At 48.5% G+C, this 139,950-nt stretch overlaps 10 protein-coding genes and 1 long non-coding RNA gene across 19 annotated transcripts in view; 4 read left to right on the forward strand and 7 right to left on the reverse strand.

Annotated features, from left to right (window-relative positions):
* LOC120690336 (uncharacterized protein YpgQ-like) overlaps positions 1-2,658 on the reverse strand; it is a 3,388-nt gene extending 730 nt beyond the window's left edge. Inside the window, exons 1-6 of the mRNA XM_039972960.1 lie at positions 2,449-2,658; positions 2,295-2,325; positions 2,163-2,181; positions 1,853-1,953; positions 1,470-1,568; positions 12-187 (exon numbers count right to left, since the gene is read on the reverse strand). Coding sequence (XP_039828894.1) covers positions 12-187; positions 1,470-1,568; positions 1,853-1,953; positions 2,163-2,181; positions 2,295-2,325; positions 2,449-2,616 — 594 coding nt within the window. The 5' untranslated portion in view covers positions 2,617-2,658. The remainder of the gene's footprint in view (positions 1-11; positions 188-1,469; positions 1,569-1,852; positions 1,954-2,162; positions 2,182-2,294; positions 2,326-2,448) is intronic.
* Positions 2,659-24,208: 21,550 nt separating this feature from the next.
* On the reverse strand, positions 24,209-25,767 carry LOC120687561. The gene is made up of 2 exons (XM_039969574.1): positions 25,304-25,767; positions 24,209-25,082 (listed from the first exon to the last, which is right to left on the reverse strand). Exons 1-2 carry the CDS (start codon positions 25,587-25,589, stop codon positions 24,565-24,567), a joined length of 804 nt encoding a protein of 267 aa, XP_039825508.1. The 5' UTR covers positions 25,590-25,767; the 3' UTR covers positions 24,209-24,564.
* Positions 25,768-43,875: 18,108 nt separating this feature from the next.
* LOC120691539 (metal transporter NRAT1-like) lies at positions 43,876-46,249 on the forward strand. Of its 3 annotated transcripts, XM_039974623.1 has the most exons (7): positions 43,885-43,999; positions 44,801-44,910; positions 45,023-45,199; positions 45,303-45,449; positions 45,583-45,714; positions 45,816-45,911; positions 46,006-46,249. In XM_039974623.1, exons 4-7 carry the CDS (start codon positions 45,444-45,446, stop codon positions 46,084-46,086), a joined length of 315 nt encoding a protein of 104 aa, XP_039830557.1. In that variant the 5' UTR covers positions 43,885-43,999; positions 44,801-44,910; positions 45,023-45,199; positions 45,303-45,443; the 3' UTR covers positions 46,087-46,249. The 3 variants fall into 3 exon arrangements, with proteins under 3 accessions (XP_039830559.1, XP_039830557.1, XP_039830558.1); XM_039974625.1 differs by lacking the exon at positions 44,801-44,910 and having other exon boundaries at positions 43,876-43,999; XM_039974624.1 differs by lacking the exon at positions 43,885-43,999 and having other exon boundaries at positions 44,294-44,910.
* A 330-nt stretch (positions 46,250-46,579) lies between these two features.
* On the reverse strand, positions 46,580-48,278 carry LOC120691538 (50S ribosomal protein L18-like). Of its 2 annotated transcripts, none has more exons than XM_039974622.1 (2): positions 48,125-48,278; positions 46,580-47,072 (listed from the first exon to the last, which is right to left on the reverse strand). In XM_039974622.1, exon 2 carries the CDS (start codon positions 47,056-47,058, stop codon positions 46,714-46,716), a length of 345 nt encoding a protein of 114 aa, XP_039830556.1. In that variant the 5' UTR covers positions 47,059-47,072; positions 48,125-48,278; the 3' UTR covers positions 46,580-46,713. The 2 variants fall into 2 exon arrangements, with proteins under 2 accessions (XP_039830556.1, XP_039830555.1); XM_039974621.1 differs by having other exon boundaries at positions 46,580-47,075; positions 48,125-48,271.
* Positions 48,279-49,638: 1,360 nt separating this feature from the next.
* Positions 49,639-59,171, forward strand: LOC120690378 (protein pleiotropic regulatory locus 1-like). 2 transcript variants are annotated; one of them, XM_039973014.1, is made up of 17 exons: positions 49,732-49,865; positions 49,981-50,105; positions 51,637-51,718; positions 51,813-51,869; positions 52,242-52,323; positions 52,601-52,693; positions 53,288-53,351; positions 53,466-53,551; positions 53,633-53,734; positions 53,830-53,913; positions 54,434-54,494; positions 54,580-54,646; positions 54,722-54,799; positions 56,214-56,278; positions 58,336-58,413; positions 58,692-58,886; positions 58,920-59,171. In XM_039973014.1, the coding sequence occupies exons 1-16, from the start codon at positions 49,732-49,734 to the stop codon at positions 58,862-58,864; spliced, it is 1,431 nt and encodes a 476-aa protein (XP_039828948.1). In that variant the 3' UTR covers positions 58,865-58,886; positions 58,920-59,171. The 2 variants fall into 2 exon arrangements, with proteins under 2 accessions (XP_039828947.1, XP_039828948.1); XM_039973013.1 differs by having other exon boundaries at positions 49,639-49,865; positions 58,692-59,167.
* A 3,165-nt stretch (positions 59,172-62,336) lies between these two features.
* LOC120687344 lies at positions 62,337-68,600 on the forward strand. The gene is made up of 2 exons (XM_039969312.1): positions 62,337-63,091; positions 67,763-68,600. The coding sequence occupies exons 1-2, from the start codon at positions 62,720-62,722 to the stop codon at positions 68,357-68,359; spliced, it is 969 nt and encodes a 322-aa protein (XP_039825246.1). The 5' UTR covers positions 62,337-62,719; the 3' UTR covers positions 68,360-68,600.
* Positions 68,601-68,906: 306 nt separating this feature from the next.
* On the reverse strand, positions 68,907-92,380 carry LOC120690620 (endoribonuclease Dicer homolog 3b-like). Its single transcript, XM_039973338.1, has 26 exons — positions 92,094-92,380; positions 91,813-91,996; positions 91,593-91,706; positions 90,995-91,129; positions 90,775-90,844; positions 90,029-90,093; positions 89,786-89,917; positions 89,492-89,644; positions 88,538-88,673; positions 82,338-82,443; positions 82,059-82,251; positions 81,822-81,982; positions 81,439-81,654; positions 79,837-80,102; positions 79,040-79,314; positions 78,456-78,961; positions 78,270-78,367; positions 77,938-78,146; positions 77,641-77,850; positions 76,697-77,173; positions 76,267-76,548; positions 75,752-76,078; positions 75,399-75,485; positions 75,229-75,304; positions 69,785-69,896; positions 68,907-69,392 (listed from the first exon to the last, which is right to left on the reverse strand). The coding sequence occupies exons 1-26, from the start codon at positions 92,345-92,347 to the stop codon at positions 69,164-69,166; spliced, it is 5,073 nt and encodes a 1,690-aa protein (XP_039829272.1). The 5' UTR covers positions 92,348-92,380; the 3' UTR covers positions 68,907-69,163.
* A 1,890-nt stretch (positions 92,381-94,270) lies between these two features.
* LOC120690622 lies at positions 94,271-95,530 on the forward strand. Its single transcript, XR_005681845.1, has 3 exons — positions 94,271-94,609; positions 94,722-94,799; positions 95,210-95,530. It is a non-coding gene; the product is annotated as an uncharacterized LOC120690622 (long non-coding RNA).
* Positions 95,531-97,046: 1,516 nt separating this feature from the next.
* On the reverse strand, positions 97,047-99,783 carry LOC120690621 (guanine nucleotide-binding protein G(s) subunit alpha isoforms XLas-like). Its single transcript, XM_039973339.1, has 2 exons — positions 99,442-99,783; positions 97,047-97,446 (listed from the first exon to the last, which is right to left on the reverse strand). The coding sequence occupies exons 1-2, from the start codon at positions 99,674-99,676 to the stop codon at positions 97,292-97,294; spliced, it is 390 nt and encodes a 129-aa protein (XP_039829273.1). The 5' UTR covers positions 99,677-99,783; the 3' UTR covers positions 97,047-97,291.
* A 2,347-nt stretch (positions 99,784-102,130) lies between these two features.
* LOC120690624 lies at positions 102,131-105,339 on the reverse strand. Its single transcript, XM_039973345.1, has 3 exons — positions 104,799-105,339; positions 104,465-104,601; positions 102,131-103,265 (listed from the first exon to the last, which is right to left on the reverse strand). Exons 1-3 carry the CDS (start codon positions 105,054-105,056, stop codon positions 102,578-102,580), a joined length of 1,083 nt encoding a protein of 360 aa, XP_039829279.1. The 5' UTR covers positions 105,057-105,339; the 3' UTR covers positions 102,131-102,577.
* A 1,011-nt stretch (positions 105,340-106,350) lies between these two features.
* LOC120690623 (protein EXECUTER 1, chloroplastic-like) lies at positions 106,351-118,068 on the reverse strand. 5 transcript variants are annotated; one of them, XM_039973341.1, is made up of 12 exons: positions 117,464-118,068; positions 116,186-116,302; positions 115,390-115,455; positions 115,068-115,174; positions 110,939-111,017; positions 109,499-110,218; positions 108,818-108,926; positions 108,474-108,640; positions 108,066-108,140; positions 107,898-107,990; positions 107,706-107,824; positions 106,351-106,857 (listed from the first exon to the last, which is right to left on the reverse strand). In XM_039973341.1, exons 1-11 carry the CDS (start codon positions 117,953-117,955, stop codon positions 107,732-107,734), a joined length of 2,118 nt encoding a protein of 705 aa, XP_039829275.1. In that variant the 5' UTR covers positions 117,956-118,068; the 3' UTR covers positions 106,351-106,857; positions 107,706-107,731. The 5 variants fall into 5 exon arrangements, with proteins under 5 accessions (XP_039829275.1, XP_039829276.1, XP_039829277.1 ...); XM_039973342.1 differs by having other exon boundaries at positions 106,351-106,860; XM_039973343.1 differs by lacking the exon at positions 106,351-106,857 and adding an exon at positions 106,869-107,313.
* Between the last annotated feature and the right edge of the window lie 21,882 nt (positions 118,069-139,950).

Raw genomic sequence — 139,950 nt, forward strand, 5'->3', positions numbered from 1 at the left:
TCAACCATTACCTCTGTCTTCATCATGTCCTTCAATTTAAAAAGCTTCTCATGAAAATGATTAATTGATGTCTGTTTCTCCTCCTTGGACATGTACTTTTCCTTTGACAAGTTATCACGTGGCAGTATTCTAGGATCATACAATGCGCTGTTCTTGCTCCCACCATACGTAAAGCATCTTGCAATACCTGCAGGTATCACTTAAGAAGATCAAAACATGGAATTCTTATATGAAACTAGAAAGGTAGACAAACATATGAGCGTCTTTAGTCTTGTTTGTCCAGACGTGTAAGCATTTCTGGTAAAACTGTAAAAAAGCCACGTAACGGGATCCACATTCCAAAATGAAAATGTACAACTACAACCATGAAAACTAGTATAATATCATATGTTCTATCTTTGTTCTCTTTTTTTTCAGTTTTAATTAGCTCATCAAAGGGTAACATGTACCTCGCACCTGTATGCCACTGTTCGCGTACATGGGCGTTTAGCCCGCGTACACGCTACACGGTGGCTTACCATGTCTGTTTAATCAGCCGTTTATTCTGTTCAATCACCATCTAGTCTGTTTAAATCGCCGTTTAGCCCGAATAAATAGCTAAACGGTAGGTTTTAGTCCGTTTAAACATTTAGGCTAACATGCTAACAGTAATCTGATATGCAATGGTATGCTAATATTGCAATTATAGCATACCATTGCATATCAGATAGGCGAATAGCTCCAGTAAGTTGTAAGCAAATACTATTTGAACAACTGTTCAAGTGAATTTCAGAATGAAAACAGTTTGTATGGCAGATCTTAAGAGAGGTTAGAGTGCCTCTGCAACTGCAAGTAGGTGTCAGAAAGCTATACTACTGGTTTGCAATGCCTTTAGATGTACAAGTAATGGTATTCTGGTGCGGAGCCAGGAATGGTTTGGACCCTGGGCTAAACCAGTTCAAAGCTTCAAATGTACCGCATCATACCTTACTGAGTCAAGATGTTTCTAGCTCTTGGTCTAAAAAAAAAAGATGTTTCTACACAAAACCAAGTAAGCTTCCACGTAGTTTTAGGCCAATAACCAGGGCTGCGACACGGGCAGCCAGGACCCTGGTGGCCCGGCTCTGCCACAACTTATGGTGTTCTCCCACAATAGTCGATTTGGTAAATTAATGGTGAGGGAAACGTTTGATGCATCTATTCTAGCAGAACTCAAATGAATAGAAAAATGCCACCGTTTGGGGAAAAATTATGTATATCTACTTATCTAGATTCTAGTGTTTGCTAACACTTGAGTTTCCTCTCCATATCCTCATTATACATGCAGCCTTTTTCTCTTTCGTTTCCTTTTATGCTGGTGGCTTGTGTTGGATTACGGCTCTAGCCTACCCCAACTAGCTTGGGACTAAAAGGCTTTGTTGTTTTTGCTGTGGAGTTTGCTAATCTGTATTGCATTATAGAGTTTAAAACTCCACTTAAGCAGTACTTACCAATTGCACCAATTGCATCCAGGCGATCTGCATCTTGTACAATTGCAAACTCAAGAGTGGGATCAACAATAGACTTCTTTGAAACTTCATTTTTGAATCCTGCAATTTTATGAAAGGGTTAACAGAAATTTTGGCAACAGTAATTTCAAGAATGTCTCACTAAGAATGAGTTAAATGCTCTGCTGCAGACTGCCATAGAGGAGAACAAACAAGTGCATGAAGAGAAATAAGCTGAGATGTGAGATCATAATAAAATGCGCACATGCATAATGAAAGACGAATAAGCCTTTCGAACTAGATTGCGTCCCATATGAGTTGTACCGCTGAAGAAATATGAAGTACAGATGCATAAATGCAAACAAGTCAGTAGGACAATAACTCACCCATCCCCTTAATAATTGACACTATTTCATCCTTCTGCCCTTCCTCCAATCCTACCTCTTCAAGAAACATCTCGACAACACTCATATCCTCCACATTGTTCCTATCCAATATCCATTTATGCAATCAAATTCACATACTGGAATTAAACTCCCTCTTTAACAACAGTCAAAATTCTATCACTAATGCATAATCACCACAGCACAAGGGGTTTCAGGCTTTCAGCTATCTCTAACTCAACTTCCTTTCACTTTCTTAAAATCTAAGGAGCGAAATCAGCAAGATAGTAGAACCCCCCCCCCCCCGCCTTACTTGGTGTACTTGTAATCTCCTGCATAAGAAAAGAGAGGGGAAAAAATAATCACATTCAAATGGAGAGCTAAAGCAAATGAAATCGAGAGAGGATATTTGCGGGTGGGGTGGGGGTGCGGACTGAGGAGTTACCAACGTCGTGCAGGAGAGCGGCCAGTTCCACCTGCGGCAATCAAACGGGCACGCGCGTCAGCCAATCGAATAGAAATCGCGGGGAAGATAGTCGCAGATGGGGCCGGGGAACGAAGAAGAGGCGAGGCGATGGAGAGGCCAAGCGGTTGGTTACAGTGAGGAGGCGGGCGGGGGCGGAGAGGCCCTCCTCGGCGGCGAGCGAGAGCGCGAGGTCGCGGACGCGGAGCGCGTGCGCGGCGTCGTGGGACGCGTCGCGCCCGGCCATCTCCCTCTCCACCAGCTCCTCCGCGCGCCGCACCGCCACGGGCTTCTCCGCCGCCATTTCGACCTCCGGAGTTTGGGTTCGGAGTTCGGGCTAGAGCGGAACAAGCGGGGGCGTCAGGTAATTCGGCCGTGCGAGTCAACGTACCCGGCGTGTCAGTCAACGTGCACCGCGTCGGCCGTCCGATCACAAATCAAAGGCTCTCGCGTTGCACGGAGAATGGTCATCCAAGGGTGTGGACGTGTCCTCTGTCCTGAATCTGATGAGAAGAAGAAATTCTGGATGAGAGTGTCGCCGTTTTCTGATGGCTGCTTAGACCAAGCACAGCTGCAGCCTGCAAATACGAAGATGTCATGCAAGTAAAGGTGAACAATGTCAAGTGGCTACAATTCGCAAATATGAAGATGTCATCCAACCGATCCTTAGAACACGTGAAATAACAATGTCAAGTGGCTAAGGGCAACTCCAACCGAACGCTCAAATTTGAGCCCCTATTCTTCTATACGAGGATCTCTCATCCAGATTCCAGCCCCTACTTTGCTTTGTTCTCCAACCGAACTCTCATGTCTTTATATACCTCTTTCTTTATTGATATCATGTAACTAACAATCTAAGCATTATTTATACAAAAATTTTGTCGGTACCCAGGACTGGGGTACCCCTTCTTGCTGTGCCTAGGCAAGAATCTCGTAGTTATCCTTAACTACGCCTTGGCAGCTGAGCGGCCGGACCCCTGTAGTCCGGAGCCTACTCTCCCGGAGAACGGCCCTGGACTCCCTCCCCGCTTGGGGAGGGTCCGGAGATGCCACGTGTCCCGGAGAAGGGAGCGCTCAGCTAGGGGGGCCGGACCTCCCACCAGGTCCCGGACCCCCCAAATACTATCCGGACCCCTAGCGGGAGAGAACAGACACCCTGCCTGACGGGGTCCAGAGCCGCCACGTGTCCGCAGGTGCGGACACACGCGGGAACGCGGCGCTTCCCCGGGAAGACACGCCCACCTACCGCATTCATTACAGTAGACGTAATGCGCTCTGCCGCAGCAGAGCCCGAGGCGACTTTTGCCAGGCTGTATACCATTGACCGCACGTTGCCAAGGCACGCGATGCAGCCTCTGGCACAACCCACGCCATGCATCAGTTAGACACGACAACTCGGCGACAGAGAATCATAACACCTGCGCGGTAGACCCAGCAGTCTACGCCGCAACCTACACCACCTCAACGGCTCAACGGGTGCCTCACCGATGGGACAGGAAAAGACCCCCCCTCGGTCAGAGAGTCTACGGGACGTTGAAGTGTATCCGGCAAGAGATTCTCCGTCACTATAGCATCATTAGTGTCTATTTAGTATAATATACACCCTTGTTGGGCCCACCTGTCGGGGTCCAACGCCTATGTACGCGTCCTCCTTGCGCTATAAAAGGGGGACGCCCGCTAGAGAAATGGGGCGAAGAGCGGACTGGGAAGCAGAGGATAGACTCATTCACAGATCCAGGGACAATACAACTCTCAGTGGACGTAGGGTATTACGCTCCGGCGGCCCGAGCCACTCTAAATCCCCGTGTGTTCTTGTGTTCTGGCCCTTGGAGTAGATCTGAAGAATTCCTTGCTCCTCCCTGGGTATCCACCCTCTGGGGTTAGGCGGGTGCACTACGCCACCCGGCTGTGGCCCTCCCTTCTAGAGCCACGACAATTTTGTTACTACTGATAATGATTTTCTTAATAACTATATTTCGTACTAACAATTATTGAGCGGACTTATTTGTAACCATTAAATATTTATAATCATTAATTTTCGATCGATTTGACAGACTAAATCGTTGACGGACCAAATCGGTAAATGGTGAAAATTTCGATCGATTGACCGACTAAATTGGTCGATGCACCTGAGTTCACTCCGCCGTCAAATTCACCAATCGTCGAGCCAAACCAATCCAATTCCTCGCACCACCGGCATCGCAGCAACCTCAACGATACATTTCAGCCCACCGTCCCCCCCCCCCTTGGCGCGGATATGCGCCCCCTGGCTCCATAGCCATCGGATCTACAGGTACCTCCGTCTCCTAGACTCCATAACCACCAGTGATGAGAAATCAACCTACCTAGCGCGAGAAAAGCTCCATGGAAGGCGCGGGGGAAAGCTCCGTAGAGGCGCGGGAGGGCCGGTAGTTGCGGCTGTCGCCGGATGAGAGCTCGGAAGTGGAGCTCCTACAAGTGAGAGTCGGAGGGGGGAAATGAGGTCGCCTCATCCGTCGGGGTCAGGATGAGAGACCGGTTGGAGACCGTTTTTTGTGTTTCAACTCTTAAAGATGAGGTAGGGGTTCAGAAAAAAGGCTCGGTTGGAGTTGCCCTAAGGTCCCGTTTAGATTGGCTAAAAAAGTCACTAGCTTTGCTGGATTCTCACATTCATCAATTGAGTCTGCAAGTCTTCAAGTATATTAGCTGAAACTAAGAGCATCTCCAAGAGCTCTTGTATACTTGATGAGTTAGCTAAAGAAAGAAAAAATTTATCAAAACTCAGATCCAACAGACTTTGTATTTTGCTCGATTAGTTATCATGTTTTCTATTTTCTCCCCTTGGCTGGGCAAAAAAAAAAAAAGACCTATCCCACCAGCCATCTTTCCTTGCCACCCCGCGCACTCCGCGGTGCGCGCCGCCCCTGCCGTCGACGCCCCCGCCGTCCCGGGCCGCTGGTGAGCGCCGCCCTCGCCCCCGCCGCCGAGCGCCGCCCCCGCTTCCGTTGTCCCGTCGAGCATCACCCCCGCCGTCGGCATGGGCACGGAGCGGCCCTCCCTTTCCGGCGCTCGCTCTCGCACGCGTGCTCCCCGCGGCCATGTCGTGTGCGGCGGCAGCCGGCGGCCGGCTGGCCGTGCCTCCATGGCACGTTCTGAATTGAGGCATGCATGGGGTCGATTGAGGCATGCGCGGCCGTGCCTCCTTGGCACATTCTGGATTGAGGCATGCGCAGGGTGGCACTCGTTCTCGTCAAGGCGTGTCATGTGCGGCGGTGGCTGGCGCCGGCCTTCTGATTGAGGCATGCGCAGGGTGGATCAAGAAGAGAAAAGAAAGAGATGACATGTGAGACCCACGCGTCAGTGTGTGTGGAGGTAAAATGAGAAGGAGGTATTAGGATTTGGAGAGTGAGAAATGAAGAGTCTGTTGGATTTCATCACGCTGTTGCTAGCTATTTTGTTTTACATAATAGCTAAATCAGAATTTTATCTAGACACAGATACAAGAGTTCTTGAAGATGCTCTAACTAGAGTCATGTTTGGGATCCTCCCCCCAACTAATAATTATAGCTAGCTAATTGATAATAGTCTCTTTTAGCTAGCTAAAGATTAGCTCGGTGTGTTTAAAATTGTTAATTGTTGGCAGGAATAGACCATGCTATCCTGCGTTTTTTTTTTTTTGCACCAGGACTTGTGCAGCTGTTTGTTTGGCGCCAGTTTTTTCGGAGGATATAAGAAGGCCTCTGATTGGCACAAACATTAGCTAGTCCAAGGGATGTGATACGGTGGGAAAATAAACAAAAACGGTGGGGGTAACATTGCCTTTTAACATTTTTAGCTGGCGGGCAGCTATAATGAGATTCAATTCTACTGTTCAAATTAGCTGGAGCCAAAATTTAACTAGCGAACCATTAGTTGGAAAACAGGATCTAGATCGATGGGGCTGCTTGAGAGTCTATTAGGTTGTTTTGATAAGCTAGAAGTATTTTTAATGATCTGTAGCTGATCCAAATAAACACGACGTAATTTACGCTATCGAATTGCAATGCCAAACAGTACATTACAAAACTTATTAGGCAGAACAAATTTTTACAGTATGTATTGGTAAATCATCACCCTGCATAGTACCGCGCATCAACAAGAACCTTAAATTGGTGCAAGGAAGTCAGTGCATTTATATAATAACCCCTAGGATACATCATAGATGCACTACTGTCAACGAAATACCATTGGATATGTTTGCTACCATCCAACGTCAAATCCATTCTTATTATTCACGGATTGGATATGTTCCAGACTTGGTATTTGCTTCTAGAACCGTTACTACCAGTTTTCGCACGCCGGCGCGCGCGTCCATCGGCGCATATGCGCATGGCCCCGGCGGCGGCGGCGGAGGACGTCGCTCTGGCAGCCACCTCGGCCAGCGGGCGGCGGCGGCGCGGACGACGGCGGAACCTCACCGGCTGGGGCACTGTGTTCTGCTTCGGGTTCGGGAGCCGTCGCGAGCGCGGCGAGGAGGCGCTGGCGGAGGGGACGACGACGTGGGAGACGTGGGCGCGGCGGAGGAAGCGCACTGTCCCCGTGGACGGGGACCTGGTGCGGGGAGCGGCTGATCGGGACGCGACGAGGCGCGGCGCCGGTGACAGGGAGTCCCGGTGCTGCTTCTTGCCAGGACGCAAGGTGAGTCGCACAGCTCGGCAGACGGCAGTAGCTAAACACTGGAACACGTGTGCGATACGTGACATGGCCCTCGTGTTTTGTACAAATTCGTGTTGCAAACTTGCTATATATATAAGCTATTTTATTACTTTTCGAATTCCATTGGGAGAGTTATTAGCATGTTTTTCGATTTCACGATTTTTTTTTTGGTTGTCGTCCAGTCTGCTTCCTGATCGAATCCCTATCACAGCATAACGCCTTGGACAGCGGCAGCAGCAGCATCCACGACAAGCAGCGGCAGCTAGAGCACACAGAACAGCGGCCGCCGCCGCGGCCACCGTCCGAAGCGCCTGCCCCGTCGTCGCAGACCCAAGCCACCGTCGGCAGCCGCTCGCGCCGTGCGGAGCGACCCCGCGGCGCCCCCGCCGAGCCGCGAGCGCGAGCGCGAACGCGCACCGGTCCGGGCGACAATGAAGGACCAGGCAAAGGCGAGGCGTCCGCGCGCGGGCCCTGCCCGAAGGCGGCAGCCGGCGTGGGCGCGTTCGGTCCCGTGGTAGGGCTGTCCGTGGTGGCCGCGGTGTCCATGGCGGGGCTGCTCGGCGGGCGCGTCTGGGCCGTGGCCTGCGCGTGCGCGTGGCTCGCCGCGCTGTCCAGGCTCCTCCAGCGCCGGGCTGCTCGGCGGGCGCGTCTGGGCCGTGGCCTGCGCGTGCGCGTGGCTCGCCGCGCTGTCCAGGCTCCTCCAGCGCCGGGAGGCGCAAGCGGCCGGCTCCGGCACGGCCGGGAGCGGCGGCGGTGAGGAGGAGGCGGTGGGTAATGTGGTGTCGAGTACCACGATTAGGGACACCCTAATCGGGGAACTAAGATCGCTTTAAAACGCAAACACCTGTTAAAACAACTGTGCCCACAAAGACCCACGGCCTGCTTCCCATCCGGAAGAAAGAAAAGGACTCAAAGAAGTCCAGCGTGCGGCCCATTCGCATCCCCCTCGAACCCGCGGAACGATCTCCGCCTCGCTCGAGGGTCCCTCTCGGGCCCGCTGGACAATCTCCGCCTCGCTCGAGGGTAGCGGATCTACCCTCGAGCGGGTGACTCATCTCCGCCTTGCTCGAGGGTAGCGAACCTACCCTCGGGGGAGTAACTCATCTCCGCTTCGCTCGAGGCCACCCCTCGGCACAAAGGACGAACGGCCCCGCCGCCCAACCGCTCGTCGTTCGAAGGCATTAAAGGCCAGCCACTCCGCCACGGCACCCGGGACAGGCGGCGTCAGGCCGCCATTCCCACAGTGGATGTGACCAGGGTCCCATCCGCTGACTCCGGTCACCGCTCCGCCATCCCGGATGCTGTAGCAGCACTGTGGGACTTGCGACGCAGGACAAGACAGGCTCGGCACTGCTCCCGTTACTATTCTGCCTACACCGACCGTCCGGACCCGCCGCCCGCTGGGGAAGGGGTCCGGCGACGTCACGTGTCCTTCAGAGAGGGGCGCTCAGCATGCACGGACGGAGTGCCCCGGACATCCCCCTTCAAGGAGTCCGGGACCTCCGCGTGTCCCCCGGACCTCCTAGTGTGCACGCCCGCACTCCGACCAGGGGGTCCGGGGCCGCCGCGCGTCCCGCTACCGCTACCGCTACTACTGGTGCATGCAGGACCCTAGTCCGCAGGGCCCACCTAACGCCACCGTGCCGTATATAGAAGACCATACATCAGCGACGGCCACGCTGCCTGCAGGGGCTGGCAGGACGACCGGCGCGATCTTCGCAGGACCAAGGACGATACCCAGGACGACTGCGACGCACGCCGCCTTCCCACAGTGTACTCCCTACAATGTCCGACCACTGTACCCCGCGATTCGGGGGAAAACGACGACTTCCACGCCCCACTCATGTGCGCCGCCCCTCCTTGTGACTATAAAAGGAGGAGGCGGGCTTCCTTTAGACGGGCGGGCTCTCTCGCTTCTCTCTCTCTGAGGACACTCAGACGCTTCCGGACGTGATCCATCATCGCTTACGCTCCGGCATCCCTATTCGCCACATTCAACCCCTCTTCTAGCAGAGACTTGGGAGCTTCCATCCCTCTCTCGCCTTGCTTGTATCCCCTACTACAAGCACATCAGATGCGAGATAATACAGTGCCCTCGCACACCCCCTTTGCTGGACGTACGGCCCCGCGGCCGGAACCAGGATAAACCGTGCGTTACTGTGTTGCCTCTTGCATCATCATCTGGGACGAGGAAACACGCAGCATTTACTAGTTGGGATCCGGGCCCCCAGGTCGGGACACCGACAGTTGGCGCGCCAGGTAGAGGCCTCGCTGCGTGACATTTTTTCTCTCTTGTTCCCATTTGAGTTCCAGGGATGGCGGGCAGATCCAACCCACACCCTATGGGTGTTTCGGATCCGCTTCCAGCGGGACACATGATCCGGTTCGGGAGTCTCGAGTTCAGAGCAACCGGAGGCTTGAGACGTGGCGCTCCTCCACTCTGCGCGCTACCAGCAGTCCTTACGAAGGTATCAAGCGCAGAGGGTCCGGCGCCGAGACCTCAACGAAGGGGACTTGGTGCTGAGGCTTCGACAGGACAACAGGGGCCGCCACAAGCTCTCACCACCATGGGAAGGACCGTACATAATCGCCAAGGTGCTCAAACCCGGCACGTACAAGCTGGCGAACGACAAAGGCGAAGTCCTCACCAACGCCCGGAACATACAACAGCTACGTCGCTTCTATCCTTAGAATTTCGAGCTTTTTGTACATTGTTTGTGTCCGCATTTTCAATTTCCCGAAATAATAAAGAAGTACGCTTTGCTTGTTTATTTTTGGGAACCTTCCGGACCCTCGAGGGCTCGGATGCGCACGAACACTGAGGTACGCTTGGCTTTACCCTCGGCAAAGCCAAGCCTCCCTCGGGGGCTACTATGGGGGAACCCCCGAACGTCCCCAAAAATCGCCAATGTTTTTTCGAAATATTTCCGTCTCGACCCTAAGCTTCTCGTATCCTTGGAAAAAACGGACGCGAGGCGTAAGTAACTACGGTACGGGGCCGGCCAAGTCGCGGGGCCGCCTACGCCTCCGGGATACGGCACCCCCTCACCACCCCACGCCTACATTGCTTATGAACGCGAAATTCCTCGCAGATGTTCGTCTAAGTCGCATACAAGAATACGGAAATAAAGTAAAGAAATATAGGCTCGAACGCACAAAGGCCTCGATGGGCCACACAGTCGATTCAACAAAAATCTCTTATATTCATAAGGTGCGATTACAAAGCGTGACTACAATAATCACTAATCTATTTACATGGGCTTCGAGGCCCAGATTTCCTATAGACTACCATCCCCCCTTGCGGGTCTTCAGGGGCGTCGAATTCAGCAATGGGAGGGATGTCGGTTTCGAGCTTCTCAGCAAGGACGGTGGCGAACTCCTCTGCGGCTGCGTCCGCTTCGTCCATAATGGCCGACGCAGCGTCCACATCAGCATCATCGGGAATGACGTACCCCGACGACACCCTCTGGAGATCCATGTGGTAATGCATCGAGGCCACGGCGAGAGCCCGCAGGACACCGAGACGGAAGGTGCTCTTGGCGTGTTCGGCAATCCGGCCGCCTAGCGCGCACAGGCGGCTGATCACCGAACTGCCTGAGACGACACCCTCCCCCTCGAGCTCTTGACACACGCTCACGGCGGTTTGCTCCAGCTCAGCAAATTCCGCCTGTGCCGCCGTGAGCGTGGTGTGGACCGCTTCCTTCGCCGCGGTCTCGTCCGCCACCTTCTGCCTCAGCTCTGAGCAAAGGAAATCAACGTCAGCTACGAAAAGAAACAAATCGACGAAAAACTCGAAGGTACTCACCCGTGATGTTCCTTTGCACCTCCTCCCTCTGGGCTCGAGCGGCCTCTTCAAGTGAGGAAATGGAGGCTTCCTTCTCCCTAAGGGCAGCCCCACGTTCTGGAGGGCCACCTCCTTCTCCTCGAGGGCCTCGCCCTTTTCCCGGTGGGTCCCGGTGAGCGCAACCACGGCCACCTCCTTGTGGAGGAGCTCGGCCTTCTGCTGCTTCGAGCGCTATGCTGAGGCGCTGCAGCTCGGCGCTCTACGCCTTAGCCTCCCGAGCCCTCTCCTCGAGCGCCGTTCGGAGGCGTTGCAGCTCGGCAGCTTGCGCCTCGGCCTCCCGGGCCTTCTGCTCCGCCGCCGCCTTCTGGACGTCCCGCTCATCGGTAACCCGCGCCAGCTCTTCCTCCAGCGCCTGCTGACGCGCTCCCAGATCCGCCATTTTCGTGTTGGCGTCGATGTTCTTGAGCACCAGCTCGGCGTTGTGCTGCCCGAGCTGGCTCATCTGGGAATACATCCGGGTCATCTCGGCGCTCTTTTCGCGCGAGATGTCCCTCAGCCGCTGCAAGAGGAAAGACGTGGGTAAAGACACGTTAAAGTTAAACCGAATCCGAGCAATTTTCGGGGGGAAATATTTACCTGGCTGACCTAGTAATCTGCATTCTGATGGAGCTGGAAGGCGCGGTCGAGGGCTTGCAAGATCTCACGACCGACGCGCATCTGCGCGTTCCAGGCCTCCTCCTCCTCTTGCTCCTTGCGGAGAAACTCCGAGGGGGGCCCAGACGGGACGATCGCCCCGTGATGGGGCTCCTCGGACGTCCCCGCCTCGAGCACGCCCGCGCTGGCCGATGCGAACTCGGCGATGTGCGCGGCGGCGCTTGCCGCAGCAGCGGGGTCGATGTCCATCGAGTCCCCGTATTCTTCGCTGCTGTCCGGCAGCTCCACCACCGCCACCGCGCTCTCTTGCGCCGCTAGCGCGGGCACCACCGCGACAATATCCTCGTCCTGGGCCACGGAGGGCTCCGAGAAGGGGGCTCCTTCCACCCCCTGGCGCCCCTTGCGCCGTCTCCGCCTCTGCGACGCCCTCGCCCTCAGCCCTCAGGGGCTCGAGGACGAGGGTCTCCTCCTCGGCTTGGTCGGCGGGGCGCTCCTGCGCGCCCCCACCTGTTTCTCCTCCTGTATCCGGCCGGGCGGCGCTAGCCGTGTTGCCCTGACCAGCCTCGACTTCAGTGACTGCCAGGGCGGCGCCGTCCACGCCACCCCGGCCGGTCTCCTCGGCGTCGGCAGCTTGAGCGGCTGCTTCGGCACCGCTCTGGCCGGCGTCGCCCTCCTCCTCCTGTGCTCGAGCTTGTTGCGCTGCCTGTGCAGGGGCTGCGGCGCCGTGTGCGGCGTGATGCGTGCCCCGGTCTTGAGAGCCTTAGCCGGGGCAAGCTGCACCGCATCCTTGGGGACGACCCCGGGGCTGGAAATCAAGGAACACGAGTTGAGGACGACAGGATCGAGAAATCGACCAAACACGCAACAAGGCCAAATTACTTACCCAGATCGAGCACTCATGCTCCGCTTCCTCATGGCGCTTCTTCGAGCCCGAGGCACCGTGCCGCCCCTCGAAGACTGCCCCAAGGGTGCCCCCTCGTGTCGGCCTGGTGACTCGAGGCTGGCATCGCGGACGACTCCGTGCCCGCCGCAGCCTCGTCACCACGGATCAGCACCTGGGGCGCGGGCGTCTCCTCACCGGCTGCCGGTGGCGACGACTCCCGCTCAGCCCCCTCGAGGGAAGGGTGCGCCGAGGACTCTGCCACGCCCTTGTCTCCTTCGGCGCCGCCGGCTCCCCCTCGTCATCGTCCCACAGGTAGAACGGCGGGGGGCTCGCGCCCGCAGCTTCCCCGTCGTCCCTCAGAGCATGGTCCTCGGCGTCCGAGGCCACCTCCTCGTCCTCGTCCTCCTCCGAGGACTCGGGCGTGGCGGGCCGCGGTTTCCCCTCCGTGCGAGCGAGCTTGCACGCCTTGTCGTGCTTCGCCTTCCTCTTCCTCTTCCTCTCGACCTTTGCCTCCGCCGCGTCCTTCTGCCTTTTTATCTTCTCCGCGTGGAGGCTATTGATCAGGCGTTGTTCCGGGACCGGGGGCTTCGAGATGCCGCTCCTCAACCCCTGCAAAGCACGCCCGAGATGGAGTCAGGAAAAGGGGGCTACACAACGCACAGCGGATTCGAAGTCAAAACTTACCAGAGAAATGTACCCCGTCTCGGGGCGCATCTTGATCCTCCAAAGATCCTCGGGATTTTGGGGGAACTCCGCCACCGCATACTTTGCCCTCCGGGCGGCGGTGGTACGGGAGAGCAGCTTGAACAATGTCCTCGAGCCCTCCACCTGGCTCCCGGGGGTAAGCTGGAAAATCGGCAGGGCCCTTTCCACGAGAGGGATCACCCTCTGCCGGTGGAAGTTTGCGATGACGGCCGCTGCCGTCAGCCCCTTCCTCGCCAGGTGCGCCAGCACGTCGGTGAGGGCTTTGAGCTTGTCCTGTTGCGCTGGGGGCGACACCCCCCAATCCCACTTTGCTGGTCACTCCCGGAGCACCCTGTTGGTGAATGCCGGGAGCGCGCCACGGTAGTTCCGAAGGTAGAACCACCCTCGGCTCCACCCGGCGTTGTTTGTCGTCATCTTGCTGTGGATGTAGAGGTTCCTCCGAGAGTGACGCACGTGGAACGTCAGGCCGCCGGCGCGCGCGAACCGCCTCGGTTGGCTCCGCCCGCTCTCGACGAAGAGTTCGCCGTGGAACAGGTGGATCCAGAGATCCCAGTGCACCTCTATCCCAAGGTACCCCTCGCAGACGGCGACGAAGACCGCCGCCTACGAGATGGCGTTGGGGCTGAAGTTGTGCAGCTCCGCTCCGTAATAGTCACACAACGCCCGCATAAATCTGCTGACGGGGACGCCGAAGCCTCGCTCGTGAAGGCGCACGAAGCTCACGACGTAGCCTTGCGGGGGCTTCGGCTCGGTCTCGTCCGAATGCGGGGAAATCCACGCCGGCGCCCCCGAGTCGGTGTTCCGCGGCAGCAACCGGTCGGCGACCAGCTGCTCCAGAACCGCCACGGTGGCGGAGGACTTGCCCCACGGCAAAGGCTCCTGGATGTCCGACATCTCTGCGAGTCGAGGGGGGATGCGTGAGTGAAGGCTCCGAAACGGCTAAGGTTCTCTCTCTCTTTCTCCCTTTTTTTTCTCTCTCTCTCCTTCCTCTTCCTCCTTCCGCTCTTGGCTGCGGGCTCAGGATGCAAGGGAGGCGGAGAAGGCGAAGTAGGATGGAGGCAAATGGCCAGGTGAGCCCAAACACCCCCTTTCTTTTTGTTTTTATTCACCGTGACGGGCGCAGCCGCAGCCACGGCCCAAATCTACCGCATTGAATGCGGTAGATTTCGCTATTGCTGACGGTTGGGTCCCACGACCGCGGAGTCTCCCACGCGCGCACGCAGCAATAACTGTGGCACGGTAACCGGCGGGCGCGGCGCGACTGTTGCGCTATCCCATCCGTCAGCCGCCACCCACGCCGCTTCGTCTGCCCGAGGCTGCTGCGTGAAAAGGCGCGCCCGCACCGCACCGCACCGCACGAATCGGGCCACGTTGCCCACTACCAGCGGAAGACCCGCGCGCGTGACTCGTGACTCGCGACTCTGCGTCATTTTCGAATCAAGACGGAATATTCCTTCGGGAGTCCCTTCACCCCCGAAGGAATCGCATTCCGAGGCCTTACTGATCAGGGGTTCGAAGCCTGGCCATTCGGGGGGTTCGACAGGCGCCCCAGATCGCTAGAGTCAGGGACTGCTGGGATGTGCCGTACAAGCTACCCTCGAACGCGGAGTTCGAGACATCCTACGCAGTGTTCAAGGCCAGTCGAGGGTGCCTAGAAGGGGGATCCCATCGAGGGAGAGCATCGAGCCCTCGGACCCTATCGAATGGGTCCGAGCCCCGCCTAGCGAACCTTCGCAAGCGCTTTATGTGACGTGTCTATGGACCACGAGCCGACCCTTATCGAACGGGGCACGGACGTCCGCTTGAACAACCCGCTAATAGCTCACTGAAGCAGCCATAGCTCGCGGCCCGGGCATGGGTAGCATGACGCGCTTCACCCCTCCTCCCTGCGGAAGGGCGACGAGGGTCGTAATCGAAGTCGAGGGTTCCCCTGAACGCCTTCACACGGGCCTAGGCTCGGGGGCTCCTCGCACACCACGGTTCAAACCGCAACCTCGAATATGTCGACGACCGTCAATTGTGAAGCTCCACGTGTCTAACCAAACCCTCCGCTGTTGACGTGCGCTCTCCTGATGGTTAAGCTGAACGTCGGGCCGCTGTACCAGCACTGAGAACGCCGAGGCCGGCTGAAAGAGTGCCGATGCCGGCTGAAAAAGATGATGGGCAGCCGCCCCAATAAAGCTACCCAGTGGGACAACGTTTATAGCCCTTGGACGAGCACAAATTCTCCTCCAAGGCCTCGGGGGCTACACCCGCGGGTGCGCTGACGCGCCCCCGCGGAGGAGACTTCACGCATATTCGAGGGTCGTAACTCTTTGTACCCCCTATACCCTCGATCATCCTCCCCATAAAGGAGAAATGGGACTTTATTGCTCAATGCAAATAAAGATTACAAAGGGTTACCGGCGCGAAGCCATCGAAAGATACAAACACATTGCCACCTACGTGGCAATTTTCCCTGTCTTGGGGAGGAACGAGTGACGAAGAAAGGCACCGAGCCCCTGGCTGATGCAATGGCCAGGCTGCTAGGGATGCGAGGAGCAGCCCCCAGACCGCACGGGTCCAGTGGAATGCTCTCCTCGCAAGCCTTCTTCTAGTGTCTCCTCCACCGAAGACCACGCGGGGGGTCGAGCTGGCGGACAGCGCCCTCCGCACCGCCTCCCCGAGAGCAAACTTATTGCCGGGGGGGACGATGCGAAAAACAGCCACCAGACCTGGCGCTAGCGCTATGGTCAGGCGCCTCCATCACCCTTCAGGCTAGGGGACATCGCAGGAGCAGGACCCCACGGGCCCAATGCACTTCTGCTGATCCCACTTAAACTGAGGGATGGTGCGCACGCCCACTCCGGTCTTCCCCCACCGCTCGCAAGCATTCTTCCGGCGCCAAAGCCTAAAAAAGCCAGGCCGCCCCATCCGGGGGCCGATCACAAAAAGGCAAAGTAAACATTACAAGATTTAGGCGATGCTAGAAGAAAGAGCTAGGAGGTTGGAGAAGAAAGGGAACCCCACGACCCCTATTTATAGCTGCGCCGGGCACAAAGCTTCAAGCTTGTCGAAGAGCGGAGGCTTGTATCGCCCATGACGACACGGCGCTCCACGAGCAAAGGATGTCCTCGGTCACCGCGCCGAGACACGACCGAACGAAATAAAGCGGAGCTGAGCCTCTGGACGCTAAGTGGTGCAGCATCGGCTCTGGCCGGCTGCCCTCGAACGGCGCGCCGCAAAGCAACCAGGAACGCCGGGGCCAAGGCCCTACGTGCGGGACAGCACGATGAAAGCACCAGCTGCCAAGCAGCGGGCGCCACCGTCGCCCTGGCCCCCCCTCAGCGCGCGGACACGTCTTGTCCTTCAAACAAACAAACAAAGAGGCGCGCTCCTCAAAGTACTCCCCCCGCGGGCGTACTACCCCGACCGGCGTGTTGTCACATCCGCCGGGCTGGCGCTCAGGCGCGTCTGGCGGGTGTGCGGCATTGACTGATCACGTCAAAGGGGAAACCGCCGAATCACCCTTTGGCCGAATCCATTGACTCGACCAAAGCCTCGGGGGCTACTGTCGGGTACCACGATTAGGGACACCCTAATCGGGGTACTAAGATCGCTTTAAAACGCAAACACCTGTTAAAGCAACTGGGCCCACAAAGGCCCACGGCCTGCTTCCCATCCGGAAGAAAGGAAAGGACTCAATGAAGTCCAGCGTGCGGCCCATTCGCATCCCCCTCGAACCCGCGGAACGATCTCAGCCTCGCTCGAGGGTCCCTCTCGGGCCCGCCGGACAATCTCCGCCTCGCTCAAGGGTAGCGGATCTACCCTCGAGCGGGTGACTCATCTCCGCCTCGCTCGAGGGCTCCCCTCGGGACCCTCGACCGCGCAACACATCTCCATCTCGCTCGAGGGTAACGAACCTACCCTTGGGGGAGTAACTCATATCCGCTTCGCTCGAGGCCACCCCTCGGCACAAAGGACGAACGGCCCCGCTGCCCAACCGCTCGCCGTACGAAGGCATTAAAGGACAGCCACTCCGCCACGGCACCCGGGACAGGCGGCGTCAGGCCGCCATTCCCACAGTGGATGTGACCAGGGTCCCATCCGCTGACTCCGGTCACCGCTCTGCCATCCCGGATGCTGTAGCAGCACTGTGGGACTTGCGACGCGGGACAAGACGGGCTCGGCACTGCTCCCGTTACTATTCTGCCTACACCGACCGTCCGGACCCGCCGCCCGCTGGGGAAGGGGTCCGGCGACGTCACGTGTCCTTTAGAGAGGGGCGCTCAGCACGCACGGACGGAGTCCCCCAGACATCCCCCTTCAAGGAGTCCGGGACCTCCGCGTGTCCCCCGGACCTCCTAGTGTGCACGCCCGCACTCCGACCAGGGGGTCCGGGGCCGCCGCGCGTCCCGCTACCCCTACCGCTACTACTAGTGTATGCAGGACCCTAGTCCGCAGGGCCCACTGAACGCCACCGCGCCGTATATAGAAGACCATACATCAGCGACGACCATGCCGTCTGCAGGGGCTGGCAGGATGACCGGCGTGATCTTCGCAGGACCAAGGACGAAACCCAGGACGACTGCGACGCACGCCGCCTTCCCACAGTGTACTCCCTACAGTGTCCGACCACTGTACCCCACGATTCGGGGGAAAATGACGACTTCCACGCCACCACTCATGTGCGCCGGCCCTCCTTGTGACTATAAAAGGAGGAGGCGGGCTTCCTTTAGACGGGCGGGCTCTCTCGCTTCTCTCTCTCTCTGAGGACACTCAGACGCTTCCGGACGTGATCCATCATCGCTTACGCTCCGGCATCCCTATTCGCCACATTCAACCCCTCTTCTAGCAGAGACTTGGGAGCTTCCCTCCCTCTCTCGCCTTGCTTGTATCCCCTACTACAAGCACATCGGGTGCGAGATAATACAGTGCCCTCGCACACCCCCTTTGATGGACGTACGGCCCCGCGGCCGGAACTAGGATAAACCGTGCGTTACTGTGTTGCCTCTTGCATCATCATCTGGGACGAGGAAACACGCAGCATTTACTAGTTGGGATCCGGGCCCCCGGGTCGGGACACCGACACGTGGATTCCAAGGAATACAAGAAGCTCGTCGTGCTCCGGGGGCTGCTCGACCGGGATCGACCAAAGGCCGTGAAGGCAGCAGTCATGCAGTCACATAACTTGCCATTGTAGCGCTCTTCTGTATGTGTACAATAAGCTATTATAATGTCATCTTACTCTGCTGCACGCCTGCACTTCACTTAATCTCTGGTCATAAGTCTAGTAAAATGGTTGTTGAGGCTATGGATGAAGACCATGATATTTTGACAATAATATTGAAGTCAAAGACTTAGAATAAAATAGCAATGAATAGGTTAAAAATTGCAAGTTGGTAAAAGAAAGAAAGGGTAAAAGAGAGAGAACTTGTCTTTATCCATCCAGATTAACATTGTAGATTTTTTTACCAACATTTCATCCCCTTAATAATTGACACTATTTCATCCTTCTGCCCTTCCTCCAATCCTACCTCTTCAAGAAACATCTCGACAACACTCATATCCTCCACATTGTTCCTATCCAATATCCATTTATGCAATCAAATTCACATGGCGGAATTAAACTCCCTCATTAACAACAGTCAAAATTCCATCACTAATGCATAATCGACACAGCTGGGCCGGGCCGAGTCGCGTGACCTGGAAAACCAAGATCCTTTGTCTTCTATTTTGTTTGTTACAGAATGTAAGCGCTTCATGTTGAATGAATCAAAACAGGATGTTCATGTCGCTGGACAAATATGCTACATACATAGATAATGTGCTACAAGATATATGTGTTTAGGACATGTGTTAGTCATTGTCTGATAGATGTAACTAGTTCTTCTAGTCCAGCTCAGGTCAGCCCAAATCATGGGGAATCTCTAAGTAGTAGTACAGTACCAAATAAACTTGGCAGCATGATCGAAATGGCTCGTGCGCATAGGCATAGCTGCCACAGACCGGACTAATGACACCCGGCCTTTAATTCCATCCATAGACATGGTGGGGATAGATGAACCAATAACATTATCATCATCGGATTGACATTGGACAAACAAAGCACACGCATATATAGACAGATGATGTCCTAGTTGTTGGCGATCTCGACAGCCCAGATGCCGCCGGCGATCACCTGAACAACTTTGGCAACCCACCGAACAACTTTGGTGACCCACCGAACAACACACGCGAACTGGACTCACGCGAACTCTCTGGAACACAGCAAGAACACACGGAGTTGGTGCCGCTAATGCGCAGCGTTTTTGACTCTATTGATCACAATATATACAAGCACAAGTGGCTCTCGGCCACGACCACGACCAGCGTCATGCGCGCCACTCCTTCCTACTTGATCGCGCCATCCCACGACCGAACGAGTGGAGCGCTAAGCTTCAGCTATGACTCAACGAAAAAGACGATGCCACACCGCGAACAAAGCGCGATTCTGGCGTACACAACGCATCCAAAATGCATTCAGTTATTGGCCAAAAATATCAAATGCTAGCTAACCATGTCTCTGACGGAACAGGCTGAAACACAGTGAATTTCCAACATTCTCCCCCAAAGTCTGTTGTTTCAGCCCAGATTGATCACGCCAATCTTCTCCTGAAGCTCACAGAACTGTGAATGGCCAAGTGCTTTCGTCATCAGATCAGCGAGTTGCTCCTGTGAGCTCGCAAACTCCAGAAAAATGCTCCCCTTGTCCACACACTCACGAATAAAATGAAATTTAGTGTCGATATGCTTACTTCGATCATGCAGCACTGGGTTCTTGCTGAGAGCAATTGCAGACATGTTGTCCATCTTGAGTTGAGGCACTTGAGGATCATCTCCCATGACATCCTCAGCAGCCTCATGAGCCACACTGCCTGGCAGGCTGCAGCAGCGCCGGCAATGTACTTAGCTTCGCAGGACGAGAGCGCCACCACCCTTTGCTTCTGTGACTGCCAAGCCACTGCCTTGTGCCCAAGGAAGAAGATGATTCCTGTGGTGCTCTTCCTGTCATCAGTGTCTCCCCCCAAATCGCTATCACTGTAGCCGATCAGGTTGTTGTCGCCGCTTGACAGCTTGGGGTAGACAATGCCGAACTCGATTGTTCCGGCAATATACCGCAACAAGTGCTTCACTGCTGCCATGTGCCCCTGCCTGGGCTTCTCCATGAAACGACTCACAAATCCAACCGCGAACGAGATGTCCGGGCGAGTGTGAACCAGGTACCTGAGGCTGCCCACCAGACTGTGATACTCGGTGGCGTCTACCAACGCCGTCGTTCCATCCTTTGAGAGCTTTAGCCGTGCCTCCATCGAAGTATGGCAGGGATTGCACCCTCCCATGTTCGCCTTCTCCAGCAGCCTGCGAGCATACGCAGCCTGTCCGAGAGTGATGGCAGCCTCACCTTGATACCCAAGTAGTAGGACAACAACCCAAGGTCGCTCATCCTGAATAGGCGCTGCATCTCCCTCTTGAAGGCCTCGACACCGCCCTCCTTGGCTCCGGTGATGATCAGATCATCGACATAGACGCCGACAATCACCCGTGACGGCCCCTTCCCGCTGGTGTACATGTCGTGTTCACTCGTGCACCACACAAAACCAAGTTCGTGCAGGCTTGCATCTAGCTTCTGGTTCCACGCTCTGGGAGCCTGACGGAGTCCATAGAGCGCCTTCTTCAGACGCAGTACCTTCTGCTCGTGCCCAGCCGCTGTGAAGCCAGGCGGCTGTTGCACGTACACCTCCTCGGCGAGCTCCCCATTCAGGAATGCTGACTTGACATCCATGTGATGCACAAGCCAGCTCTCCTGAGCAACCACGGCAAGCAACATCCTCACCGACTCCATCCTTGCCACCGGTGCAAACACCTCGTCAAAGTCAATGCCGGACTTCTGGACGTACCCTTTTGCCACCAGGCACACTTTGTGCTTCACGATCACGGCCTGTTCGTCGCGTTTGAGCTTGAACACCCACTTGATCCCAATGCGCGCGGTGACCAGGAGGCAGGTCGACGAGGCTCCAAGTGTCGTTCTGCTCGATGGACGACAGCTCGTCGAGCATGGCCTTGCGCCACTCCTCCTCCCCCCGCGCCTCGTCGAATGAGGTGGGTTCACCATACACAGCAAGGAGTGGGCCCGCGTCGAGCTCCCTGCCTGCCTCACCAGGGACTGGGACGTCCCCAAGGACGTTGTCCAGCGCCCGAAATCACAGTGGCACGTCGTCCTCATGATCTGCATCCAGCTCCAGGTCACCCGACGGTGGAGATACGAACTCCACGTCCGTCGGTGGTCCCGGCACCGGGGTGAACGTGGTCAAATACTCGACGGTGAACGGCTCCCCCGAGTCGTTGTTCGCCATGGATGTCGCTGCATCATCCCAATTCGAAGCCCTTCCATCATCAAACACCGCGTCACGGGAGATCAAGACCCGTCCAGTGCTTTGAGCCAGATTCATAACTGATGAACACCATCGACTTACTGCGATCGTCCAGTTTCTTCTGATGTCCCCCGGCAACCTTCACATCGGCAGCACAACCGAAAGTGCGAAAGAAATGCGCAGCCGGTTTAGAACCATACCAGACCTCGTATGGGGTCTTTTCTTCCACGCTACGCGTCGGCGAGTGATTCAGCACAAATATGGTGGTGCTCACCGCCTCACCACAGAGCCATCCGGGCACCTTCATCCCCTTTATCATGCTGCGGGCCATCCCGAGCACAGTCTGGTTGCGCCTCTCCACCACGCCGTTTTGCTGAGGCGTGTACGGCGCGGTGAGATGATGCTGGATCCCTTGATTGGTGCAGGACTCCACAAACGCCCGCGCCGTGAACTCTCCCCCGTGATCGGTGCGCAGAGTGCCAAGCCTCTCGCCAGACTCGACCTCCAGGCACGTTTGGAGCTGCTTGATCGCAGCTGCGGCCTGATCCTTGGACGCCAACAGGATCAGCCACATGAAACGGCTCCTGTCGTCCACGACGAGCAAGAACAGTCGCTTCCCGTCGGGCGTCTCTGGCGTGATCGGACTGCACAGATCTGCGTGCACCAATTCCAGGGATCGCGACGCGCGGAACTTGCTCGCCGCCGGGAACGGTTGTCGACATTGCTTCCCAGCGAGGCAGCTCTCGCACACCTGCTCCACATGGTCGATGGCTGGCAGGCCACAGACCATGACCTTCTTCGACAGCAGCTGTAAGCCACGGAAACCAAGGTGCCCATACCTCGTGTGCCACTTCTAGGCGATGTCGTCCCTGAACGCCGTGTGACAAACCGATGTGCTGATGTTGAGGTCGAGAGTGTACAGCCTGTTGTCCGAACGCTGCACCTTTGCCAGGAGACGCCGGCGTTGATCCCAGACTCGCAGGACCCCTTCCTCGATCAGGATCTTGTAGTGGTCCTCATCCAGCTGGCCGAGGCTGATTATGTTGGTCGTCAGCTTGGGGATGAGGTACACTCCAGGCAACCTCTGATGTTCGCCGTCTTGCAGGTGAAGAGGATCGTGCCGCGCCCCTTGATGTCGACCACCGAGCCGTCGCCGAACCTGACGGTGCCGTGCACGCTAGTGTCGAGGTCGGAGAAGGATGACCGCTCCCCGGTCATATGGTTCGTGGCATCCGTGTCAAGGATCCACCGCGTGCACCCATCGCGGTTCTTCTCACCGAGCTATACAAAGAGCTTGTCCTCGCGGATGTGTACCTCCTTCGTTCCTGCAGCCGTTGCAGCAGGCGACGCCAACGCCACGTGCGCCACCGAGTAGGCGAACACCCAGCGTGCACGCACCCCTCCTTCACCAATCTGGGCGCGGACCTGTTCTTCCGGGTCGATGGTGATGGAGGTGATTTCCACCAGAAGTGCGCCCTCCTCTTCGACCTCGGCTGCATGGGCCTGCTCGTCACGTTTCTTCTTGCGGCACTCGCAGGCCCAGTGGCCCTTGTTGCTGCAGTAACGACATTCATCGCTCGCGATGTCGCCGTTGCGTTCGCGACCGGCGTCGCCACCAGGCTTCTTGGCGCCGCCACCGCGCCCACCGCCACGGCCTCCTCCGCGACCGTGCCCGCGGCTTCCACCGCCCCCCCCCCCGGACCCGCTCGATCCAGGGTTGCCAGAGCTCGACGAGCCGCCGGAGAGCTGCAGTTTCTTGGAGACACGCGCGACCAGCTCCTCCTCCGTGAGGTTGAGCCGCGTGATGTTGTTGCCGCCGCCGCTGAGGTCGTGCCGTTCCTCCGCCGCCTTCAAGCGCCCAACCAACTCCTCCACGACAGAGTCTCCAGATCGAGCAGTGTCTCGATCGACAAAGCGATCTGGTGGAAATGTGGGGGAAGGGCCTGCAGGAACTTACGCACAACCGTCGGTTCGGAGTTGTCGTCGCCGAGCGTCCTCAGCTGCTGGACGAGGGTGCTGATGCGCACAGCGAACTCGTCCATGCTCTCGCCGTCCTTGAAGATGAGGGCGTCGAACTTCCTCCTGAGAGTTTGCGCCTTGGCCCTGCGGACGCGCTCGATGCCGAGGTTCGCTGTCTTGATGTCTTGATGTCGTCCCAGGCTGCCTTGGCGCTCTCCTTGTTCGCCATCACTACCACCATGTCGGCCGGGACCGACTTGCAGATGGCCTCCAAGGCCATCATGTCTTCGTGGTCGGAAACGTCGTCGTAGTTCACGGCCTCCCACAGGCTGCGCGGGCGGAGCATCACCTTCATCATCACCGACCACTCGGCATAATTGGTCTTCGTGAGCATCAGCCACCCCGTGTTGCCGATCTCCTTGACGACCTGCCGTTCGACGACGACTCGCTCGCAACGCCTCGCCCGGAGCAGCGGCAGCGAGGGCGACACACGGCGCCTGCTTCCCGACGGCGTCCGTGACGCCATGGCCACTCCCAGAACGCGATAACCCCTCTGATGCCAATTGTTGGCGATCTCGACAGCCCAGATGCCGCCAGCGATCACCTGAACAACTTTGGCAAGCCACCGAACAACTTTGGTGACCCACCGAACAACACACGCGAACTGGACTCACGCGAACTCTCTGGAACACAGCAAGAACACACGGAGTTGGTGCCGCTAATGCGCAGTGTTTTTTACTCTATTGATCACACCACGAACAAAGCTCGATTCTGGCGTACACGACGCATCCAAAATGGATTCAGTTATTGGCCAAAAATATCAAACGCTAGCTAACCATGTCTCTGACGGAACGGGCTGAAACACACTGAATTTCCAACACTAGTGTCCTTGCAGAAGCTTTAACCAGTTAGAGCACCTGGAAGAATCTGGAACCATTATAGGCCCTTAGGTAAACTTAGAAATACCTTACAGAAGCATGGTTTACATATGCAATGACTTACATAGAAGTGCAATTTGTTGCACATATGCATGCCTTGAAAAAGCACCCCCACAACTACAACTTGAGCATTCTTCAGCAGAAGGAACTAACACAACTGCACAAGCGAAGGATACATAGGCATAGGCGAGTCCTTTTTATTTTAGCAGCAGGACAACTTTCCCTAAATAGGGTTGGTGGCGCTGCATGGAGGACACCAGATTCAGAGGAGGTCGGCACTTGGGATTACCAGCTCATGCCCCTCAGGTAGATCCACAAACAATCTGCCATCAAAAACTTCATACTCGACAGAGAGTTCCTCATAACATCCTCTTTTGCTGCCCTTAGGAGGATAGAACACAAACACTTTTCCATTGACCACTTTGTAATCTGCATAGACTTTTCTCAAAAATCTGTCTCCAGGTCTGAGAAGAACCGTTGTCGGTGACTCGCCAACCTTCTTCGCAATCATAACAACATGGCCATCAGGATTAGCACACTTCTCCCTGAGCTTTCCATCAGCAAATTTGTTTATTGCCAATTTGAAGCGCAGATTATCATTGTTGGTACGGTGGACAAGCCGCGCAGTGTCCTTGAATTTGTTGAACCGGCGAACCATCTCATCCCGGTCACGCTTCTGGTTAAAAAACTTGCACCAGCGCTCATACAGGGCCCACATGGCTTCATCCGATTCAAGGTCCTTCTCTTGTGCCACGAATTTTGCTTTGGGCATGAGTACCTCTATAAACAAACACAGGGCCGAATTTACCAGATGGGTTCAGAGGAGCAAAGGCGTCATGTTTAATTAAAAAGATAGCGGATTCTCGCGTGCTGCAAAATGTTAAATCTTGCGGAAGCAATTCTGTCCCCGTTCCCAGACTATGATGTGATGCACGAGGGTGCCAAATTTCCTGTTCTAACCTGCTAGCTAGCCGCTATGTTCAGGGAGCTATCGGATTTACCATTTAACCGGATTCCGGGGCCGATCCCGCCGTTGATGGCCCGGGGAACTGCAGACGCGGCGGGGGGAGTTGCAGCCGCGGCGGGGGGAGGTGAGCCGGCGGCTGAACGATGCAGGAGAAGATCTGCGGCGCCAACACGATCTGGAGCAGGAGATGCCGCCGCCGTCGCCCTCGCCTTGGGAGGCAGGGCGGCCTGCTCAGCCACACGGGCAAAGCGACCTGTGGCCGCCGCAACTGAGCGGGCGGCACGGGCGACCAGCAAGAGCATGGAAGCTTTCGATGGCATGGTGAAATGAAAGGATAGATCTGGATCCGGATGGGGGCGAGGTGCGTCGGCGTCCTCCTCCTTTCTGCGCGGCGGAGGAAGCGCACCGTCCCCGTGGACGGGGACCTGGTGCTGTTTCTCGGCCCCGGCGCGCGCGCATGGACGCAAGGTGGCTCGCACAGCTTGCGGCAGTAGCAGAACGCCGGAACACGTGTGCGATGCGTGACATGCCCTCGTGTTTTGTACAAATTCGTGTTGCTAACTTGCTAATTATATATGAAGGTATTTTATTACTTTTTTGAATTCCATTCAGAGAGTTAGCATATTTTTCGATTTCACGAACTTTTTGTTGTCGTTCAATGGTAAGTGAGTCTACTGCTTCCTGATCGAATCCCTATCACAGCATAACGCCTTGGACAGCGGCAGCGGCAGCAGCACCCACGACAAGCAGCGGCAGCTAGAGCACACAAAGCAGCGGCCGCCGCCGCGGCCACCGTCCGAAGCGCCTGTGGCCCCGTCGTCGCAGACCCAGGCCACCGTCGGCAGCCGCGAGCGCGGGCGCGCACCGGCCACCGGGCCGAGCGACAGCGAAGGATCAGGCAAAGGCGAGGAGGCGCCCGCGCGCGGGCCCTGCGCGAAGGCGGCGTCAGCCAGCGTGGGCGCGTTCGGTCCCGTGGTAGGGTTGTCCGTGGTGGCCGCGGTGTCCATGGCGAGGCTGCTCGGGGGCCGCGTCTGGGCCGTGGCCTGCGCGTGCGCGTGGCTCGCCACGCTGTCCAGGCTCCTCCGGCGCCGGGAGGCGCGGGCGGCCGGCTCCGCCATGGCCGGGAGCGGCGGCGGTGAGGAGGAGGCGGTGGGTAACGTGGATTCCAAGGAATACAAGAAGCTCGTCGTGCTCCGGGGTCGAGCTTAAAAATGGCTGCTCGACCGAGATCGACCAACGGTCGCGAAGGCAGGGGCGAAGCTAGAGCATAGTGGACCCGAGTGCACACCTCAGTATACACGTGTAAAAAAATCTCATTCCTTGAAAAATTTAGATGTTAACCATTGAATCTTTGTTTTTTTTTCCCTGATGCACGTGCACTCGGCAAGCCCAAGGTGGCTTCGCCCTTGCGCGAAGGCATAGATTGTACTAGGAGTAGGAGCTCATGCAGTCACGCAGGGTCGGTCCTGAGATTTTAGGAGCCAAGGCGAACCTAAACATCAGGGCCCTTTAAGAGTAATAATTATTAATATTTGATAATAAAATAATGATGTTGTGCATTGTGAAAATATTCATACTAGATAATAGACATTCACATGAAACCCAATTATTCTTTTTTTTAAGAAAGACATCAAAAAAGTGTCTCATATCTGATTTACATCAAGGGAAACAACTGATGGTATAAAAGAAAGATAACTTGACACAAGACGACAAAAAGAAAGTAAAATTACACTGAAGAGTTCTTTGGTTGTCTTCTTCATTCGATTGTTCGTCGTTCACTAGAACTTGAAAAATACACTAAAAAGCATCATGATTAGAATTGCACTTTCTATAGGAGATAAATCAAATATATATGTGCTAATTATTTCTCAAGTTGTTAAAAGGAACGCCAGCTAACCCATCCGGATTTCTTGAAGTGGTTTACTCTTTAAAAAAATGTCAATGGAGTATCTCCTTGATGTATTCTGCCGTGGTGAAATGTTTGTAGTATGATAAGATTGGAGAGTCAGATATACTAGAGATAACAGGTAAACACGAAATCATTGAGTCACGGACTGTCGCCTACACGGACTTGGTTGACGGACAGATAGGATCGCAGTTCACAGGGAATGAAGGAGACACACAGACTGCATCCTTGATGATTTGGTTAATCGATTTCCCGGCGTGTGAGGGCGTCAGACGTCCACGAGTCGCTAGCGTCGGACGGCCTGTCGCGAGGCTCAACGCGTATGCATGTCGGGGCCCCTTGGAATCGGGGGCCCGGGGCGGCCGCTCCTGCAGTCACGTAACTTGCCATTGTAGCGCTCTTCTATATGTGTACAATAAGCTCTTATAATGTCATCTTAATCTGCTTCACTTCACCAAATCTCTGGTTCATAAGTCTAGTAAAATGGTTGTTGAGGTTATGGATGAAGACCATGATAATTTGACGATGATATTGAAGTCAAAGACTAGAATAAAATAGCAATGAATAGGTTAAAAAAATAACAGTGTTGGTAAAAGAAAGAAAAGGTTAAAGAGAGAGCTTGTCTTTATCCATCCAGATTAACATTGTAGTTTTTTTTAATAAGTTTCAAGCGTCACCGCTTCTCCCACATTTTGTTCCAGACGTCCTCTCAACATACAAAAGGAAAATAACTATGGACATATAATAAGAAGAAGAATGAAAAATACAGCTGCTAGACATATACCCGACGATGGTTGCACTATGCAATTCATACGTCAGTCCTTTACCCTAAGCGGAGGCGTGAGCCACCGCTTGAGTCAGGCTTGCGGGAAACTAGTCGAGCATTTTTACTGGGCCAGGTCAACAAAATTGATGATGTGGCATAGAATTTAATATCATAAAAACTTCATCCTAAGACCGTACCGCTCGAACCGCTCGAGTCAGGTTCACGGGAAATTAGTCGAGCATTTTCACAAGGCCATGTTAGCAAAGTTAATGATGTGGTATAGAATTTAATATCATAAAAACTCCATTAAAACTGCTCTAACCAGAATCGAAGTAATAAGTCGATCCCTCTGCACAAGCCTGCTTGTACTCATCTTTAGGCCTCCTTTGGTTGCTGTATTTCTGTGGGGAGGGATGGAGTAGAAACATCATGCATGTTGCGTGTAGTGGGTGGCAGTCTGAATATAGTGCTGCATCAAATAGAATAATGTTTTAACTCTTGTATTTGTTTGTCTATAGCATTAACAGGTATGCAAACTATCTCGTCTACGTAGTTGTACATCCATTTTGAACCTTTGATCACCTAGAAATACCCGATTACGCCGTGATCCATTTCCACGCGACCACGCCACGAAAGACAAAGAGCTCAGTAAGTAACTAAGTATACGGCCTAATTTGGCCCAACCAAACAGCATCTAATATGCAAGTGGGAACTGGCCTTTTCTAATAAGACCAGATGAAAGGCAGCATGCTAAGGTCTCGTTTGGTTTTTAAGTAGCTATCACATCGAATGTTCGAATGTCAATTTGAATATTCAGATGTCAACTTAATATAAAAAATAATTATATAAGTTGCAATTAGAGCTCTAAACAAATCTATTAAGGTCTCGTTATTCGGCCTGGAACGGCCTGGAACAGGTGCCATTCCAGATGGCTCAAAACAGCCTAGTTCGGAATCGGGCCTAGTCTGGAATTGTTGTTCTGTTTGGCCCAATCTGGAAGCAAAACAGGTCTGAATCAGCTGCAGGGAATACGAAAAGTTTGGACGCAACTTATTGTGTTCCCTGTTGGCCCAAGAGGACCACATTGATTTGCTGGCCCAGAAATATTAGAAGAGGCCCAAACTGATACTTTCCTCTCTTTCAGTTTTAGAATAAATAAATATTTTAGAAAAAGAAATTATTTCAAAATAAATAAAAATATTTTATAGAAAAAGTTATCTAAATATAGTCAACTGTGGTCTAGTTTTGAAGATCTCAATATAAGAAACACAATGGTGCAATAAAAATTTATTTTGGATAATTACTTTATGAAATAGAGAAATGGATAGATAACCCACTAAAAAATTCATATGCCTAGAGTACATAACCCACTAAACAACATGTACAGCACACATCCCCAAAGGGGAATGGATGGTGTAGATAAGATACACCATGCTTTTATGGTGTATATAGTGTATATACTATACACCATGGAGATGGAGGCATGGGAGCACCCAGCTTCCCCTTACGCGACACGTGTCCCCGAAAAAAAGTAGCGCAACGCTGGCCGTCCGATCCGTCGCAGTAGATCGATCCACACCGTTTCTTAGTTTTTCGCAAATAGACCCTTCAAATTTTTTTATTCGAACCCGCCGTCCATATTTTTTGCAAATTACCCTCCTAACAACCCAATTCCCCGCCACGCACCCCCTCTCAACCTGCGTCGCACCCTCTCCGTCCTCCTCTATCCCCTTTGCTAACCCTAACCCTAGCATCCCTCGCCGGCGCCGCCGCCCTATGACCCTCGCCTTCCTCCCCCGTTGTCGGTCACCGTCCTTGGCCGCCGCCCCTTCCGGGCTGCCCACCTCTCGACCCTCCGGCGCCGTCGTCCACCGAGGTTCTCGCCCCCTTCCCCCTCCCGCTCCATCCCGGTCGCAGCCAACCTCCGCCCTGGCGGATCTCGGTGTACAGGCGCGAGATTCGACCGCTGGCGGATCTGGCCGGCGGTGAGGAGGATGAGGCGCGCGAGCAGCGGATCCGGCCGGTGGTGAGGAGGATGAGGCGCGCGAGCAGCGGATCTGGCCGTTGGCGGCGGCGTCCGGGGGACCCGTGCTGGATTTACATCCAGGCAGAGGCGCGGGCGGTAGGAACACCCGGTGGCGTCCACCGCCGTGCGGTGCCGTGTTTCCTTTTTTTTCTCTCTCTCTCAATTTTCCTTTTTTCCCTCAATTTTTTCCCTTTTCAGTTTTCTTCCTACGCGGCGGAGCACGTTCTTCACCTAGTTATCTTGATTCATCATTACAGTGGTGTTGCATAGCAAGTCAGCAAACAAAGACCCAGCCTGCGACCTGGTGCTCCGTGGCTCATCAGAATGACGTATCACATGTTTACATATCTCGGCCCTCATCCAATCTCAGAATTAGATAAAGATATTCCACTACAACCATCGGACCATTTTATTTGATAAATACATCATGTTTATTTTATTTAACTTTATTTTTAAAGATGATTTTTCCATACAATATGGACGCTCACATATTCCAACATACATACATACATACATACATACATACATACATACATACATACATACATACATACATACATACATACATACATACATACATACATACATACATACATACATACATACATACATACATACATACATACATACATACATACATACATACATACATACATACATACATACATACATACATACATACATACATACATACATACATACATACATACATACATACATACACTGAACCCCTTACTTCAATGATGCACAATTAACTTTTTTTTGGGCAAGGCCTTCAACCACTTACCATTTCTTTCTTAGGACTGCATCACCCATAGTAAGGGCAAGTACATTGGTGTCGTCTTAAAGACGGTCTCTTGTAGTGATACGTAATTTTGAGACGACTTACTAGACAACTTCCACAATGGCTTGTATTTTTAGTTGCCTCATAGTTATACCACGTTCCTTTATTTGTGGATGAAATAAAGAAATATTTTGAGTTGCATGACAACAACAACTCGTACAATGGTTGGAAGTAGTCTCATACTTCTAAATTTTAGCCTATGAAGTGGTTGGTTCGCGAAGCAACCACCTCTTTCTATCACCTCGTTCTCTCTCCACATCACCAAAAATCCTACGTGGCATTGCATGAGACGACCTATGAGACCGCTGATGTGTAGCAATGTACCTGCCCTAATTAGCCAATGTTTATATATAAAATATGCACCAGACGTCCAATGTTACATTAGATTGAGCGGAACACTCTCACCATACGTCCACTGTGTCGCCACCGAGGATGACGTGCCGCCGCCGCCACCGACGTTGACGCGCCGCCGCCGCCCGACTCCTATGCAAAGCTCCCATGCAAGGAGACCAACCTCCACTGGCTCACCACCAGCGCCAGAGTGGAGCACCAATGGGTCAAGGAAGAGTCCGAGAACTTACTTTGCCATGCCACCTCCGCAACCGCCTTGGCGACGCCATCGGAAACCGAAACCCTAGATACCATAGGACCTATCCTACACCGCCGAGCGAAGAGCCGCCATTTCCGCACACACCTGAGGGCCCAATGGCCGCCGGCGGGAACATGATTCATCTCTGTTAACTGTTAGGGAAGAAATGAGAAGAATCGAGTCTATAAAGCGGATAATGCACTGTTGGGCATAATCGACAACATGAATATCATTACCATCACTGTTGGGCGTAATCGACAACATGAATATCACTATCATCACTATGCCTCCAGAACCAAACCTGTATCTTAAGCTTACGCCAGCAATCCAGCACATGCCTTACCACTACACAATGTGTTGGATTGTGGTTGTGATTGGTAAAACTTCATAGTACAAGGGGATTGAACCCTGCACCTGTGGGTTAGAAGAGAGCGAAACTACGAGGCCACTTCCTCTTTTGCACCATTCTTTAATAATTAACCATACTTAAACACTTCAAATCAGTGAATGTCCACCTATTTCTTGGCACGCAGCAACAAAACTATTAGCTGAGCAGCGTTGCCACGGGCCATGGGCGATCCACGCGTGGCTTTTTAGGCCAATCTCGTTGTGCCATGTGGCTGCCGCCAAAAGGTCCATGAGCTTTGCCACGGATCGAAGGCAGGTGGTAAAATGGGCATAAATGATAAAAAAATAATAGAGAACTGAACCAGCATTCCAGCAAGCACGCTCTATAATAATTGTAATATAAAAGATAATTGAAGAGCTGCTATTCCCCCATCGACATCTACAATAATGATAGGAATCTCACAAGTCATGATAAACGATACATGGAGAATACATAACTACATCTCACAATAGTTCACCATAATAAAAAGATTTTCACTGCCATGAAATACAATATTCTATTGTACTTTTGAAGTTTTCTTAACTGCAATAGTAACATCTAACCAGGTAAGCTATGCATGATGAAAAAATGATATGCATCTCATGTCCCAAAGGCCAAGCCAAGTCATCTACATGACAATAGAAACCTTATAGCTAATAACAACATAAACAAATACATATCAGATGGATAGAGCAGGACATAGATAGTGGATACATAGGTAGCCGATTTTCATCCCATTCATCTAGGAATTCAACTCTACAATCCTATGCCTATGCCTATTCCCGTTGCCATTGCATACACACACAATTATAGAAAGTTCACATTTACGATTTGAAATAGCTAAGCTAATGCCAGTAAAATGAATCCCATAGGGTTATAGCTTCGGTGACCTGCAGTGCGATATCCAAAAAAAAACAGAAAGCTCTTCATCACATATCAAACAAAATCAGCGACGTGTAAGGAGCCTACCATTATGCTTGATCTGATGCTTCAATTGGTCTTTTCATAATATCTGGTGGGTGACGACAGGCTGGCACACTGCTAGTTCATGCTGTAATAATCTTCACCTCATGCGACGGGTGTTCACACACTCCGTGTCTCTACATATCTCGCGCCGGCCGGTGGATTACGAACACCAACAGAGTAGTCATTTTTTAAATTAGACTGTAGTCCAGCATGGGGAACGCCGCCGGCACACCGACAGTCACGGGTGGAGCCAGCGTGTGGGGGGGGCACAAGCCCCCCTACCCCAAAAACTCCATTAGAGGCAAAGAGGAAGGAGGAGGAGAGAGAGGGGAAAGGAGGAATAAGAAGAGTCAGGAAAAGGAAGGAGCCCCAAGGTGCCGGGGCTAGCTCCGCCATTATTGACAGTGGTAGGTTACTGCCTTGCTGGTGTTGGTGTTTTCTACTGCGTTGTTGCTGCGCCCATGTGCATCTGTCGTCGTCTTCGTCGTCACGATGGTGAGCCAGCCGCAACGTCCGCCGCGGCCGCGAAGCCTCACTGGAGCTAGGCGTACATGAAAATAGAAACCTTATAGCTAATAACAATTGAAATAAATACATATCAGATGGATAGAGCAGGACATAGATAGTGGATATATAGGTAGCTAATTTTCATCCCATTCATCTAGGAATTCAACTCTACAATCCTATGCCTATGTGTTGGCGGTCGATATCAATGATTTTCGCCGCCAACGCTCCGCCTGATTTCATGAAATATAGGTCATAACCATGCCATAACCATTATTACTAATGAGTTCCACAAGTTTTGGTGCATATTTGATCTCAGGAACAACATATCCAAAATTGACCCAAAACGGACACTGTTTGGACCGAGAGGCCCTGATCCGGCCGACCGGCATACTTTCTGTGGAATTTTGGCATGAGATTTTACCAGTATCATCCAGAGGGAGAAATCAAGCCATTCCAATGGGTAGTTTCCCAAAATGCACGAGTTGGAATTAGAAGGCTTGAACCCTTAGGCAAAACGGAGGAAATCTATGCCATGATCAGAGCACAAGATAACTACCCATCCAGGAGTGATCCCCAGCCGTTGAGGAGCGTGTTGGTGCAACGGAGGGCCGAAATCTCTCCAGAGCCAAGCCGCCCGGCCTAGTTTAGGCCGCTCGGCCCAAAAAATGTCGGTTTGACGAACGGCCTTTTGCACCGACCTCCAGGGAGCATCAGGAGCATTGAATCGAAGGTGGTGGACAGATGACGTGACTCCTAGGCCGGCCGGCCTAGGGGAGGCCAGCCGGCCTGACTTTGTCACGCCATGTGTCCAGCCTTCGAGTGGAAGTTACGACGCCGACCTCCTTGCGTGAAGTGTAGGCGACCTCGTGATAACCGCATTGGAAGCACTATAAAAGGGAGCCTCCACCCCTCATTCTACACGCACCATTTGGAGAAGAGAAGATCTCAAGCAAGATGTAGTCCATCTTAGTAGAATAGGGAGAGTGTGAGGTGAGAGTCTTGGCGAAAGCCAAAGTAAATGAGCGGTGCCGAGTTCTCTCGGCCGTACTCCACTTTGGTAAGCCACCTCAGAGGAATGAAGCATCTTCGGAGTGAAGTTCTCTCGCTAGTCTATCTCTTTACTTTAGTTACTTGTTTACTTTCTGTCTTTGATCTGCGGGATCCCTAGTCTGCGTAAGTAGCAAGTTCTACTTATTTGAGAGTGCTTTCTGTCTTGCCGGTAGGCAGGAGTACGTAACTCGATAGTGTTAGGCATGGTACCTAGACTTGGTTAGTTACATAGGGTTGTGTTCCACCCCACGGTACCGCAGTGGTAGGCGGCAGGTGGTGACAGCCCTATCCGTCCTTTGTAGTCTACCACGTTCGGGTGTTTTTATAGCAGTAGGATTGCCGAAAGTATGTTGGGCCCCTTCTCACCCCTGTCTGAGCCCTTCGCTTAGGCTGCCGAAGCATATCAAGATAGTTTAGTTGCAAGTCTTCTGGGTAATGAGTTGGCTAACCGACATTAGACCCTCTGCCCACTTACCTCTCTTCCCCTGGTGGGTCCGGTTGAACTAGTTCTAGGTCTGGTCGCGCTTTATCATTCCCCGTGGATTCGATACCCTGGAATACTCCAAGGTGAAAGCTACATCGGTCTTTGTGCGCTTGCGGAGTAATTCGTTTAGGCTAAGGAGTGCCAACAAGCTTTCTGACGCCGCTGCTGGGGAACGGTAGCAACACTAGTCTAGAATTCATTCAGTTGTACACCTTTCCGCCCATCCACATGGAGTTCTACACCTAGATATCCGGCAGTTCCATCCCGTGAGTTTTTGGAACGGCCACCACCCTACCACCCCACTTATCTGATGGTTACGGGACCAGGACCAGTCCCAGTCTCGCAGCCATGGTTCGCGCATAGTCCTTCTCTATGAGAAAGGACTAGTATCCCTATCCTCTCCTGCTAGAATTCAACCATACTCAGTTCGAACCAAAACACCTTACGGTGAAGCTCTCCCCGTTCTCTCTGACGGGCGAAGCAAAAGTTTGGTACGACCATACGACAGGGAGAGCCGAAGGAGATTGGATCAAGTTGATGGATGAATTTTTCTTCGCTGCTACCAAAGTGTTCGCACTTGGAACAACATGGGAAAGATCTTTGCTAATGGCAAAATCTGGGACACCTCATCATATTCTGGAAGATGCTGAAGCAACATTTCATTGGTTTTCCGAGCCCTTTTTCCACCCAAACCAACTGACTACTCTATCAGTTGCATCCTCTCACCTTCACCACACATAGTGGAAAATTACCGAACCAATCAAGTCCACAGATCATGAGCGACTCATTGATGATATGCCAATGCTCATCTTTACCTTGATCATGTTTCGAACATGCCGAAGGAGCATAAGTGCATTACCTCAAGATCTGAGGCATTCATTCCAGACGCTACATCAAGATCTGAGGCATTCATTCCAGACACTACATCACAGATTCAGGGTTTTACTATGATCACTAGCAAGGAATGGATAAAGGGAGCGGAATTCAATTACTGAAAACTTCTCTGCACTATTGGGGATGCTGCACCACAAGAGAACTTCTACAATCCGAAGGAACTCGTGTCCTTCTCCCGTAAGCACCCGAAGTGGATCGACGGCCAGATGATGGAGAGTAAGAAGATTTTCCCTGTTATGTCCCTGAAGATGGGGCATAACAAGATCTTTCTAGATTTCCACATCTTCGATATCCCTGAAGGTGATAAGTTCTCTTGATCGGTCAGCCAATAGGGCCACTTGTCAACTCCAATGGATTCCGAGCTACTCTTCATAGCTCGAGGTTGACAAAGAGAAGATCCCGATCAATCTAGTCCGTTCAGGCAATACAATTGCAAAAGGCTAGACCGGAGCAACACCCAGTGGAGAAGGCAGTCTATCTCTGAAGAAGATGCCATACACTTCACCTAGGAAACAGATCTGGGCGGCCACCTCAAGCTCAACGAAGAAGAAAAAAAAGCAACATCTTCTTCTTGAGCTGAAACCGCTACCTCCTAAGATGAAGAACGTCTTCCTCCAACAACAACAGTAGCATGCCAGTCTTTATCAGTGACAAGCTGACAGAGAGTGAGACTCGGCGGCTCATTGCAGTCCTAGAGAAAGTACTAGTCCGTCATCGGGTATTCTCTCTAGGACTAGAAAGGGGATCAGCCCCGACTTGTGCACCCATCGCATTTTTATGGAACCGGACCATAAGTCATCATGAGAGCACCAGTGATGGCTGAACAATGCGATGAGGAAGGTAGTGAACCAAGAGGTATTGAGACTACTGCACGCGGGCGTCATCAACCCGGTGTAAGATGGTGTTTTGGTCAGCCTAGTTCAAGTGGTCCCAAAGAAGAGAGCACTCATCTTTGAGAGTAGAGATATCACACCTTAGAGGGAAATCATCAAGGACGTGTATCGATAGTCAACAAGAGTATCCGAAATGACCACTATCCTCTCCCCTTCTTTGAAGAGGTGCTTGAACGGCTGGCCAAACACTCATTCTTCCAATACCTTGACGGATATTCTGGTCATCACCAAGTTTGTATGACCAAGTAAGACTACCTTCACCTATCCCTCGGCACATTCGCCTACTGGTGAATGTCGTTGGTCTTTGCAATGCACCAGCTTTACTTCAGCGGTGTAAGATGGCGACCTTCTCAGACCAAATTGAGAGCATTCATGGATGATTTCTTAGTCTCTGGCAATTGCCAAGAAACATACCTTGACCTTAATTAGGACAAGTGTTACTTCATGGTCAGAGAAAAGATTGTCCTCAGACATTGAGTGCCACGAGGCACTCGTTTATTTACCCATCATACATCCTCCCGATTGGAAATTTCCTTTCGAGGCCACGGGCGTTGCAAACGATTACGCCATCGGAGCAATGCCAGGTCAATGCAAAGACAAGCAGCATTAAGCCAAATCCTATGCAAGTAAGACATTGACCTGATCTCAGATATGCAACAACGGAGAAGGAACTTCTGGCATGGGTATTTGCCTTAGGTTCAGCTCCTTCTTGGAGGGTGCCAAGGTGATAGTATACACGGATCATGCTACACTAAAGCACCTATTGATCAAGGAGGAAGTTAGGCCACGACTCATCCGTTGGATTCTGCTCCTACAAGAATTCAAAATCAGAGATAAGGAAGGAGTAAAAAATTGTGTGGCTGCTCATCTATCAAGGATTCAAGTAACCAACTGACTTCTCAAGAGATGATACTCTTCTAGAGGTCACTGTATCCGGACCAAGGTATGAGGATTAAGTGAATTTTATAGAGACTGTATATATATATATATATATATCTAGATGAAGATAAGCAGAAGCTAAATTCGCCTCACCAAATACCACCCCTGGGAGAACTCCTATCCATTCAAAGTCGGTGCTATTGGTTTACTCCACCGCTGCATCCCGCTATGTGAGACCCGCAAGATTTTTGAGCATGCTACTCTTTACCATAAGGATGATACTACAAGTATTTCGTATCCATGCTTAGGTTTGGCAGAATGTACAATTCTAGCCAACCAAGTTATGAGACGCTAAAGAATCTGTGCAGTGCCCAAGATGTCAGAAACACGGGAATCTCAATTCCCTGTTGCTTAGCCACTGAAGAGCAACCTTTAGTTGAAAGTAATCGACATATGGGGAGTTTACTTCGTGAGTCTTTCCCTATGTCAGAGCAAGTACATCTTGGAGGCCATGGACTATTTGTCCAAATGGATGAAGCACTTCCTGTGTTTCGGCCGGCTCGAAGAATTCAAAGAAGATGATTCAGGAAATCACATTTCCTTGCTTTGAATTTCCAAGAGTCGTGTCTGGTAGTGAAGGCTCACACTTCACAAGACAATACCAACAGGAAGTGTCTCAGTGAGTTGAGAGTAAAACCACCGGGTTGCTACTCCATACCATCCCTAGAACAATGGCCAGGTAGAAACATCTAACAAGAAGATCAGAAACATTCTGTAGATGCCATGGGGAAAGGATGGAATAGCATGATACCCGAGGCACTCTGGGCATATCGAACTGCCTTCAAGACGCTGATAGGACAAACACCGCACCAGCTGATCTATGGCAAAACTTGTCGTATACCAGTTGATCTTGAGTTCAGATCCCATGGGGCAATTAAGAGGTGGAAAATGGATCTCCAATCAGCCAGAGTTAAAAGGAAAATCCAATGGGCTGAATTGGATGAATGGAGGAAGAAGGCCTACCACAGCTCCAAGCTCTACAAGGAGTGGATGAAAAGATGACAAGATAATCAGATCGAGATCAAGCATTTCAAAGTGGGAAATAAGGTATTCTTCTCTATTTCCCGCCTTCGTTTGTTCAGTCTGGTAAGCTTAGAAAGTAAGTGGGAAGGGCCTTGTCTAGTGAACCCTCCAGGACAATGACGGGAATATCTTCAATCATTGAAAATGTTCCTCGAGCCTGAACTACCAGAACTCAAAGAAATAGACGTTTGTGAGTTTTCCGAGCTAAAGCCACTATCTATGGTCATCGCCAGACCTTAAACGTGCCTTACCATAGTCTAGGATAATGGGTGCAAGTTTATTTCTCAAGTTTTGTTTCAGTAGCGCCTAGTTATGTTTGGAAAAAAACTAAATTAAAATAAACTAAAATAAAATGTTTCATGCTTGTGTTTTAGTTGGTTGGTACACACATGAACAACATTGAGACGAACTCCTTGGCGAAGTTGAGCAAAATCTGATGCAACTCAAGACAGGTAGCCAGACTACACCCGTGCCTAAACATCTACATGGACAACTCATCACGGAGGTTTGTGACCCCATCTTTCTTTTCCTTCCAGATTTTCATTCAAATTAATTTTGAACTAAATTAAATTAAAATTTGAATGAAACTTTTGGAAGAGATGAATTCACATATGACTTCCAAAGGTGCTTAAGTTCTATTTCTTTTGCAAGTACTTGTTACCTTTGGAACTTGCATGATAGGATCAATTGAACTTTTGTTTATTGACCCTCATGATATGACAAAATGAGAGACATGTTCTTTCTAATTCGAAGTCTTGGAGTTTTTCTTTAAAAGGCTAAAAAGAGGCAACTCTCATTTACTTTCAACCATACAAGTCCTATCCAGAGCCATACATGAATAGAGTTGAACCCAGATAGCTATCTTTTGACATTTTGAGCTTGATCAAACATCGTTGCCTTTCGAGAAATGTCATGATCATCTAGTACTTTGGTCATCCACTGTGCACGTTCTTCAATAAAATCCATCAAAAGTGGTTCTCCAAAAGCTCTCCATCCCCTCGAAAAAAGAGAAAAAGACAAAAGCGAGTGAGCCTACAATCTTACTCGAGCAAAAAAAAAATAACCAAGGGGAAGGATGGAGAAGCCAAAGTCAAACACCACTCAAAAGGACATTCATCCCTCACACACACATGCACATGACAAAGTTCTAAAGGTGACATGATCTCTCAAAGACAAGATCTTTGATCTAGCAAAATAAATGAGGAAGATATGCAATTTTATCCCTACCTTGAGCCACACAAAAGCCTTTCTAAATGTAGGAGTGGTTTTCTCTAAAGACCTTAGTGAGGTTCAGACACAAAATGAGAGACTAAGAGTGGGTTGAAAGAGATGAGAGCATGCCTCCTGTTTTTGAAAATCTTGCAAAACCTCCAAGTACAGAGAAAATGAAGTGAATCATGTTCTCCATCGAGTTGTTCTGAGGATCAATATTCAAAGGTGAAGGTGTTAGCCACCGGAATCCAAGGTATGAAGAAAGTTTAGAAATAAATCTTATGCATTTTTTGAGTTCATGAAACCAGGCTTCGCTCTTTTTCGACCTTATTGCTCGGGGCGAGCAAAGTCTGGCTGTGGGGGTGTATTGGCGGTCGATATCGATGATTTTCGCCGCCAACGCTTCACCTGATTTCATGAAATATAGGTCATAACCATGCCATAACCATTATTACTAATTAGTTCCACAAGTTTTGGTGCATATTTGATCTCAGGAACAACATATCCAAAATTGACCCAAAACGGACGCTGTTTGGACCGGGAGGCCCGGATCCAGCCGACCGGCATACTTTCTGTGGAATCTTGGCATGAGATTTTACCAGTATCATCTAGAGGGAGAAATCAAGCCATTCTAATGTGTAGTTTCCCAAAATGCACGAGTTGGAATCGGAAGGCTTGAACCCTTAGGCAAAACAGAGGAAATCTGTGCCATGATCAGAGCACAAGATAACTACCCATCCAGGAGTGATCTCCAGCCATTGAGGAGCGTGTCGGTGCAACGGAGGGCCGAAATCCCTCCAGAGCCAGGCCGCCCAGCCTAGTTTAGGCCGCCCGGCCCAAAGAACGTCGGTTTGACGAACGACCTTTTGCACCGACCTCCAGGGAGCATCAGGAGCGTTGAGTCGAAGGCGGTGGACAGATGGCGTGACTCCTAGGCCGGCCGGCCTAGGGGAGGCCGGCTAGCCTGACTTTGTCACGCCATGTGTCCAGCCTTCACGTGGAAGTTACGATGCCGACCTCCTTGCGTGAAGTGTAGGCGACCTCGTGATAACCGCCTTGGAAGCACTATAAAAGGGAGCATCCACCCCTCATTCTACACACACCTTTTGGAGAAGAGAAGATCTCAAGCAAGATGTAGTCCATCTTAGTAGAATAGGGAGAGTGTGAGGTGAGAGTCTTGGCGAAAGCCAAAGTAAAGGAGCGGTGCCGAGTTCTCTCGGCCGTACTCCACTTTTGTAAGCCACCTCAGAGGAATGAAGCATCTTCGGAGTGAAGTTCCTCGTCTCTCGTCGGTATCTCGCTAGTCTTTCTCTTTACTTCAGTTACTTGTTTACTTTCTGTCTTTGATCTGCGGGATATCTAGTCTGCGTAAGTAGCAAGTTCTACTTATTTGAGAGTGCTTTCTGTCTTGCTGGTAGGCAGGAGTACGTAACTCGATAGTGTTAGGCGTGGTGCCTAGACTTGGTTAGTTACATATGATTGTGTTCCACCCCACGGTACCGCAGTGGTAGGCAGCAGGTGGTGACAGTCCTATCCGTCTTTTGTAGTCCACCACGTTCGGGTGTTTTCATAGTAGTAGGATTGCCGAAAGTATGTTGGGCCCCTTCTCACACTTGTCTGAGCCCTTCGCTTAGGCCCGAAGCAGATCAAGATAGTTTAATTGCAAGTCTTCTGGGTAATGAGTTGGCTAACCGACGTTAGACCCTCTGCCCACTTATCTCTCTTCCCCTGGTGGGTCCAGTTGAACTAGTTCTAGGTCTGGTCGCGCTTTATCATTCCCCGTGGATTCAATACCTTGGAATACTCCAAAGTGAAAGCTACATCGGTCTCTGTGCGCTTGTGGAGTAATTCGTTTAGGCTAAGGAGTGCCAACACTATGCCTATTCCCGTTATCATTGCGTACACACACAATTATAGAAAGTTCACATTTAGGATTTGAAATAGCTAAGCTAATACCAGTAAGATGAATCCAATACGGTTATATCTTCGGTGACATGCGGTGTGATATCCAAAAAAAGAAAGTTCTTCATCACATATCAAATAAAATCAACGACATGTAAGGAGCCTAACATTATGCTTGATCTGATGCTTCAACTGGTCTTTTCATAATATCTGGTGGGTGATGACGGGCTGGCACGCCGCTAGTGCTTGCTGTAATAATCTTCACCTCGTGTGACGGGTGTTCACACTCTCCGTGTCTATATATATCTCGCACCGGCCGGTAGATTACGAACACCAACAGAGTAGTCATTTTTTTTAAATTAGATTGTAGTCCAGCATGGGGAACGCTGCCGGCACGCTGATAGTCAGGGGTGGAGCCATCATGGGGGGGGCTCAAGCCCCCCTACCCCCAAAAACTCCATTAGAGGCAAAGAGAAAGGAGGAGGAGGAGAGAGGGGAAAGGAGGAATAAGAAGAGGGAGGAAAAGGAAGGAGCCCCCCAAGGTGTCGGGGCTGGCTCCGCCATTACTGAAAGTGGTAGGTTACTGCCTCGCCGGCGCTGGTGTTTTCTGTTGCGTTGTTGCTGCATCCATGTGCATCTGTCTTCATCTTCGTTGTCGCGATGGTGAGCCAGCCGCAACATCTGCCGCCGCGAAGCCTCACTGGAGCTAGGCGTACATGAAAATAGAAACCTTATAGCTAATAACAATAGAAATAAATACATATCAGATGGATAGAGTAGGGCATAGATAGTGGATACATAGGTAGCTGATTTTCATCTCATTCATCTAGTCATTCAACTCTACAATCCTATGCCTATGCCTATTCTCGTTGTCATTACATACACACACAATTATAGAAAGTTCACATTTAGGATTTGAAATAACTAAGCTAATGCCAGTAAGATGAATCCCATAGGGTTATAGCTTCAGTGACCTGCGGTGCGATATCCAAAAAAAAAAGAAGAAAGCTCTTCATCACATATCAAACAAAATCAGCGATTTGTAAGGAACCTAACATTATGTTTGATCTGATGCTTCAACTAGTCTTTTCATAATATCTGGTAGGTGACAACGGGCTGGCATGCCGCTAGTGCATGCTGTAATAATCTTCACCTCGTGCGACGGGTGTTCACACTCTACGTGTCTATATATATCTCGGGCCGGCCGGTGGATTACGAACACCAACAGAGTAGTCATTTTTAAAATTAGATTGTAGTCCAACATGGGGAACGACGCCGGCACGCTGACAGTCAGGGGTGGAGCCAGGCAAAGAGGAAGGAGGAGGAGGAGAGAGAGAGAGGAGAAAGGAGGAATAAGAAGAGGAAGGAAAAGGAAGGAGCCCCCCCAAGGTGCCGGGCTGGCTCCGCCATTATTGACAGTGGTAGGTTACTACCTCACCGGCGCTGGTGTTTTCTGCTGCGTTGTTGCTGCGTCCATGTGCATCTGTCGTCGTCTTCGTCGTCGCGATGGTGAGCCAGCCACAACGTCTGCCGCGGCCGCGAAGCCTCACTGGAGCTAGGCGTTGCGTCCGGCTTGCAAATCCTGTCGAACCTGGTGGAGGATGCTGTCGGAATGAACTAGTGGTTCATGTTGTCACGACCATTATTGCAATATCTAGATATAGTAGGAAATGGTATGTATCTCTAGTCTCACATAATGTAATAGGGTATATATTGCTCATTTATGTCTCATACTATGTAACAAATAAGGCCTCGTTCGTTTCGGCCTATAATGGCCCGGAATGCAACTCGTTCCACCTGGAACAATATGGGCTGGTTCGAAGTCAAGTCGGGCCAGGCATAGGTGGTCGTTTAGATCGGGTCCGGAATGAAAATGGCCCATTCCAGCCGTTCCACGCCGTCTTGAAGATGGTTACTGTAGCATCACTGTAGCAATCATCGATTAATTACCGTCATTAGATTCGTCTCGAAAAGTTACACTCATCCCTAAAAAATTTTTGCAAATAGACTTCATTCAGTCCTTTATGCGGGAAAGATTCTCTTCTAGCGCTAGGATTCTAGCGCGCATCCAAACAAGGCCAGTGAGTGAGAGGAGCAGATCAGAGTAGAGAGGATATTTCACAAAACCGAGCTGACTAAGCGCCTACGTGTCATGATTGCGTAGCTTGCCACATAAAAAAATAGTAAAATGGAAAGTTAAACTTCTCTTCTGCTATATGGTATAGTTGTAGGTACGACAAAATGTAAAATCCCGTGGCGAGGAGGCATCCTGGTAGCGCATTAGGCGACGGCATCACGGCGCAGTACCACCACCTCTGCTACCTTCTCGCCCTTCTCGCCGGTAAGGCGCCACCCTCCTCATCCTTCCCCTATTCTCTCGATTTGCTATTGATTTGGATCCGGTCTTGCTTGTGTGGTGTTCTTGGATCCGCTAATTGCTAGCGGTGCCAGTCACGGAGGCCCTGGTGAGGAGCATCCGGATGGCGGGGAGCGCCAGCCATTGGTCTTCTTGTAGCGCGAGCAGCGGGGGGTTAGGGTTCTTGGAGGTTGGACCTCAATCTATTCAAGGAGAAATCGCTGCTACCAGATCTTGGGTTACATCTGGTAGCTTAGTTTGAGTTCTTGGTCTGATAGTGTTCTTGATATGGTAGCTTTGCATCAGTCATGTTTCATGAAACCCAAGATCGAAAGCAAAGGGGGCTCGACAGGTTTTGCTGGGTTAGATTTGGCTAATCAATCCAAGGAGCTGTGAGCAATCCCAAAGGGTACTGTTATTGGGTGCCCACGTTCTGACGGTGGGTGACGAAGAGTTCGAATTGCTCATCGAAACTTGACAAATATGTACACATGTAGACTTTCCGGGGTTCAAAATTGGAATAATTTGATGAAACTTGTATAGAAACATGTTGTAAAGATTCATCATTGAGATGGATGCAAGTACAGTAAATATGCTGTAAAGATTCATCGTAGGATTAGAGTACCCACGTTATGTCAACATATGCTTGTGGTTGTGGATCATCGCTGAGCTTGCAGTGATATCTGATGATATCCCTGAAGGTTGATCAATAGGCTGTTAGTTTTATTTGCTATCCCTGGATGTGCTCTGTTTGCATTTGAGTAACATATTGTTTCGCTAGTGCAGCGTTGGGCACAGCCTCTGCATTCAATATACTGCTCAAGATTCCAGTGTGGGCTGGAGTTATCCTCACAGTATTCAGCACCCTCTTGCCCCTTGGGGTGCAGAGATTCGGGGTACAGAGCACCCCACTGTTTACTAGACATCTGCATAGTTAACATAGCATTCATGCTAGTAATAACTTATTGATAGCTTAACCTAATTACCTAATATATGTGCTCCGCGCAGGCCCGCAAACTGGAATTCATTATAGCCGCTTTCATGTTTATCATGGCGGCCTGCTTCTTCAGAGAGTGGAGCTACCTGAGGTCATCTGCAAAAGTTGTCGGGCATGTTTGTTCCCTTGCTCCAGGGAAAGGATGCTGCTGCTAATGCAATAGCGCTCTTTGGCGCTATCATCACACCGTAAGCAATCTGCTAACCATTGAGCTGTGTAGTCACTAAGATTGTTTTGCATTCAATCCATGTTTAAAACCTCAAACATGACAACCTTGTAACAACCGTACAGGTACAACTTGTTCTTGCACTTTGCCTTGTCCTCTCAAGAAAGACCCCATGTTCGGTTAAAAGCATCAGGGTGTATGCTGTTGCACTGCTAGCTTCTGGGCAGAGCACAACGATTAGCTGCACATTCCCAGGGCAGGTTATCATGCAGGTAATCAATTTCTACTGATCCAGGTGTCCTCAAGTTCCTAAAAAATTTTCTAAGGCCCTGCCAATGATGTCTATTTTTTAGCTTATTCAGTGAAGTCTAACTGACCTCCTTAACAATTATGATGCATCTTCAGGGGTTTCTGGACATGGAGATGAAAAGCTGGGTACGGAACCTCATCACACGAGTCATCGCCATTGGTCCGAGCCTCATTGTCTCCATTGTCAGCGGTCCATCAGGTGCTGGAAAGCTGATCATCATCTCATTGGTAAGACGATCTCTTGACCGTCGAACAATTTCAACACTGCATCGCTATTGGAAATCAGAGCAATAATGCATCAAGCTAACTGGTACAAATTTTCTGTGCAGATGGTGCTGTCGTTTCAGATGCCGTTCGCGCTCATCCCTCACCTCAAGTTCTGCAACAGCAGCAAGAAAGTTGGACTCCTCAAGGAATTCATCTATGTAAGCTATTTGCCAATTCATTTCCCTGACTAGAAAAAAAAACGATGGACAATTAAGCCACGATCATGAACTGACAATCGATTTATGGATGCAGACGGTGGTGATTGCGTGGATCCTAAGCTTCGCGCTCATCGTGGACAACACCTACTTCCTGGTGCATGTAGTGATTGTCTGATTGATGATGACCAGCTCCATGTAGGGGCGGCTTCCATGCTGATGCCACGTACTCATTGTACTAGATGTTATGGCTGATATGCGATTTGTCGATTGCTGTCTAGATACAGAGCTGGTTGTCTAGCTTGTGTTCAAACCAGGCCCCGACAGGTGTTCGTACCAAACTGTCCTGGAACGGTTCAGGCCTGGAATGAGCGCACCACCTGGATTCACTGGATCCATGCCTGGAACGGTTCAGGCCCAGGAACCGTTCCTGAGCAAACGAACAAGGCCTAAGTAGACTTATGACTTAAACTTAAAAAATCAAACCTGGCCTAATATCTATGATGTACATCTAATGCACCATGCAATTTCTTCCCGCATGATGTCATGAAACTTTATATGCAACAAATTGTCCATGTCATATGATACGCGATTGCCTAAAAATAAGCGGCAACAAGAATCTATGGGCTAAGATGGACAACATTACCTGCCCATTCAGCACCAAAAAGGCATTCAGCAATACAAAGTCCTTTTATTAATGACTTAGAAATGTCCCACTTAGCACCATATTTCAAAATAGCAAACTTCAGAAACACAGCTCAGTGAACTTCAAATGCTAACTGAGATCAATAATTTCGACATACAATCACAACAATTTGACTCCAGCTTCTCTAACAGAATCTATTACAGCTTTGACTTTCCCATGGTACTTCTGTTCTCTCTTCATGTGGATGGACACTGCAGGTATTCCCTTGAGCAGAAGGCGCTCACCGAGCAACTTTCCAATCTTCGCCGCAGCTGAAACATCACGGGTCGATACCATGTTTGGTTTCAGGAGCTTCTCTTGCGAGCTTGCTGAACATGCAACAGTCGCTGTTGGGGTATGGATGACCTGAGCGGATACATACTTGTTTGAGAAATGCATCCTCAACAGGTAGGGCTTCAGAAAACGGGTGACTCTAGCCGCCCTTTCTGGTGGAGGGATCACCATGGTCACCGGTTCCACTGCTGTACATTAACAACAAGAAAAAACTATTATTTGTCATACATTTTATTTTTTCAACAATGAGGAACCGATAGTCAGACAAGGGGTGTGCAAAAGTGCAAACAAATTTTGAGGCAGTAGTGGAAGTTTCAGAAAAAAAGGTTCCAAACAGTATAGAACAAACAGGGTTGACAATGCTTGATGAACCTCTCAGTTGCCTGGGCAGCAGGCAGTAATCTGGTGCCATGCTAGGAAACTTTCTAGCAGTCTTGTTCATAAAGATATAGGTACACTAACCAGAGTGATCAGTATAAAAGCCATTCTGCTTTGAACAAATAAATCGACAATCTACCCTGATATTGCTACTCCATTACTCAACTGACACGGCATACTGCTGAGGTACTAAGTTAGCAATAATTTAGAACTTAGCACAATGAAGCTTAGTGCATCAGCCTAGGAGAGACCGAGATTTTCGCAAATTACAAGTTTAATCAACCTTTGGTGCGGAAGAATTCGAATGGACCATGCAGCCTGCAGAAGAACAGTTGCCAACTCTACATTGCTGCAGGGATATGCAGACTACAGGAACAAAGCAAACCAGGACCTGATTTTGGGGTATTGAACAAAAGGAGGGCGGCCTAACAGAGAACGTCTCCCAAATTTTCTATAGAAGCTGCACCAAACTACTAAGAGAAAGGGGGACAACAAGAAGAGTTGTACAAGCCTGACTGGCAATGGTAGCTACAGAGCAATTTGCGAGGATAAAATTCAGACCGAACTTTGCACAATCGAATCATAGGTACAAAGCCTCGGTTGACTTGAACCAGGAGGAGCCCTCAGAGCCAATCTAGTGAACCTCAGCACAAGATACCAACAGGATCCTTCCCCGGCTTCCGTGGCCTTCCCCGGCTTCCGTGGCCTCATCATCACTCCATCTCAACCCGCCACAGCACCTCACGATCCAACCACAACCGACCACTTCACCATGTCTTTTAGATCCAACCCATAAACTAGAGAGTCGGATCAAACGACAAGTACAGTAGGAAAAACGCACGGTAGAGAGCCGACCTACCTGTGGCGATGCACGAGCCGCTCTGCCGGAGGGCCGGGGACGGAGCAGGCGGCGGCGGCGGCGCGGCAAGGGAACGAGCGTGGACGGACTGGGGCTGGAGGAGGGTTACGACTGGAAGAGGAGACGCCCGATGGGCCAAGTCATGTAAATCATTCGCTGGGCTTGTAATCCATGGGCCGGAAAAAACTCGACCGGGCCCATACGCTCCTGATCCAATTCCGAGCCCGCCCTCGTCGACAACCGCCATCAGCGCTGTGAGGATAGCCTTTTTTTTCATTTTTATACTTTTTAAAAACATTTTTTACATAAATATATTTTCGGTTTCACATTTACAGTTTATAGGCCTATCGCCCGGCAGGGGGCGGCAGGGACCTACATATAAATAAATATATTTTTTTTTACGCGGAGGCCCCTGGCGGGAGCTTGCCGGGGGCGGCAGGCAGCCCGCCCGGCGGAGGGGCGGCAGGCTCCCCCAAATATAAAAACTGAGCCCCTTTCCTCTCACCTTTATTTCCTGCCCACGAGATCCAGAAAGTGGAGAGGGAGAGAGGAGGGCTGAGGGAGGTAATTCCACCGGCGAAGCCCTGCCGGATTTTGTATCCGAACCGTAGGTAACCAATATTTCTCAACTTTCTTATTGAAATTTTTTTGTATGTTTAATTCTATGATTAATATTTTTTATTATTGCAAGCACTCAGGGTTCGAATTAGTGGTTATAATTGAAGCCATACCATGTTTTTAGATATTGGATTAATTAAAATAAAATCTTTGGATGGCCAGATATGTCGAGCAAGGTGGCGTTTCAAGTTCATTACGGTGACTTCAATTAAATTAGCAGTGCGTATTTCTATAGATTTTTGTTGTAATGAATGAAACCTTCAATGTAATATTTTATGTGGTATCTTGTTTAACGTTCAATTTAAATTTCGTTCGTTGTATCAAATTGGTCAGCCCCAAATGCTTGGACACATGGTTTGTGGCCACCGTTAGCACAAGCACAAATTAAACAAATCAAACAATTTTGAACGCTAGCTCTACTTGACCGAGTCATGGAGCCACACGAGGTTCAAGGTTCACAAAAAATATAATCATTGCAATTAAACATAGCAACCATATATGTATTGCAATTAAAGGTAGAGGAGGCCTGCCGCCCCGTCACAATTTACTTCACAATCTAGACCGATCAACACCATAACACCATATGATACACATCATGTCATTTCTTAGAGGCCATAGTTCGAGGGGGCATGAAGTCATCTAGGTTGTCATCCCAGTTAACAGAATTTGGTATTGGAGATGGTGCAGTTTGACTTTTATATTTGGAGGGAGCCTGCCGCTCCCTTGCCGGGCGGGCGGGCTACCTGCCGCCCGCCTGGGGCCTCCGCATAAAAAATAATTATATTTATTTACATGTAGATCCCTGCCGTTCCCCTGCCCGGTGGTGGGGTGAAACCAAAAAAATATTTCTGTAAAAAATGTTTTTAAAAAATATAAAAATAAAAAAGCCGCTGTGAGGATACTGGCAGGTGGGACCGGAGGGGATAAGACGAGCCGCCGCCGCCCTCGAGGTGCTCAGGAGCGGAACGGACTGGAGCAAGCCGGCGGCGATGGCGACGATGGCAGCGGATGGATTGCCGGTCGAGCCGCAGTCATTGAAGAAGCTGAGCCTCAAGTCGCTGAAGCGCTCGCTGGACCTCTTCGCCCCCGCACAAACCCTCCTCTTCGCGCCCGACGCCGAGAGGTAAAAACCTAGCTCGCCCCATTCCCTTCTCTTCCTTGGCGGCCGCAGAACCCTAGCGCGGATGGAACCCTAACTCCTTGTTCTCTTGGTCTCGTTGCTGCTCGGGTGTGGGCAGCAAGAGGATCCGCACCGGGTGCAAGGTGAGGGCCGAGTACGGGGCGGTGAAGGATCTGTCTGCTGAGCAGGGGCGCGGGCAGGGCAAGGGGACTTCGGCGCCGTCTACAGCGTTGGCGTTGCCAGGTTAGCTTCGCTCTTTTCTTCTTTCATGGTATGACAAAACAAAAAAAAATTGACCTTTTGCTCCCCGAAGAACTATTTTTAGGTCTTTTGGAACCTTTATGGTTTCGTGATTTTCCGTAGTTTTCTAGAGCTAGCGCAACTGATTGACGGTAGGTTGTTTACACAGTACCACCTCTTCTCTATTTTGACCAAATTTATAGAAAATTATATGAACATCTACAATACCAAATAAATGCTCTATCATGACATATTCATGGTGGCTTTAATGAAACTAATTTGCTGTTGCTGATACTGGTGCGTTTTTCTATAAACTTGGTCAAAATTAGAGAAGTTTGACGTAGGACAATCGGACAAAACTAAAAACGCCTTACATTTTGGAAAAGAGGGAATACAGGAATCAGGGCATATCTTATGAAAAATGCAGTTTACAGGTATATGACTGCAATCTGCATAACTTATTAGTAGCAAAAGACAGGCTACACGCCCTGCTTAAATTACCCAAAACAAAGTGAGCAACCTTGGATGATACTGAACTACCACCAGAACAAGCCTACTAGTATTGAGTTAATTAGGCAATCATCTTCAGCAACTGATCCTGTGGTCTGATAGCACTGATGGTCTGATTCCTCATTCAGCAAACACAGTCACTGTGTCTTACACAGAACATTAATGGGGTTTAAAGCAGTACATCAATTATCATTCTATTGCAATGTTTCCTAAAGGGTTCCATTTACGTCAGCTAAACCCATCTGGTGTAAACTTTTTTTCCCCTGCTCCTTCTATGTATCGAACACGCAGGAGAGCTGAACTGGTACGGACAAGGGGAATCCGGCTGTTTAATTAAAACAAATCATTGCAATTGTCCCTGCTCCTTCTATGTACCACAAAGGAAATCATAAAAAACCTTTCGGGTTTCATTCTGAATAGCCTGCCACAAGTGATGTAGTTAGATTTGCTTTTCTCGTAGACGCGGGATATTATTTCATTTTCTAAAGAATGTTAGTTTTGCTTTTCATAAGATCTTAGTCCTGCTGGCAATATGTCTCCGGAGCACATCTGAATATATATTGATCAAGTACTACAAGAACCATATTTTTGGAAGCCACTTTCACCTCATATTTCCATTGGAGAAAGTGGATATTTTCTAGATTGTCTGTTCAAATAGATGATTCCTAGTCGTGCAGCTCATCTTCCCCAAACACCTTATGAACTAAAAGTTCCACTGTCCTTCTCTATAGCATTCATTTATACTTTATATCGGGACAGGAATAAACTGCAATAATATATTTGGGACAGGAGCAAACTGCTTTCTCGGTGCTGAAATTTCTAGCAAGTGTCTGCCTAAAATTCAGTATTTTTAACATTGTAAACGTGATGAATCGCTCCCTGGTGAAATCAATGTTTTAATATTTTTTGTAGCACCTTTGGAATTGTGACCCATTCTGATAACTGTAGCTGAAAAATCAAACCCTTAGGCAAATTGCAGTCTCCTGTTAGCAGCTTTTATCTGAGCTTGCAATTGTCTTTTCAGGCACACAAGATACAAAAGATGCTCACAGAGAAGGCACTAGTAATGCCATTGTCCCTGCACCTCTTATGCTACCAAAAGCACCGTAAGTGCATTCATGTTGCCTTGCTTGTTGTTAAACTAGTTTAACACCCTGATGTTTTCCCCTTAACTAACTTCTCTGTTTGAACTATCTTCAGTGAATCTACAATTCCTGGCAAAAATACAACTTTGTCAATTTCTGGATCATCTGACAGGTTTGTTCACCTGTCTCAATAGCTATTGGCTCTTGTACCATGTAGCATGACATGAGATTGTTTATGGTATTGCACTGGTTGCATTAACAGTGAATAATTGTTTTCTGTTTATTAGTTGATGCTAGGCAAACTTTGAAATCCGGTGTAACCATCTTACTGTTCTTCTAGTGTCCTTTTCTTTTGCCTGGATAAATGCCATCTTTTGTATTTTCGTAATACATGTGCAGCCATATTGCTCTATCCAAAAATGCTTTATATGCTCTCAAGAAACAAGCAAGTCCCCTAGATATCTGTTCACTTCTCAATCATTACTTATTGATGCATTTTAACTTAGCAGTCACTTGTGAATTGCTGATTTGATACATTCTACAGATTTTCTACATCGGCACTGATGGAAAGGATACCAAGTAGATGGCCACGGCCTGTGTGGCATGCTCCTTGGAAGAACTATCGGGTATATTAATCTTTCATTCAAGCGCAGCCTTCCATAGTTTATTACCTAATATAAGTTTGGCACATTTGTGAATGGTTTCTGGAAATTTGATTCCACCTTGTTAGTGACATAGGTAATAGGTTCCATCTTTGTGAATTCATGTTCTACTATTGACAGCGTAAACCACTAACAGGGCGACTGGCAAAAGCTTTCACTTTCCATGTTCTTTGCTTCCTAATAAATGGTTTTTATTGCTCATTCTCAAACTAATATCAATGGTTCTTGCAAATATATATAGGTCATCAGTGGCCACTTGGGTTGGGTGCGTTCTATAGCGTTTGATCCGGGCAATGAGTGGTTCTGTACAGGTTCAGCTGATAGGACAATAAAGGTGACGTCCACTATCATTGGCACATTTGGCTATTTGCATATCATGATTTCAATTCTATTATGGAAACTTGCTGCATCTAGTAGGATTCTAGTTGTGAGCACCATTCTGTGGATGCATTTGTTCGGTTTGATAATCTAGATCATACGGTAACCAGATCTTTGTGGAGATTGGAAGAAGTGGAAAACTGTCAATTTACAGATTTTCTAAAGTGTTTCAGAATCTTAGGATCATTTCGGATATTTTATAAATATTTCTAATGGCTATATGAATAGATGACAAGTTGGTGGGTGTTTAAAGGGTGAAACCCGATCCAAAAACTGTCTGCAACTAAAGCTGATTTGCAGTGCTTTTTGTACCTACTCCTGGGAAACTAGAAACTAGTGCGTATTTATAAACTACCACTTCATCTAGTCCAATATCATAGCTTGTTGTCAACACTATTAACTGTCCTATGAACGCCTTGGAATTCAAATGATATTTATGTTACATCTCAGCATTTTCTCCAGCTTCTTGCAAGACCTAATTCGCTCTTACATTAAACCATCAACCAACATGAGTTTGTTCTTTCATCCTCCAACTAATGTCATGCTGTAGATATGGGATCTTGCATCAGGAACACTGAAGCTTACTTTGACTGGTCATATTGAACAAGTTCGTGGTAAGTTTCTCTTGGTTTTGGTTAGCCAGGTCTTCTCAACATCCTTACAGTACCATTTCCTGTCCCAGTTTGAAATTTAGTGATTGATGGTGTATGTAATTCACGTTTATGTAGGACTTGCTGTCAGCCAACGGCATACTTATTTATTTTCTGCTGGTGATGACAAACAAGTAAAATGTTGGGACCTTGAACAGAACAAGGTTAGTTTTACCTCTTAATCCAGTGTAATTTATATTGCATATAAACATCTGTTGACATCTTGTCCATATTCTATGTTCAAGGTTATTAGGTCTTACCATGGGCATCTGAGCGGTGTTTACTGCCTTGCTCTCCATCCAACTATTGATATATTACTGACTGGCGGTCGAGATTCAGTTTGCAGGGTATGAAATAATCTCTAATGACTGCACGTTGTGAAAAAGGTCTAGCAGCATACAGGGCATTATGATTTATCTGATTTACTTACCTTCATATACAGGTGTGGGACATCCGGACAAAAGCGCATGTTTCTGCTTTGACAGGTCATGATAACACCGTTTGTTCAGTGTTTGCGCGGCCTACGGTAAGAAAACAATTTCAACATTTCACATTCTTGTAACTCATCTGAAATATTTTCTTCCGGTACACAGTATTCTCTTCATCTGATCATGTGTAAAACACTTGTGAAATTTCTCCTTTGCCGAATTATGGGTTTAGGGATCTGATATCTGTGTCACATTTTAGTTTTACGCGAGTCTGATTGGCAACAGTGAACAAATGATCTTGACATGTTATAGGTTCTGTATATTGTGCGTGTCATAAATTTTGGAGTACTTTTCACAAAATTACAACTATCAGTACTCATGTATAAATAAACTACAGAGGACCAGTTTCACAGAACTACAACTATTTGTGCCCCTAATACAAAACTACGACTTCTGCACAAAACTACAACTATTTGCTATGTTTTTTACCGCACAAAGTTGTAATTGTTTTTAAAGTGCAAGTTTTTATAGTTTTCTGTAATTTACTCTACTCCAAATTTTATTTCCCTATCATAATACCTACTCTCAGATACATTTATATTCCTGATTGTGTCTCAGGATCCTCAAGTTGTAACTGGCTCACATGATACAACTATCAAACTCTGGGATCTTGTTGCTGGTAAGTTACTTATTATCTATCAAATTTAAAAAAAAAGCGAATGTTTTCTTGTTTCCTTTTCCAATTCAGTTCGTTCTTTGTGCAGGGAGGACTATGTGCACTCTTACACACCATAAGAAGTCTGTTCGGGCTATGGCAATGCATCCAAAGGAGTTAGTTTTTTACCTGTGTTCAGTTCCATATCATCTATGATGTTTTAGACCTTTGCAATAACATCTCATTTACAGGAAATCATTTGCATCAGCATCAGCGGACAACATAAAGAAGTTTAGCCTGCCCAAAGGGGAATTCCTCCACAACATGCTGTGAGTCTCTTATATTTGTGTTTGTGTTATATGTTTTTTTTTATCACATCCTAACTTGGGACATCGCACTATATGCTAATTGCTACTCGATTGATATTCAAAGTTTAAAATGTGTATAGTATGATGTTAGGTGGAAATGTTTTTCTTTTAATATCAATAAACATAGGTTATGTAATGTGTACCACAAAGCCAAGAAACCTTGCCTTTTGTACAACATTACAAATAAATCATCTATATATGTGCTGATTGTGATTATTTCTTTATTACCTTTTTTGTAATTTTATATTATTTTTATCACCTATCTGATAAGTAATGAATTTGAATATCCATGTGTAATTTCTACTGCAATTTGGAGTCTAATGTGCCATGTATATTTGCAGTGTTCACTGGATTGTAAGATCTAGACTAATCATTATAGTTTCAGTTTACTAAAAATTTGCTTAGCAAAAATGTACAGAGGCATTTGTGTGGTTTTTTCAGATAGTATGATCCAGACTAACAATTCTTATCAATTACTCAAAACCCCATTGAACAAGTCTGTCATACTTACTTGAGTTTGGATAAAACCACGAAGCAGTATATGGTGCAGGATAAAAAACATTCAAAAAGGAAATCAATGTTTGCATATTGTTTTTTGTTGTTGCAGTGTAATGCTGATTTCCGCCTCCTTAGTACGTAACTAGGAACTAGGAAGTGGGGTTCAGGGGACATACATGATGTATGATCTCTAGATTGGACAACAGGACAGTATTTGTAATACCCAGATGATGGAAGAGCTTAAAAGTGTTACAAATGAGCAACTCAAAGTGTATTGCCATGCCCAATGGGCAGATAAGGTCATGTACAATGTGCAAAGAGCACCCTAGACTAGTGACTAAATACATGAGAGCATATACATCTAACAAGAAGAATCTCTTTGAAAGATACTTAGCCTGTTAAAAAGTTTGGTTTTAACCTCAATGCCTTTACGCTGTTTGGTCAAAAAGTGCAAGGTAGTGGGTTTTGTGTTTTGGAGGATAAAAAGCTATTTCTCCTTGTTATTTTCAATTAAAAATCAACAGAGGTGAAACAAATAATCTGTTAGTTTAGAAGGGAAACAAATTTGGCCTCTCAAGGAGCTAAACTCTTGTTATTATGCTGATTAGTGATGCTTTTAATTTTAGTCGTAGTGTCCCTGGACCTTCAGTCGTTCTGTGCAACGTGCAAAGGGAACTCATTGACTCCCTCCTTGACTTTTGAATTTAACCCAAGACAGATGCAAAAAGGCTTACCAACTAAAGAATACAATGGTGGTTCCTGAATGAGTAGAGCTTTAAATGCTGCCATGATACATATGTTCTTGTGTAGAATATCACTTCATTATTTGGCATTGTAGTTTCTCTGGACTGACACTTCTCATCTCTATTATTGTTAGGTCTCAGCAGAAAACTATCATAAATTCTATGGCTGTAAATGAGGATGGTGTCATGGCAACTGGAGGTATGCACTGTAAAGTTTGGTGTATTATATTAATTTGATTTTATCTCTGTGGACCTCCCTACAATGAAATTTCATGTCATACATGCAATCAAACTTGTGAAACCTGGCTATCACGTGATAAAAAAGAAAAACCTGACTATCACTGTCGTTAGATATTTATAATGGAAGCATGAAAGATCAAATTTGCATTGATAAAAATGTTTCATTAATATAATGATTTTATATGTTTTATAAATGTATAGAAAACAATTATTTCTCAAATTTATGATTTGGAGATCATACAGTTGTTCAGAACAGTGTATTTGAATTATTTAGTTCACCATTCTATACTTGCTAAAGGCATCATATTCTGTTTTATGTTTGTTTCTTTACCACTTGACACTTGTAGAAGAGCAGTATTTGAATAACTTTCAGCAAGTTTTGGTTTCTTCTGGTGAGACGATCATTGCCTTTGTCATCTCATTATTTGCCGTAGTTTCAAATCACTTTGGAGAGAGCATTCATATTATTTGTTATAGGTGGAAGGACCGGTAGCGCGCTCTAGCCTAAGAGGGGGAGGGGGTGAATTAGGCAAACTAAAAACTTAGACCTATGGCTGCAACTATTTGCACAATATTAAACTAAAACATGCTATCTAGATGTGCAACTATGGTTGTTCTAGCGTGAAACCCTATCCCAAAAGAGTTTAGCAACCTATAGCCTTTTCTATCAAGAAAAACTACTCTATGAAAAATTGAAAATAAAGACACAAATTGCTAGTATGAAATGCGGAAGCTTAAAGAGAGGGATAGGAGAAAGCAAACTCTTGACGCGGGTGTTTATCCCGTGGTTCGGTTAGCCACAAAGGCACACCTACATCCACGTTGTTGTAGCACTCACTAAGAGTATTGCTACTCGGCAATCAAGTCTATTCCGTGAACACAATCATGGTCACTTTGATCCCGGGTTCCACTAAGGAGTTTTTCCACTAAGGGGGTCTCCACGTCCCCCGCACAAAGATCGTCCACGCCGCTCCACATCAAGTCGGAGGGTCGTCGATGTTGCCGGCGAGCTTCAAAGCTCTAAGGGGCCGGCGCACCAAGCTCTTCTTGTAGGTTCGACAAAGAACCACAGCACAAAGGCACAAAGCCTTGCTCTCACTCACTCAAGAGCTAATCTAGCACTTTACACTCTTGAAGCTAGTGCTAAACCTAAGGATATGATCAATGAGCACTTGGGTAGGCTTAGAGAGTTTCCTGGGTGTGTATGAGGGTTGTAGTAACTCCAGCAAGCTTCAAATGGCCGGAGGATGGCATATATATAGGCCTCCAAGTCGAAGTAGCCGTTGCTAGCCGTTGGGGCTTTCCTGCGCAAAGCACCGGTTAGACCGGTGAGGTAGCACCGGTGCAACCGGTCACTCACGGCTCTGACATAGCCGTTGGGCCTCCTGACAGGCCACCGGTTAGACCGGTCCGTTGCACCGGTGGCTCACCGGTTCAACCGGTCCTGAAGAAATCGGCTTTAGCTGACTTGGAATTACACCGGTGCATTACTCCGGCAGGGCACCGGTGTATCCGGTCCGGAAGACCTGCTCCTCGCCGTCTTGACATCGTCTCTGAACAGTGCCACGGTGACTGCACCGACACCCAAATCTTAGTACCATCGGTGCATCCGGTGCTGCTTGCGCCTTCCCTCGTGGCCTGGGCACTGCACGGCCCAATGCACCGGTCATGGAGCACTGGTGCATCTGATGCCAACCGGTTAGACCGGTGTGGCATCACCGGTGTATCCGGTCACACTGATTCTTGTAGAACTCGTCCAATTCGACATTGCTTTGAGTTCTTTCTTCGTGTTTTGCTTTGCTTGGTCTTTTTGCTTCATTCCTGGGATCTATAATTGTTCACTTGACAAACTCATTAGTCTCATTGTTTGCGTTGTTACTCAATCACCAAAATCACAAAACAATGGCTTAATGAGGCCATTTTCCTTACAATAGGCAGTAAGACTTCATCAGCAAATCTGCTTGTATACTGTTAAATTCTTCCTAGTATTTGATTTTTATTTTTCGTTTTGAGCAGGGGACAATGGAAGCCTGTGGTTTTGGGACTGGAAGAGTGGCCATAACTTTCAACAAGAACAGACTATAGTCCAACCGGGTAAGTATTGCTTTTGACCATGCATTGATCGGTAATAGGATAAGCAACAGGTATAACTCATCTGTTTCCCCCCGCAATATTTCTTGTGACGAGTAGAGGTTGAGAACATCAGTTGTTTGTTTCATAAGTTCTGGTAGCAGTGGTTATACTTGCTTATATCAATCATTGCTGCAATTTTCACCATGAGTTCTAGCTAGAAATTTGCACGTAATGTATATGTTTGTTTAAACTTGAAAATCTCTATTAGTCATGCTTACAATTGATATCTCCAATTTCAGGATCATTGGAGAGTGAGGCATGCATATACGCCCTTTCTTACGATGTCAGTGGATCTAGGCTTGTGACTTGTGAGGCAGATAAAACTATAAAAATGTGGAAAGAGGATCTAACTGCAACACCAGAAACCCATCCCATCAACTTCAAACCACCAAAGGACATCCGGCGGTATTGATTTTCCAGGCTGCAAGTTACAGGATTGTTGTTTTTTTTGGAACAAAACGTTACAGGATTGTTGTAGATGCCCTGATTCTGCCCAACCGGTTAGTTTGTTGGACCCAGTTCAAATTTGGGTACACTTTCCCCTATGCACGTTGCTGGGGATGTATGGATAATGAACCAAACATCTCCGTAGCTGTACAAGTAGATATGCTGCTGCTGTAATTGTCATGCTGAATTTGTATCACTTGACATGGCTACTTCAATTCTGTGGATTAAACCTAATTTGCTTCGCGGAATTACATCTGGAATTTGTTGATGCCTGTTTCATATGCTTTATTCATGCACATCTGCTGATTCATTCATCCTCGTCCTAACGAGCCAGACGTGCAGCCCAAAAAAAAAGGAAGTGCCAGACGTGCATCCATGCATGTATAGTTGTGGCTTGTTTTTCTAATTTGCCGCTACCATTTTCCACAGATTTGCTGTGCTAATGCCTGTTAGGCTGGTCGTTTGAATCCGCTTGACGGCCGCTCAGGCCTCCACCGCTGCACCGATAACTTCTAAAGATCACAGAACTCACAGGATTAATGATAAAAGACTCACGGTTTAATTGCATGCAAATGTCGCCAAGTAATGGAGCCGTGTTCGACTTGAAGACTCCACAAATCTGCCTGTCTTATTCAATCGCCTTGCACATGCATGTACATTATTTTTAAGCGAGCACATGTTCACATATTTTAGATGGCCGCTGTTTTGATCTGTTTGGCAGCGTGCAGGGTGCCGTCCGTACATAGACATTTCTTTTTTTTGCGAGAAAAGATGTATTTGAATAGGATAAGTTCTTGCACAGTACACCCTTTCTTGCAGAAAGGCCCCTGAAAGTAACAAAAATTACATAGAGACCCCCCGCACACACTGTTTCTCTTTTTCCTCCACTGTCGGCACCGCTGAGCCTCCGCCGGCCAACGAGCAACGCTCCTGGAGACCAAACCACCATTCTTCCCCAATCCAAAGCAGAGAGCGGACTCCACGCATTGGGAAGCAGAAAACAATCAACGATGAAAGAACCCAGCCGTCAGCACCTCTACTTTGACCCCTCCTCCACCTTCTTCCGCCGCACCATAGTCCCCGAGGCCAACTCGTAGGCAGACGAAGAAGCAGCCAGCAGCAACAGCAAAGAGGAACGAAGAAAGTCCGCAGCCGGCGACAGAGATGCCGATCGGGAAAGGAAAGCTCACGGGGGAGCAAAGGGGCACCGTGGACGACGCCGACGAGCCAGAGAAGCCTCCGAAGCCGCAAGCGAACCAAAGAACGCTAGTGACCCCGAGGAAACAAAAACCGCACCTCTTCCAAGCAGGCAGTGGAACAGCACTGGAGGACCCCACCGTCGGAGCCCGAGCTGAAGCCGGCACCGTCACCGCGGAGGAAGAGGGCGGAGCAGATCTCGCAGGGCGAGCCCCGGCCGCCTCGCCGGACCCGCCATGGAGAGACGCCAGCTTCGCAGCTGCCTCGCCGAAGCCAACGCGGATCCACCGCCATCAACGTCGGAGAAGGCCCCGAAGCACCTTATTTTGCCACTGCACAGCCACGTCCTGCTCACCATCGCCGGCAAGCACGACGGAGACGGAGCGGCGCACCAAAATATCCCCCCAGCGCCAACTAGACGCCGTGGATAAAGGAGCTAAAGCCTAAACCTAGCTATACAGGTGGATCCGCGCGTCGAATCGCCGGATTCCCACCTCCTCCGCCGCCGGAGCGGCCTACGGAGGCGGGGAGCCGGCGAGAACGGCGGCGGACCAAGCGAATGCCGGTTCTCTCTCTACTGTAGCAAAGGGGAAAGGGGAAGGGAAAGGGAAAGGGAATCTGCACCTGCCCATTTCATGGGCGTGCTGTTTCAGGTGACCTGTTAAGACCAAGCAAGCTGCCAAACTGTAAACACAATGATGCTCGATCTACGAAAACATGGACAGATTGGTACCACACTGATCACTCTCTTAAGGAATAGCCACTTGATTTCAATCAGATAGAAAAGAGCAGCATGAGATCATCCAGGAAATGGTGATGGCCATAGGATTAACATTGGCGTGTGCATTTGCTTGGACCCCAAGGGAAGAAGTTTTCTTGATGAGGGAGTTGAAGTTTCTCTTGAAATGAAACCACACTAGTTTCTAAAAAAAAATGAAACCACAACAAAAGAGTTGTGCAGTTGACCAAACCATTAACCTTATCTCATCTAATATACTAGAAGCATAGCAATAAGATAAAAAAATGTAGGAAGTAATGCAAACAGGAGAAATTATTTTGCTACGGAAAAAAACCATTTTACTATATAGTTTGGGGAAATAATAAATCGAGCCAAACTTCTGTTTTTTTGGGGGGTGGAGGAGGGGGGGGGGGGGGGGCTCAGGGTAGTAAATGGACTTTATCTTTTGGCATTAACAGGCAGTTTTCTTTCTCACCAATGGTTTTTGAAAAACATCTGTTTTTCTTAGTTTTTAATGATGCTACGCAAGAGCTCAAGCAAATCCACTGCACAGTTTACTGGATGCATACTAGTTAATGGTAATTTTACAAAGAGTAGTGGAAAGTTAACTAGCGTCCGGTCAGCAGACGATGAGAAGATGGGCAACTAGACTAGTCAAAGTAGAGTTGTTCTAGGCGAGGACATACATCCATACCGGTTTCCTTGAGATCAAAGTCTGCTCGAAAATTTCCTGACCTTCAACGTCACAATAGTTAATTAGTAGGTTACACGGACTTTCATTTTAACAATTGATTAACCATTTTCTACCTTCTAGAATGGTTTTGCATTCAATCTTCTAATTTCTAGACCTCCTTAAAATGATGCGTTTATATAATTTTCTCTTGGAAAATAAACTTAAAAAAGAGAATTCCGGTAGCTAGAGAAATTGCTGCTTCGTCAAAGCAAAGCAGGGCGGTTATAAAGGAGAGTATTATTACCTTTTATTTTTCGTTTAACTTTCTATATACACAGAGGGATTCAGTGATTACATAGTGACGGTACTATTTTACTGCGTTGTGCCAAGAACAGAAGAAGAGAAAACGTGGACTGGACTGGAAAAAACCTGAAAAAATTCGGGCACATAACATATCCGAGTGTTCTTTCCGTCTCAGCAAAATCCATTCAGCAACTGAAAACCAAAACCGAAAAACAAAGTTCCTCCCTTAGAACTGTTTGTGTTGAAATACAAGCTGCTGGCCATACATACTCTGCAGCTGGTACTAATGTGTTATACTACGAAGCGACATGAGCTCCACGCAAGATAATAAAGAACAACTAACATTCCTGATCGACCCGCCTGTTTCAAACAAATTTGTAAACATTTTCGCTGCAAGCTTGCTCGCAGCTTGAACAGACTAGATTTAATGTGTCCCTCCTCACTGGCATCAGTCTGCTACAAAGCGGTCTCCGCCCGCTCCTCCTCTTCACCCCCCCCCCCCCCCCCCCCCCCCAATAGGCGACCGCGACTTAGAATTAAAAATTCCTCCGCGCCTTAGCTTTCGCGAGCGGCTGCTGATAGCTCTTCGTGCGCCTGTTCCATTCCATGAGTTGCAATCATGATCCCCGAAGCAACACCGCGTGCGCCTTGTTATTAGAAAATTGCATTGGTCATCGTCCTCCTCCAAATCTCCCATCGATGAGGTCGACGACGCAGCTCACACACATATAGCCTGCTGTCTCTTGATCAAGCCGCCGCCAGGGTCATTACCGGAGCAGAGGGGGAAGCTTCCAAGATTATTCCTTGTGCCGTGGAGCCAGGCATGTCTCCGCGCCGCCGGCCGGTGCCGGTCACGGCGCTCTGCTCTAGCTAGCTAGCTAGCGGCGGGGATATATTATTTGACGACCATGCCTGTCCTCCAGGAGAGCCGCGCCAGAGCCGAGGGCGGCGGCGGCGTCGACGATTCCCACAGGCCACGGTGCTCGTGCCTGCCGTTCTGCTTCTGGGGCGCCAGGTCCGCGGGCGCGCCGGCGAGCAGGAGGCGGCGGCGGCGCAGGCTGAGGTTGAGGCTCAGGCTGCCGTGGCTCGCGTGGCCGTGGTTCTCCCGGAAGGGCGGCAAGCAGAAGGGCGCAGGCGGCGGCGGCGGCAGCGGGAACAAGGGGTGGAACGAGCGGAGGGGGGCGCGGCTGCTGCTGCTGCTCACGGCGTCGCAGCAGCCCAAGAAGGCGCTCGCGTCCGTCGTCGTCTCCGGAGGCGGCGGCGCCCTCCTGCCGGCCAAGGTACGTACGTACGCGGAGGCCGATCGCGCCATGGCCGCAACGCACGCCCATGATCTTATCTCGAGCAGTCGATCGGTTGCTAGCTCAGCTCCTCCGTCGTCGTCGTCGTCGCGAGACCACGACACCTTGATCGATCGATCGGGTCATAGCAGATCGTGGTGCGCTTGATTTGATTAGTGGTTAACGTTGACGTCGACCGGATCATCCTTGGCGCGTAACCGAGGTGTCCGTAGTTAGTTATATTAGCGGTGACCGGTGAGTAGGTGGGCGTGGTTTAACGGGGTCGGCGTCATGGCGATGAGCGCGCGCGGGGCCAACCGCGGGAGGCTGCGTGGTTGACCCACCAACGCCGTCGCGCGCCGGCCGGCCTCTTCTCTCTTTCTCGGGCGCGCGTCGCTGTTGTGACGTCTTGAGGTTTTTGGCGCGCGACTATGGCTCGTCACGTGGGTTTACAACTGCGACTGGAATGGAGCAGTTAGTACGCTCACCGGCTCACGGATTGGAATCCGACTCTGGAGGCTTTCAGGCTGTTTTCTGGAGCGCCTCATCTTCATCATGTTTCAATATTCAAGACTCTGTTGCGAAGCATAGCCAACAGGCAAGGTGGACGACCGAAGAAGTAAGGTTGAAATCGAGCTAAGCGAAGATGCATCGACGACGCATGGTTATCCAATGGGTACGGTCGTACGGTAGACGCGAGTCAAGTTGCACTCATGTGCCTAGTAGCTAGGCGGACCCAAGGATTATATTACCGGCTATACAATATTTATCAGTGAGCTCCGGTAATGATAATCGGTTGAAAATCGGTGAAAATCGCTAAAATCGATTGGTAAAGGAACCCAAATTCAAAAAAACAAAAATTGACAATTTATCGTCGATAATCGATGCAAACCGAATGATTTATCGCTTCGCCTACTGAAAATATGTTTTGGCAGTGGAAAAAATATAAAGGTTTGATAGCATTTAATTTTTTAGGTTATGTATTATATTATATTAGATAAATTACACATATATGCACAATTTTGCACTTCAAGCCAATGCCAATCTTCTCTCCATGTTCCCAAACTAAGTCCTGATTATCAGACATTCACCTGCAAGAGGAAATCGAACCATGTCTGTGTCAAAATTATGCTACGAATAAATGATACTCACTCTTAATTTGTACCATTTAGGCATACAATATAAAGTAAAGGCATGCACCTTGTTTTCCTATTTAACATAACATATTGTACAACAATAAATTTTTCTCCGGGACTAATATATAAAACTGTAGCCTAGATTTTAGATATGTGATATAACCAACCATCCAAGGAATATTGTATACCAATGTAGTATATTTGGCCAAATTGGTGAGTAGAAATACAAAAGAAGCTGACCTGAACTGAAAATCATCCGATACAAATCGATAATCAACGATTTACCTCGATTATCGACGCCACGATCACAGCTCCCTCGCTCCCAGCTGCAGCATCATCGATAATTGCCGCATATATATCGATTATCGGCCTTAATCGCACGAAAAATATTTTTTCCCTAAGCAAACAATTGTTGCTTTCAATACGTGACAACACTCTGGAATCAAGAGAATGTCTAGTTTTTTATAAAAATAAGTTCTCTATTTTTTATGAATTTTTTTAAATTTTTGAATTTTCCATTGCAATTCACCGAAATTCCAATCGGTTTACGTTTTCAGCTAGCATCGGTAACGATAAATTTCACCGATAATCGCGATTATCGAGCAGTTTTGTATTCCATGGGCGGACCCCAGCAAAGTCTGAATACTAAACCGTAAGGATTTGCTGTTAACCTTGTCAATTCTTTGTCGAGCAAATCAGCAAAGGTACGAGCCATAGAATCTTACGTCCACGCCGGACTTTTCGATTCGAGCTTTTCGTTAGCAGCAACAGCAAGCAGCTTCTTGTTGTTGCTTTAGTTGGGCCCATGCGCTGGTGACGATAGGAACGCTTACCTTCCTGGCACTGTGCTAGTGCTACTGGTTCGTAAGTATATCCTGGATTCTGAATGCAGACTCTGATCACGTATATCATTTTATCATTCGTTGCGAAACTACTGGACCGAGACCAAAGAATTATGTTTGTTTTAAAAAAAATCAAAACATTCTGTTGTAAAACAACAGGAGCTGTCTTACTATAAAAGTCAACTAAACTTTGTAGTTCTGCACAGTGTACCTTAATTCTTCCCCAACCAAATAGACTGCCAATGATAGTAGACATCATAACTTATGTTTTAAAAATACATTATTTTTTAATTTTATTTTTTATATAATTTTGTATTGCTAAATGAAACGAACATGGCACCATTTATGCCATTTCGAGTGATTTTGGTGATCGAATGACAACGCAATCAATGGGACTAATATGATTGTTAAGATGATCATTCTCAGGCTTTTAGGTTCAAATGATGACAAAGAGAAAGAGAAGATAGGCGTAGCAAGGCCCGAAGGGCCGCCCCTACGGGGGTTCCGCTGGTATGAGCATCGGTGCATCCGATGGTTGTCGGAAGAACCGACGCCATGGTATGTTGGTGTAGAAGGGAATCGAAGCCAAGTCAGTTTATAGGCACCGGATGAACCGATGGTTCAAAAAGGGGGCATCGGTGCATCGGGCATACTATGTTCCAGAAACGATGTCAAGCACCCAGGAAAAGATTTTTCAGCACCGGTTGAACCGGTGAAGCATCGGTGCATACCATCGGTGTAATGACGTCAGCAGAAGAGAAGAAGGTCAACGGAGTGCTGTGAGTGACCGGTTTAACCGACGGTCAAGCATCGGTTCAACCGATGATCACTGTGTCAGCTGTCAGGAGTTCAACGGCTACTTCGGGTCTTAGAGTGACCGGATGAACCGACGCTACCCCTGCCAGAGGCATCGGTTCATCCGATGATACGCAGATTTTCTGCTGACCGTTGAAGCAACGGCTACAAGACTTGGTGGCCTATATATACGCCTCACCCCGGTCATTTGAAGCTTGCTGGAGTTGCTGGACATCCCACACACACACACCCAAGAACATCTCCAAGCCATACAATAGCATCAAGATTATATCCTTAGCCCTTAGCACACTTTGAGAGTGTTGTGTAAAGGATTAGCTCTTAGTGAGTGAGATTGCAAGGCTTCGAGCCTTTGTGCTGTGGTTCATTAGCGAACCAAAACAAGAGCTTGGTGTGCCGGCCTCCTTGGAGCTGCGAAGCTCGCCGGCAACGTCATCGACCCTCCGACTTGGTGTGGAGCGGCGATGACATCTTTGTGCGGGGGACGTGGAGACCTCCATCCTTTGTGGAGAAGCTCCTTAGTGGAACCCGGGGCCAAGGTGACCGTGATTGTGTTCACGGAAAAGACTTGGTGGCCGAGTAGCAACACTCTTAGTGAGTGCTACAACAACGTGGATGTAGGTGTGCCTTTGTGGCTAACCGAACCACGGGATAAACACCCGCGTTAAGAGTTTGCTATCTCCTATCCCGCTCTTTAAGCTTCCGCATTTAATACTTGCAACCTTTGTGTCTTTACTTTCATAGAATAGTTTCTTGTTAGGAAAGGCTATAGGGTGCATAACTCTTTTGGGATAGGGGTTTCACTTTAGAACAACCTAGTTGCACATCTAGATAGCTTGAATTAGTTTAAGTTTTGTGCAAACTAGTTGGAGCCATAGGTCTAGTTTTTTATTAGTACCTAATTCACCCCATCCCCCTCTTAGGTTAGAGCACCCGATCACTTTCACTAAAGTTGATTTATCATTATATGTCCCGTGCATCAAAATAATGATGAAAACCAATCATAATTTATTTTTTAACATATTTTATGATGTTTGTTATCATCCTCATAAAAATTTGAACTTAAAACTTCATTTGTGTGTGGATAAATAAAAAGACAAATCTTCTAAAATGGTAGACTAGACCAATTGAAATGGTTGGGAAATAATTTCGGGCAGGAGTTGTTATCCAGATTGTTTAGGACAGACTTGAAGGGGCAATTTGGACTTCTTTTTATTGATAATACTATCTATAGCGATTTGGCTTTGTGATTTATATTTTCATCTTGTCTTGCACACCTAAAGCCATTTCAAAATGACAAGGACAGTACAATGCAAGCGGCCGGAGGAGTGCAAGACGAGATGAAAATATAAAGATCTGACACTACTACAGAAAGAATTTTTGATACTCTACATTTGTTTCAGCCAGTATTGGACCTGAGACTAATATGGACATTAGTCCCGGTTTCAAAGCCTAGGGGACGAAAGGGCTCTTTATAAAATGAAGTCCTCCACAGATTAATTCAAAAGAAAGGTATCTCATGTAGAGTCAAATGTGCTGTGTAGGTGGCGTGACAAGAAAGCTGTGTGCGAGGTAAAAGATCACAGGTTTGATTCTCGAGAGGTGCAAAAAAATTTAGCGTCACGGATCCATCGGAACTAAAGCGGGACTAAGGGGGTTAAGGACCGGGACAAGATGGCGTTTACGTAGTATAGTGTGATATGCTTTCTCATGACACCATTACACCGTTACTCCGTTGGCACCAACCTGCACGCTACCAACGTATGGTTAGCTCAGCTCGCACTCTGGCGATACTGTACACATATCATCACTATTATTCAACACTATTATTCTCTTACGGTCGACACCATTGCTCAACCGCGCTCATTGCCACACTGCAGGTGAGCACTTTCGGCGACGCCAAGAACAAGAAGCAAAGCAACCGCAAGCCACGGCCAGCGGCGGACGACGGGCCAAGCGGCATCAGGCAGCCGCAAGCGTCGGCGACAGCTGCGGCCGCGAGCACCAGATGGACGAGCACGGCGCCCGCCCGTTCCCTGACGGAGACGAGCCAGCCGAGCCCGAGAACACCAGACGGGCCAGCCGTCGCCGCCGGCCGCACCTGGCGAGCCCCGTCGAGGCGGCACTCGTTCCGTCATCGGTTCGACAGCACCGGGCGCCCGGGCGGGCTGTGGACGGCGGCGACGACGCTGGGCGTGATCGTGCTCTTCGGCCGCGTCACCGCGGTGGTCTTCCTGTGCTCCTGCCTGTACGGTGCGCGCTTCGTCCGGGCGAGGGCCGCCGCCGGCGCCATGGCCAAGGCCAAGAGCAGCGGTGTCGCTGGCGGTAGCCGGCGGTTCGGCGACCCGGTGGGGGTGGCCACCGAGAAAGCCGTGGCGGTGGAGCCGCGCGCCGCGGAGGAGTGCAAGAAGAAGGTGGTCATGGCGGGGTTGCTCGACAGGCCAGGCAAGACGCCCTCGTCGCGCTTTGGTAGGTGATCATCAGAAGCTGACGTTGTAAATGATGCCTTAGCTAGTACGACGGTGGTGATCCAGTTTTGCTCTTGTTTTCTTCTTTGGTGAGATTGGCATGGAGTAGAGGCCTCAGGTCTGTATACGATTGGACTGGTTTTTGGTTGTGATCAGTGATTGGCAATTTGGCATGGCATTCTATGAGCCAAAAGAAAAAAGAAGATAAATATGAGTTCTGGAACAGTAGTGGCTCCAGCCTTGAATGTGATATCAGTTTAGTTGGATGGCTCATATAATGATATTCTGTCAATTAAGGTCCTAACTCCTCAGGATCCAAATAATATGATAACTCTAGCTCGGAGATAACAAGATGGTAACAGACAAACAGACTACCACAAGGGACTAGAAATAAAGATGCCTAAGATGGCAGTGTCTTTCTTTTTCCAAATAAATTGTAGTAATAGCTGTTGGAGCTAAGAGGTTTAGGACTGCATAATAATAACATGGGTAAATTGCACCAATATTAATTTTTGAAAAATGTTTTGCTTTATCCATTAAGTGAAACAGTGGGTCGTGAACTTTGAGAAGGCAGAAACGGTACTAATGAAGCCTGCTGTGTTTATACAGTACTATTATTTTGGAGTAGAGACTACTCCAGAAAACCCAAGTGGTCAGGTATTACAGCAGCTGAGGCTATAAAAGGTAATATACCATTGCACTAACAGACTAACACATCCTATAGTCAGCCTACACATGTTTCAGACACACATCCTAATATCCTATAGTCACTCTGGGAGGGACGCGCCCATGTTAATCAGTGTATCCATTAACTTAACTGATGTGATCCATGCCACTTTGCTGCTGCATCTTGCATATGCAGACCTTGAGTTCTTGGAGTTTCTCGAGCATTACTAATGATGCTGAATCCTGAGAACTCTTTTTGTCAGTTCGTTGATCACCTTGAAGCGTAATGACTGTCACATCAGGTATGTGCAAGGTGATGGTTGAAACAAAGCTATTGAAGTTTGTAGTTGTAACCCCATCCAGAATAATAGGAGTCCTGTTCCAGAAAAAATAAATAGAATAAAACAAATATTTTCAAAATACCCTCAATACTGCTTAATTCATCGATCAGAAGTATGCGCAGCATAAAATAGCTGCTGCTCAGATGATTTATATGGCATCATGAATACAAACACCTCTATCATGTATAAGCACTAAACCAGGCAACCAACCATACCATCTGATATAGTATTAGTAGCTTGCAATTTTTCTGCAGGAGTGCAGGTAGTCATGTAATTGTGATGCTTAAAAAGAAAACACAATGAAGAAAAACGAAAAGCATAAAACTTCTGCAAAGACCAAATGAATAGGCACTGCCAAGGTTCATGTGAATGAAAGTTTCATGTTCTTTTAGTAGAAAGTAATATGTTGGAATTTTGTTATACATACCTAAACCTTTGTTCCACAAATTCAAATTTCGGTATTGGCCACTGCAACATCTTGCATAGCCTAAAAAGTGCAATCCGAGGTCCACCTTTATCCATTTTGAGAGGAAGAAAAACTGAGAGCATATGAAAAGGCACGGTATCTGAGTACTGTAAGTATTTTGTGGCAGATAGAAGTAGGTAAACAAATTTATTTTTTAGTATTTTCTGTTAGTGTATATGTGAGCCCATGTATAGAGGCCCATCTAGAGGCCCATGTATAGGATCTTTATATCCCATCCTTCCAGAGTTTGGAGGAATACAAGCCATTATTCTCTCCTACATGGTATCATTAGTCTAGGGTTCCTCTCTCTCCACCCTCCAGCCCACCGCCGCCATCGCCGGCCGCCGGCCCCTCCTCTTCCCCTCCCTCTCTTCCCTTCCTGCCCCTCTCTCTGCGCCGGCGCCCATGGGGCCGCCGCCGCTGGATCTGCCGCCCTCGGGGCCGCCGCCGTCGGATTTACTCCCGCCGCCCCCGGATCCACCGCCGCCTGGCGCCTCCCGCCCGCGAATGCCGCCACCAGCGGGCGCGCGAGCGCTGCTGGCGCGGCAGGCGCGGGTCGGGCGGCCGGGGCCGGAGCTCCGGCAGCAGGGGGCCGCGCCGCCGTCCTGGTCGCCATCTCCACTCTCCCCGACGCGATTGCGGCTGCTGCGGGTGTCCCGGTCGTTCTGTCTGGAGTGGACGCAGCGGCTCCTACAGGAGTGGAGGATGGGCTGCTCCCTCGTGGGCCGGCGCGCAATGGGCCGCCCTCCCCAGATCCCCACGGGCCGCCGCCTCTTCCTATGGCCGCCGCGGACGCCGCGCGCGCCGCGGTTGTGGCTGCTGGGGGGAGGGCCACGGCCGCCGTCATCGTCGCCAACGTTCCTCCTCCTCCCTGGCCGGCGTCGAACGACGCCGCTCTCGCCGCGGCCCTCCTCGCCGTCGAGTCCGAGGCCGCGGCGGCCCAGGAGCGGGTTCGCGCTGCTGCCCTCCTCTGGGAGCACGAGCGCTCCGCGGCCGCTGCAGCCGCCGCGTGGCCCAGGCCCGCCGCCACCGCTGCTGCGAGCTGGCCGGCCCTGGGCGCCGTCACCGGCGCAGACCTGGCCGCCGCCGCGCACGCCGTGCAGGCGCAGGTCGTCGCGCCCGCCGCGCACACCGCCGTCGCGCCCGCCGCACACGCCGCGCGGGCCGCCGCCTCCCTCGCTGCCGCGCACGCCGCGCAGGCCGTCACGCCCGCCGCGCACGCCGCGCAGGCCGTCGCGCCCAGGGATCCCGCGCGCGCCGGCAAGGCCGCCGTCCCTGAAGCGTGGCTGCCCCAGGGCGCCGCCGCCGCCGCCGTCCCCTTCGCCGAGCACGGCGCTTCGTCCTCGCCCGACCCCCTCCTTGGTGCTCCTCTCACCGGCCAGACTGGGAGTGGGGGAGGCCGAGGGCGTCGTCGGTGGAGGGGACGTGGTGGTGGTGCTCGGGGCACTCTGGACCCGACTCCGGCTCCCACTCCTGCTCCTGGCCCTGGAGGTACGCCCTGGCCATCCATCAGCGCCCCATGGCCAGGGCGCATCCCGATATGGCCATTTCAGGGTCAGGGGGGCCCTCGTCCTCAGCCCCAACCGGCGGCCATGCTCGCCGCTTCTGCTCCCCTGTTCGTGCCATTCTGGACCCCGCCCGCTCCACCCACCCAGCAGCCGACCTGGCCTGGGGGGTGGGACCAGGCCGCACTGGCGCAGTCCCTCAGCGCCATGGGGCTGATGCTGCCGGTCAGCACCGAGTGGATCGCCGACTCGGGTGCCTCCTTCCATACCACCCCACATGCCGGTATCCTCTCTTCTGTCCGACCCCCACACCCCTCTTGTCCTTCTTCTATCATGGTTGGTGACAGGTCTTGTCTTTCTGTCACCGCCGTGGGTTCTGCTCCTGGCTCTTTTCGTCTTCCCAATGTCCTTATTGCTCCTTAGATGGTTCATAACCTTCTTTCCATTCGTCAGTTTACAGCTGACAATTCTTGTTCCATCGAGTTTGATTCTTCTGGCCTCACTGTAAAGGATTCGGCCTCCCGGCGTCCGCTACTCCGGTGTGACAGCACGGGCCCCTTTACACCCTTCGCCTTCCTTCTTCCGCTGCACCACTCTCGCCTTATTCTTCGCCCTGGTCGTCTTGGTCTGCCGCTTTTGCCGCGACGCCGTCTTCCACCACCTGGCACCACCGTCTTGGTCACCCTGGCCGCGACATTCTGGCTTAGCTCAGTCGTAGTACCGATGTTCCTAGTACTAGGGCTCCTGCTGAGCCCCTCTGCGGCTCTGCCATGCGTGCCAGCTCGGTCGTCATGTTCGGCTCCCTTTTTCTTCTTCTTCGCATGCGACGCATGCCTTTGACCTTGTTCACTGTGACCTGTGGACCACTCCTGTTCTCAGCCTCTCTGGCTACAAATACTATCTGATGGTGGTTGATGACTTCTCACACTACTCTTGGACTTTTTCTTTGCGCGCTAAGTCTGAGACCTTCCCCACCCTCCTCCACTTCTTTGCCTAGGTGTCCACCCAGTTCGGCCTCACCGTTAAGGCCGTCCAGTGTGACAACGGGCGGGAGTTCGATAACTCCACCTCCCGTTTCTTCTTCCTCTCTCGGGGTGTTCAGCTGCGTATGTCTTGTCTGTATACCTCTCCTCAGAACGGCAAGGCTGAGCGGATGATTCGCACGACGAATGACGTCGTGCGCACCCTTCTGATCGAGGCCTCGATGCCCCCGCGCTTCTGGGCTGAGAGCCTCCACACCGCCACCTACTTGCTCAACCGTCTTCCGTCCACTGTCTTTCCTGCTCCCACTCTATACCACGCTCTCTTCGGTACCCCTCCTTGCTATGACTATCTTCGAGTCTTCGAGTGTGCGTGTTACCCTAACACCTCCGCTACTGCTCCTCACAAGCTGGCGCCCCGCTCGACTCGGTGTGTGTTCCTTGGTTACTCCCCTGACTACAAGGGATACCGATGCTTTGACCTCACCTCTAGTCGCGTCCTGATCTCCCGACACATCGTCTTTGACGAGTCGGATTTTCCCTACTCCACCTCCTCCACACCTTCTCCTGACCCCGAGCTGGACTCCCTGTTTCCGACTGACCCGGTGGTTCAGCCACCTTTACCTGTCTTTCCTTTCTCTGCAGGTTTTCTCCGGTCGTGCCGCGCGTGAACCCGGGGTCTCCTACTGCGCCACGCGCAGCCCCGGTGTCTCCCCCTGCACCTGCACGGTATGCTCAGCCGGTGCAGGTGTATCAGCGTCGTCCGGCGCCGCCGCGGTACGCTCAGCCGGTGCAGGTGTACCAGCGTCGTTCGGCGCCGGCACCGACTCTGGCTCCAAAGGCTCCTCCGACGCCTACACCGGAGTCATCGCCGCCGCCATCTACACCGAAGCCGCCGCAGCCTCCGCCTCCGCTGACTCGCTCTCGAGTCGAGCCGGAGGTGTACCACCCGCCAGTCGTCCATCGGGATCATCGGCATATCCATCCCATGGTGACTCGGCGGATGACATCTCAGGCCGCGACTCTCTCCGCCACAGAGGGCGAGCCGCGGGTCTCTCCGGTACCCTCCTCTGTCCGCGACGCCCTGGCGGATCCTCACTGGCGTCGCGCGATGGAAGAGGAGTATGCGGCTCTCATTGCCAACTAGACGTGGGACCTCGTGCCGCGTCCGTCTGGTTGCAATGTGGTCACCGGCAAGTGGATCTGGACGCACAAGCGTCAGGCTGACGGCACACTGGAGCGCTACAAGGCTCGCTGGGTTCTCTGGGGTTTCACTCAGCGGCCTGGTGTGGACTATGATGAGACCTTCAGTCCAGTAGTGAAGCCCGCTACGGTGCGCACGGTCCTCTCGCTTGCGCTCTCTCGCTCCTGGCCTGTGCACCAGCTGGATGTGAAGAATGCCTTTCTTCACGGCATTCTGTCAGAAACAGTGTACTGCTCTCAGCCAGCGGGATTTGTGGACTCGAGTCGTCCGGATATGGTCTGCCGGCTCAACAAGTCCCTCTATAGTCTGAAGCAGGCTCCTCGGGCTTGGTACTCTCGGTTCGCCACGTTCTTGCTGACTTTGGGATTCACCGAGGCCAAGGCTGACACTTCTTTGTTCATCTACCGCCGTGGGGATGAGACTGCCTACCTGCTGCTCTATGTTGATGATATTATGCTCACAGCCTCTAGTTAGCAGTTGCTTGAGCGCGTCATATCCTATCTGCAGCAGGAGTTTGCTATGAAGGATCTTGGTCAGCTCCACCACTTTTTGGGTGTTACTGTTGAGACTCGCACGTCTGGCCTGTTCCTTCACCAGCGGCGGAATGCACTCGACATTCTGGAGCGGGCTGGGATGACTGATTGCAAGCCATGCTCCACTCCTGTCGATACTCAGGCGAAGTTGTCTGCTGATCTGGGTGATCCCGTGGCTGATCCTACTGCCTACCGGAGCCTTGCCGGTGCCTTGCAGTACCTGACCTTCACCCGGCCGGATCTCACCTATGCCGTTCAGCAGGTCTGTCTTCACATGCATGATCCCCGGGAGTCTCACCTTGCTGCACTGAAGCGTCTCCTCCGCTACACCCGTGGCACTGTTGGCTTCGGCTTGGTTCTTCACCGCTCTCCCACCTCTGAGTTGGTGATCTACACCGACGCTGACTGGGCTGGCTGCCCGGACACTCGCCGCTCTACTTCCGGCTACGCCGTCTTCCTGGGCGGCAACCTTGTCTCCTGGTCGTCCAAGCGGCAGCCGGTTGCTCCCGCTCCAGTGCTGAGGCGAAGTACCGGGCTGTCGCTAACGGCGTGACGGAGGCATCCTGGCTCCGACAGCTCTTGGCGGAGCTCCACAGCCCGCTCGCCAAGAGCACGCTCGTCTACTACGACAACGTCAGCGCCGTGTACCTCTCCACCAACCCCGTCCAGCATCAGCGGACGAAGCATGTGGAGATCGACCTACACTTCGTGCGCAACAGAGTCGCCATCGGCGATGTTCGGGTACTCCATGTCCCGACTACCTCTCAGTTTGTTGACATCTTCACCAAGTGACTGCCCTCCTCGACCTTCTCGGAGTTTCGCTCCGGCCTCAACGTAGCTGGTGGCTAGTTGTGACTGCGGTGGGTATTTGCCCTTTGTACTCTCTTTGTATTATCTTCTTGTCCAGTCTTGAACACTGCTGCGCCAGTAGTTCAGACTGGGGGGTGTTGGCTTTCTTGTTGTCCAGTCTTGAACACCGCTGCGCCGGTAGTTCAGACTGCGGGGGGGGTGTTGTGTATATGTGAGCCCATGTATAGAGGCTCATCTAGAGGCTCATGTATAGGATCTTTATATCCCACCCTTCCAGGGTTTAGAGGAATACAAGCCATTATTCTCTCCTACATTTCCTATTTGATAGCCTGCTAGCCAGTGAGTACCATATAACAACAAAAACAGAACACACCTGTTGTTCCCACTAAGGAAAGACCTTCTAGGCTAAGACGGCCATCCACATCAGGATAACCATGTCGTGTTTCCAACTGCAGAGATGCAATAATGTTCATAACTCAGAAAGTCAGAATTAAATTCAATACTTTGAAGTGCCATTTTGTTGGGAACTCTCTAGAAGCTTACACTTGTCAATTGGGGTTGCAGTTCTGAAGAGACAGTATCCAATTGCTTAGCCTTAGATAAACATTGTTTAAGTGAAAGACCCCTTTTCTGCTTAAAAAAATAAAATCAGTATCGAGCATGGTAGAATAAAGGGAAATACAAAGCATCTATTACCAAAGCAGTAGAACACCATTTCTATGATACTTGCACATCCTAAGAAGAGTGTGCAAGAGATACGAATGTTCCCATTGCAAAAGGCAAGAAATTACACCCAAGGTGTGTCGTTGGCTACCCATTAGCATCACCATGGAGCTGCCCCAACCCTTGAACTAGACACTTCTTTGCTATTTTTGTTTCTGTTTGAGAAAACATACCTTCAGGTCAACCAGAATTCGGGCTGCTGCCTTTGCATTTGCACTCTTCCTATTTCTGTCATGCCCTTGGGCTATCAGCAGTTCATCTCGTAACTGCACCGTCATCTCTATAATTAATTCTTCCCCTTTACTGGTACATTTTGAATTTATGAAGCAACCAAGGTGGCTACATAACTCCAGCAACTCACGATAAGGTGGCAATGCAAGCTTATCAGGGGTAATCATTGGAGAAAGCAATGGTTCAACAATTTTCCAAACCATATCAACATTAAAATTTACATCTATAAATATTGCACCGGTAATACTTTCCATGATGTCTCCAAGAACCTGTACAGGAAAAATAAAATTAGCTAGCTTAATTTTGTGGATATTGTCGGCTAAGGAAAGCTCCACATTGCAAATAGACATTGCAGAAACAATGAAAGCTCATGTTTCAATCAAGAATATGCAGGGAGATCTGCGCATCATTCACTCAAAAAGAGATAAATTTACAACACTGAAAATAGGTTTCGAACCTTGGGTACTTTGCATGTAGCTTGTTGAAAGAATTCATTTTCGTTCCTGTTGCACTCCAAATTGAACCTGACAAACTCTGTTATTTGCTCCAAAAGTATTCCAGATCCATGCTGTAGATGATTATGAATGTTGTTTCTGACAACTGCTTGTGCAAAATTTTCATTACTAACCAAAGCGGAACGTAAGTCTGTTAATTCTCCAGGATCAACATCAGTGTGGGAAGCATAGAGATGCCGTGTGATTAGTAGTTCCAACACAGAATCACCAAGAAATTCCAGCCGCTGATGCAAAGAAAAAATTAAGACATGTATCTACTTTCAAGAAATTGGGTGATTTAAATGCAATAATCTAATGTAGCAAAAGTCTAAAGCTGCTACAGCTATGACAAGAACTACTATGTTGCACTAACAACTACTATGTTGCACTAACCTGGTAACAATAGTCGACCCCTAATTCCTGCAGAGATGGATGTGTTATGGCTTCAAGCAGAAGGCTCTTGACCGAAAAGTTGTACTTTAGTTTTGCTTCAAGTTCCTCAATATCTTTCAATTTTGATAAATAGCACAGATGAGACGCATTAGATTTCACTTTCTGCACTAGATTCATATCGCATCTGATATCAATACCAAACCACTGCATAACCCAAAGTGCAGCAGTGATGCCACCACCAACATAATATGCTCCAACTATCGCTTCAACACAATCAGATACTGTTTTCGAGCACATCCATCTATGACCTCTGTCACATGTTTTTCCCACGACAAATGATGGATCATCACTGGTATATCTTCCACAAAAAGGCACAAATGCAGTCTTAACTCCGCAGGTACAAGGAAAAGGACGCAATGATATCTGTCCAGGGGCAACCCAACGACGTGGGTCGAATGCACTATCACGTACATAACCCTGAAAGCATGAAACCGATGGGCATTAAAAATTAAAATCTAATAGAAATGAAAGATTTCAAAGAAATCAATCAGATGACACCAGGCCTCCGGTATAACTTTAGGAAACTAAAGGGGGGTAGCAAAGAAAAGAAAACAATGAAACTGTCAAAAATTTATATGCTTTCTATATATATATATATATATATATATATATATATATATATATATATATATATATAAAAGATCACTAAAAAACTAATGTAACTGGACTCCTATTTTCATTGTAGCATGAATACTTTCATGCATTTTATTCCATTTGGGCAAAGCTTCTAGGAAATATCAACTTTTGTTACATGATAAGGAATTTATTGGTGTCATTATCAAACAGAACTGGTTGAATTATGATGTCAAGAATATTGACAGAATCAATTATAAACTTCAGCAAATTGACACCATACAAATGGACTTAGGATTGAAAGCATCAACCTGCAAGGATCTCCATATTCCATGTTTATGCAATGTTGCATTGCATACGGCAGTGGATCTCATATCAGAGAGATGACCTTCATGTTTCATTGGATACCTTAGGAACAAGTCACATCCTATAACATATTTCAGCACTGAGTCTCCTAATAACTCCAGCCGCTCAAGAGAAAATGTCTCGCAGCACCTTAAAGTTGTGATAGCCTCCAATATCTGACATGAGAGAAGTCAGATTCTTGAGGTATGCATTATTATCTTTACAAAATAAAACAATATGTAATATCATGAGAGAGAACGAACCAGACTACTCGGTATGTGTAGAGTGTAACCAATGTCGCTGCGAAGCTGGCTCGCTAGCATTAAAGACTGAAGCCGATGCATTACAGAAGGGAGTAAATAAAATGATTTAAGAATATCAGTTGTGACATCAATGTGGATGAGTAGTTCAGGTGGGACTCGGGCATGAATTTGCTCTTTCTCCAAGAGCAGAGGATTGCCAGTTGAACCATCTGCCATAAGTTAGGTGGAATGTCATGTAAAAGCGGAGTCAATAGTAACACAATAATCTCGAAGACTCAAAGTTCATTACAACAAAGTAAGAAAGAATGTTACTACATTAAAGATTACAGTACCTAGGTACTTCAATTTTGAGAAAAGTAGATTGTGTGCATTGTGGCTTTGCTTTAGCAGCAACAAAGGTTGCCTTGGGTGTTGAATAACAATACCATACCTACAAAGATGAAAACAGAGAAAATCGTGAGGAAGCATACCAGAATGAATCATTCTTGAAACTGAGACATGTAAAAACAAGCACCTACTTTTGATGGTAGTAGTCCACGAATGAAGCAAATGGCGAAGCTTTCCCATTATACATCTCATCGAATGGATCTTCTGCAGTTGTGTCTAAAATCAAGTCGAGAACAGAATAAATCCTCCCAGTGTGAAGAGATAGCACAACTGAATCTTTGACGCTGGAAAAATGAAGAGATCTGTTCGCCAGATGAATGATTTCTTCTCCCTTGTTTCTTTTATTTGGACTTAAATTTTCATGATTAAGATTCCCATCTTCCAGATACAAATTTCTCAAATGCTCCACTGCATCAGAGCAAGATGCAACAGCTTCCCACTGTATGTTTAGATCACACTGTATATGTGAAGTAGGTCTCAAAGGCAAAAGTAAGTACATGTTGTCTGAGCACCATTGTATTTCATAGCCTTTTCTGAAAATAAATTCTCTTTGTAGTCCACTCGTTCGGGAACCATGAAATAATCTACCAAATATACCATTGAAGAAGAATTCTTGGAATAATTTTCCTTTACGCAGCTGAAGAAAACTAGGAAAGGTAAGCCATGGGTAAACTTTATAGAATTCTAACAAAAGTAGTATTGATTCATGACCAACCTGCTCTTTGTTCAGTTGAATTTTTCCACAAGGAGTTACAGTTGTGTAGACCATCTTATTAGGTATAAGGAAGAGATCTATTTTTGAATTTTCCACATCATCATCAAGTGCTGATTCTATTAAGAGAACGAACCCAGCATAGATTTCACCTTCTTGATCACAAACAAAATCAAATCTGTAAGTATTCAGAGTGACAGTTTCACTTTCATAGATCCAATTTCCAGATAGACCGTGAACATTTATTGTTCCGTGAAGCTCCTTTAGTTTAGTTGTTCCTGCCAAAATGGTGAAAGGGCAATAAAAAAAATAAAGAATTTTCTTCAAAAGGAGAAGTGCTCATAGCTGTTGGTATACTTCATGGGAATGCCACTGTCAACTTTCATTTTTGCAGACTAATGTATACCGCGTATGGCTCAACTAAAGGCTACAAGTAACAAATGAGAGAGTAGCTACAAGTAACAAATGAGGGTAGCGACATAAAGGCAACCGAGCTCAATGACCTGGAGACTTTTTCTTTAATAAAAAAGTCCAAAGAATAACACCATATATGAAGAGAGTTCCTGTAAAAGTAATTATGATGCAACATGCATATGCAAGGCAACAAACACATTCTACCAGCACAGGTTCATCAAGTTTTATCTTGCTACGCAAAAAATCAGGCCCATGCCGAGTCACAATCATTGTAAACAGTATTTTATTAGTGCTGAAACTTACAAAAAATAGACAAAGAGACGTTAGCCTCCATGAAATATTGATATAAGCAAGTGTGCTAGACTTCAAAGACATTAGGCCCATACCTGGTCCAGAAAGACATTTTCCATCTGTTACAGCTGTATCAATATTAGTAGGTTCTTCAGTCAAGGGTACTAGATGATCGTTGAGTTCTCCTAGCTGGTGCAATTTCTTGCATGCCTCAAGGGATACAAGCTGCTTAGCTAAATTACATGTATTGCTTGGAGGTCCAACTATACTTCGAAATGCAGCATTGGGAGGCATTGTCAAGGTACATTGATAAGACCCATCTTTAAGAGCCACATCAAATGAAGGCTTTGGCATGTAATACCTGCACAAGAGTGCTATGATGGACAACCATTTTTTATGCAGCAAAAATACAGAAAAACCATGGGGGTAGGATGTATAGTTATTGTATTATATCTGATTTTAAGTCTGATCAACTTTTCATCCTGCAAGTAAATGCTACCCACCAACAGCAACAAAACCAATTGAAATTCTAAGTGTCGTGGGATTTCTAGGGTACCCACAGCCGGGTGGCGGAACGCACCCGCCTATTCCCAGAGAGGGAGTGCTCGGGGAGGTACTAGGCGATTGGGCTAATCTAGCCCTGAGATAAGTACACAAGAACACACGATCTAGAGTGGTTCGGGCCGCCGGAGCGTAATACCCTACGTCCACTGGGAGAAGTTTTGATCTCTGTTGTGTATGAGTCTATCCTCTGCCGGTCCTTGGCTCTCACCCAGCTTGAGTTTCCTTCTAGCGGGCGCCCCTTTTTATAGACCAAGGGGACGGATACATAGGACGTTGGGGCCCCGACAAGTGGGCCCAACGTGACTGCGTAGCATACTACGCGGAGCATTTAGATGGGTACAGTGGTTACGAATCTTTCCCCGATACGCCCCCACGCCCTGCTAGCGCTACAGTGGTCTTCTCTTGTCCCGTCACCAAGGTGTCCGTTGGGGGAGCGTAGCTTGCGGCGTAGTCTGTGGAGGCTATTATGTAGGCGTCATAATGGGTGAAGCCGAGCCGTCGTGTCCATCTGTTATGGCAGACTGGCAGGCGCGGCGTGGGCGGCGCCAGCAGCTCCACTATCTTGGTAATACGCGATCAATAGTGTCCCCTGGTCAAAGTATCGCCTCGGCTTCTGCTACATCAATGCGGACGTTCCCCTGTTGTAATGAATGCAGTGGTGGGTGAGGCTTAGTATGGAGACCAAGCGGCCTTGTACATGTGTCCGTGCTTGTAGACACGTGTCGGCTCTGGACCACCCCGAGGCATGGCGTCGACTTCTTCCCTTAGCGAGGGGTCCGGTTACCATACTGGGGTCCGGGACCCCACGACTTCCGCGGGGTCCGGACCCCTCGGGAGGTCCGGAGCCCCGGCTGTTCGGGCTGCCCGCCTCTTCCGGGACACGTGTCGTTCCCGGATCTTTCCCAGTTGTGAGGCAGGTCCGGAACCGTTGCCGAGAGATCAAGACTCCGGACCACAGGGGTCCGGCTGTTTGGTCGTAGTCATGGATAACTACAAGGCCCTTGCCTAGATACAGCAAGAAGGGGTGCCCCATTCCTGGGGTACCGACACTAAGCATACAACCAGATGAAACAAAACTTACATTAATAGAACAACAAAGGTTATAAATAGTTACAGGGAAGTGTAAGTAATACCTATCTTTAGGTAGCTTCTCACAATATTTATAAATTAGATTGACACAGCAGCCTGCGGTGATAGTCGCTCCTGTTGAGTCAACATGGTATGTGTACTTCTCTTCGAGAGGTAAATCATGTGATGGAGTATTGGGCTGTTTATGAAGTGCGAAGTTTTTAACATAGTATTCAGTTCTTATTATACGAAATATATGTTCCTGCTGCACCAAGTTTCCCCTGAAAATTCCAGACAAAGCATCAAAAGAAGAGAATTTATGCTTGGTTGCAACTGATGGAAGTGGATAGCAGTGACCATGAAAACCTTTTTAAAGCTAAATAACCCATTAGACTTTAAAAAAAAACTATATTAAAATGCAATTGATTAAGTGTGGCAATCTTTGTACCTCTCAATCATAAGAACATAACTCGAACGGCTTCTTCTGGCACGCCCACGAGACTGGACATAGCTACAAACAGTTCTGGGAAGGTCAAAGCGTATCACACAAGAACAGTTAGGTATGTTGATACCCTCTTCAGTAACATCTGTTGTGAAAAGCAAATTCACCTGGATATTGACAAAAAAGTTAGCATATCGTTTGAAATCCTTTTTGAAATCAAATATGACAAGTAAGACATCATACCTTCCCAGCTTGGAACAAATCCAAAGTAAATCTCTGTACTGCTGGGCTCAAAGCATCTTTTGATGTACTCCCTCCAGTTAAGTAAGAAATTGAAAAATGAGAGAAGTTCACAATTCCTCTCATAAACCTTTCAACAGCTTTGGCTGTCATAATTCTTTCAACAAAAATCAGGCAAAGGACTTCCTCTGATGAGCTGTGGAGAAAACACACATAAATGTATCTTTGTACCACCAAAAAAGAAAAAGAAAAATAAGCATCTTGAGTGGTGTAAGGTATTACCCAAATGATTTGAAAATATTGATCAGTGTATCCACTTTAGAAGAAATATATCCCCTCTTAGTTAGTTCCACAGAACCAGATTCTAATTTCATCAGTTCCTCATAACCTATTATATGCCATAAGAATCAGAAATCACATCATGCATTAAGTGTAGTTTCCTAGCTGGTGATAGTATAGTGAGAGTTCAGCAAAATGAAAGCCTAAAAATGATGAACCCAAAAACATGCAGATTAATAACTTCCATATGAAGTTCTTTTTATGGAACATTCAGGGGAGCTGTGCCTCTATGTATTAGAGAGAGATAAGAAGCCAAGCTTAGGGCCTTGAATTCCGTTCCGACCCAGTTGGAAGCAGAGCACCTTTTTAGAAGTTAGAACAAAGCCCGTATTGGTGTATATTGAGCCCATGTGTATAGAGGCCTATCTAGAGACCCATGTATAGTAATTATATATACCCACCCTTCTAGGGTTGGAGGAATACATCTATTATTCCCTCCTACATGGTATCAAAGCCTAGGGTTAGGGTTCCTCTCCTTCCTCTCCTACCCAGCCGCCGCCGCCGCCGGCAGCCATGGCCGGCCGCCCTGGTGGCCCTTGCGCCCCTACTCGACCCCACCGCCGCTGCTGCTGGTGGTGCGGGCGCGGGGGCTGCAGGTGCATGGGCCGCGGATGCGGAGGGCGCGGGAGATGCGCAGCCGCCTGGGCCCCAGCCTCAGGCGCCGCCCGGGCCGCTGCCGCAGCCGCCGGTCCTGCCTGGGCCGCTGCCTGCGCCGCCTGGGCCGCTGGCACCAGCCGCAGCCGCCGCCGCCCATCGCGCCACTGTCGCGGCCGGCAAGCAGCCCGCCGTCGACGCCGCCCTTCCTGAGGCTTCTCCCACGCGGACTGGGCCCGGGATGCCGCCCGAGGATGCCCCCCTCGCCGCCGCCGCCGCCGCCGCACTCCGTGGGCAGCAGGCCGACGCCGCTCTCGCTACGGCCCTCCTCGCCGCCAGGTCGGAGGCCGCGGCGGCCCTGGAGCGGGTCCGAGTGGCCGCCCTCGCTTGGGAGCGCGAGCACGCCACGGCCGACGCTCTCGCTCGCCGGGTTGCTGAGGCGGAGCACTATATCCTCCTCCCCGGCCCGCGGCCCGCCGTCCCCTTCGTCGAGCACGCCGCCTCTTCCTCCCGCCAGGCCCCGCCCTCTGGATCTGGAGCGCGGTACGACCCGGCCGATCCCATGGTCGTCCAGCTCCACCTCCAAGCCGCCGGCGTCCTGAACATCCGGGCCCTGGTCACCGTCCTCCTCGACCCGACGTCCTCCTCCTACGGACGATGGCGGGACCAGGTCCTGCTCGCCCTCCGCCGCTACGCCCTCGATGACCATGTCCTCCTCGACACGCCGATCGAGGCGCATGACGTGACGTGACTGCGCCTCGACAGTGTCATCATGTCCTGGATCTTCGGGACCATCTCCCTGGATCTTCAGGACCTCGTCAGGACCCACGGCGGCACCGCGCGGCAGGCCTGGGTGGCGCTCGAGGGGCAGTTCCTCGGCAATGCCGAGTACCGCGCCCTCCAGCTTGATGCCACCTTCCGCACCTTCGTGCAGGGGGACCTCTCCGTTGGTGAGTACTGCCGGTGGATGAAGGGCATGGCCGATGCTCTTCACGACCTTGGGGATCCGGTGTCCGATCGGGTCTTGGTGCTCAATGTCCTGCGGGGCCTGAGCAGCACCTATGACCACCTGAAGAGCTGAATCGCCCGCCAGAGGCCCTTCCCCTCCTTCCTGCAGGTCCGGGACGACCTCGCCCTCGAGGAGATCACCAGGGGTCTCGCGCCCGGATCGCCCTCGTCCACCTCCACCGCGCTCGTCGCTGCTCCACCGGCTTCCTCCATCGCCCCTGCCACCTCTCTCCTTGGTGCTGCTCCCGCCGGGCAGTCCGGAGGTGGGGGGGGGGGGGGGCGAGGACGTCGTCGGCGGGGGGACGTGGTGGTGGTGGCACTGGTGGCCTTGCTTCTGGGGGTACCGGTACCGGTGGGGGCCGTCGGGGCGTGCCGACTCCGCCGGCTCCGGCTCCGACTCCCGCTTCTGCCCCTGCCCCTGGAGGTACGCACTGGCCATCCTTCAGCAACCCATGGTCAGGACGCATCTCGATGTGGCCGTTTCAGGGTCCGGGAGGGGGGCCTCGTCCTCTGCTCCAGCTGGCGGCCATGTTCACCAGCGCTGCTCCACTCTTCGCGCCGTCCTGGACCCCGCCCGCTCAGCCCAGCCAGCAGCCGACCTGGCCTGGGGGTGGGACCAGGCCGCTCTGGCGCAGTCCTTCAGCACCATGGGACTGACGCCGCCGGTCAGCACCAAGTGGATCGCCGACTCGGGTGCCTCGTTCCACACTACTCCTGATACCAGTATCCTCTCTTCTGTCCGACCCCCACACCCCTATTGTCCTTCTTCTATCATGGTTGGTGATGGATCTTGCCTTACTGTCACCGCCGTGGGTTCTGCTCCTCGTCTTCCAAATGTTTTTGTTGCTCCTTAAATGGTTCACAACCTTCTTTCCATTCGCTAGTTTACTGCTGACAACTCCTGTTCTATCGAATTTGACTCTTCTGGTCTTACTGTGAAGGATTCGGCTTCCCGGCGTCCGTTCCTCCGATGTGATAGCCCGGGGCCCCTTTACACTCTCCGGCTTCTTGCTTCCGCTGCTCCACCCTCGACTTCTCCATCGTCTACTGCCTTTGCCGTGACGCCTTCTTCCACCACCTGGCACCGCCGGCTTGGTCACCCCGGCCGCGACGTTTTGACTCAGCTCAGCCGTAGTACCGATGTTCCATGTACTAGGGCTCCTGCTGAGCACCTCTGTCATGCGTGCCAGTTAGGTCGTCATGTTAGACTTCCGTTTTCTTCTTCTTCTTTGCATGCTGCGCATGCTTTTGATCTTATTCACTGTGACCTTTGGACATCTCATGTACTCAGCATGTCTGGCTACAAATATTATCTGGTCATTGTTGATGATTTTTCTCATTATTCTTGGACTTTTCCTTTGCGCGCCAAGTCTGAGACCTTCCCCACCCTCCTCCACTTCTTTGCCTGGGTGTCCACTCAGTTCGGCCTCACCGTTAAGGCCGTCCAGTGTGACAACGGGCATGAGTTCGATAACTCCACCTCTCGTTCCTTCTTCCTGACTCGGGGTGTTCAGCTGCGTATGTCTTGTCCGTATACCTCTCCTCAGAACGGCAAGGCTGAGCGGATGATTCGCACGACGAACGACGTCGTGCTCACCCTGCTGATCCAGGCCTCTCTGCCCCCGCGCTTCTGGGCTGAGAGCCTCCACACCGCCACCTACCTGCTCAACCGCCTTCCGTCCACTGCTTCTCCTGCTCCCACTCCACACCACGCTCTCTTCGGTACCCCTCCTCGCTACGACCACCTTCGGGTCTTCAGGTGTGCGTGTTACCCTAACACCTCTGCCACCGCTTCTCGCAAGCTGGCGCCCCGCTCGACTCGTTGTGTGTTGCGCGGCCCCGGTGCCCGCGGTCGCGCCACGCGCGGCCCCGGACCTCCGGTCGTGCCGCGCGCGGACCCGATGTCTCCCGCTGCGCCACGCGCGGTCCCGGTGCCTTCCCCTGCACCTGCGCGGTACGCTCAGCCGGTGCAACTGTACCGGCGTCGCTCGGCGCCGACCCCGGCGCCGCAGCGGTACGCTGAGCCAATGCAGGTGTACCGGCGTCGTTCGGCGTCACCACCTGCGCCACCTCCTGCTCCGGAGGCTCCTGTGACGCCGACACCGGAGCCGTCGCCGCCGCCGCCTCCTCCGGCTCCCTCTCGAGCCGAGCCGGAGGTGTACCACCCACCAGTCATCCATCGGGATCCTCGGCATATCCATCTCATGGTGACTCGGTGGATGGCGTCTCAGGCCGCGACTCTCTCCGCCACCGAGGGAGAGCCGCGGGTCTCTCCGGTACCCTCCTCTGTCCGCGACGCTTTGGCGGATCCTCACTGGCGTCGCGCGATGGAAGAGGAGTACGCGGCTCTTCTTGCCAACCAGACGTGGGACCTCGTGCCGCGTCCGTCTGGTTGTAATGTGGTGACTGGCAAGTGGATCTGGACGCATAAGCGTCGGGCTGAAGGCACACTGGAGATCTACAAGGCTCGATGGGTTCTCCGGGGGTTCACTCAGCGGCCTGGTGTGGACTATGATGAGATCTTCAGCCCAATCGTGAAGCCCGCTACGGTGCGCACGGTTTACTGCTCTCAGAGACTGTCTACTGCTCTCAGCCAGTGGGATTTGTGGACTCGAGTCGTCCGGATATAGTCTGCCGGCTCAACAAGTCTCTTTATTGACTGAAGCAGGCTCCTCGGGCTTGGTACTCTCGGTTCGCCACGTTCTTACTGACATTGGGGTTCACCGATGCCAAGTCTGACACGTCTCTCTTCGTCTACCGCCGTGGGGATAAGGCTGCATATCTGCTGCTCTATGTCGATGACATTGTGCTCACAGCCTCCAGTCAGCAGTTGCTTCAGAGTGTCATATCCTCTCTGCAGCAGGAGTTCGATATGAAGGATCTTGGTCAGCTCCACCACTTCTTAGGCGTCATTGTTGAGCCTCGCCCGTCTGGTCTTCTCCTTCACCAGCGGCAGTACGCGTATGATATCCTGGAGCGGGCTGGGATGACTGATTGCAAGCCCTGCTCCACTCCTGTCGACACTCAGGCGAAGCTGTCTGCTGATCTGGGTGATCCGGTGACTGATCCTACTGCCTACCGGAGTCTGGCCAGCGCTTTGCAGTACCTCACCTTCACCAGGCCGGACCTCACCTACACTGTCCAGCAGGTCTGTCTCCATATGCATGATCCCCGGGAGTCACACCTTGCTGCGCTGAAGCGTCTCCTCCGCTACGTCCGTGGCACAGTGGACCTCGGCCTGGTGCTTCACGGCTCGTCCTCTGCTGAGCTGGTGGTCTACACCGATGCTGACTGGGCTGGCTGCCCGGACACTCGTCGCTCCACCTCCGGCTACGCCGTCTTTCTGGGCGGCAATCTGGTCTCCTGGTCGTCCAAGTTGCAGCCGGTTGTCTCCCGCTCCAGTGCTGAGGCGGAGTACCGGGCTGTCGCTAACGGCGTGGCGGAGGCGTCCTAGCTACGACAGCTCTTGGCAGAGCTCCACAGCCCGCTCGCCAAGAGCACGCTCATCTACTGCGACAACTGCGACAACGTCAGCGTCGTGTATCTCTCCACCAACCCCGTCCAGCATCATCGGACGAAGCATGTGGAGATTGACCTGCACTTCGTGCGCGACAAAGTCGCCATCGGCGATGTTCGGGTACTCCATGTCCCGACTACCTCCCAGTTTGCCGACATCTTCACCAAGGGGCTGCCCTCCTCGACCTTCTCGAAGTTTCGCTCCAGCCTCAACGTAGCCGGTGGCTAGTTGTGGCTGCGGAGGGGTATTAGCCCTTTGTACTCTCTTCTTGTCCAGTCTTGAACACCGTTGCGCCAGTTGTTCAGACTGCGGGGGGCGTTGGCTTTCTTGTTGTCCAATCTTGAACACCGCTGTGTCGGTAGTTCAGACTGCGGGGGGGTGTTGGTGTATATTGAGCACATGTGTATAGAGGCCCATCTAAAGGCTCATGTATAGGAATTATATATACCCACCCTTCTAGGGTTGGAGGAATACATCTATTAGTCCCTCCTACAGCCCGGAGGGAGTCTCCCCCATGATCGAGGTTTTTTGAGAGAGATAAGAAATAACCAGCCCAGTACAGTGCCTCAAGGGCAATGCATAAATCCAAGAATGCACACAGACACACACCATGCACGCTGTTACACTAGATTTAGTCTAGGAATCTATAGATCCATACAACAGGGAGTGCTGAAATTTGTTTGTGGCACGATTGTATAGAGCATCAAGCATGCAAGAAACAGAACAAGTGAATAGAAGCATGTATTTATCTTCTTTCTATTTGGTACAATGACTTGCAAATCGAAGATATTAACTATACACATGGAAACAAATAAATGCCCGCTTGCTCTTGAAACTGTATTATTACCTTATCATTAATAACTAGGGAAGATATTGTAAGATTTTCAATGTAGGATAGGTACTTGCAAGCAAAAACACTAAGATATTAAACATACTTTCGAATATAATAATTAGTGCATGCTTGCTTATGCAGTCATCATCAGAAATAAGAAACTGGACAAAACAAGGAAAGACTGCATCATACCCTGTGGCAGAATTTCCTCTATCAAAAATAAAGCTTCTTTAAAATAGGACACTTGTAAGTTCAGGCTAGCTTTAGAAAAGTGGCAATCCTCAGAATCACCAACTGTATTGATGCTTTCATTATATATTTTCACCACCTGGTAGGGAAAAAAATACAAAGAGTTAGCATATAAGCATTTCAAATTGTACAAGTAGCTACTCTGGTTAATAAGATTGCAAGGCAAATGCATGCATATGTTTTCTACTCCCTCCGTTCCAAAATGTAGGCCGTTTTGATTTTTCTAGGTTCGTAGCTTTTGCTATACACCTAGACATATGTTATATCTATGTGCATAGCAAACACTATAAATCTAGAAAAGCCAAAACAACTTACATTTTGAAACAGAGAGAGTAGAAAAGCCGACCCCTTTAGAGAGTTTGGGGGCCTAAATATGCATTTTGAGAGTGTGGGACCTAACTGACACAGCGGGACAAGTTCAGGGATCTGTGGTGCATTTTACTCAAACAGAAATATACAATCTGAAGAAAAATGCTATAAGAAAACACTAGTAAAACTAGGATTAGCACCACATATTTTCTAATAAAAATGGTGGTAATGACGTAAGGTGAGCAGTGCAAGTGCTACACAATTAAGACTGGCACCTGGCAGGGAAAGAATCAGAAGATTTTCATAAAGGAGGGCACATAGTAAGATGTATCCACTGACTGAAGCCATTTTTTTTCTTTTGGTGAAACAGGAGAAAAGGTATGGTGGTATATCCTACAGCAAACACGACCTATTACACCACACCTGCCATTTTTAATCCAGTATACTCCCTGACTGGGCAAGAGTCAATAGAAACAGTTAACAAATGTGTAGGAAGTTCAGAATCACTCTGGACAAAGGATGACAGAAACTTATGCAGCTACTAGTCAACAAATAGGACACATACTCAACGCTTCAATAAAATATTACCTCCAGGGTAACAATGGGACCAAGAGTATTTAGTCCATACAATATCTTCCCATGGTACCTGTACAAGCTCTTTCTTGACATCTCCAAGATACTATCAGTGTCCTCAAATTTATTAGGGGATGATTCTTGTAGACTAACCAACAAACCATCAAACTGCCCAACAGTACAATGTTTAAATATATCATATATGGATAAGTGCAAATGAAAAATAATATAGTTATTCTAGGGTCTGACAACTCAAACGACATATTTTTCTAGCACATCAGAAGAAATATAGTAGTTTAGTTGAATCACCTCCTCGTACAGTATCTGTAACTTCGATTCCAGATCATCCAAATCAAACAAGTAAGGATCATAGTATTTATTTACAATTGTTGCACCAGGTGAAAAGCTCTCAAGTTCATTCCTATCTTCAACAATATATACCTGGAATAACATGTAAGATATTGGCATCAATTTGTTGCTCCAAACTTGGATTTCCTAAAAGAACTCAATAAATTCAAAACTAAAGAAGTTTTGGCTGCTAGAAGAAAGAACCTTAGCATCCAATATCAGTTCAAGTTGAACAACCTGTGCTTCACAATCTTCTATGGTAGAAGCTCCTGACAAAAATATAGGGCTTCAATAAATAAAAGGTTGTAGCAAAATGCTAACGTGAATTAGAATAGCATGATCCATTCTATGGTAGAATTGACATCCTAGGTGACAACATGCTCTAACAGGATTGCCATGCCACACTTTGCATGAACCTAACCAAGCAATAGTCAAGAATCCCCAAAATGTGCACCTACCACAATTTGTTCGAAAACATATGCCTAATGAAGCAGTCATAGATCAGAGGACAACTTTGGTTCAGTGAATTGGTCATGTGTAGCTTCCAGTAGGATGAATAGCAGCGCCAAAAATAATTATTAACAAGGAAATTCAATGAGCACACAAGATTCAAGTCCGATGCATATTGAAGCAGCAACCATTAATGTACATGCAGTAACCTAGAAATTTGTACTGCTGAGAATGAGAAGTATAGCAGCATGTGTAGAAGAGAAAGCGTCACAGTTCCACACACAACAATACGTGTCAGTGCCAGAATAAGCCTTGGCACTGATACGGCACCAAAATGGAGTATCGGTGTATCATAGAATTCATCAAAACAGCTTTTCATGGAACATGACACAAAGAAAGGAAGGCAATTACAGTCAAACAACATGATAATATAAGTAACTGCAAAGCATAATTTCGACGAAAGAGAAAGTACACATGATTGCCATGTGCAGAACTCTTACCTTTTGTAGCAACGGGAGATGCCGTCATTCCAAATACTGCTGGCCTCCACTCAGAATCAGCGTAAAACTCCTTAAACTCAAGCAGGGTATAAAACATTAGAAAATTTTGCATGACACTTATTTAGAAAATGTGATTGTCTACAAACATTGCAAGAGGGTATAGAGCAAAGCTTATCTATGAATATTGTCAAATCAATGAAAATATCTTCAATCCCATTACCTTCATTACTTGTGAGTAGGGATGGTTTCCACAAGCACGATGACATTCATCAAATATTAACAAGCTCATTACATTCATTGTTAGAAAAGCATGCCTCAGAGCGTCCAACAATATCTGAGGTGTCATAACAACAATCTGAGAGACAGAAAAGGAAAGATTCATTACTCAAAGCAAACACATAATTCCAATCACAGATAGTAGATAAGCAAAGTACGGGACTTTGAGTTTCGAACAGATAATTGAAATATCTTGTAAATGATTATGAAATCCTAGAGAAGAATATGGCAGTACGGCACTAGAAAGCCATAAAATCTCAGATAATTAAGTTGATCAATATTTACAAGATCTCGTGAATGTAAGTCGAGTATCCTTGTAGGGTTCTGGCAGCAAAACCAGTATGTGTTTTTAGTAGCAAAGTTCAAGGATTATTTAGTCTACACTCTACAACTCTGCATTTGTGAACGATAACCTCAGCCGTCAACACGCCAGGACGCTTGTTGGACCCAAACCATTCATCAAGCACAGTGTGCTGTGTGCATACAATTGCTCAATTACCGCCTCAGGCATAGCACAGGCTTCGGTGAACCCTTGCGCTTACCTCCTTAGTCCCGATTGCCTCCTTCCACTGACGAGCGCTCCACTCACCGACCCCTGATGCCCCTTGGCACTCCACCGCGTCGAGGTCCGTGTACTCCCGAATCACCTCGAATTGCTACAGAACAAAACGCAAACTTAACGGAACCGCCTCCCCATCAGAAACATAGCCTCCACCGCCGCGCTCCCGCTTGGAGAAGACAAACGGACCACCGGACGCGCACCTGGTGGACGAGGTGCACGGTGGGCGCGAGGAACACCACGATCCGGCGCGGGGCGTCCCCGGCGCGCGCGCGGCGGGCGTGCTCACGCGCCAGCATGACGGCGACCATGGTCTTCCCGGAGCCTGTGTCGAGCACCGCGATGGTGTTCCCGCGCAGCGCCGCCGCGAACACCTCCAACTGGTACCTGCACGCGAGCGAGCCCGCATCAGCTCGGCTCAGCAGGCGCCCGCCACGGGCCACGGCCGGCCCGATAGCGCGAGATCGGAGCAGTCGGTCAGTACCCCCGCGGCGGGAGCTGCTTGTACGGGCGGCGAGGATGCGGGAGCTGCGCCAGCGGAGGTGGGGGCGGCGGGTCGGCGTCGTCCTCGGACATGGCGGCGGCCACCATGGGGCGGCGGTAGGGTTGGGTGCGGGGCTGCGGGCAAAGCGGTGGTGGCGGTGGGGTGGTGAGAGACGCGGCGGAAGGGGAGGGGTTGGAGAAAGAAGGCGAAGTGCGTGAGGCGGTGGGTGTGGGTGGCGCCGTGGTGGTGTTCATTCGTGCGGTGGCGCGGCGGCGGGGGGAACGTTTTGCGTTCTGGGGAGTGGGGAGGAGGCCGTTACCGTTGGCGAGGCGGAGGGGACCGGGTGCGAACGGATTCGCGCACCTGGGCGGCTGGCATGTGGACCCATCTTGTCAGATGGCACGTGCCTGCAAAATGAACGCGAATGTCTTGGCGTGGTTGGCTGGTGGGCGGTTATTTGGAAATTTAAGTGTAGTGTTAGTTAATGAAATTTTTTGGATTTTGACATTGTAGTACTTTTGTTATTATTTGACAATTAATTTCTGATCATGGACTAATTAAGCTTAAAAGATTCGTCTCGTCATTTACAGTTAAACTGTGTAATTAGTTATTTTTTAACTGCATTTAATGCTTCATGCATATATTCGAAGATTCGATGTGATGGGTACTGTAGAAAAAAAATTTGGGAACTAAACTAGGCCTTATTAATATTAAAAAAATGATAGATCTGATGAAGTCAGATTAAGAGCTAAATGAGTTATATACAAACCATAAAATTTATATCAATAGATTTGTATTGCAGAAATTTTTTAATGCATCCTTGATTTTGCAGCCATTAGTAATATGTTATGAGTGAAACTAATGGTACGTAAAACCTCAGTCTATTAGATTAATAAGGGAGTGTTAAAAGAAGCCACATGTTCGCCAAGAGGATCTAGAAATTCTAATGTTAATCTAAAAAGAAGAAGAATCCATACCATTAGTTTTAATAATGAAGATCTAACGGTCACTACAAGAAATATGAGTATCCGTGACGAAAATCTAAATGACGAAAAACGAAAATGTCATAGAATAGCTGCCATTCTGTGATGATTTAAGCAATATCGTCACTAATCTAAGGTAGACGAGTACCTTAATGACGAACATGAATTTTTGTCACAAAAGATGCAACAATCAATGACGATATGACAAATTTGTCGTCAAATATCAAATAGTTAGTGACGTTTTTGTTTCATGATAAATGTAGGTTCGTCACTAAATACCAAACATCGTAAACTTATTCTTCATTTAGCCTTCTAGGGAGAGTACACCTTTGAAGTCCTAGTCTTCCCTCTCAATATGATTAAGAGCTAACATTACTTCTTCACACTAAAATATAACAAAACCTTATTTCATATGTTTGCTTATATAAAAAAGACTATTAATAGTTTTACTCAATAATACTATTTTCAAAAGGACACACTTCTTTCATATGTGTGCGAGCAACGACGAGCAATAGCGGCTACTCTAGGATGGTAGGGATGGTTACGGTGCATGCATCTTTTTTAAGGTCCCAAAAAAGTTTTAAAAATGAAACGAAAGAGGTAATCCCATTTAGTGTTAACTGACAGCGTACATTCATAGTTATCATATTGACTAGCAAGCTACATTGATACAAGGGCCCTGTTCGGAGAAATAGTCGAGAGTTATTTTGAGGGCTAAAGTTTAACTCAAGAAAATAGCCCTTAAATGAAATAGCCCTCCTGTTTGGCTCCCTTTTGGCTATTCGGGGGTGGGCTAAAAAATAACCCATAGATCCAAACACACCAAGGTGATTATTAGTTCAATTTTTTTATTAGTATTTTTCACTAGGTCTATTTGATAGAATCATTTAATTTGTTAGTAGTTCAATATTTTTGTGATACAAGGTGATTATTAGTTCAAATATTTTTTAATAGCAAAATTCTTAGGCAAAATATGAGTCCCATATTATTTTCAGATAAAAAAGCCAGACATACTACATTCGGCACCTAAAATTTTGGCGGCCAAATTTTTATTTTGAAAGTTTTGGCGGCCAACCTTCCATCTGTCAGAACTGAAAATACCCCCGCTATCTCCTGCGCGCGCGCGGCCTTCAAAATTTGGAATCCAAGCGCTCCTGTCCACACGTTCCATTCTTATCCCTTCGTCTCTCCCTCGTCTGTTCTCTCTCCCTCCTCAGTACCAAGAACCAAGCACCACACACCACCAGCACCAAGAACCAAGCGCCTGGCCTATTCCCCAAGTTCCATGCGTAGCGCCGCTGCGCCGGCGCACGCAGCGGGGTGGTGCCCTCTGCCTGCCTCATCGCTCTGGCCTCCATCACCGCCAGCCTCAGCCTGTTGCGCAGCACAGCATGCGAGCGGACTACGGCGAGGTGCGCACACTGCTTGCTGGGGCCATATGCAGCGGCAAGAATGGGTACACGGCCGGGCTCCCGGAGTACTCGCACGCCATGGCGGATGGCTACATTGGGCGCAAGGAACGCCGCCGAGCAGGTGCTCAACTTCTCCCAATCCCCCCAATCCATTGCAACTAATTTCGATCTTTAATTTAGATCCAGTTTCTTTCTTGGCTCATGAGTCACGATATGCTCTCTCCCTGTGACAGGATTTGGAGTTCGGGTCATGTCCAATCCAAGCTGCCCTTGACTTTGTCCACGATTCAAGCACCGCCGGCAGCTTATAGGTAACAATCACTCCATTCGCCCCAAATCTCTATTGCTTCTTTCACTGAGATGCCATATGTGCGTGAGATGCCCCAAATCTTAGGAATTCATAGATGCATTTCCTTAATCTCCTCTCTGATGACTGAAAGAAATTTCACATATTAGTTAAAAGGCATCATTAATGTGACATGTCGTGAAGCTAGATGTTCTGTCAAGCCAATTGGCTTCCATTGATTTACTTCAGTTGAAGCTTATCTCATCTGAAAATCAATTTATGTGACTTCTATACAGCTTTTCATGTCCTTAATTAGAGTAGATATCTTTTTTTTTCAAAGGAGCGGTGGATTGTGAAACCATGTTACAGCTATATTGTGGTTTCTTGTCTTTTCACGTATCTAAACAGGCAACTGATTCATGTTTGTGTGAGCAGGGAAAACCATGCAGAGTGTCGACATTCACATGGTCAACATCAGTGGTCAACCATGTTTGCGTTAGCTGCACACTGGAATCAACTACGGCAAACGATGATTGCGGCCACCATCTTTAGGATCATTTGTTCACACTGTCTTTTTTGTGTATATTTATTTGTATATGGTGGTGAATACTTGTGACCAAGTGCTGGTCTTGTATAAGTAAAAGAATTCTAGGATGATTGTCTAATATATATATTTATTCTTTTGAATGGTTTTCATTTGTCATCTACGTGTATTTGGATAACCTTTTATGACAATGTGGAGATATTTTCGTCACAGAATAGCTATGTATGCAGAGGATTTGTGATGCTTTGGTGATATTGGATGATAAAAAATATCGTCATAGAATGTATAAATTTAGTGATGATAATGTAATCGTCATAAAATATATTACATGATGTTATAGAAATTGTCATAAAGTATGTTTTAATGACGATAAGTGAATCGTCACAAACTAGTTCCATTCTATGACGATTTTGTGAAGAACATCACCAATACTATTTTGTGACGGTCGTTCTGTGACGATTCTCATGACGCAGGCTAAATGTCACTATTAAGCTTCTATGACGAAAACCCATATTTTTTGTGACGATAATGGATCATCATGGATAGTCAAATCTCTTGTAGTGGGTCTAAACTAACCTAAACGGTCCATGTCGAGTATGAATAATAAATATATAAACTAAAAATTTAAAAATAAAAAATTAGGATATGACCATTGAGTTCATACCGAATACGATTAGTAAATAGGTAAATTTGAAGTTAGAAAAATAAGAAAAAGTAGGACTTAATCAAAGAATGCATGTCAAATATAATTAATAAATAGCTAAATTAGGGATCATAAAAATAAGAAAAATTAGGACTTGACAAAAAGGAGCTACTATTAGTAAGAGCTAAATTCAAACTAAAAATATAAGAAAATAGCAGTCGACCAAAGAGTCCAAATCAAATACATCTAATAAGGAAATGTTAAAGAAGCCACCACGTTCGCTGAGAGGGCCTATAAATTTTCACGTTAATCTAGAAAATAGAAGAAATTACACCTTTGGGTTTATAAAGATCTAAAGGTCTAAAACTCAAGAGTTTGTATCAAATTAGAAAATAGTGATTAAGAAGCAAATTGGTCCTCGCACTTTTTTTTATAGGCAGCCCACGCGACTTTGACTTAAAGAAAAAGGAGGTACTGTATCCTGTTCTGGATGCACTTTGTAATGAGAATCGAGATTTTGTTTGTGTTTTCTGTATCAAATATAATTGATTGCAGGGATTGTGTTATCAAGGATGTGTTAGCATCATAACAATTAACAACACGGGATTAAGCTCAACTAGAACATAGAAGAAATACCCATATTTTCATTAGAAAAAGGAACACCCGTGTATTATTCCTGACAACACTTGTCCAGTGAGCCCTATATGTGTCGAATATGTTAATAAGTCCTGGATAAGAAAAGATAATCACAACGAATGTTGTGCAGCTAAAAAACGACCGTCTTAGTGCTTGTCGCCACATCTGTCAACCTAATCCAGTGGGTCAAGTGTGTCATTTTGTGTGATACATCCTAACGTTGTACGTGACTGTTCCAATATAATGGAAATTTCTAATAAGATCTGAAGCTTCTGGATCAACAACTTTTGCACAAAAACCTTTGATAGACACAGAAATAGTCATGATGATGGTCAGGACTGTATACATGCTTGAAACATAATTGTGAGATGAAAACCCAACTCCGCGGCCACTGACTTCAAGACTTTGTATGACATGCAATTCTGCGGCCAGAATAAATACCAACAAAATCAAGGAACATGCATACATGTCTCTTTTAATCCTTTATAATGCCACCCATATCTCTATATCAATAATCGGCAATATACACAAAACGTTAACACGATCAAGTAATTTCCTTCAGGGCAATGGTTGCTGAAATGCAACCATGTAACAACAGCTTTCTATGCCTACACACTCACTACGCATCATTATACATTCATCAGTCCTTGAATAGAAGATATATGTCTAGAAAAATGTCAATCCTAGAGCATCTTCACTTTGATTTCTTTCGAAATCGCTGGCTCTTCTTGCCTCCTGAATTGTTACTTCCATCCCAGGCACTTCCCCAGAAAAACAATGACATCCAGAACAGAACTGCAAAGAATATCCGTGCTCTATCCTGCAACCTTGACAGCCTCTCTTGCCAACCTGTCAAAAGGGAAGTAAAATTAATTATATGCTCGGAGTTATAACTCCATCTTTAGCAATTTATGTACTCCATCAAAAAGCTCGGACTATCTTTCACAGTTCTCCTCTCATAATGTCAAATTCAATGGTTCACAGCAATACCCTGTTGGTACATTGTATTCTTGGAACTGGAAGGGAAATATGTATGAATGGGTGTATCAGACCATGAAGCCAACAACCAATAGGATACTATTACCAAGAGGGATAAGGATGTTTCAAGAAATATGTGTTCCATAAGTCGTCATGTTCAGTAACAGCACAAAGATGAGCTTGCTTGCTCTAGGACTGTCTTGTTTTCACTAGAACAAGAAAAAGGAATAGACAAGGACGATCATAGGGCTATTGGCTAGTTACTAAATCAATGGATTACTACAAGCACTAGCATGGCAATAATGGCATGGAAACAAAGAAAAATAACTCAAAAAGATCACAAAAATGACAGTGAACCTTAATTCAAATAAGCTCTACAATGGTCATAGGACAGTCACAACTTTGGCGACTGTTGAATACAACTAGGTCAATTGCGCGCTACGCCGCGCGCGTTTAAAAATGTAAAGCAAAATAATTGATATGTGTCCTCTATTAATCTTCTATTTTACTCTATACAAATTACCAGCAGCGGACCCCGCTTATCAGTTTTTTTTCTCCTTTTCCCCCACCGCCGCCCTCCCTCCCTCCCACTCTCTCTCTGCTCTCTGCTCTCTCTCTCTCTCTCTCTCTCTCCCACCGAGCGCTGCCTCCGCCTCATTTCCTCCGCCGCCTGCTCACCTCCCCGGCCGGTGCGCCTCGTTTCCTCCGCCGCCTCCTCACCTCCCCGGCCGGCTCGCCCGCCCCGCGCGCGCCATCGAGCAGGCGCGGCCGGCGAGGTACGGATCGAGGCGGCGAGCTCCGGCGCCGGCCGGATTCGGGTCCTCCGCCGCCTCCTCCCCTCCCCGGCTTGCCCGCCCCGCGTGTGCCGGCGAGCAGGCGCGGCCGGCGAGGCGCGAATCGAGGTGGCGAGCTCCGGCTGTGGCCGGATCCGGGCGCGCCGAGTTCCAAGCCATGGAGGCGGCCGGATCCTCCCTCCCTCTCCTCTCCTCTCCTCCCCTTCCTCTTCGCCTTCCCTCTCCTTCGACGCCAGCTCCTCGAGGCTCCAAGCTGCGGTGCCCGGCCCTCCCCCCGCCCCCTCCCATGGCGGCAGCGGCGCTGGAGGCCATGCGCGGCGGCCGGATCCACGCAAGGCATGGCGGATCTGCGACGGCCGGCCTTCCACCCCCTCGTCCTCCCTCCTCCGGTGGCGGAGGCCTGTGCGGCGGCGGGTACATGCTCCGAGCTCCATGCGTGCGTGCGGATCAGAGGAGCAAGGCGCGGCAGGTCACCGCGGCGCGGCGTTGCGGGGAAAGGAGCGAGCGGCAAATCCACGACCCGCGTCGGGCTTCTCCAGGACACGTGTCGCCCAGGGAGCGTCCGACTGCTCCCGTCGCTCCCCCTCTAGGGCGTATAGTAATAAGAGTATTGCCTTCTATACAGCAGACAAGTGATGAATTTTGCATTAACTTACTTGATGTGAAGTCACCGCTTCTCATCTACTCAAGTCTTAATTAGATGACCTGATTACTTAAAAAATTATGCGCACACTTCTCCCCCAAAAAATTCTCTACCATAGTCAACCACCGAGTTCATTTCAATCCCCAATTCTCTACATCAAACATGTGTGGCGCACTCTACGCTGATGTCCCACGGCCAAACATCAAAACAGATATTCCCAGCCCCAGCACCGAGTTCAAACGCCTGATCAGTCAACAAATTGAAGAAATTTTAGAATTTGGGTCACAATTCGTGAGCCTTTCATAATTTGACACCCACATGTCAATGATTCAGATTGGCTGCGCAATTATAGCAAAACTATTCGCAGCCCATTTGAGATGAAAAGTTGCAGAAACGGAAGGAGAAATGAATACGAAACAACGTGCTTACCAGACGGAGGAGGAGGAGGCTCGGAGGAGGGCGGCGACGGCCCGGCGGCGGCTCGACAGCGGATACTGGGCGAGGGACGACAGCCCGGCCTCAGGGAAATGGGGGAAGCCGCGGCCGCGGCGGCCGATGGTGCTGGGCACAAGCGGAGGCGGTGTAGGGAAGGGCGTAGTAGCGAGAGGCGCGAGACGGAAGCGGCGGCGGCGGGGGCGGCTGGGGTGGAGCTCGGCGTCGCCATCGGGAAGGTTCGTCTTCGTCCCGAAGGTGGGGAAACGCGTGGCCGCCTGTGGAGAGAGGGACTGTGGATGGTTGGGGAGCGAAGCCAGGGACCGGCGGACGATGGTGCGACACGCGCCCAGGCTTTCGTTGAGTTCCTCCCATGTGGCGGTGGAAAAGGAATTCCTCAAAATCATCTCAAAGTTAATTTTTTATACTAAATCAATTTTCTATTTCAAATTACTATAAAGGAAGGAAAATTACTATATCTGGTTAGTTCCATTAAATTCACATGAAATACTATATCTTAATAGTGTATTGTTCTTAGTGTTATAGAAGTTGATATATGTGTATAAAACTTGGTCCAAGTCAGGGAGATTTTACTTTGGATAGAAATAATATTTTGGTGGGGTTATATGAATAAAAGTAGTTTTATTATTTTCAAAAAATGTTGAGCATCTTATTTCACTAAAATGAAATAAAATTTAAGTACAAGAGATAATCAAAATATAAAGGAAAGAAAATACAAGATCCCTCCATCCCAAAATATAAATCATTCTAGAAATTTTCTTACCGTCCATGAGAAAATGGGACATGGTTGCATGCTGATGCGAAGCACCTTGTAGAGATGGTTAGGATGCAGTAGTCTTTTGGTCCTCTCTCTCTACCCCTCTTAGGCTGTCTTATCTTTTCTGTAAATCACAACCGCGTGCTTTAGTTTGTTGTGAGAGTGCTAGCCCTCCGCGTTGTTGTAAGAAACTTTATTCCATCATTCTCCTAATACAATGAAACGCAGCTCTCCTGCGTTTTCGAGGAAAAATAGTCATTCTAGAAATTTTAGAACAAATTAACGAGAATGTAAAATAAATTACCGTGTTTACCTCTATGTATTACCTATATTTGGTGTAATTAATTCTAACATCCACATGCACAAACTTGTTTTCTAGCACAAATTTTGAATTCTAGAATGACTTGTCTTTTTTGAAACAGAGGAAGTAAGAGTTATCGGATGCTTGCCAAACACTACGACCTTCAAGGAGCGGATCTATATACTTAAATCTCTCATGAAATTTCACATATTGGCAGTGTGGATGATCCTTTGAATGAAGGTCCTTCCACCTGAAGTCTGTATAAGCCCAAAGAAAGTGGGTGTAGAAGAGAATACAAACAAATTTATAAACAAATTGATATGCAAAGAGGTAATCAAATCAGGAGAACTGCAAAAGGGCCTCACAAAGGGCCTAACGGCCGAGAATGGCTTTGCTGGTGCATGGTGAGGGCAGCAACCCTTTCATTATGTTACTCCTTTCGGAGGATAGCAATATATCATGACAATGGTTGGGCTTGCACGCTCTTGCAAAAGAAGTGCACGAAAACTACTGTCCGCGCTGCCAGACAATTTTTCTCTCTCGAAAGCGCAGGAGAACTACACATTATTATATTTAAAAAGAAAGAAGGAGGTACCTCCAACGGATTATAGTCCCCCCCAGGAAGACCAAAATTTGACCAAACAAAAAACTCCCTAAAGCTGCAGACGAAATTCTCTTAGACCCAGCGATAGACCAAAGCTGCAGATCCTCCCTGGTGGTTGACAGGATGCTGTTCAGGTCAGGATGCTGTTCTCTTAGACCCTGCAGTTTCGGTGATTCCACATATTCCAAGTTCCGAAAATGACTAGAGAGTTAGCTCCTTTTCTGATCTGACCAGACAACCTGCTGCTCAAATTGTCCCACCAATCATCGAAGATCTCATCATCCAAACCTGGGGCAAGTGCTTGCAGTCCAAGGCTCTGCAGCAAGTTGAACCAAAACTGACTGGAAAAAACACAAGCGATCAAAAGGTGGTCAGTGGTCTAAAGTTTCTTCAACCTGATCACAAAGAGGACAAACTGCAGGGTGGGGAAGTCCCTTTTTTGCAAGGCTATCAGCTGTCCCACATTTTCTGTGTGTTGCCGACTTGCCGTCCACACGAAGAATTTTGCCAGGTGCCCAACTCTTCCAAATTCTTTCCAACTCCAACAAAAAAAAGCTTGATATACTGATTTTGTAGAGTATTGGCCAGATGCAGAATACTGCCAAATGTGGGTGTCATCCACATCAGGTGAAGATAATCAATTAGGACATTTAATTGTAAGAGCACCTCTTATGTCAGAAATCCATCTGTTATCATCAAGAGCATCATGCACTGTTCTTTTCTTTGCTTTGGCTGCTACTGCCCCAAACAAGTGAGGGTAAGTCTGATCCAATCTTTGTCCTAGCAGCCACCTGTCAGTCCAGAAAAATGTATTTTTTTTTCTGTTTTCAACGACTGAGGTAATGGCAAGAGCAAAGAAAGCTTTAACTTGTGGCGGAGCCTGAACTGGAAGACCGCGCTGCCAGACAGTAGCCAAAGCAGCAAACTAATCACATGGACTGACAAGCAAAGAACGGTATTCGCAACGGAATTGGGAACCTAAACACACGCACAAGGGAAAGAAAAAAAAGGAACTATAATCTTAAGTTAAACAAAGCCAATTTCTTCTATATTAGGGTATGGGATCACACATACAGCACATATATAACCGCCCTTTGATCCTCTACATTATCTCATTGTGTACAAAAGAATATCCCCCTCAAATATCGAAGTCTCCTCTATGTCATCTAACATCTATAATTTATATGAAGAATATTAATGCTGCTACTCTTGGCGCACCATGTCCAATATAACATGAGAACCATGTAAACCTAATCTAGAAACATCTGAGAACATGGATGCATCAGATCTTCAGTATGTTCCAAGTAGAAGGAACCAGCCTAGGTCCTGCTTTGCTTCCGCAGCTGTGAAGACTGGTGTCAACCTAAGCTGTAAGCTCCTTCATGGACACTTTCTGGACCCCCTGGACTTCAGGGAAAAATAATGCACATGGCCAGGATATAACACATTATTAATCGCGAGCCGCCTTGTTTCTCCAAGCAGCAATTGGCTTTGGGATGTTGTCAAAGCGAGGGATGGGGAGAGGAAGAGCAAAAGCATCTGTATTTATGCTCCACTTGCTCGCTGACCATATGGACGAACTGGTGCTGCTCTCTGGCTCTTGGAACTCTGGAGTGCTGGATGATTTCCTTACAGTTTGCAGACCATTGCTAAACAAAGGCTCTGCCATTGCAAAAAGGTTCTGCTGACTCTTGTTCATGTCTGGTCGACTACTCGACTTCGGCCTTAGTGCCAATCCTTTCCCAGCACTTGCTAGGAAGTCACCACCATTTTCCTCCCTAGGTAACAGCTCACCATCAGCTTTCTGACGCCGCCTTATCAACCTTTCACTATCACCATTCTCGTCAGTATCACCATCAATAAGAGAAGAACCTATCGCCAAGCTTCTAGTTTTCCTATTCTGAAGAGGGAACGGGTCGGAATTTGGTGGCTCCAGCCATGGCTCAACATCCAAAAACGCAGATTTTCCTTTTCTATAGACTGCCATCTCAGTGCCTTCACCTGTTTGATCTCTCTTTGGAGGTGGTGCAAGGCCATAGTATCCCTGCAGAAGACTCATGGCTGGCGAAACTTTGGGTTTTGGTGTCTTCAATATAGAATCCAAGATATCATCATGAATGAGGCGTGGAGTACATTCCCTGAAACAATAATACCATTATATCAGGTAAGGCATATTGTAGACATATCAAAGATAGTCGCTAATCTATAGAGGACCGTATACAATGAAACTAACCAATATCTTGGAGAGCCTTATGGACTCAATAAGCTAGGAAGAAGAACTTGCAAGTTGCTACAGCAACTAGAGAATAAGGCTAGTATTTTGTGGTGAATGTAACTAAAAATACTGCCACAGTAGAATTCGCCCAAAAAAAAACTCAGACATGTCTGAAGTACACACCAATTTGCCAACATTATTTTAGATATGTGCAGATCACAAATGCTTGATGGAGGTGATTGTACAACCATGTAAGCACAAGCTGACAAAAATGTATTCACATGTTGGTTCACATGAACCTTTAGCTCCTATAGTGGTCCTCAATTGTTGATTTACTCATGTTCACAGCTAATAGTGCAGTCACTTGAAGAAAGCTTTAAGTTGCCAAAAGAGATATGCTAATGACCATTTTAAATATGCCACATGAGCATTCATACACTCAGAACCTAAAGTATCAAGTTACATGCCCACCCAATTGATTAAAGTGAATGTTGCAAAAAGGAAAGAAAAAAAAAAGGTAAAGAAAGATTCAAGGACTCAAGACTCCTTCAGTTACAGTCCATGAATAAAAAAAAATACATGCAGCTGAAAGCTCCCATACAAGGTTACGTCGTTCATCCATATTTAGTTCAAATCATTTCTTCCATAGAAAATCAAATCAAACTCCAGGGGGGCGTGTGGTAGCTGGTAACTAATAGGCCAAATCATCCCGATAGTACAAAAGATCAAAACAACTCTAATGTGATAGGGTGAAGGTTCACCTGGGTGTGGAAAAGTTTTTGGCAACAAACATGCAGCTGAAACTTGAAATGACAAGAAACATTTTGCATGAGACTACAAGGCTAAGATCCCATTTCAGTTACTATTTTAAGTTACGTTATACACTTCAATTTACATGGCAATAGTAGAAATGCACCTGCATGTACTCAGCGATCTTGCACTAATGCCCTAGCTTGACCTTGACCTTGCTAAGCATTTCATGAGTGAACTTGTATCAGTTCCATTAACTAGTGACTATCAATCAACAAAAAAAAAGCTTGCTCAGAAGCACCACAACATATGACACTGGTAACATGGTTTATGTGGCAAGCCATGCTGATGAACAATTCACATTCCAGCTACCTTTCTTCACTCTCGAATGAACCATTCTCCTGGTAAGATGACGGAGGATGCCTCCCTTGGAGCGGAATCCGCAGCGTCTTGTGTGCAAACATCTGGAGGTCAGTTGAGAGGCCATTCAGCCTCTTAATGTCCGCTACCTACACAATCCGGATACACCAACCATTCCAAAATCAGTTCACCAAAAAATACGAAATAGAAGGGCGTTCCACCCAGAACAGCTACAAGTTAAAAATGCTGTTGTTTTATACCCCATCTGATACTATACCAACGTCAATGTAATATTAAAACCAGACAACCTAAACAATACAGCAGGACATCACTCCCGTCGCATTACCTCGACGCCGTACTTGATGGCGACGCCCGCGAGGGTGTCCAGCTTGCGCACCCGGTGCAGCATGTACTGCCCGCACGACGACATCGCCGCCGCCGGCGACGACGCCGTCGGGGACGAGGACTGCGAGGGCGACTGCTCGACGGCTACGGTGGCCGCCGCGCCCACCTCCTCGATCTCGCCGACGGCGCGGGCTCCGCCGTCCAAGGACCCATTGGCGCGCGGGAAGGCCGGGTCCTTGGGCAAATGGGGGCGGCTCATGACATCCGGAGGCGCGGAGGGGGGAGATCTGGGCGCGGGCGGCGCGGATTCGGGGCGGGGCCCCGCGGATTCGCCGTCGGCGGAGGCGACGGCGGCGCCGGGAGGATACAAGGGAGGAGATGGTTCGAGGAATCGGCGTGGTGAGAGGAGGGGACGCCGGGATTAGTGGGGCGGGGAGGGAGACGGGGAGCTCTCGCAAGGTTTGGTTCGTTTGCCGCTGACGCGGCTCGGGGAAGGAGGAAGAAGGGGGCTGTGGAAACGTGGCGCACGGGAAGCGCCCCCCCCCCCCCCCCCTATTTTTCCTCTATCTGAAGCTTCGACGGTTATGGGCCCTGTTTGGTTACGTCTAGCCGAAGTAGCATAAAAATTTCGACCAATAATTAGGGGTACTAAATAAAATCAATTTACAAAACTAACTCCACAATCTTGCTCTACTTCGCGAGATGAACCTAATGAGGCCTTTGACCGCACGATTAGAGGACGGTTACTGTAGAATCACTGTAGCCAATCATCGATTAATTACTATCATTATATTTGTCGTAAAAAATTGCACCATCAGTGAAAATGTTTTGCAAATAAACTTCGTTTAGTACTCCATGCATATGAGATTCTTTTATCAGGAATCGTGTGCTATGGTATGATAGGGAAAACAAACAGGGTCCTAATCGCATCATAATAAAATACTTAAAAACTCCCTCCGAAAAAAAATGAAGGGATACTCAAAACGCATTCTCGATTTCTATTTAGAAAAATGGAAGTATTCACCTGGTGTTGACTCTCCCATGTTTGAAATGGTCTTTTACTTGCAGATTCCATTGTATCAAACCATTGCAATAGATAGGTCTTTTAGAGAGAAAAAAAATTATTGGATGAGCTTTAAGCCGACACAATGACCTAGGGAAGACACAAATTGGCATCTCTAGCCAAGATACCATCAAGCTCCAGTGCTTCCTTGACCCAATCCAGAGAAGAAATAACACTCTTGTCTCCAAAGCCAAAACTAGAGACCTGGAGCAAGCAAACCACGAGGACGATGACATTTCGATCGATGACAAATACGATCTTTTACGTAACAAAACAAGACCATTTTCGATCAGTTTCGAGAAACATTGGATGGATCTCATAGGTACAGCTCTCTCGTTCACGTGGGAAACAAGCACGCTAGTGACACATGAAAGGGTAGGTTACCGCTTGCTTCAGCGACAGCATAGCCTTTTTCTACCCTTGCTTGTTGCAGAGGGGCCAAAAACTAAAAAAAATAGAATGCGTAAAATGTTAAACAAACTTCAATATATATTAACAAGTCTGGGTTGAGTTGCATTTGCGCATCAGTCTACGCCTCTGCTGCTGATTGAAGTACATGTACAGTCAGGGTGGGCACTGTTAATTTTAGCTCAATTATTTGATCATACTGAAAAAAAGGTTGTTTTTTTACATACCAAGATACGCTCAAAACCTTGGATTATTTGTGACCACATAACTTTACCTTACTAGGTCCTTTAATTCTACTTTTTCTGCGAAACACAGGGACTGCAGTTTTTATGCAGTCAAATTCCTGACCCGGTTGACGAGCTGAGCAGAAATGCACACCGCTCATCCATGTTGACATTAAGATATTCTGTTTTGTGCTCTTTTTTCACGCTTACTGCAGATTTTCAGAGTGGATGCACAAGCCAAATAAATTCGAGCGACATCCAGCGCCCTATTCTCCGCATTGGAAGTCCTGTTCGGGGTCTGTAAGAGCAGCCCAGACTCCAGTTGGCGCCAAAGTCAACTATGTACATGTGAGGATCGCAATGACCAGCTAAGAAGTACAGCAAATCTAATGTCAAGTCATCTACGTTACGAAAATGTTACACAAATGAAACGTTGAGAAAAGCAGGACCCTCGGCAAACAAGCAGAAAAAGAAACAACATAAATTGAATTAAAACTTATAATCCTACTACACTCCATGCATGACTAAAAAAATGATAAAGCAGGCACAATGCAGCTATTAGAAGCAGTTTTTGCTCATTGCGCCTGCTTTACCATTTTTTAGGGGTTCTCTATATCGCACCCGGGTATTTTTTTTCCTTCTCTACACCCGAACTTTTTGGCCATTGGATCAAGATCTGAAGGTGGCTGTTCATCTTCTTCCTTGAGCCATCTTCCTTGCGCTGGCACCCCCACCGCCTGCCCAGCCGCAGGTGCCGGAGGAGCCGCCTGCCCCTTCCGGCGCCGCCACCGCCGCCATGGCCATCTCGCCCCCGCCCCGACCTGGCCCAACCGGCCTCCTCCATCACAAACCACAGCGATAGTATTTATCCTAAATAAATATAAAAAATACCGTACTTTGTTTAGTTCTGGCTTTACCCTATGACAGCACCAATTCATGTCAAAACAAAATTAAGTCAGTTACTCAGTTTGATCTGTTTTGTCCATTTTAACTTATCAGGACAGCAAGAAGATGACATTTAGGAAAAATTATGAGATTTCCTGAGGGAAACTAAGCCAATTTGGATCAATGGTGGCATGCAACAATCAACAAGCATCACCTCTGCATGAAAAAAATATCGGTGGTTGGCAAGCACAGGAAGACACAACAATGAAATTAATATACTTTGATGCAATAATGGAGGAAATGTGAACCTACAAGATGAAATGCATACCTGCAACTACTTCTCTTAGAAGGGAACTAGTCAGGAAGCCTCAACCGCCTAAAGAATTCGAAAAGATGAAAATTTGATGTCCAGTAAAAGAAAGCTATCACAGGACCATCTCTGATGAACTGCAAGTTGCACAACAGAAGTATGTTAAAAAAATAATATGGACCCAAGATGCACTTTGTTTACTGAATTTACCTTTCCATCAAGTATCAGAAGCTCCCCATCAACCCATCGAGGGTTTTGGACACCAGGGTCTGCAATTTTCCTTTGTCCCTTATACCTAGCAACCTATATCATGGTGAGTTGTAAGGTTTGATGTTTGCCGGTGAAAAGATAACATCAGTATTCAGATTATGGGAATACCACTCCAAGTTCTCTTGGGATGATTCCCTTATGAGGAAGTTGATAGCGCTCACCAACTTTTGCACGGAACACAACCTGGCATAGGAATCATATCAGGTCAATCTGAATTATCATGTCTTTCAATGAAAAAGCACATTAAATAACTCTTTAGACTGAGAGTGGGCTACTCAAAGCTTAAGGAAATCAACACAGACGATTGTTCAAAAGAGTTTATGATATGATGACAACAATCCATAGCAGACAATTGGTAAGTGAAAACTGCAAATTTGGATAGGAATATATAAAAAATGATGTTTCAACTATCCTTCAAAGTGGGATGGGCTAAACAAGAACACACATATTACTTACAATCATTAAATATTTTTTTACATGGTAATACTAATAAGAACTGAGTGAAAGGCATCACACCTGACCCGCTGGCACAAGGTTGTCCCCTGTTAATTTTACAGCTTCAACATACTCATAGAACAGTAGGTCACTGTGCTCCTCTGACGAATTATCCTCCCGATATTGACCAAATTTCCGTTGCAAACTAATAATTTCTGAGTCAATTCCTGATGCAGTCACATATAAACCTGCCCAAAGGATGTCTTTCAGCCAATGCCCAAAAAAAGCAGAAAACGAGGATAAAGCTACCGGAAAAAGCTCAAGTGGAAGGTGTGTGGGATGGTTTCTTACAATGCCAATTCTCTTTCTCTCTAAAGTATTTGAGAACAAGAAAAGGTAAGTGGTATGCACAATTTAGAATATACCGTTAAGAGGATCTGAAGATATAGGCGCCTGAATACGACTGAAGTGGGTAACTCCATGCAGTTTTTGCTGAACCTTGTTATTATGTTGTTTGATGCCAAGTTGTAGTATCTGCATAAGATAAGTTGAAATGATATTTCATTATGCAAGTCCACAATACCATTGAAAAATTCATTTTCTTTTTACTCCAAGCACATATAATAATATGACTTTCAATTGCTGAACTGAATGATATACTTGTGTTTGCGTGCATGTGAGAATAAGCGGAAAAGAGACATGAAGGATCATGGGTCCACACTATCAATATGACACAGATCTAACAATCTGACAACTAAAGCAAAATAAAAAAGCAGGTGTTTCCAGCGAGACAATTGACAAATCCATGCTCTTAACAAAAGGACAAGGTGGCATAGTTTACAGAACGAAATGTGGTTCACAAAGTTCACTGGGATTCAAGCATAAAAAGTAATGTTCGATGTTTTTCTAGTTCATGTTCAATGTTCATGCAGATAATGAGTGATTCGTCTGAAGAGACATTAAACCAGAAAAGACCATTAACAATGAATCATTGATAATCATAGCCAAACAAGACTGAACAATCGATGTTCAGTCAGATGATTCAATCAAGCACAATGAAGGGCATCAAAAGCCAATGCAGAGCACAATATTAATAAAATAGTTACCGATAGTTTCTTGTTGCTGCCACTCAACTTTAAACGATCAAGCTGGACAAAACCATCATCATCCTGCTGACTGGTATGCAGACCAACTGTTCTGTTTGAAGTCTGCTGGCTTTTTCCCGCATCTAGTTTTTTATTGTATTCTTCAATATAGAAGGAAAAAGAGAAGCGATCTGTTCTTTCTAATCTAGCTGGCATTCTTTCAAATGCTGCGGCTGATGAATGGGAAGCATAATCGTTGTTATTCTCACTGACAAAATCAATTGAAATCAAGGCTTCAATATCATTTTCATCTCCAGATTCATCACCATTCTCTTCTGCAGAAACTGTTTCTGCTCCTTCAGTGTTATCTCCATTACCAATATCATGTGAAGATTCATTTTCGACCTCAGAATCATCATGGTCATCATCTTCCTCCGAAATTTGATCAAAAATATTGATTATGTAGTCTTGGTTGACATTTTCCATGGGTACCACTTTCAAGATTTTAATCCTGGGAATGGCAGTTGAATCGCTTGACAAGTTTTTCAAACCAGCTGGGCCACCAGCAGTAATATTACTATCATCATTATCTTGATCATCAATGTTTACACTTCCATCGAATTCTTCATGCTTAGACCCTACTGAACTGCTAGATATGTTTATACTATCAATGCCAAGTTTCTCTCTTAACATCTTCGGCAATTGGTCAGAATCACTATCATCTGGTCGCAGATGCACTGCCTGAAAATATCAGCACTATCTTGTCAGAGAATGGATGGAAATAAAAACACATTAGTCAACAAGATAACAGTTCTTATGGCCTTGCCCATAGTTACGAAAGAATATACCTTTAAAAAAAACAAAACGAACTTTTCAAATGGGAATTGAAGAAATATGATCTAGGAAATCATGCATGCCACGTATAATTCAAACTCCAGAGTTCAATTGCATGGATTTGTTGACATTGACAACTTGACATGCGAGAACTAATGGGCAGCTATATGATGGGAAGGTTGTTGGTTTGATTGAATGAATAAAGCCTATAACAGTGTCCCAGACAACATACAGCAACAGTGAAAGTGAAACCAGGTTTTGCACGTTTTATCAAGCCTGAGGGACATGGGCATGCCAGCATGGACAGGCCTAGAATAATATGACCCAATCACGCTGACCAATATGAAAATATGCAAAGCTGATCAATACGACACTTACAGATTTATTTATGGTGTTATTATCATTATCAAAAGAAATAAAAGGATGCCACTCTCAATTTTCCAGAAGCACGTGATAACTTGATATTCTGATCATGAAACTGCTAGCAAGTAGCAAGTGGTAACATGTCCATTATATTGAAGATGATTTTGATTTTTTTCCCTATAAAAGGGACCACCCAGAATTGTACCAAGATGATATTCCATATTTGCATGCTATTTCTCTGATATTAAGCATAAAACATTGTACCTGCAGTTTGTATTCTCCATTTGCTTCTGCAAAGTATATTTCAAATATAGGAAAACCATGGCCATCTGAAGCCAGTTGCCTAAGAAAAAGAAGAGAATATTGAAAAGTTATTTAGCACGCACCATGAAAAATAAGTATTTCATACAATAAAGTAACCATTTTCAACATTAATAAAATGAAATCATATAAGAGTCATTATAAATTTATAATATGTACATGGATGAACACATACATTTAAAATTACGGTGCCAATTGTATTAACTTATGAGGCATGCAGTTTTGTTATTGTTCTAGCAGCTTTGCTACACAATTCACCTACTACAAATGATAAAATAAAATAGTTCTTGCAGAAGCAGTACTCCATAAGACATTTTTTATGACTTATGATTGGGATACTGAGACATGCTGCGTTAAAAAAAATAATAACTTCTCCATTGTTATGAATCCATAACACATTTTTTCAATGGAGTGTAATAATTTCAAATGGTTCTTCGAAAATAAGCTTTAGTAACTGATTGATATATCAACAAGGCCAAGTCAATCGTAAACGGACACACATCTCTACTGCTTCACCCATCAATTTCTCCAAGATCGTCACTCCTGGTGTCTGAAATTACTACAGAAATGACCCATTGCCAGATATGGCAATGCCAACAGCTCCTTAAACTGGAGCAAACTTCAGTAGGAAACCCACATTTTCCTAGGCATTTTTCCACACCAATGAAGTTGTAAAAATGAAATGAATGAGAGCTTTCCAGCCATACAACAACAACAACAACATAACCTTTTGTCCCAAACTAGTTGGGGTAGGCTAGAGATGAAACCCAAAAGACACAAAGGTCAAGGTTCAGGCACGTTGATAGCTAGTCTCCAAGCGCTCCTATCCAAAGCTAACTCCTCAGAGATATCCCAGCTTTTTCGATTAAGGAATCTTTAAGGTCTCTCTTAACCGACTCGTCCCAAGTCAGTTTAGGTCTACCTCTACCCCTCTTTACCTTATCAACACGCTTTAGCACCCCACTACGCACCGGCACCTCCGGAGGCCTCCGTTGAACATGTCCAAACCATCTCAACCGATGTTGGGTAAGTTTCTCCTCAATTGGTGCAACCCCTACCCTTTCCCGAATAGCTTCGTTCCGGACTCTATCCCTCCTTGTGTGCCTGCAAAACCACCGTAACATCCGCATCTCTGCTACACTCAGTTGCTGGACATATCACCTTTTGTAGGCCAACATTCAGCACCGTATAACATCGTCGGACGAATCGCTGTCCTATAGAACTTACCTTTTAGCTTTTGTGGCACCCTCCTGTCACAGAGGACACCAGAAGCTTGACGCCATTTCAACCAGCCAGCTGAGATTCTATGCCTAACATCTTCATCAATGTCGCTATCCTTTTGTAGCATCGATCCTAAATACCGAAAATTATCCTTCTAGGGCACCACTTGCCCATCGAGCCTAACATCTCCACTCTCATGTCTAGATGCGCTGAAATCGCACATCATGCACTCGGTCTTGTCCTACTAAGTCTGAACCCTTTTGACTCTAATGTGCGTCTCCATAGCTCTAACTTCCTATTTACCCCTGCTCTACTCTCGTCCACTAGCACATCATCAGCAAAGAACATACACCAAGGGATATCACCTTGTATGTCCATTGTGACCTCATCCATCACCAAAGCAAATAAATAAGGGCTCAATGCCGACCCCTGACGTAGACCTATATTAATAGAAAAGTCAGTGGTGTCGCCACCACATGTCCGGACAAACGTCGTCGCATTCTTGTACATATCCTTGATGAGGGTAATGTACTTAGTTGTGACTTTGTGCTTCTCCAAGGCCCACCACATGACATTTCTCGGTACTTTGTCATACGCCTTCTCAAGGTCAATAAAAACCATGTGCAAGTTCTTCTTCTGCTCTCTATATCTCTCCATCAACTGTCGTATTAGGAAAATCGCCTCCATGGTCGACCTTCCAGGCATGAACCCAAACTGGTTTTGGGTCACACTTGTCACTCTTCTGAGGCGGTGCTCGATAACCCTCTCATCAGCTTAATCCCACGGTAGTTAGTACAACTCTGAACATCTCCCTTGTTTTTGAAGATCGGTACTAATATACTTCTTCTCCATTCTTCAGGCATCTTGTTTGACCGAAAAATAAGGTTAAAAAGCTTAGGTAACCATACTATCGCTCTGTCACCTAGGCATCTCCACACCTCAACGGGGATACCATCAGGGCCCATCGCTTTACCGCCCTTCATCCTCTTCAAAGCCTCCCCGATCTCTGCCTCCTGAAATCTCCTCACAAAACGTTTGTTGGTATCGTCAAAAACGTCATCTAGCTCAAAGGTAGTTTCCTCATTCTCCCCATTAAACAGCTTGTCGAAGTATTCTCGTCATCTGCCCTTGATCTCGTCTTCCTTCATTAGAAGTCGATCCGTCCCATCCTTGATGCATTTGATTAGGTTGATGTCCCGTGTCTTCCGCTCGCGAATCCTAGCCATCCTATAAATGTCCTTCTCCCCTTCCTTCGTGCCTAGTCGCTGATATATGTCATCGTACGCCTTACCCTTTGCTACACTCACAGCTCGCTTTGCAGCCTTTTTCGCTAATTTATAGCCCTCGATGTTGGCTGTACTCTTGTCAAGGTGGAGGAGCTTGAAATATTCCTTCTCATCCTTAATAGCCCTTTGCACCTCGTCATTCCACCACCATGTGTCTTTCACTTCCTGTTTGCCTCCCCTACTCGTGCCAAGCACATCTGAGGCCACCTTCCGGACACATGTCGCCATTTTTAGCCACATGTCGTCAGCATCTTCTCCTTCTTCCCAAGGCCCCTCACCTAGCATCCTCTCCTTAAACGTTTGCGCCGCTTCCCCTCTAAGCTTCCACCACTTCGTTCTCATAATCTTGGCACGTTTGTCCCGGTGGACACGTACTCGAAAACGAAAGTCCGCCACCACAAGCTTGTGTTGAGGGACAACACACTCCCCAGGTATCACCCTACTATCTAAGCAATCCCGTCTATCCTCCCTTATATCAAGAATAAAGTCGATCTAGCTCGAGTGTTGTCCATTACGAAAGGTCACAAGATGGGATTCTCTCTTCCTAAAAAAGATATTCGCTATCAACAAATTGTAGGCCAACGCGAAGTTCAAAACATCCTCCCCCTCTTGACTCCTGCTACCATACCCAAAACCCCCGTGCACCCGCTCGAACCCTACATTAGTCGCACCCACATGGCCGTTGAGATCTCCTATGAGGAGTTTCTCGCTGACAGGCACGGTACTGACCAAACTATCCAGATCTTCCCAAAACTGCTTCTTGGTGCTCTCACTAAGGCCTACCTGAGGGGCATAGGCGCTGATCACATTCACAGCCGAATCTCCAACTACTATCCGGACCAGGATAATCCGGTCGCCTCGCCTTCTAACATCTACGACTCCATCCTTAAGGCTCCTATCGATCAAAATACCGACACCATTCCTACCCGATGTTGCCCCCGTGTACCAAAGCTTGAATCCAGTACCCTCAACCTCCTTCGCCTTCTGGCCCTTCCATTTAGTCTCCTGAACGCATAGAATATTTACACGCCTCCTAATTGCAACATCAGCTAGCTCTCGCAACTTACCCATTAGGGACCCTACGTTCCAGCTACCTATACGAATCCTAGTTGGCTCGGCTAGCTTCCTTACCCTTCGCACCCGTCGAGGGAAGTGCGAAGACCCTTGCTCATTTATCACTACACCCGGGCGTAGATGTAGCGCGCCACTCAGGTGACGACCCGACCCTTGCTCACTTATCATCATACCCAGGTCACGATACGACGCGCCATTGGTGGGGTGGCGGCCCGGCCCTTGCCCACTTATCACCACACCCGGGTTCCTATGTGGCGCGTCGCTAAGAGGGTTACGCCCCAACGAGTTTCTTATGGGTTTCATATACATTAGAGTGGCTAATTTTTACGCTGATTCGCCAAACCTACCGCAACCCTCCTCCTTTACCCGGGCTTAAAATGAAAAAAAAGCATAAACATGAGCTGAAAGTCCACTCACGGAATGATAAACTAAAGCGTAAACAATAAATATCATAACGATGCACAAATAATAAGTAATCAACAAATTAATACCTTGTATCATAACTTCTTGCAACATATCGACCATGTTCAGCACTTATACGAATTATAAGACCATATGGATCAGACAAATTTCCAGAAATTCCAGACCACCACCCCAGCTGCATGTGCTCTAATAGATCAGGCAATAGCATTGTTTTGCACAGATGGAAAGAAATAAGATGTAGAAATGGGTAATTGTGAACAATTTACAAAGCATGATCAATATTCATCTTTTGCGAAAGTATAATTAAGATCTATTAAATAGGATGAAAAGAGGTTACAGAAACTTAGATGGCAGCGGGCACATGATATAGAGGTACTGTGTGGTACTGACCAGTCCTGCACCAACATGATCTCTGATATATGTTGCATCCCTGTAGCGCTCCTCTTCTATTGCCCTCTGCAAAACCCAAAAAAGCAGTCAATTATCTTATAATAACAATCTTAATCTCTCAAATTGATCATGGATCAATTTAGCTCCTCTAAACAAAAAACCTTAATACTGATTCTTCTATATATGTGCTGTATTGCATAGCACCCTTCTGTTAACAAGAAGTCAGACGTGTCATGAGATACAGCTTACAACAGAGGATGTAAAGACAATAGCTAACAGAATATGTGGTTGCAAGAACATCTAGTTGCCCCCATAAGTTGAGTTATTTCAGGCAGCTGCAAACTTATTAGCTACTGTTCCCTTCAGCGCAACCAAGCGGTGGTTTGGATAATGATAAGATCTCAAAAACACCACTTTGAACATACCACCTCTTTATCTTACGGCTAGTTCCTTGAGATTCAGGAAAGTTTTTCATTAGATATACAATATAAAAATTCTAGTAATGTACTTTTATAGAAAATCTACAAATATCATTTCTATATCCAATCTAAGTATTCACAAAAATATGGGAACAAGTTTAAATTGTCTGGAGGTAGGCATCCTAAAATGTCACTTATTTTTTACTGGAAGGAGCACATCTAAGCCAACAACTTTGCCTGACATTCAACCCTTTGTAGCACAGGACCAGAGTCTAGAGGGATATGCTTAGGGCTTAATGTATAGAGGACAATTCAAAGATTGGATCAGAAGTGTCATTTATCAGTAATAACATAAAGAAACAACAGGTATCTCTTACATTTAAGTCAGAGATAGCCCTGCCCACAGTGTCATTTCTTGCCGTAGCCGCAATAGCCAGCTTCAGTTTATGAGCACTCCTATAGTCTTCTCTATAAATAGCAGTTCGGAGTTGTAGCTGAAATTAAATATACATGTAGCTGAAATTAAATATACATGTATCAAGACGATTTGACAATATAGACAACAGAGCTATTATAATATTTGAAGTGTGATATCTGCACAAAAATCATACACACATACACAATGGTGGACCAGGCAAGCAAGCCATTCCATTCACAATTTCACACAGATAAAGTTCTACCACATGTACTTTAAATTCTATTCCATATCACATGAATAGAAGCTCAATAATTTGAAACCACATCAGACATCACCCAAATGGCACATAAGCTGCAATATTGGCATGAACCAGAACCAAAGACCTTTTTGCTAATATTGTATGCTGAAGTATGCAGCTTGATAGAAATTACAAAAGAGAAAAGGCAGTTTTCAGTCCTGCAACCATGGATTTCATGGAAAATTCTGAAATCATAAGGGTTCTATCTACAGATTTCAAACGACAGTATCATGCATGGTTCGTGAAGCTATTGTGTGATTGAGCCTATCATGAATTTATTTTTCAATGTTTGAGATTTCAGGCATTCAGCCTGCAACTTTAAAAGCGTATTGTTGACAACATGTTAAAAGTCTACAGGTCATTGGAATGGTGACAGATAACATAACTGTTTTGGTGAATGATCCTTTCATCAGCCTACAAGCTGGTCCATGTAATACATCCAACAACCTCTGGATCCATTTCACACATTTATTTGATCCCAAAAAACTAATATTATCTTCCAAGCGGCCTGTTCAGATTTGAGTGTGGGTTTAATAGTTCTTCCTGGGCTTCTTATAACAGCTAATTATCGTGAATGCAGTATGTAAAGTATCCACACTAGGCACTTTCTTCATACTTGTGCCCCTCAAGTCACAAACTGTAATGCAGAAGCTAAACAAAAAACGGCAAATTATATGTACATCATATTCACTCCATGGGGTAAGTCAGCTTTACAAAAACCTAACCAGTTCCAAGCACAGTCCTCAGAGGTAATTTCTAGGGGTTCAACTGTCAAGTTTGGTGCCACTCATAAATGAAAATTTCTCTCCATTCAACAATGCATTCATACTTATGCTAACCAGTAAATGATTAGTAGTGTAAAAAATCCAGTGTTGGATCGTGAGCAGGTTACGTCCACATGTGAAGCATTACAGGTAAGTACGATGGATAAAATTTAACCTGTAGCTCATCAACGAGGCGCTCGCTCTCCTCAATGAGAGCAAAGTGCCGCTTCCACATCTCCCAGCTCCACTTCCCCTCTTCCTCCTCCGCCTTACTCTCCTCTTCATCCCCACTCATCGCGTCCTCTTCGTGAGAACTCCCAACCCTCTTCCCCGTACCTGCCTCCTTCGCGGCGGGCGCTGGGGGCCAGTAATTGCTGACGTACTCGCTCCACCGCCGCACGGCGCCCTGGAACGCGTCGTGGAGCATCGCGTCCCAACCCCGCCGGCGCCGCTCGCCGCCGGCGTCCGCGTCGGGGCTCCGCGCGGAGCACCAGACCACCGGCGCGCGCCGCGAGGGGGCCGCGCCGGCGAGGCGTCGCACGGCGCGGAGGCGCCGCGCGGCGAGGAACCGGCCGCCGCTAGGGTTCGGATCCAGCTGCCGCGCGGAGGACGGGGAGGACGCGGCCGCGGGGAGCGGCGCGCGCGGCGCCGTGGACACGGACGCCATGGACGGGGGCGCGGGGCGGGCGCGGCGGCGACGCGATGGCACTGGGTGGCGCAGGAGCTCGTGCGCGTGCTGGTTGTATTCGCGTGTGCGTTCGGTTGGTGCTCGCGCGCTGCGTTTGGAGCCGTGCTCGGCCTCGTCTCTACTTGTGTGGATCAGAACGAGGCCAGGGGTGATAAGACTCGCGGGGAGCAGGCGACCTCGGTGAGAGACCGTGACAGACAGGTGGGCCTAGGATGGGGACAGTTGTTTTGGGCCCCACTGCTCGTGGCGGCGTTGCGTCCGAGTTTCGCGGCTTGCATTTTACGGCCCTGCTTTTTGTTGTGCGTTGCTTGCGTCCACGGAAATGCGGGGGCCACGGGAAATGTTTCGCCTCGGTGGTGCTTGTAAGGGCTGGATATGGCTCGCTACAGCTCGGCTCGTTAATGAGGTGGCTCGGCTCGGCTCGTTATACAAACGAGCCAGCAGATCAGTTCGGCTTGGCTCGCTAAAAGCTCGAGCCAGCTCATTTGGCTCGCGAGCCAAACTAAAAAAACATAGTACAAGGAGATTTTATAAAAGCAGTGAGCAATAAACACAAAATATTTAAAATTTTAACAATGGAGAATATAATCCATCCAGCGATTGATCTATAATTTCAAAAAGTTTTTGTCCAGCCCACCACAACCCTGATCATAAGTCCACGATAGTCATACTCATACATTTTACACAACTAAAATAAAATGAGCAACAACTTGAGTGCTAGAATGTGACATTCCGAAAAATTTATCAAATAAAGCACGCGCTAAAAATAATTTTTAAAATTTTTTCATCGTTGAGCTCAGACCTTTCCCGCCCGATCTCCCGAAAAACCGATCCCGACATCCGAATCCATCGCTGTCCCGTTTCCCTGTTCGCCCTCGTCCCGCGCGTCACGCCCGACCGGCACGCGTGCGCGTCCGGCCGCGGTCGCCGCCGCGATTTCCGTCGTCTATCTCTTTCTCTCTTTTCTTTTTCTCCATTTTCTTTTTCTTTTTTCCTTTTTCTTTTCTTTTCCCTCCCTCTCTCTCTCCTTCCTCTCCTCTACCGCGCTCCCGCACGTGCGACGCCCGTGCCGCTAGCCGGCCACCACCCTCACCCCCCGGCCGCTCCCCGCTCCTGTCCACATGCACGCGCGCACCCCTGCTCCCGGCCGACCCCACGTGCGACACACGCGCACGCGCGCACCCCTGCCCACGCGTGCACCACGCGGCTGAGCCACCCGCTGCACCGCTCGCCGCTCGCAGCTCAACGCCGGCTGCCCCCCGCCACCCCGCCTCGCTGAGCCACCATGCCGCTCGCCTGCCTCGACGCCCGAGCTCCCGCGTCCGCCAGCGAGCAGAGCCACGTGCGTGCCCCGCCTTCGTCGCCGGCCGCCCCCACGAGCTCCGCGTGCCCGGAGAACTCGCCGCGCCGCTCGCCCCTGCACAGCACCGCCTCCTCGCTGCCTGACCTGTCCCGTCGCACTGTGGCCTTCTCGCCGCCCGCGCCACCGCTCTGCAACACCGACAAGCACAGCAGCCCGCCCCCACGCCATTAAAGGCACTCCGCCGAGCTCACCGGCCGCCACCAATGCGGCCACCGCTCCACCGCCTTACCACGCCTATAAATGGGCCCTCCATCTCACCTCCGAGCAGAACAGCCACCTCAGCCGCCACCCACCTCCTCCCCGAGCTCCCAACGCCGCCACCGCCCGCATTAGCCGCCGAGCCCCGCCGACCACCGCGGAGCTGCCTCCTTGCGCCACCTCTGCCCAAGGTAAGGGGCGCAATAGAATCCCCGAGGTCCCCTCCCCCTTTTCCCCCAGCTCCGGGCCGCCGTCGAGCCTTGCAGCGCCGCCTCCACGGTCGCCGCCCACCGCCGTGGCCAAGCTCCCATGGGCCACCCCCGCTCGAGCTGCGGCCGGGAATCAACTCCCCGTGCCGCCCTATCCCTTTCCCCCCACTCCCCGAGCGCCGACGAGCTCCCAGGCCGCCGGCCCAGGGCCGTCGCCGGCGCGCCAGCCTCCTCCCCTGTTCTGCGGGAAGAGAGGGGGGGAGAAGAAAGGGGCAATTTTGCCCATAACCCCCCTGCCTCTCCTTCTATTTTCTAAAGAGTCCTCCCACCTCTCTAGCTCTTTTACAAAAGAGACCCTTCCTATTCTTATATTCCAAAACAAATCCTTCCACCATATAAACATACTTATAAATATGCCCCTGCCTTTTCCAAAGTAGCCCAAACATTTTCCAAAATTCCAATCAAGCCCTTGCCCTCTCAAAAATATTTACAAATAGGCCCCTGATCCCGGTTTAACCCTTAAACCTCCCTGAACCTATCATTTCATGCGCCAAACAATCTCCGATCGACCTGAAACTTTACCACGCCCTTCTTAACATAATTTTGGCCAAGCCATTAGAAAACCGCCCAAAAATATTACTCATATTTCCATATCTTAATTGTTTCCGATTTGAGCTCAACAATAAAACATTTATTCCTTTTTCTTGATTGTGTGTTTGTTTGTATACGTCGTAGATCACGATGTAAACGAGGGAGAACCCGTCGACGAGCAGTACCACAAGCAAGTGAACAAGGACCAGTTCCACGACCCCGAACCCAAAGGACAGTACCTCAATCAGGACTTCCCTGAAGGCTTCGAGAACGGCAAGTTCAATCCCATCCTTTGATGCATGTTTTGTCCTAGTTTTTATAAACACAACCTATTGGCCTGTTTTACAAAACTGTATATGTTTTTCCTGCTGAAAACATGGTTGGATAGCCACCCCTTGATTTGTTATAATCATTCCTTGACCACCTAGATTAATGTCTGAATATGATTTATTCTATTTGGATGTTAATCGCTGCTAGAATGCTTAGGACATTAAAACCGGTACAACTTGTTTTATAAAAGGAAAATGTGTGTGGGGGGAAGGAAAAATGTGGAATTTTTTTGAAATATAAGTTTAGACGGGATGGATGGCACTTCTGTGTGAATTGCCAAATGATATGCTCATACCTGTGTGGTTGAGCGAGGAAGGGAGATATCCATCTTGTCATAATTAAGGACCGAGTTGGTGTGTCATCTTGTCTAACTTCACTATCGTGCAAACCACTCGACCGTTGTATGGGCAACGGCTTAGTATAAACCCCACTAGTTAGTCTGATAGCCATCAGGAGAGCTGAGAGCAACGGGCGACCAAGGAGAAGGGATATGCTCTGTGTGACTTATGGCCCGGTTAAACCTCGGTGATAGGTCGATGACCCCTTGGTGGATTCCGTGGTGGCTAATCAGGTCTAGCTAAGGTGGGTAATGGATTTGTTGGGATCTGCACCGACACTAAGATGATCGTGCTGTGGTACCCCGCTTGTGGGTAAAGTTGCACACCTCTACAGAGTATAAAACCTATTCAAATAACCGTGCCACGGTACTGGACAAGTTACGGTTTGGTCACACAACTAGTGTTTCTTCTGGGAATGGATGAGTTGGCGTGAGTCGTTTTGGAAAAGTGTCCGGCGGATGTGTCGTATGCTACGACGGATGAGGAGTCCGGTGGCAGTCTAAAACTTGGATCCTGTGTGGATCAACCCTACGTGTCACTCGGTGTAAGAAAGTTGCTTTGAAAATCCTTTTCTTGCAAATGAACCCCTGCATAAAAACTTGCTTTCTGCAAATTAAACCATAGCCTTATCCTTGATTTACCCTGTGTATTAAATTCTGTTTATACCCCCTCCGTGGGTGTGGTTGGACTTGCTGAGTACGTTTGTACTCACCCCATTCTTAATTTTTACAGAGGAGGATCCGGACTTCGTTCCCGAAGACGTTGAGTAGGGTTTCCGTCCTGCACCCAACCTTGCCTGTGGATAGAGTCACCCGCAGGAAGTTCCGTATGGCGCAAGACTCTGATGATCCCATCTTCGTAGTTAATATCATCGTGTGGGTGTTAGTTGTTATCCTCGCGATAGTGGCGCTTCACTGCCCACTTCCGCGTCGAGTTGTACGGTGATGTACCATCTGATGTAATAAAAGTGTTATCAGCCTCCTGGGACTGATATTGTATCACTTTTAAGTCTTCTCTTATGAGGGGACGCTTCATAGACTGATCAGGTTTGTAGGTAATATATAAATACCAAAAGTAAGATAGAAGCAGCTCGCGAGCCAATTTTAGTTGTTAGTTTGAGATTTAACTTTGCTTGTTATGGCTCGCGAGCAGCTGAGCTGGCTCGATATAAATTGAGCTGGCTGGTTATAAAACGAGCTGGCTCATTATAAAACGAGCGAGTCGAGCGAGCTAGCGAGTTACGAGTTTTTATCCAGCCCTATGCTTGTACAAGGACAATGATTTGGGGGCCGTATATTTATTCCCGGCGCGGTGGGACAAGCAGGTCAGTAGCAGAGGGGATAAAGGGAGTTCGTGGTCTCGTGGGGTGGGTGACTGGGTGTTTCGCGTTGGTCCACACGCAGTCGAAAAGGCTAAGATGAGGATGACAGGTCGGACCCACTGTGATCTTATTTGCTTTCACGTGGATTATGGGATTGGAATTCAGGAATTATGTATCTTCTGTTATTCTTTTTTTTTTGTGCAAACAAACATTGTGGGAGTTTTGAAAGGGAACATATAAAATGCAAACCAATCTTTTTATGCAAACCGTGCAAATTTCAATCTGAGTGACCGGATCAACATCTAATAAGGTGAACACGGGAGTGGGATGGGGATTTGCAAAAGTGTGATTAGAGACGGACGGTTAATTATAAAATTATTTAATCCATCCATACTCCTTGGATGTTGATCCAGTAGCACAGATTGAAATTTGCACGATTTCCACGAAGGGGTTGGTTTGCATCTGATATGTTCCCATTTTGAAAAGTGAGAAAACTATGGTAGTGTTTGGTAAGACAGATTGTAATATTATTTGTTTACATAGCGTAATAGATCTCGTTATCTACCATTTTGTTTGGTTTTCTAGTAATCGGGTCGCACTGTTATTAGATACGGGCCTTCATAAAATTGATACCGCCCGCCCCCCACCTGAGCATTGGGTGGATGCGTGCAGCAGCTTTGCAAAGCAGCAAGTCTATACACAATATATGTAATATGTGTATACACAGGGGCGGATCTAGAAGCTGAACAATGGGGGGCTCATGTTCTTTTTTTTTTCTCCCTTCCTTCTTCACTTTCTCTTCTTCCTACTTCTTGTTTTCTTTTTTCTCCCTTTCAATCATGGCTAAAAATTGTAGGGGCATTTAGGGGGGCTTCATGAACTCCATGAAAGTAGTTTTTGCTTATACGCAGTAGCAACACTGCATAACTTTGCTTTTGATGACTTGGAAAAGCGGGCAGCAGTTTGAGAATTTGTTTACGTGGTTGAACCAAACAAACTCTAGTAACAGTTATTTCTTTTGTGTTACTGACACTATTTGATTCTGTTTACGTTTTTATTTACAAATCTTGAACCAAACACTACCTCTGAATAAACGTCCTAAACTTTGCTCCAATTTTCAAATTTCACTCATTGTTAGTACACCTTTGCCTTTTTCTAATTTTATCGGTGCTCTGACCCGGCGGTCCGGACCCAACCAGTGATGATGCTGCGTGTTCCTCGTCGCAGATGTTGATGCAAGAGGCAATACAGTAACGCACGGGTTTATCCTGGTTCTGGCCGTAGGGCCGTACGTCCAGCAAAGGGGTGTGCGAGAGCACTGTACTACCTTGCACCGGGGGTGCTTGTAGTAGGGGGTACAAGCGAGGCGAGAGAGGGAGGGAAGCTCCCAAGTCTCCGCTAGAGGAGGGGTTGATTGAGGCGAGTGCCAATATTGGGGTTCAAAGGAGAGTATGTGCTCTGCTAGTAGTGCGAAGCGTCGTGTCCTCCCGAAAGGTGGGCCGACCCCCCTTTTATAGACACAAGGAGGGACTGTGTACATGCACAGGGGATCATAGAAGTCGTCGTCTTCTCCCCGAATCGCGGGGGTGCAGTGATGGAGTACTGTGGGAAGTACACTATGGGGGTATGGCGCCGGTCGTGGCAGTCGTCCTGGGCATCGTCCTTGACTCCATCTCGCCGAACCAATGGTCCCGGACCCGCTTCCTACTCGGGGACGGGCCCGGTGTCACCACGTGTCCCAGAGGTGGGAATGCTCAGCACCTGTGGCCGCGGACCCGGACCCCCGCGGATGGGTCTGGGACCTCCACGTGCTATCCGGACTCCTGCGGATGGGTCCGGGACCTCCACGTGCCTATCCGGACCCCGTGAGCTCTCGGCTCAGCTAGCTGCTCGGGATGGGTCCGGAGGCGCAGCGTGTCACGGAGACATGGGCGCGGGCAGAGATCGCGCTGGCGTCCTGGCGGCTCCAGCGGGCGGCGTGGTCGTTGCTGTGGGGGGTACCGTCCTCCAGGCGTGGCGTGGCGGCGTTCCGAGGGTCCTACAGGCTAGGGTCTTGTCCCGGTCAAGGCCGGAGCCGCTTCCGAGGGTCGTGCCCATGCCGTTCGAGGGCTCCGCGGAAGGGAAAGTACGAAGGAGGTATGAGGAGTTGGCAGTATAGTAGCTGGAGCAGTGCCGAGCACGTCTTGTACTGCGTCGCAGGTTCCCACAGTGTCGCCACAGCATCCGGAATGGCAGAGCAGTGACTGGAGTTGGCGGACGAGACTCCGGTCACAGCCACTGTGGGGCATGGCGGCCTGACGCCGTCTGACCCGGGCGCTGTGGAGGAGTGGTTGGCATTAATGCCTCCGTACTGCGGGCGGGTGAGTGGAAGGACCGTTTGTCATTTCCGTCGAGGGGTGGCCTCGAGCGAGGTGGAGACGTTCTGCTCGCTCGAGGGCAGGCTCGATACCCTCGAGCGAGGCGGAGGTGCGAGGCGCGGTCGAGGGCTCCGGCGGGGAGCCCTCGAGCGAGGCGGAGATCACCCCGCGGGTCCGAGGGGCGTGCGGATGGGCAGCACTGCGTACGTGGGCCGCGTGCTGGGCTTCTTTGGGTCCTTTCCTTTCTTCCAGATTGGAAGGAGGCTGTAGGCCTTCGTGGGCCCGGTTGCCCAGCATGCATTTGCGTTTTTAGGGCGGTTTTAGTCCCCTGATTAGGGTGCCCCTAATCATGGTACCCGGCAGTAGCCCCGAGCCTTTGGTCAGGTCTGGGGATTCAGCCAAAGGGTATTTCGGCAAATTTACCCCTTGATGTGATCGATCGGTGCTGCACTCCCGCTAGACGCATCCGGATGCTGGCCTGGTGGATGCGACAACTCGTCGGTCGGGGTAGTGTGCCTGGAAAAAGCACTCCGAGGCGCGCGCGCCTTCTTGTCTTATTCGGGTGGCGAGTCGCGTTAGCGCGCTGAGTAGGACAGGGCCATGAAGGCGCCTGCTGCTCTGCAGCTGGTGCTATTCCCGCGCTGTCCCGCGTTTAGGGTCTCAGCCCTGCTTTCCCTGGTCGCCTTACGACGCGTCGTTCGAGGGCAGTCGGCCAGTGCCGATGCTGGGCTGCTCAGCGTCCAGGGGCTTGGCTTTGTGTTGTTTGGTCACGTCTCGGCACGGTAACCGAGGGCATCTTTTGCTCGTGGGGTGCCGCACCGTCACAGGCGGTCGAAGCCTTCTCCTTGCGACATGCTTAAAGCTTGGCGCCCGATGCGGCTATAAATAGGGATCGTGTGACTCCCTTTCCTCTCCAACTTCCCTGCTCTTACTTCTAGCATCACCTAAGTCTAGTAATGTTTCCCTTTGCCTTTCACTGTCATCCCCCGGACGGGGTAGCCTGGCTTCTTTAGACTTTGATGCTAGAAGAATGTTTGCGAGCGGCGAGGGAAAGCTGGAGAGGGCGTGCTCACCATCCCTCGGCTTTAGTGGGATTAGCAGAAGAACATTGGGCCCGAGGGATCCTGCCTCTGCGATGTCCCTCAGCCTGAAGGGGCATTGAGACGCCTGACCATGGCGTCGGCGCCAGGTTTGGTGGCCGTTCTTCGCTTCGTCCCTCTTGGCGACAACGTCGCTCTCGGGGAGATGGGGCAGAGGGTGCTGTCCGCCAGCTTGACCCCCCGCAAGGTCTTCGGTGGAGGAGACGCTAGAAGAAAGCTTGCGAGGAGGGCATCCCACCAGACCCGTGTGGTCTGGGGGCTGCTCCTCGCAATCCCGAGCAGCCTGGTCGCGATGTCGGCCAAGGACTTGGTGCTCTTCATCGGCGTTCGCTCCTCGCCAAGATAGGGAAAATTGCCACGTAGGTGGCAACGTGTTTGTACTTTTTGACAGCTTCAAGCCGGTAACCCTTTGTAATCTTTGTTTGTAAAGAGCAATGAAGTCTCCTTCTCCTTCGCGGAGAGGATGATCGAGGGTGCAAGGGTGAGCGTCACCCCTGCAGAGGATTTTGGTCCTCGAATGTGTGAAGTTTCCTCCGTGGGGGCGCGTCAGCGTACCCGCGGGTGTAGCCCCCGAGGCCTTGGAGGAGTGTTTGCACTCGTCCAAGGGCTATAAACGTCGCCCTGCTTGGTTGCTTTACTGAGGTGGCCGTCCAGCGTCTTTTTCAGCCAGCATCGGCATTTTTTTTCAGCCGGCCTCGATGTTTTTCGTGCTGGCACAGCGACCCAGAGTCCTGCTGAACCATCTGGCAGGCGCTTGTTAAGAGTGGGAGTTTTGGTTAAACACATGGAACTTCGTAATCGACGGTTGTCGACCCATTCGAGGGTGCGGTCTGAGCCGCGGTGTGCGAGGAGCCCCCGAGCCCCGGCCTGCGTGAAGGCGTTCAGGGGACCCTCGACTCTTATTATGACCCTCGTCGCCCTTCCGCAGGGAGGAGGGGTGAAGCGCACCATGCTACCCATGCCCGGGCCGCGAGCTATGGCTGCTTCAGTGAGCTGTTATCGGGTAGTTCAAGTGGACGTTCGTGCCCCGTTCGATAAGGGTCGGCTCGTGGTCCGTGGACACGTCACATAAAGCGCTCGCAAAGGTTCGCTAGGCGGGGCTCGGACTCGTTCGATAGGGTCCGAGGGCTCGATGCTCTACCTCGATGGGATCCCCCTGCTAGGCACCCTCGACTGGCCTTAAATACTCCGTAGGATGTCTCGAACTCCGCGCTTGATGGTAGCTGGTACGACACATCTATGTAGTCCCTGACTTTGGCGATCTGGGGTGCCTATCGAACCCTCGACGAGCCAGGCTTCGAACCCCTGATCAGTAAGGCCTCGGAATGAGGTTCCTTCGAGGGTGAAGAGCCCCCCAAAGGAATATTTCGTCATGGTTCGCAAACGGTGCGAAATCGCAGGTCGTGCGCATGGGTCTTTCACTGGTCATGGTCAACGTGGCCCAGTACGTGCGGTGCAGTGAGGGCGCGCCTTTCCAGGCGGCTGCCTTAGGTAGGTGAAGAGACGTGGGCGGCGGCTGAGGAATAGAATAGTGCTACAGTTGCGCCGCGCCCGTCGGTTACTGCGCCGTAATTATTGCCAGGTGCGCGCGTGGGAGACTCTGCGGTCATGGGGCCCAGCCATCAGCGACAGCAAAATCTACCACATTGAATGCGGCGAATTCGGGCCACGGCGGCGAATCCGCCCATTTTGATGGATAAAAATGGGGAAGGGGGGATTGTTTGGGCTCACTGGCCATTTTGCCTTCGTCTCCCCTGCCTTTTCCACCTCCCCTGCATCCTGAGCCCAGAGCCGAGAGGGAGAGGAAGAAGAAGGAGAGAGCGAGAGCGCACCTTAGCCACCGTAAAGCTTGCCTTCCTGCACCCCCAGCGGTTTGAAGCGATGTCGGATGTCCAGGAGCCGTTGTCGTGGGGGAAGTCCACCGCCACCGAGGCGGTTTTGGAGCAGCTGGTCGATGACAGGCTGCTGCCGGTGAACATCAACTTGGAGCGGCCGCCGTGGATCCCCCCGTGGCCAGAGGAGACCGAACCGAATCCCCTCGAGGGCTACGTCGTGAGTCTCGTGCGACTCCACGAGCGGGGATTCAGCATCCCCGTCGGCAGATTCATGCGGGCGCTGTGCGAGTACTACGGGGTGGAGCTGCACAACTTCGGCCCCAACTCCATCTCGTAGGCGGCGGTCTTCATTGCTGTCTGCGAGGGGTATCTAGGGATCGAGGCGCACTGGGATCTATGGATCCACTTGTTCCGCAGAGAGCTCTTCATCGAGAACGTGCGGGGCCAGCCGAAGAGGTTCACCCGCGCCGGCGGCCTGATGCTCCACTTGCGCCCAACCCAGAGGAGTTTGTACATCCTTAACAGGATGACTATGAACAACGCCGGGTGGACTCGATGGTGGTTTTACCAGCGCAACTTCAGCAACCGGCACCTGACATTCACCAATAAGGTGCTCCGGGAGAGGCCGGAGAAGTGGGACTGGGGGGTATCGCCCCCAGCACATCAGGCCAGGCTCGAAGTGCTCACCGAGGCATTGCAGCACCTGGCGAGGAAGGGGTTGACGGCGGCAGCCGTCAACGCAAACAATCATCGGCAGAGGGTAATTCCTCTCACGGAGAGGAGCCTGCCGATTTTTGACCTCACCCCCGAGTCCCGTGCCTCGGGTTCGAGGACGTTGCTCGTGCTGCTCCCCCGTGACGTCGCTGCCTGGAGGGTGAGGAACGCGGTGGCGGAGTTCCCTGACAACCCCGAGGATCTTTGGAAGATCAAGATGCGCCCCGAGGCGGGGTACCTTTCTGTGGTGAGTTCCAGTTTCAATTCGTTGCTGTTGACGCTCCTTAGCGCCCCCGATTTATATACCGCAAGCGCACGGTTTCGTGTAGCTTTTCCCTTAGAGTATTCCCCCAAGGTTTATCAATCCACGGAACCAAAGAGCCAAGAAACAATCTACTAGCATAGAAATTCCTTTGTGTGAGATGGTGAAAACAAATCTAATCTACTAAAAACACGACAAACACCGAAGGTAGCAAGAGAAAGTTAGAGATAACCAATCTAGATCACCTAAATCATGCATATGTTGTAATTCCAGCTAGATAAAGTGAAGTAAGATAGATGTGAATCTCAATGAAAAGCCTCTTTAAACCCAAAATCTCCAATCCGATCCCTCGATACTCCGCCTACTCTGTGGAGACGGCATGTCACGACGCCCCCCTTTTGAACGAAATACCCTGAAGCAAGTCGAACCCCCTTTGATAGTTCCGTCATGAACCTCTAGCCACCATGTCTACAAGATCATACTAAGCGATCTATCTCGATAATAGATCTAGGATGAAGCAAACCCAAAGAAAAGAACGAAATCGAAAGAGAGAACATGGTCGCTAAATATTCAGAATCACAAATAACTTCACCATGAATGATAGTACATCACAAGATCACAACCGGGGCCCTACCTTGATCTTGATGATCCTAGCTCCAGAACTCCGACGTGGTCTTCCTTGCAAGGTTCCCACGTCGGCTAGGGCGAACCCTAGACAATTAGCACGACCCTCGGCTCTCCGAGAGGTGTCCCTCTATCTTCTCTGCTCGTTGGCGTCGTCTCCCGAATTGATCTCTGCGTGAACCTTGGGGAGGGGTCTTTAAATAGCCTCTGGGAACCCTCGGTCAAAGGGGAGGTCGAACGGACCTAAAAAAGGGCAGGGCCAGCCGGCCCAATGAGCCTAGGCCGGCCGGCCTGGCACTTTCCTTCGCCGGCTCGTGTTCATCTTTCTCCCCAAGTCTCCTGGAATCTTCTAGAGTTTATGTCTTTCACGATCGCACCCCTTTAGACGTCGTTATCTTCGAGATTTCTTCGAGGAGAAGGATAGGATGGAAAATCCTTCCTTAAATATCTCTTTGCTTTGCTTAGCCCCGAAGTATCTTGATCTTATCTTGTGGGCTTTGTCTTTTGGGCTTCATTGGAGGGTGGATGTGTATGAATGGGCCTCTAATCATCATGGCCTTTGATCCTTTGTTCGGGCTTTGGCCTTCGTCTTTCTTCGTGTCATCGCGTGATCGTGGGTCTCGCCATTTCATGCTCCAAAATTGGTCAAAAACCTGCAAAAACGAAGTACCTCCAAAATATATGTGCAAACGCGAAAACGACCAATAATTGGGCCGAGGTTAGGATGGTTAGTGATTCTGATATTAAATTCATGCCATTATCAAAGTTAAACAGGGGATAAAATGGATACTTAAGGAGCGCCAACATTCCCCCCATGCTTAAACCTTGCTCGTCCTCGAGTAAGTCTTTGATAAAAATCAGCGCTGCCTTTCAGTGTCCAATAATCATACACGAGAAAACACAATGCTCCCAAAAATATTTTGCAGTTAATAGTTCAAGTTGTAACCAGCTTTTTCAATGTAGAAGGTAGATACAAGTTAAATGCTTCCCCACAATTATTAAGCACATGCTCTCAAAATTAAACAAGTCTCAAAATTAAGAAAGTAAGTTCCATAAGTAACGCTAAACCAAGATCAATAATTCAAACCTCATTGCAATTTGCTCATGGAAACTCTCAGCTCATCTTGTCTCTCAAACTTGCTAGAACTCTCTCCTTTCTTTCTCTCATATGTATGTGTGAGGCTTTATCTGGAGCTCTGGTAAGGTTAGTCCTAACAAAAGATATTATAATCAAGATATTATCAAAACAAGAAATACTTCTTATGGATTTATCGAGACTCGTCAAAAAGACCATTGGAAAATAATTTCTTTGTGGAGAGGGAGAGAATGGAACACACTCTTTAGATGGTGGACATGTGCAAATGGCAACGGTTGATCCCAAGGCACGACTGAAGTCCTTGTTATCGGATTGCACTTGGTTGGAATAATTGAGTATAGAATAATCTTTAAAGTACCTGGAGTTTAATGAAGCTAAAGGAACCGAGGAGCTTTTCATCATCATTCATTTTTTTTCTTTTCTCTCTTCCTCTTTTTTTTCTTTCTTTCTTTTTGCTCCTCATAACCATTGGCAACATAATGCACTTACTCCACCTCCCCCCATGCTTGAATGTTTGCTTGTCCTCAAGCAATGAAGTTATGATAACTTGATGGAGTGAGTGCACAAAACCTTTATCAATTCTCTGGACTCAACTTTGGAATTCAATGGAGCATCTCCTCGTGAAAGATTGAAGCTAACAGAGGAAGAAAAGGGGCAGGCTGGCCGGCCTAGGGGTGTTGGGCCGGCCGGCCTACTGCCTGTAGGCCTCCACTTCTTCGGATTTTTCTTCTGCAAACTCTTTGATGCTTCCCAAGCTTATATTTTACTGAATTTTTGCTCTTGATTCCACTGTTTTGCCGTCGAAATAAATATATACACAATATATAGGTTGTGGTCAAGGAGGTGTTTCACAAAAAGATGTTTTTGGTTAAGGGTGGATATCCAGCGAGGTTTGCGATGTTCCTGGTATAGAAACTCACAATGCATGGATAGAATGGCTAGCAAAAGAGGGGTATGCAAAAATACAGAATGGTCAGCTTCTTAGTCTCGTACCAAAGAAGATAAATCCTGAATTAATTCACCTGAAAATAATTCTTGCTCTATGGTTTGTTATGATGTATCATTTAGGCTTGTAGGAGGGTAGAGCAATTGCAAAAGGTATGATTGACAAGGTTAGCTCAAAATTAAATCAAAATTAAATTTCCCTTGACAAGCTTAAGTAAGAGAGCAAGAGTAAAAGATATGGGTCTTAATTTATCATAACCTCCACAATTGAATTAGCCGGCATTTAATTAATTTTCAGATCATGTTAGAGAGAGCATTAGTTTAATCATGCATAAATCAAGCACAAGAAAGTAGACAAAGCGGCAACGATCATTATATTTTAACATGGCACAAACTTTCTATCATCATTACTAACCATAACATTAAGGCGTACGTGATGCATTTATTTATCATGGTGATGAAAGCAAAAGAAAACAAATTGCACACATGCTGAAATAAATAAAACAGAAAATTGCTATGCACACACAAGTTTGCACACATGCTGAAAATAAATGAAAAGAAGTAGAAAAATCCAAACCACACGTGCGAGCATTTTATTCATGGTCTTGCCGTCGATCAATCTCCTTGATTGGCTCTTGCGTTGTACCCTTGGTCATAATACTACTGAAATGCTCCTCCATTAAATTGTTCTGGTGGCGCCAGGCCTAGAAGTCCCATTTGATATGCAATTCCCACAGTTCCATCTTCTAGTTGGGTTGTATGCCTCCGGATGGCGTCTATATCTTCCATGTTTCTTCTCGCATAGGCACCCGTGATTCTCATTCCTCGTTCCGGTTGAGGGAGGTCAAAATATTGTGCACCAAATGACGGGTCGGGCATCTCTCCTTGGTATGACGAGGGTGGATAGCCGTAGTTGCTAAATGGTGGGGGTGCCGCCGCAGTTTGCCCCCATGCTCATTCTTGGCTTCCTTCCCATTGACTCATCCATCCTTGCGGGTATCCCTGTCCACTTGATGCACCTTGAAATTCATTCCTCCAATAAGCAGAACTTGGCGGTGGAAGGTTTACTTCCAAGTCTTCTTGTTGTGCCGATGCGATGTTCCTTCAATTAACCTTCCTCTTTTTGATTTCTTCACCTTTTTTCCAATATTTTCATATCGCCAATCAGTCCTCCCTCTTGCAAATAATTTCAGCCTTTGATCGGGGAGGGAAATATCCATCTCAGAAATAGTGAATCCTTTCTTTTCATCCCCTCCGATATAATGGCCTTACCTCAAATGTTCAATCCCAATATCTCTTCCTGGGACATAAAACTTTTGGATCACTCATAACCTTGGATTCATGGCTCGGGCTATCATTGTGAGATAACACCCCGAACCAACTTCTCCCGTACCGGATGATGCTTCACAAATCCACCTTTCAACCATGATGTAGGTGGGATCAATCACTTGTTTCTTCACCAATGCAGCATACATCCAATTTAATTCTTGGTCGGTGACCTTCGATTCTCTCATCCTCCCGAGGATTCTCTTGCTCAACCAAGAGTGGAATATTTGGAGGGTCACATTACTTATATTTTTCCTTTGGCGGTTGACATCTTTTGCTATTTTTGTCCAAAATTCATCAAGCTCTCCATCTTCAACTTGCACCATTTCATATGCATTACTTTTGAATCCGAGCAAGCTTCCTATTTCTCTATAGGTGATTACTTTCTCTTCATTCTTGAGCCTAAATTTCAGACATGGAACTTCTTCATCATCCACCACTTCTGTTGATTTTTCTAGTGTCATGAACATCTCAAGAGCCACTTCTTCTTGCATATCAACCGTGACACCATCGGAAAATAACTTCCAACCGATGTTCTCCAAGAGCTCATAGATGTCATGATGAAATCCCAGCTTCACCAATGCTTCATCATCAAAATCATAATTTGCTCGTAGTCTTCCCTTCATGAACTTGAGCCTTTCTTCTTCTTCCTTCGACAAGATAATAAACCCATATTCTGAATTCTTGGGCTTGTATGGTGGTGGTGCGGATGACCTTGTCGAACGCCGTGGAGGAGGTGGCATCCCTTCGGTGAATCGCATGGAGGAGCTTCTCGGGTCTCTCATCCCACCAAAGAGCAGCATGTCGCTCCTCAGTGCGGGGTTGTCTTCCTCCAAGCTTTGCGGAGACTCGGAGACCGAGTGCCTCCGCGAAGAACTTGCCGATGCGTCGGATGTTGATGAACGCGTCTTTCTCCTCCCGGCGATGAACTTCATGAGGCCACTCATGGTGACTCCTTGCTGCACACACTCAAAAACAAACACACCGGGGGTTTCTTGCCGGCGGGAGAACAATATATCGAAGAGTGGAATAAACTAGGAATTGTGGTGAATTTTCTTAGATTTTTGGAGTAGATTTTGGTGGACGAATTTTTCAGGGCTCTAACTGATGTTTCTGGGCGAAGAACTTGAAGAACATAAGCAAGGAACTGAGTGAGGAGTATACCTGCCAAAGGGGAGCACCAGAGGGGTTAAATAGGGGCCAGGCCGGCCGGCCTAGGGCCTTGGGGCCGGCCGGCCTAGGGGATTCCTGGCTCCTCTCCACTTCAATTTTCTCTGGTGGCTTCCTGGTGCAATTATTCGCTTCTGTCCAGTACATCTTGCATGCTTTGCACCGTCCAAATCCTGTGAACCACTCCTTTGCCTTTGATGTCCACTTGCAACATTATTTCTCCACTTTGTGTCATTCACCTTGTCCCATGCTTCATCATGCATCACATGGTGCCATCTTTGCTGAAAATCACATGTCCTTCCATGCATGGCTGCTCCCTCCTTTGAATTATTTGCATGTGGTGATAGGTAGAGAGCACAACTCTTTCCTGTGAACTCACTTTGATCAATGGGTGTTAATCAAGCACATAAACCCTTTCCAAATCATGCTTAGATGTTTAATCCTCCTCTAACTTCGAAATTTCAGAATTGACTCAAAGCATGCAATGAGTTTAAATGAATAATTAGGGAGGGATTGAAACATCTTTACATTTGTAAGTCGAAAAATATTTCCCGACTACATTAATTTTGATTGCACCGGAACCGTTCACTTTCATGAATTGATAGCGAACAATCTCGAATTCAACCGTAGGTCTTGGGTTTAGGTTCTAATTTTTGCCAAAATGAGAGAGAGAATTTTGAAAAAGAGAGTAATTAAGGTTAGGAAAATTCTAGTCCTATGGTGATGAAACTGGAAATTCTCTCTATGTTTGTGCGAACCCACGCATCAAGAATTTAAGTAATATAAACATAGCGCGGCTCTACTCGTGTGTTTTATCTTTACTTGGTCCGGCCATCATGGACAGGACGGTCGCCAAAAATGGGTATGGAATTTTGGATGTGGCTTTCTCAAGAAGAGGCAAATAAATCATAGGATGGCTCATGTCATTGGTTAAAAATAAGAAACAACATCGAAATGACCGAGCGAATAAAATCCAAATCGAATTGTTTGACCGGACTACCAATTGTTCAAAAGTATATCATGTTCTTGCGTAGCAAAATTCTCGACTCACTTACCTAAACCTTTCGCGGGTTGTCCTCCCGGCAGCTTATTCTTGACTCGACGAACACGTTGAACTCCCGGCAGCTTTATTCTTGACTCGACGAATGGGTTGCCTCCCGCAAAGCACCTCGTTTATAGTCTATAGCTAGACTTTCTTCTTCTTCACTTCGGACCAATGCTCGGTGATGGCGCTGCAGTCTTGGGTACCCTCTTCCGCACAATCCTTGGTGCGGGTTTGTCTTCTACGTTAGTCTTCTTTTTGGTCTTCACAGGCGGGCTTTTAGCTTTCTTCTTAACGGGTGCAACGATCTTCTTTGTCGCGATGGACGCGACGACTTCTATCTCCTTCTTCACTTCCTTCTTGTTTGGCTCCTCATCTTTCTCCGGCTTATCCTTTGTGACACGGCGGTGAGGCGGAACATATTTGACATTGATCATGTTGCATACCTCGAGGCGTGGACGAAACTTGAATTCGCTTGTGGTACCATCGATGTCGAACTTTATCTCCCCCTTGCCAACGTCGATGTTCGCCCTTGCGGTCTTCAGGAAAGGCCTCCCAAGTATGAGAGGCGCCTTGCTCCCTTCTCCCATATCGAGAATCACAAAGTCAACGGGCACTAAGTGTTCTCCAATCTTCACGGGCACGTCTTCGGCGATTCCCAAACGATAGCGAACGGAATTGTCCGCTAACTCTAGGCACATGGCGGTGGGCTCCGGTTCCGGTAAGCGTAGCTTCTCGAACACATTCTTTGGCATGACGCTCACACTTGCACCGAGATCACAAAGTGCTCTTTCGAACATAAGAGACCCAATGGAACATGGGATGGTAGGACATCCGGGGTCCCTCTTCTTTTCAGGAGCTTCATTAGCGACTGCCGCACTACATTCCTCGGTTAGCTTGACAGTGCTTGGCGGTATCTCGCGTTTGTTTCCCATGATGTCTTTGAAGTAGCGAGAATACGTCGGAACTTGTAGAGCGTCCAAGTGCGGCATATTGATGCTCAACCTGCGTACCATGTCAACAAATTTGTTGAATTGCTCATCTTCATATTTACCTTTGCGGTATCATGGCCTTGGCGGTAGAATCTTGGTGTTTATATCATCTAGCTCAAACTCCGGTTCTTCGGTGACTATCTCTGGCATAGGAGTAGGTGCCTTCTCCTTGATGATGGTCGCCACTTCAACTCTTGGCTTAGGCTTCCTTGCTCCCGCCGCATGTTCGGGTTCTTCGGTCTCCTTTCCCGAGCGAGTTTGAATTGCCTTAGCCATCTCCAGACTTTGAGGTTGTCCGGGCAATTTTCCTTCGTTGCTAGATAGTCGTCCGGCGAGCTGGGCTACTTGTGTTTCTAGCATCTTCATCATGTTGAGTACTTGAAGGTTAGAGCTCCCGACCTCCGTCACCTTGCCATCAATGTTCTCCAAGATCTTGTCCATAGCCTTGAACTTGGTGACAATGTCCTTGTTGATCTTGCCTTGCTCCTCCATGAACTCCTTCAATTGTATACGAAGAGGCACCTAGTTTTGAATGGAAGAGCTTGCATTAAATTGGGGTCTACCTTGCCCGTAGCGGAAGTTGGTCGGCGGAATCCATTCTCCCTTCTTCATGTAGTCGAGCATCTTGGCTTCCTCCGGGCAATTCTTTTGGACATGGCCGTACTCTCCACATTCTTCACATGTAGACCTTGCTTCGGCCGCCTTTAAATCGATAGCTTGGGCTTCTCTCTTTTCCACTTCCATCTTCTCCAACCTTCTCATGAGCGAGTCGATCTTCCCTTCTAGCACTTCTTCACGTTCCACTTGCAATACACTCTTCGCGGCGCCCATGGCTTGGAGTGGTTGTAGGCGCCCCAATGATGCCCATGCGTCATTGTCCGCCACCTTCTTGAATAGCTTGAAAAATTGAGTAGGCGTGAGCTCAATGATAGAACCTCTGGCTGATGCGTCAATGATCCCCCTTGATGCAGTGGTGAGGCCTTGATAGAACTTCTGGACTACATCCTCCCTTCAGAACTTGTGATGAGGTACGACGCGGATGTAGTCGTTGAAGTGCTCATATGCTTCTGCAATAGTCTCAGTCGGGGCTTGCGCGAATGTTGCAATCTTGTTGCGCAGAATCTGGGTCTTGCCCGGCGAGTAGAACTCCGTCATGAATTCTTTCATCAAGGACTCCCAATTTTGCACTGTGCGCGGTGGTAGAGAATGAAACCATTGTAGCGCTCTCCCAAGTAGAGAGAACGGAAAGAGCCTCGCTCTTATTTGATCTTGAGTCATCCCTTGCATGTCGAAGGTGTGGCATAGTTGGAGGAACGCTTGAAGATGTAGATTAGCGTCTTCTTTTCCAGTGAAGGGCGAGCTTTGCACCATCCTTATGATTGAAGTCTTGATCTCGAACGGAACTCCGATGTTGTCGAGATTTTGGATCGGCAAGTCCCGAACGTCCGGAGTACATAGCTCTCCGATCGTACGCTCCGGCTCCGGTAGCGCCATCCCTTGGTGAAGTGGCGCCTCATTTGGACTTGTTGGTGGAGTTGCTTGAGGTGAAGACGATGAATTGTCGGCTTCAACTTTTGGATCTACTAGTTCCGGCTTCCTTGATCGTGCTTCTCGTCTCCTTTGCCTGTAAATTTTTTCTGGATCATCCACAAAATTTTCGGGTTTGTTGGAGAGGCTCCCGTCCATCTCCTGTTAGGGGTTAGTGAAAAAGAAAAATATATACGAGATCTAAAAGATGAATATACAAGATCTAAAACATAAAAGAAAAATAAAGCAAAATAAAGAAAACTCTAGATTAGATTGATTTTCGTGGAATAGATCCGTTTTTTAGTTAGCTCAGAAAATAAGAGATCTAAAAAGATCAAAAAGAAAAATCAAGAAATATTTACGAATGCAAGTAAGATTGGATCTTAAATCGATGGTTCCCCGGCAACGGCGCCAGAAAAGCTTGTTGACGCTCCTTAGCGCCCCCGATTTATATACCGCAAGCGCACGGTTTCGTGTAGCTTTTCCCTCAGAGTATTCCCCCAAGGTTTATCAATCCACGGAACCAAAGAGACAAGAAACAATCTACTAGCATAGAGATTCCTTTGTGTGAGATGGTGAAAACGAATCTAATCTACTAAAAACGACAAACACCGAAGGTAGCAAGAGAAAGTTAGAGATAACCAATCTAGATCACCTAGATCATGCATATGTTGTAATTCCAGCTAGATAAAGTGAAGTAAGATAGATGTGAATCTCAATGAAAAGCCTCTTTAAACCCAAAATCTCCAATCCGATCCCTCGATACTCCGCCTACTCTGTGGAGACAGCCTGTCACGACGCCCCCCTTTTGAATGAAATACCCTGAAGCAAGTCGAACCCCCTTTGGTAGTTCCGTCATGAACCTCTAGCCACCATGACTACAAGATCATGCTAAGCGATCTATCTCGATAATAGATCTAGGATGAAGCAAACCCAAAGAAAAGAACGAAATCGAAAGAGAGAACATGGTCACTAAACATTCGGAATCACAAATAACTTCACCATGAAAGATTGTACATCACAAGATCAGAACCGGGGCCCTACCTTGATCTTGATGATCCTAGCTCCAGAACTCCGACGTGGTCTTCCTTGCAAGGTTCCCACGTCGGCTAGGGTGAACCCTAGACAACTAGCACGACCCTCGGCTCTCCGAGAGGTGTCCCTCTATCTTCTCTGCTCCTTGGCGTCGTCTCACGAATTGATCTCTGCGTGAACCTTGGGGAGGGGTATTTAAATAGCCTCAGGGAACCCTCGGTCAAAGGGGAGGTCGAACCGACCTAAAAAGGGCTGGGCCGGCCGGCCGGCCCAATGAGCCTAGGCCGGCCGGCCCAATGAGCCTAGGCCGGCCGGCCTGGCACTTTCCTTCGCCGGCTCGTGTTCATCTTTCTCCCCAAGTCTCCTGGAATCTTCTAGAGTTTATGTCTTTCATAATTACACCCCTTTAGACGTCGTTATCTTCGAGATTTCTTCGAGGAGAAGGATAGGATAGAAAATCCTTCCTTAAATATCTCTTTGCTTTGCTTAGCCCCGAAGTATCTTGATCTTATCTTGTGGGCTTTGTCTTTTGGGCTTCATTGGAGGGTGGATGTGTATGAACGGGCCTCTAATCATCATGGCCTTTGATCCTTTGTTCGGGCTTTGGCCTTCGTCTTTCTTCGTGTCATAGCGTGATCGTGGGTCTCGCCATTTCATGCTCCAAAATTGGTCAAAAACCTGCAAAAACGAAGTACCTCCAAAATATATGTGCAAACGCGAAAACGACCAATAATTAGGCCGAGGTTAGGATGGTTAGTGATTCTGATATTAAATTCATGCCATTATCAAAGTTAAATAGGGGATAAAATGGATACTTAAGGAGCGCCAACAGTTGCCGATTTGTGCTTCTCCTCTCCCCACTCCCTGATTATGACTTGGTTGCGTTTCGCAGGGGTTCAGCTGCAGGGGCTACACCTCGAGGCCTCCGGTCCCGGAGGAACGCGAAGTCAACCGCCTGCACACAGAGGCGGTAAAGAAGCAGAAGGACGCGGCGGAGGCGGCCGCCGCCAGGAAGAGGAAGAGGAAGGTAAAGCACGATAAGGCGTGCAAAATTGCGCACGCGTAGGGGAAGCCACGGCATACAACGCCCGAGTCCACCGAGGAGGAGGAGGAGGGCTCCTCGGATGCCGAGATCAACTTCTCGGATGACGACGAGGTAGTGATAGGTGCGGGTTCCCCGCCGGTCTATCGAGGGGCTGGCGACAAGGATGTGCCTGTGACGCTGGGTGAGGCGAGGCTCACGCCAGGGTCGTTGGTGAATCCGCCACTCTTAGGGGTGGAGCGGAGATCGCCCACGCCAGTGGTGGGACGAAGGTCGCCCACGCCAGCAGTGGGCGGGAGGTCGTCTACACCCACGATGGGACAGAGGTGGTCTCCACTGGCAACGGGTAGGAGGACACCGGCGCCCGCGCTGTCGATGGGTGGCGACGGGTCCGCGGCGAGCGCGGAGACGTCCGCAGAGACGGCCTCGAGGCTCGAGGCCGATCCGAGGACGACGCCCTCGGGTCAATCGTCGAGAGGTGTCAGTGTGCCGCGGGCCCGAAGGAGCGGCTCGGGCAAGCGCGGCATGAGCGCAGTATTAGGGTATGTGATTTTGAT

This window comes from Panicum virgatum, chromosome 9N (assembly GCF_016808335.1).
Source record: "Panicum virgatum strain AP13 chromosome 9N, P.virgatum_v5, whole genome shotgun sequence".
NCBI classification, from domain to species: Eukaryota; Viridiplantae; Streptophyta; class Magnoliopsida; order Poales; family Poaceae; genus Panicum; species Panicum virgatum.

Bases quoted from the DNA above. Each gene is read 5' to 3' on its own strand.
- LOC120687561 (XM_039969574.1), bottom strand. From the start codon at position 25,589: ATGCCATCGAAAGCTTCCATGCTCTTGCTGGTCGCCCGTGCCGCCCGC. The intron at 25,083-25,303 runs GTAAATCCGATA...GTTTGTTTATAG, and splicing joins CCCCGGAATCCGGTTAAATG to AGGTACTCATGCCCAAAGCA.
- LOC120691539 (XM_039974625.1), top strand. The intron at 45,715-45,815 runs GTAAGACGATCT...TTTTCTGTGCAG, and splicing joins AGCTGATCATCATCTCATTG to ATGGTGCTGTCGTTTCAGAT. The intron at 45,912-46,005 runs GTAAGCTATTTG...TTATGGATGCAG, and splicing joins TCCTCAAGGAATTCATCTAT to ACGGTGGTGATTGCGTGGAT.
- LOC120691538 (XM_039974622.1), bottom strand. From the start codon at position 47,058: ATGGTGATCCCTCCACCAGAAAGGGCGGCTAGAGTCACCCGTTTTCTG.
- LOC120690378 (XM_039973013.1), top strand. From the start codon at position 49,732: ATGGCGACGATGGCAGCGGATGGATTGCCGGTCGAGCCGCAGTCATTG. The intron at 52,324-52,600 runs GTATATTAATCT...AAATATATATAG, and splicing joins CTCCTTGGAAGAACTATCGG to GTCATCAGTGGCCACTTGGG. The intron at 58,414-58,691 runs GTAAGTATTGCT...CTCCAATTTCAG, and splicing joins ACAGACTATAGTCCAACCGG to GATCATTGGAGAGTGAGGCA.
- LOC120687344 (XM_039969312.1), top strand. From the start codon at position 62,720: ATGCCTGTCCTCCAGGAGAGCCGCGCCAGAGCCGAGGGCGGCGGCGGC. The intron at 63,092-67,762 runs GTACGTACGTAC...GCCACACTGCAG, and splicing joins GCGCCCTCCTGCCGGCCAAG to GTGAGCACTTTCGGCGACGC.
- LOC120690620 (XM_039973338.1), bottom strand. From the start codon at position 92,347: ATGAACACCACCACGGCGCCACCCACACCCACCGCCTCACGCACTTCG. The intron at 78,368-78,455 runs GTAGGTGCTTGT...TCATCTTTGTAG, and splicing joins GTGGACTACTACCATCAAAA to GTATGGTATTGTTATTCAAC. The intron at 76,079-76,266 runs GTTCGAAACCTA...TTTCCTGTACAG, and splicing joins CTACATGCAAAGTACCCAAG to GTTCTTGGAGACATCATGGA.
- LOC120690621 (XM_039973339.1), bottom strand. From the start codon at position 99,676: ATGGCGACGCCGAGCTCCACCCCAGCCGCCCCCGCCGCCGCCGCTTCC. The intron at 97,447-99,441 runs GTAAGCACGTTG...CCCTTTTGACAG, and splicing joins GCCTCCTCCTCCTCCGTCTG to GTTGGCAAGAGAGGCTGTCA.
- LOC120690624 (XM_039973345.1), bottom strand. From the start codon at position 105,056: ATGAGCCGCCCCCATTTGCCCAAGGACCCGGCCTTCCCGCGCGCCAAT. The intron at 104,602-104,798 runs GTAATGCGACGG...CGGATTGTGTAG, and splicing joins CCATCAAGTACGGCGTCGAG to GTAGCGGACATTAAGAGGCT. The intron at 103,266-104,464 runs GTAGCTGGAATG...TTATTGTTTCAG, and splicing joins TCATTCGAGAGTGAAGAAAG to GGAATGTACTCCACGCCTCA.
- LOC120690623 (XM_039973341.1), bottom strand. From the start codon at position 117,955: ATGGCGTCCGTGTCCACGGCGCCGCGCGCGCCGCTCCCCGCGGCCGCG. The intron at 111,018-115,067 runs GTATTAATTTGT...TCTTTTTCTTAG, and splicing joins GCAAGAAGTTATGATACAAG to GCAACTGGCTTCAGATGGCC. The intron at 108,927-109,498 runs GTAACTATTTTA...TATCTTATGCAG, and splicing joins GCAGCAACAAGAAACTATCG to ATACTACAACTTGGCATCAA.